This window comes from Equus przewalskii, chromosome 12 (genome assembly GCF_037783145.1).
Source record: "Equus przewalskii isolate Varuska chromosome 12, EquPr2, whole genome shotgun sequence".
NCBI lineage: Eukaryota > Metazoa > Chordata > Mammalia > Perissodactyla > Equidae > Equus > Equus przewalskii.
In genome coordinates, this window is record NC_091842.1 from 11,455,289 (window position 1) to 11,596,262 (window position 140,974).

The 140,974-nt window shown below is 50.7% G+C and overlaps 3 protein-coding genes and 2 long non-coding RNA genes across 7 annotated transcripts; 3 read left to right on the plus strand and 2 right to left on the minus strand.

Moving 5' to 3' along the window:
• The first annotated feature begins 8,856 nt into the window (after positions 1-8,856).
• On the plus strand, positions 8,857-11,343 carry CLDN4 (claudin 4). The gene has a single exon (XM_008538051.2). It carries the CDS (start codon positions 9,820-9,822, stop codon positions 10,447-10,449), a length of 630 nt encoding a protein of 209 aa, XP_008536273.1. The 5' UTR covers positions 8,857-9,819; the 3' UTR covers positions 10,450-11,343.
• An 852-nt stretch (positions 11,344-12,195) lies between these two features.
• On the minus strand, positions 12,196-28,524 carry METTL27 (methyltransferase like 27). The gene is given in 8 exon segments (XM_008538052.2): positions 12,196-12,476; positions 12,478-12,598; positions 14,387-14,479; positions 14,838-14,973; positions 15,186-15,314; positions 15,859-15,985; positions 16,284-16,592; positions 28,339-28,524. Coding segments are annotated over 6 exon segments (816 nt in total). The 5' UTR covers positions 15,982-15,985; positions 16,284-16,592; positions 28,339-28,524; the 3' UTR covers positions 12,196-12,262.
• On the plus strand, positions 18,555-23,953 carry LOC139074723 (uncharacterized). 3 transcript variants are annotated; one of them, XR_011524411.1, is made up of 3 exons: positions 18,555-18,866; positions 22,209-22,329; positions 23,294-23,953. It is a non-coding gene; the product is annotated as an uncharacterized lncRNA (long non-coding RNA). The 3 variants fall into 3 exon arrangements; XR_011524412.1 differs by lacking the exon at positions 18,555-18,866 and adding an exon at positions 21,054-21,350 and having other exon boundaries at positions 23,294-23,752; XR_011524413.1 differs by lacking the exon at positions 18,555-18,866 and adding an exon at positions 21,192-21,821.
• Positions 28,525-28,572: 48 nt separating the features above from the next.
• On the plus strand, positions 28,573-31,278 carry TMEM270 (transmembrane protein 270). The gene is made up of 3 exons (XM_008538050.2): positions 28,573-28,700; positions 30,384-30,821; positions 30,965-31,278. The coding sequence occupies exons 1-3, from the start codon at positions 28,629-28,631 to the stop codon at positions 31,259-31,261; spliced, it is 807 nt and encodes a 268-aa protein (XP_008536272.1). The 5' UTR covers positions 28,573-28,628; the 3' UTR covers positions 31,262-31,278.
• A 7,372-nt stretch (positions 31,279-38,650) lies between these two features.
• On the minus strand, positions 38,651-62,323 carry LOC139074724 (uncharacterized). Its single transcript, XR_011524414.1, has 3 exons — positions 61,553-62,323; positions 50,424-50,503; positions 38,651-48,998 (listed from the first exon to the last, which is right to left on the minus strand). It is a non-coding gene; the product is annotated as an uncharacterized lncRNA (long non-coding RNA).
• Between the last annotated feature and the right edge of the window lie 78,651 nt (positions 62,324-140,974).

Consider the following 140,974-nt stretch of genomic DNA (forward strand, 5'->3'; position numbering starts at 1 on the left):
CACACAGTGGCTTTTGTTTCGGACAGTTCCGGGGTCAAATCCTGCCTCCACAAGCTGTGGGACCCTGGGGATGTCACTCAAATGCTCCAAGCTTCGGTTTCTTCATTGGTAGAATATGTTCATATCCATTTTCTTTAATATTTATTTTTTTTCCAAGAAAAAGAGCAATAGCCATTGGAAACCTACTTATTTAACTCCAATTTTGTTTTCTTAAATTTAGAAGTGACTTACTGATTTACTATTTTAAACAAACCCCCTCTTTCCCATTTAAATGTTTACTATCTACGTGGCTGAAGCCTTCCAAGGAGATTGCTCCAGCGTGCATCTCCAGGTCCTTGCTTTGCTCTTTTCGCCAAAAAAATTCTAAACACAATTCCATCATGCATCTTAAGGGCTTCACTTGTCAAAAATAGGAAAAAAAACAACTTTGGAATAGCCAATTAAATTGAATTTTTAAAAAAATCCACAGATTGTGGTTTGGTTGAGGCAGAAATCCGCTCCTATTAGCCATCACAGGGTCCTGAGGGTCAACAGAAGCTGTGTGGGGCCTGCCTGGCACCTGACAGACATTGAAGTGCTTTTTGTTATTATTTTTGAAGACATTTTATTGAAATATAATTCTCATACCATGCAATTCACCCTTTTAAAGTGTATAAATCTATGGTTTTTAGTGTATTCACAAAGTTAGGCAGTCACCACCACAATCGATTTTAGCACATTTTCATCACCACCAAGAGAAACCTGGTAGCCTTCCTTGCCTACCCTACACCTCCACCAGCCTCAAGCCGCTAATCCGCTTTCTGTCTCTAAAGATTTGCCTATTCTGGACATTTCACTTAAATAGAATCGCACAATATGCGGCCTTTTGTGTCAGGCTTCTTGCACTTAGCGTAATGTTTTCAAGGTTCATATATGTTGTCATGTGTATCAGGACTTCATTCCTTTTCGCAGCTGAAAAATAATTCCAGGGTATGGACATAGCACACTTTGTCGATCTGTTCATCCGCTGCCGGCTGCTTGGGGTGCTTCCGCCTTTTGACTATTGGAATCGTGCTGCTGTGAATATTCAGGTAGTTATTATTATCAGTATTACTGGCCTTGTCCTCCAAGATGTGGAGGCCTGAGCTCCCAGCCTGTTCAGAACCCAGAGAAGGGAAACAGCTGGGAGGGTCGTTTTGTACCAGACTCATCCATTTTTTGGAACTTTTCTGCACGGGACGTTTGTCTCTTCTCCATTTATTTCTTTGTTCAGCCATTTATTTATGTCATGTCTGCCTTCTTTTTCACTCTCGTTCAGTAATAATGCTAATTCAGTAGCTAGTCATTGATGTGTATTCTGACACGTGCAGCTGTTCATGAGGAAGTCAGAGAAAAATAAATTGTCATTCCTGCCCTGGAGGCACTCCTGGCCTGGTTTGGGGGCAGGGGACAGCCCTACCCTCACACAGTGTGGTGAGGGCTCTGATGGGGGTGGTCACAAGCATTTGGGGGGCAGTCCCAGAACAGCCTTGGAGCTGGGGTTCGAAGGATGGGACGGGGTTTGCCGTGTGGCAGAATGATGAGCGGGCACCTCAGGCAGAAGCCTCAGTGTGTGCAAAGCCTAGAGGGCTTGGAGGGACACGGTGTGCTTGAAGCTTGGTGATAAGGGACAAGTAGCTGGCGGGCAAGATGGCCAGGCAGGACGTCAGGAGATGTGTGGGGGGAGGGGAAGGCTGGGCTGGACTATGACAGACTTGAGTGTCCACACCTGGGGTCGGACTTCATCTTACTCACTCGGGGGACACCTGGGAGGACTTCTGTGGGGAGGACAAGTGTATGTCACAAGGTCACTGTGGCCTTGGGGTGGAGGCTGAGGCCGCAGAGGCCAGCGAGGGGAGACCATGGCTGGTGTGTGGGGGGGTACTGCCATGCCAGTCTGTGCTTGCTCTCTCCTCTCGCCCCATGTCCAGCAGGGACTGGAGTGCGGTGGAAAGAGAGGCAAGGCTGAGGCAGATGCTCTCCCTGAGCTTGACCCTGAGGTAAAGGCCAAGGTCAAGAAGAGCCTGGGTTTAGTGTTCCGCAGTGGGGACAGAGAGAAAGGATGGGGGAGAGGTTCATCCATTGGGAGACATGACTGGGGGGCTGTGGGTCACTTGAGAGTGTGTGGTGTCAGGGAAAGCTCCTACTGGGCACCCAGCACTATTCACAGGAACAAAAGGTGACACCTCTTAGTTGACAGCTGTGTGGTTCTGGCCAATGATTTCTGATGCCTCCGTGTGGCTGGGAGGCCACTGAGCCCCAGGCCCTGAAGGGGCCCTGTAGACTGGAGTCTGGAGGTTTCCATGGCGGCCAGGGCTTCGCAATGGCTGATGGGACAAGGAAGGACTCCCCATGTCCTGGGACCTTGAGTACCCCTGCTCAGAGAAGGAGCTGCACGAGGCACTGAAGTTGAGTTTCCTGCCAGCCTGCTGAGACGACAGAGAACTGGAATAAGGTGTCTGAAAGAAAATAAAGAACCACGGGACCCTTGCACATTCAGGTCTTGCTGGGAGCTTTGTACTGCCGTAGGTGGGGAGGCCCTGCCTGGGTGGGCTAGGGGGGTAGAGAGCTGTGGAGTGATGCAGAGAGACAGTGACGTCAAGCCAGTGGTGGCTGGCCAGCCCCCTGGGCATTTCCAGTTCCTCCAGCCCCCCACCCCTCGAGGAGAAGCAGAAGTGTGTGGAGGGAGAGAGGGCATGACCAGTGCTGTGGGTGAGGACTCAGGCACGCATGCGAAGTTCAAACCATGTGGGTTAAGCCCTGTTACACGAGAACATTGAAAAAGGAAAAAGTTCAAACCTAACCACAGCATGGCTGCTCCTAGCTCGGCCCCGCCTCCCGCTGCCCAGCTGCTGGGGCAGGTCCAGGCGGGGTATGAGGCTGGATGGATCCAGAGCTGGGAGCCAGCAGGGAATGAGGGCTGCTGGCTGGGCTGGGTCAGTGGGTGCACCTGGCAGTAGGACAAAGATCTGGCAGCTGGACTAACTGGGTGCTGAGAAGGCAGGGGATCAGTATCCGTGGGTGGTATCCACCCCATCTGGGCCTGGAGGCACGCAAGCGGGGAAAAAGCCTGGAGGAGGCCCGGAAGGCCAGGCCTGGGGGCCTCTGCACTGGAGGGAGGGGTAATGTCATCTCTGAGTCACCTGGGGCTGGGGCGAGATGCCACTTATGGTGCCTAGACTTTTGTCCCTGGCCTGTCACTGCTGACTCACTGGCTGCCCTCCTGAGAGTCCCCTGGTCGGCCTGCTAGTCTCTCTCTGCCTCTCGGTGCGTCACCAAAGCAGAGACAGCTTCTCTGTGAGTTGTCATCACCAGGTGTGTGCCCTGCCCAGGCTGCTCACAGGGAAAGGGCTGGGCTCCAGGATCCTTGAGGCCCCCACCTACGGGGCAGAGAGGAAGCATGTTGCGATGGCCCCAGACCCTGGCTCTGCCCAATGGACACAAGGCCTGTCTTGGCCCGGGGCCAGTGGGCTGCTCTGGGGATGGGGCTGGCCCTGGGTCAAGACAGCCCCTACCCCCGTGAATGAATGAAGGCCATCCTTCTCTGTCCTGAGTCCCCACTGTCCACCCGAAAGCAGGGCAGCCCTCCTGTCGCTCCTCCTCCAGCAAACCCGCCATACTGGCTCAGGTACCTCCCACAAGTCACCTCTGGCTGGGCCTGCCCTTGCTCAAAGCCTGACCATGGCTCCCCTCTGCCCCCGGGCTCCTGGGCTGGGCACTTGAGCCCTTTCCTAAGGTGTCCAACTTGCTTTCCAACCCAGCTCCATTGCCTGCCTGGCCCCAGACCCTGCAGACTCCCAGAAGCCCCCATCTCCACCACTTGCCACTCTCCTTTCTGGAGAACTCTCTCCTCTTCATAAACTTCCAAGGTTTTACTTGCTCCTCAGGTGTCCTCCTCACCTGCCGCCTCCTCCAGGAAGCCTGCCTGGGCCCCAGGTGGAGCTGATGTTTCCTCTCCAGAGTTCACACAGAGCTAGCTTCCCTGGTGTAGGGAGTTGTCTGTTTAGATCGGGTTGGGGGTCTCGAGGGCAGGCACCAGCCCCATTCCCCACTGTGCTCCATGCCCGGGCCTGGGCCTGGCCCAGTGCAGGTACTCGGTACATCCTTCACGAAAGAATAAAAGAAGAAGCAAGTGAAGAGTCCTAAGTGAGAGGGTGGGGGCAGAGGATCAGCCCCAGAATCAGGCAGGGCAAGGGGTGAATACTGGGCTTGTCAAGATTCTGGTGGCCCTGGAATGTCACATCCGTTCTTAGAATCTTTGTTTTCTCGTCTTTAAAATGGGGATGATGATGCCCCCGCATGGTTTTGTAGTAACATAAAATGACATCTTGTAATACTAGCCCAGTGCCCGGGCCACAGCTGGTGCTCCAAAAATGTTCGCTGACCGACTGATGGAGAGGGGGTAGGGGGAGGGGTCTAGCCGGGGGGAGGCTTCCCTGGCTGGGGAGCAGCAGGCTGGGCAGGACTGACTCCTCCATCAGATGAGAGGGTCCTCAGGGACCCCCTGACCTGGTCTTTTCCTTCTGCCGCCTTGGGAAAATTGAAGACACGACCAGCAGAGATGGGGGCTGCCCTCACGTGAGGCGGGAGGATCAGGAGGCAGGGGCCGGGGTGGATGGGAGGGGAAGGAGGGCTCATGTCTGGGGCCTGGGACAGGCCTCTCTGAGAGGTAGGGGAGTGGCCTGTGAAGGGCTGGACAGCTGGGCGGGATGGTGAGGATGGCCACGGTCATGTCTCAATGCAGACAGAAGCTGGAATTGGACACTAATTTAACGGAAAGTAATTAAGAACTCACTCAGTCTCATCTTCTCTTTGTCTTCTCCCGTTTACAGAAAGCTTCCCCCAATCTGAGCCCCTTTTTCTCCCCCAGCCCATTCCGTGAGTCCTCATCCCCTCACTCAGCCCCTCCCTCTCTCTGAACCCGTCTGCCATCCTGTCCCCTCTGTGCCTGGGCTGTGGGACTGCAGCCAGCAGGCAGCACTGCCGCCTGGCTTCTCTTCCTTGGAGACGCCACCCCCACCTTCTCCCTCCGCCCGCGTGGGGCCCAGCCTGGGGGCAGCACCGGCTCAGCCAGTCTGGCCAGACAGGTGTCCTGTACCCCAGGCCTGTCATTACGCAGTCCAGGGCCAAGTGGAGAGAATGGCCACTGGTGCGGGCTGTCAGGCTGTGGGCCAGGGGCTGCCAGCTCAGCCTGGGGCCAGGCCTCCACTTCTGAGCCCAGGGCCCGCAGCTTTCTAGGGTCAGTGCTGGGCCCGCTGACTCCTGCCAGGAGCATCTCGGGGGCCTAGTGGGCCTAGTGGGCCTGGCTCTTGGGGCCTAGACTCCATGTCTCCACCGAGCCTCGCAGTGCCTGGAAGGGTGGTGTTGCCGTCCTCCTTCCCCTGCTGGGGAAATTGACTGACAGTGTGTAATTCTGTTGCCTAGTGTCACAGAGCTGGTAGTGGCAGAGCTGGGACTCGAGCGAGGGAGGGCTGCGGTCATTTCTGATGAGAGCCACAAAGGGGCCACTGCATCCTCCCCCAGACTCTGAAAGTCCCAGCCTGGGACCCAGCCCTCCCAGCTGGTGCTGGGTGCACCCCGGAGAAGTCCCATCGCTGCCAGAGCCATGCGGGAGGTGGCCAGCCCACACTGGCCCGGTCTGGAAGTGACCGCCTGTTTGCTGTAAGCCTCCAGGAGATTCTCCTTCTGGAAGAATCCGGGGAGATAGCTCTGAAGTGACGTGGGGACACAGTCTTTACGCTTACAGAGGACTGTGACATCCCATTGCAGATACTTTCCTGAAATTTTAAAATTTTATGACTTAACGGCATTGTCTCCGGTTAAAAAGAACAAGATCTCAACTTGTGTCTGTGGGCTGAGAAGTCAGTGAACTTCAAAAATAAGTAGTTTTGGACCAACTTCCAGCTAGACTAATTTTTGAGCTCAGAGTGAAGCTGCTTCCTTTTCTTCTTTAAAAATGCTGCTGGATTTTATAAGGATCAAAATGTTATGTTTGATCGGAAGGAATAACTTGAAGGTGGCACTAGCGTTAGTTTTCCTGTTCCCAGACAATAAGGAGTGAAGGTCCTGGGACCCGGGTCTGCTCAGCCTGCTGAGCTTCTTCTGGCCGCCCTGGTAGGGGTCCACGGGCTGGGCGCAGGCCCTGGGCTTGGGAGGCAGCAGGACGGCTCAGGGTTGGATGAGAGACTCTATCGGCTCTTTTCCTAGGATGCTCAGGGAGCTGAGCTCAGGGAGGTGAGCACAGGGCGCTGGGTGTGTTTGTCGAGTTGTGTTGTACTGTGGTCAAGGACTGGGCTGAGCCCCTGCAGCTCTGGGGACAGGGGTCTGAGAAGTCCTAGCTGCCACCTGGTACGAGTGAGAGCAGAGCCGAGGAGTGGCTGCACGCTTGGCTCCTTCCTCCTCACGGGCCTGACCTCTTCAGCTCTCAAGCATTTTCACATCCTCATCTCATTTCACACATCTCAGACGGGGGACAGGCAGTCATGTCCTCATTTTACAAAGAGGGAAGTTGAGGCTCAGAGCTGGAACTGGCCTCTTAGGTCACAGGGCCGGTACGATGGTAGTGGGGTAGGGTGGGCAGGGATGGGTGAACTGGTCTGGTGGGGTAAAGGACTGTCCCTGATAAAGACCAGCACATCTGATACAGTCCTATTGGCATCAAATGATACAGTGTACGCTGGGAGAAAGGAAAAGAAAGAAGTGTGCTCTGCCCTCCTTGCCCTCAAAGCAAAGGTGACAAATGGCAGACACATTATAAAGTGTCACAGCAAAGACCATCTGAGCTGTTGTTGGGGGGCCCGGGCTCGGGGAGCCAGAGGGGTGCAGAAGTGTCTCGGCTCCGCTGGTGTTTCTCTGTGGCAGGTGGGTGGGACCTGGCCAGTGTCTCCTGGCAGAAGTCAAGCACCAACAAACACCTCTCCAGCTCCACTCCGGCGCACAGCTGCTCCGAGGCCTTTCAGGACCCCCTCCAGCTCCTCCTCCACACCTGGGCCCCTAGCCCACCTGAGCTCCCGCAGACCTCCCCTGCCCCGGGCCTGCCCTCTGCCTGGGGCTCCTCCTGCGCCTGCCTCCCCCCAGCCCTCAGCCCCTCCCCACCCTCTGATGTGCTTGGCTGAGCTGGGCGGGGAAGGGCAGCTTCCTAGTTAACTCTGTTGGGCCCCAGGTGGAAAGCTCTAGGGCCTGCATGCTCCCCGTCCCTCGTTCCTGCTTCTCCAACTGCCAGTTGGCTGTGTCCCAGGATAACAAGGGCAGGAAGTTGGTGTGTGTGGGGGGGCTGGCCATCTGGCCAACTCACTTCTGTACTCAGATGGCTTGCTGATGGGCTGGGCCACCTGGAGTGTCCGCCCCATCTTGGGCAAGCCCCCAGCCTCCTCTGGGCCTCAGTTTACCTATCTGTGCAAAGATAATGAGAGTCCCTGCCCTGCTTATTGACAGGGAGGCTGTGATGAGGTCATAGCAGGAAAGCACTTATTGTCCATCTCAAAGGCTGCTTATCTCTGCTGTTCGGCCAGCCACAGGCCTGGGTGCGTGCTGTTCCTCAGAGCCTTGTAAGGAAACCCCCAGGGAGGTGTGGTCCAGGCAGAAACCATCTCTGTTTGTGTTGGTGACTGTGCCTGTGGGGGGAAGGGGTGGGGAAGAGTGGGGGAGGGCGTCTGGGGACCAGGAGAAGGCCTCCTGCATTCTTGAGCGCCTTGAGCGTTAACTGAGCACCTACAGAGTGTAACCCCTGTGCCGAGCTCTGAGGCTGAATAAGGAACCCGCAGCCTCGTAGTGGAGACAGACGTGTTTACAGCCGACCACGATACAAGACCTCCACTTCCCCATCTCTCTAGGTTGTCCCAGCCTGCCCTGCGGTTCACCAGGCAGTCAACACACCTGTCTCAAATGCCTGCCGTGAGCTGAGGCTTTGACCCAAACCACACATGCTTGGTGGTTCTCCCACAGGAAGCTCGAGGACCACACACGAGGATTGGGCACGCAGCCGCCCCAGGGGGTCAGGGGCAGTGCTGGACAATGCTGGGGGCTCAAGGACGAGTTGGAGTCTGGCCCCTGAGGCGTGCCCCTCACATGGTGGGGGAGAGAGACACGCAGGGGTCATGTGGAGGGTGAGGGGTCCCCTTGATCTGGCTGGGATGAGCCCCCGCCACTGTCTGCCCCCTACAGTGACCCCTTCCTCTAGGTTCCCTCAGCCCCCTGCCCCAAATGGGCCCTTCCTGATCCTCGACCCCCTGCCCTACTTCCACCTCCATCCTGTTCCCAGGGGCACCTTTCCAAGGTGTGTGGACACCTCAGCCTGGCACCCAGCGCCCAGCCCAGGGCTTGGTGGTGGTTGAAGCAGAGGTTTCCGGACTTTCCCTAGGCCCACCCCCCCACTCCCCGGTGTCTGGTCAGACTGGATTCCTTGAGGTTTCCAGAACCAGTGGCATTTCCCCAGCCGTGCCTTTGCTCTTGCTGCTCCCTCTCCCAGAAGGTCCTCCTTCACCCAGTCCTGCTGCCTTGCACAACTCCGGGGCCACCCATTCATGGTGATTTCTGTCGTCACTGCCCTCTGCAGCATGACCCAAGAATACGGCACCCCCTGGAGTTGTGCTGTGCAGTCCCCCTTCCCTGGCAAGTCCCCTCCCCAGCACCCCACCCCCACCCTGTCTGAGTTCTCCCTCTCTTCAAAGTCTCACGGGACTTTGCACCCATCCTGGCTTTATTGGACAACTGTTTTGTGTGTCTTCACAGAGTAAACACCCATTTGCTGGGCTGATGTCCCAGGGTCGGGCCCATGGCTGGCTCATGGTGACCTCCCCCACTCAGTTCCAGCCAAACAGGCTTAGAACTGGCAGAAACTTCCATGGTCGGGGGAGGGTAGGCTTCCTTCTCTCTGGCCTCAAAGGCATCGCCTCCAAGGCCCCTTCCTCCGGCAGCGCTGGGAAGCTGGGTGGTGGTGGTGAGAGATGGGGAGGGTGGGTGATGGACCCAGGAATCCTGGCCCCTCAGCTTCTCGTTCCCCAAAACTGGACTTCCTCAGGCCAACGCCAAGACTGCTGGTGAGGCAAAGGTATGAATGATGAGAACCACAATAGTAGTGATGAGGCCCCTGCTGAAGGAGGTAGGACATGACTACAGTAATCAAGGTGGGGCTGCTCTTCCACCTTCCCAGGACTTCATCCTCAGACCCTTTCCCTGAGGGTCCCCACCCCTGCCCACCCACTCAAGCCTGGAATGAGGGAGCCCTGGGGCGTGGCTGGGCCTGGCTGCCCTCCCCCCCATTCCTCGCCCCCAGGTGCTGGTGGCTGTGACTCAGTGTCTTGTCTCCAGGTTGACCTCAGCATGGGCCTGGGGGCACCGGGAAAGGGCAGTTTCCTCTGAGACTGGCTCTCGGGGTGGTGACTCAGGGGCCCAGGGCTGGGGCCTTAAATTGTCTTTGTTGGCTCAGGCTCAGGAATCCAGAGAAACTGGTCAGGGGGAGGCCCCAGAGCCTGAAACCCCTCCCTCTGCCCCCGCCCCTCAGCAGAGCCTATAACTGCTCCAATCTTCAGTTTGAGAGCGCCAGTAGCTGTGGGCGGCGGAAGGAACTGGTCTGATCACGCTTGCTGGGCTTGTGCTTCTGCTTCTCAGGAAAGACACTTGGCGGCTTCTGACTCTCGGGACAGGCACTTGGGGGCTGCTCCGACTGGCTTTGCCTCTGGACTCGCCCTGAGAGGGCTCCCTGTGGACACTGAGTGTCCGTCCTCAGCACTTGGACTCTTACAGCCCCCAGAGCCGGATCCCCACAGCCTCCAGGTCCGAGGCCCCTGCAGACGCTGAGCGATGGCTTCTATGGGGCTGCAGGTGATGGGCATCGCCCTGGCCGTGCTGGGCTGGCTGGGCGCCATACTGAGCTGCGCGCTGCCCATGTGGCGCGTATCGGCCTTCATCGGCAGCAACATCGTGACGGCGCAGACCATCTGGGAGGGCCTGTGGATGTCCTGCGTGGTGCAGAGCACGGGCCAGATGCAGTGCAAGGTGTACGACTCGCTGCTGGCGCTGCCGCAGGACCTGCAGGCCGCCCGCGCCCTCATGGTCATCTGCATTATCCTGGCCGTGCTGGGCGTGTTGCTGGCCGTGGTGGGCGGCAAGTGCACCAACTGTGTGGAGGACGAGAGCTCCAAGGCCAAGATCATGATTGTGGCGGGCGTGGTGTTCCTGCTGGCTGGCCTGCTGTCCATAGTGCCCGTGTCCTGGACGGCCCACAATGTCATCCGTGACTTCTACAACCCACTGGTGGCCTCTGGCCAGAAGCGCGAGATGGGCGCCTCACTCTACGTCGGCTGGGCCGCCTCCGGCCTGCTGATTCTCGGCGGGGCCCTACTCTGCTGCAATTGCCCGCCCAGAACAGACAAGCCCTACTCGGCCAAGTACTCAGCCGCCCGCTCCGGCCCAGCCAGCAACTACGTGTAAGGCGCCCCGGCTCAACTCTCCCTGTCGGCTTTGTTTCTCCCTGGACTGAGCTCAGGGCAGCCTGTGACCCCAGGATGGCCCTGCCACGGGCTGCAGGCTGCCAGGGGCTGAGTGAGCGTGGACAGAGCCGTTGGTCGGCAGCTCTCAGCCCCTGCTGGCCCTCTCGGACGCATACCCATGGCCTCCTCTACACCAGCAAGGATGGATGGAGAGAGACTCCAGTGCCACCCACCTCTGAATGGTCTGTGGATACAAGAGAGGGGACGGGAGCATCAGGGTGTGGCAGTGGAGGAGGGAGCTGGCTCCTGCTGGCCAGGACAGCTCAGCTGCCTTTGCTTGGGCTCTGCGTCTGAGTGGGTACCCTGCCCATGACCATGTTGGCCACTGTCCCCTTCTTTGATCTTCCCCACTCCCTCTGCCTGCATCCTCTGGGTGGGTCAGCAAGCGCTTGGGCTGTAAGGCCCCCTGGAAACCTGTGGTCGTGAGAATGGCTGCGGCTTGCTTACCCACCTGCTGGTGGGGCACAGAGGAGTTGACGGACAAGTTTAGAGGGGAGGGGTGCTACAAACTGGTTTGGGTAGTGGTGGGGGAGGGGACCACAGGCTGCCCGTACCCTCCGGCTCCTGCCCCGCAGCCTCTGCAGAACCCTCCACCCGCCCCATGCCCCTGGAGACTGGCCAGCTGTGGATCTGCCGCCACTGGATTCGCCACCCCTGCCAATGTCATCGGCCGGCCTGGGGAGGACAGGGGGAACGGTCTTTCTCTGGCCCTCACCCTAGGAAGTCCTGGGGGCTTTTCCCTCCCATCTATGTGGTTTCTGTTTTGTAATTTAAGATCTATTCATCACGGTAATTGCTATTATTTTCTACAATAAATGGGACCTGTGCACAGGAAGACTCTGTATCGTTTCTGATTTCAGCTGTGGAGTTAGGCGGAGCCGGGCTGGAGGCCTGGGCAGGGGGTCAGTGAGGGGAGGACCACTGGTTGTGGCCAGGATGGCAACACTTGAAAAACCGGTTTTGGGGAGTTGAGAAAAATTAGAACCGGCTTGACCTTTGGAATCACCTTGTTCAAGGCCTTCACTTGCTGGAGGGCAAACCCCGTACACAGGAGACACGGTGTGCACCCAGGAGCCTGGGGAAGTGTTGGGGACCCCAGGAGGGAGACCCAGCCCTGGGGAATGGGCCACCTGCCCTCTCTGTCGTTGTCCAGATTTGTCTGGGCAACCAGGCTGGTCTGCTCACCCTCCAGGTCCCACGGCCTGGCATTTGCTCAGGCTGTCCCTGCCCTCAGCCTGAAATGCCCTTTTTTCTTTCTCCACCCCTCTGAATCCTGCTTGTCCTGTAGTTCTAGCTCAGAGCTGCCTCCCCCAGGAAGCCTTCCCACGGCCCCTGTTCATGCTGACAGTCACCAAAGCCCTTCTACCTGCCCAGCTCACGGCAGTCTCCAAGCCTCACCCTGAGCTCGGGGTTCTGATCCCTTTGGGGACAAGGAGACCGGGTCCCGGACATGTGAAAGTGCTTGGCCGAGGCCCAGATACCTGGGTTCCTGGTCCGTGAGTCAGAGGTGAGAGGGCCCGGGACTCTCGGAGGAGTCATAAAGTCACATCTGTGGCCCTAGCATGCCTGGCTTAGGGACGGGCCAGGGTGGGGGCCCCCTCTGTCCTGTCTCTTCTCATTCTGTCCTTCTTGGAGACAGAGGTCACTCTTTCCTGGGGCAAGAGATCCACAGAGCCAGAGTCCTGCCTTCCCTCCTGGGTCTCATTTAATAGGCTGCGCTCTCCTGAAGGCCGGGATTGGTGCCGTGGCCCACTTTACAGATGAAGCAGAGGAGGCCTGAGCATGGACCGGCTGAGGCCACACAGAGAGTCAGAGGCCAGCCGGGGACTGGGGACTGGGCCTCCCTCCCTCAACCTGGGCTGCCTTCTGCTTTCGGTACAGGTAGATGATGCCAGAGATGAAACCATCACTGTTGGAAGTGCCAGGCACCAGCTCGAGCTCTGAGGTGGCCAGTTCCCACTGGTCCACAGGCCAGGCCACCACGCGTTCCCAGGCCCCGGCCTGCTCCAGCCGGTCCAGGGTGGCCTCCAGTGCCTCCTTGTATCGCAGATTGGATGGGTTGGTCCTGGTGGTCAGACACACCAGCCCACCTGGGGAGGGGTGGGGAGGGACAGGTGAGTGGGGGTGGGGCAGGAGCCACGGTTCCAGGCACTCTGCCCTCCCTCCCCCCAAGGGTGTCTTCAAGGGTGTCAGTTCTCCCAGCTTGGTCCCATCTCCACGGCTTTGGTGCTTTTGGCCCTCCCCCAGGGACACCTTTCTGCTTCCTCAGCTTGACAGCCTCCTATACATGCTTCAAGGCCCAGGTGTCCTTTATGCTGGGAATTCTTGGCTTAATCCACTGGACAGAGGGGGCTCCCTCCTCAGCGCTCACCAGGCCCTCAGCTGGAGGATGTGGCTGTGTCTGGATGCCCAGGAAGGAAGCACATGGCAAATCCCTTCACCTCTCTGAGCCTCAGTTTCCCAGCCTGCAGAGCAGGGATGACCGCCCTGTCTCACAGGAAGGCCGGCAAAGCCTTAAGCGCTGGCTGAGTGAATGAATGACCCCGTCCCTTCAGGTATTCAGGCACCTATGGGATGCCCAGTGTGGGCTCAGATACACTCAGGAAAGACCGGTGCCTGGAAGGCTTCCTGGAGGAAGGGGTGAGGAGAAGAAGGGCCCTGATGGTGGGGGGCACTCCATGAGAGGAAAAGCTCCAAAGTAGGGGAGTCCGTGATGTGTGGGCAGGCAGACAGGGCTCCATCCAGCTGAGGGATCTGACAGGCACAGGCTGGGCTAGGAGGCCCGGTCCTTACTGGTTCCGGCGAAGGGAGATTTCTATCCCCCGGAGCCAATCACTGCCTCTCTCTCTGACCCCACCAATGTCCCTGTGTCTGTCAGCTCCTGTGACCCCCCCCGAGGCTGAAGCCTGCCCAGACCTGCCCGGGCTGGGCCACAGCCCCTGCTGGGCCCAGGGCGGGTGAGGAAGGCAGGGAGAAGAGAAGATGTGATCTTGCTGCTTTGGGGCAAATTCAGGGCTTTCTGCTCCTGTCCTGCCTCAAGTCAGTGCCTCATGATCCCCATGCTCTGCCACTCTCCTTTATGCCCATGACTTTGCTCCCCACCTGCCCTCACTCCCTATCCCAGCCCTTGGAAATGCCTCCCTTCTCTGACTTCTCAGAGCACTGAGCACTCATGGCCCTTGTGGGCCCACCCCGGCCCCCCCCCCCCCCCCGCCCCGGGGCCCCCCCTGCTGGGACGTGGTGGCTTGGGGATGGAGGCCCAGAGAGCAGGGTGTGTCCCTCCTCCGCAGGGCTGAGGCAAGCACAGGGCAGGGACACAGCAGGAGGAGAGTAACACAATCCTCACCTGCACATCAGCCCCAGGGTGGAGAGTTCACCAAACGTGCTCACCTGAGCAGCCCCATCTCACAGATGAGGAAACTGAGACCCCAAAAGAGAAACGGGTTCACCTGATGGCCATCCATGAGTTAGTGAGGAAGCTGGAGGATGAGGGAACTGAACTGAGCTCCTGCTGTCTACCAGGGCTGAAGCAAGGCCTCAGAGACGTCATTTTACCCAATTCTCACCATGAGCCTATGGGGAAAGGCCTAAGCCATTCTGCTTATAGGTAAGGAAACAAAGGCTGGATTGGAGGGTGAAGCCACCCGAAGGTGGCAAGCTGGCTACCTTTCTGCCCTGCCTATTTGCCTGGCTCTGTTGATGGTGGCAACTGAGGCAGGGCCCTGGGCTGGCAGCTGGTGGCTGGGATGCTAGCTTAGGCTGTATGACCCTGGGCAGGACCCTGCCCCTTGCCTGGCCTGAGGGGCCCTGAGGCTTGTGTCTCTGGGTGCGGAGAGGGGAAGGGGTGCATGTGTGGGGTTCGATGGGCTGCTTCTCACCTGGCTTGGTAACTCGCAGGAGCTCAGGTATCGCACTGCAGGGCACCTGGCCGTCACTGAGGGCACCCACCATCAGCACTGTGTCGAAGGTCCCTGTGTGGGGCGTGCGGATGTGGTGTGGTGGCGTGTCTCAGATTACTCTGGAGGATGGTACCCACAGAGGGGCCTGGGCAGGGACCAGCTCTGCCACTAGTGTCTACAGGACCCAGATCCCCCGCGAGATATGGCAGGTAAGGCCCAGTCCTGGGCTGAGGTCAGATCCTGGGATAGAGGGCTCAGAGAGGGTCTCAGAGGCACTGGGGAGCTCAGACGGGGAACGGGGGCTCAGTGTGGGAGGGAGCTTGTGGAGGGCTCAGCAAGCAGGATGGAGGCTTGGCAAGGGAAAGGGGCTCTGTCAGATGGGCTTGGTCAGAGGGTGGGCCTTGGGGTGTCAGGGTGGGAAGGCAAGTACCTTCAGAGCTGGGCAGAGGCTCCTGACCCAGGGTGCAGAGGCTGAGGTGCTGGTAGAGGCCACGGGCCCGGGCCTGCTCCAGCATCGCTGGGCTCCCATCCACCCCATGCAACTGGAGGAAGCCCCGAGCCTGCAGCTGGGGTGGGAGCACTGTTACAGTTCACCCCCACAACCTCCCAGCTGGGTCCCTGCACCTGGCGGAGGGCAGTGGACCCCACAGGGGATGTAGCCCAAGTGTTTGGAACCAGTGAGTCTGAGGGGGGAGGCAGAGTTCTGGGGGCAAGGGTTGCGGGAAATGTGAGCAAGCGGGGGGCTGAAGAGAGGGCAGGGGATTCACGATGGCCTCACCTCTGCAGCCACCAGGCCAGTGCCACAGGCTACATCCAGGATCAGGGCAGCATTGGGCGGGCCCGGAAGGGCTTGCATGAGGCAGTCCACTGCGAGGCGGGGGGCACGGTACTGCAGGGCGGCCACATCCTGGGGACAGAGTGCTGAGCCAACTGCCACCAGGGGCCCATGTTTGGGGGACATTTGTGTGGGTGGTCTCAGAGTCAGCCAGACCAAGCTGTGTTTGTGTGCTTGGGGCCCAGGCTTTGCTGAGACTACGGGAGAGGAGACCCAGGCATGAGGTGCTTTCCTCTGCCAAGGTGCCAGGACTGGATAGTCAGCCCCCAGCTACTGCTGGGGCTTTTTCTGCTCCACAAGGCAACTAAGTTCAGAAAGAGCACTCAATGGCACCTCATCCAGGCAGCCCCTGTGCCTGGGCTGCAGTCCCAGGTGGGGAGGTCTTGGCTCCTGATCTCCAGCGGCTGCCAATCTGGAGAGATGGGGACGGCCAGAGAGTAGGGCCACTGTGGGTGGGCAGAAGAGGGGCCATTCCGCGGGACAGGACTGCAGGGTGAGTCTCACTTCATTCTCACAAGCCACCCTGGGATGCAAGGCTGACTATTCCCGCTTCGTAGATAGGAGACGAGGCGGGATGAGGGGAGGGGGGTGCAGGTGAGGACCTGGCCCGGTTTACCTGGTCATAGTCCAGAGCCCAGCGGTCATAGAAGAGGAGCTTCTGGGCCAGGTCGGTGATGCCGTGCAAGGCCCCGACCCGCGCACGCGCCTCGCTGAGGCTTCCGCCCTCCTCCTGGGCCATCCTCCTGTGGGGACACGGCCTCCGTGTCCTGAGGCCCACCTCAATCCCCACCCGCCACCCCATCATGCACAGCAGAGGAGGCTGTCAGGACGCGGCCTCTCCCGGCCACCGGCGCAATCCCATTTCACAGGAGGGAACACTGAGCACAGGGAGGGTGAGACTGGACACGTGCGGTTCAGGGCTGGGGGTAGCGGTGTCCCCTGCGGGGGAGGCAGGACCTGCCCCCACCTACCCGCCCCCGGCCGCGGTGAGCGGGCTTCCAGGGCAGAAGGGTCTCTAACCGGGTAGGGGTCAGAACTCACCAGCTGGGTGGGCGCAGGAACTCTCAGCGGGGCCTGTGCGGCGAGCCTGGCCCCGCCCCCGCCGCCCTCCAGGATTGGCTTTCCGCGAGAGAAAGTACCCAATCAGAGGAAAGCACTGGCAGCCGCCCTCCACCACCAGCCAATGAGCTCAAAGTTCTAGGCCCTCCTCCTGCCCCAGAAGATCGCCCACTTTTCCGACATGGTTTCACTGTCTGCAGGTTTAGGAGCATGTCTGCCTCCTCCCGGCTCCCGGCGTCCTTCATGCTTCCTAAAAGCGAGGGCTCTGAGGCACTGCGAGCGTCAGAGTTCCTACGGGGCAAGAGAGGGACCTAGAATCAGCCTTCACTTTTAGAACACTCATCAAGACCTAGGCAACGCTGTCCAGTAGAACTTTCTGCCGTCCCGGCTGCTGAGCACTTGGAATGTGGCGAGTGCTACTGAGGAATTGCGTTTTAAATTTATTTTGTTTTAATCGCTTAACCATCCGTGGCTCGTGGCCTCCTGGCAGCACCTGCGTCCGCGTCGTTTGCTTGGGTTGCTCCAGGGGAAGCCCTTAGAGGAGCTTGTTAGAAATGCAAATTCTTGAGCCCCACCCCAGACCTAGTGAATCAGAATTAGATTGCTGGGGGGTGCGGTGGGAGTGGGGCCCAGAAATCTGCACTTTAACTGACTCTCCAGGTGGTTTGTATGCAGCTCAAGTTTCAGAAGCACTAGCCTAGAGAAGCCTTGTAGGGAATCAGTTAGGGCAGGCAGAGCTTCAGAGGCTGTTGACGTCCAGGCAGGAGGTGATGGTAGCTTGAACTTGGGTGGAGGTCATGGCTGCGCATGGGAGTGGATGAAGTTCTGAGAGGTTTAGGCAGTAGAAGCAGCGGGGCTCGATGACTGAGCCCGTGGCAGGGGGAAGCAAGATGTCAGGAGCCGTGCCAGGTTTCTGCTTGAGTCGTTGGGTTGATGGTGGTGCCATTCACAGCAGGGGAAGTCCAGGAGGAGGAGCAGGTTTGGGGCGAAGAGGATATCACAGTGGGGATGTTGAGTTTGAGATAGCTACGTGAGGATGTCCAGGAGTCTTGTGCTCAGGAGGGGGATCAGGCTGGAGACAGATTGGGGGTCATGAGTATAAGCGACAGTAATCGAGGCAGCTGGTAAAGTGAGATTGTGCAGGGAGAGAAGAGGAAGACAAGAAAGCTCAGGGTGGGAGAGGAGCGTCTAGGAGTGTTGGAGAAAACCCAGAGAAAGTTAGTAAGGATGCCAAAAACAGTGTTTCAAAAAGATGGGGGATGGCCGACATTGCCCAATGTTGCTGAGAGCTGGTGTAAAGTGAGGCTTAAGAAGTGAGCACTGGATATAGGGACGTGGAGGTCCTTGGTGGCCAAGGTAGACCCTGCCAGGGTACACCACTTGCCAAGTTGGCCTCTTCTTCTGAAGTTGGACTACAAGTCCCAGCCTCCCTTGCATGTGGGTGTGGCCACGTGGCTGAATTCTGGCCAGTAGAATGTGGGTGGGGGTAAAGTGCTCCATTTCCAGATCTGGACCATAAACACTTCTTATATGATCCTCTATGGAGTGGGCTCCAAGCCCCCAGAGAGTGGAGCTACAAGACGAAGGAATCTGGGACCTGAAATGATTGTGTGGAGCAGTGCCTGCCCCACCAACCTGCACTGGACTTTAACAAGAACAGAAATAAACTTGCGTTGTGTTGAGCCACTGAGATTTCAGGGTTTGTTATAATAGCTATTATCATTTCCCTCGCTTAATACAGTGACCCTGGCAAGAGCAGTTTTTGGGGAGTGGAGATAGTAGAGGAAACCCAGATTTCAGCTGTTACCAGCCAAGATCCAAAACCAAATCTGTCTTAGTCCAAAGGTGTATGGGGAACGTGTTTTAAACCTGTTGTGTTCAGGGGCAAATAACAGAACACCTGCATAGCAGTGGCTTCAGCAGAGGGAGATTTTGTTGTTAGTGCTGTCTAGTGGATTCCAACTCTTAGCGCCCCTGTGTCTGGCAGAGCGGAACCCTGCCCGGTCTTTTTGTGCTATCCTCTCGCCTTCCAGCACTGTGTCAGACAAGGCTCTGCTGCTATTCATAGGGTTTTCGCGGCCATTTTTTTGGAAGTGGTGGCCAGGTCCTTCTGCCTCGTCTGTCTTAGTCTGGAAGCTCAGCTGAAGCCTGTCCACCATGAATCACCCTGCTGGTGTTTGAAATCCTGGTGGCATAGCTTTCAGCACCACAGCAACACGCAGCTGCCACAGTGTGACACCCGACAGGCGGGGAGGAGATTTACAGGTCTAATAAAGGAAGCTGAGACTGCGCCGTGTGGGCTGGGGCTCAGTTATGCCACCAGGGACCCAGGCTCTTGTCATCTTCCCTCTTGGCCACCTTCTGCATGGAGGCCTTTGTCCTCATGTCTGTCACATCCTCATGGCTGCTACACCTCCTGAGAGGGTGAAGGGGAAATGGCAAAAAGCTAGGCCCGCTGAGTCTATTCCTTCACAAAACCTTTGTTGGAAGCCCCACTCCGTGACTTCTGCTTCATTCTATTGGCCAGACTGGGTCGCATGCTCACCCCTGAGTCATCAGTGGAAGGTGAGTGGGGCGGGGGAGGCTGGGCACGGAGGGAGACAGTGTTGGCCCCATCTCTTCAGCCTCATATTCTGTTCAGGCCAATAAATATTTTTTGTGCACCTACTATTTACCTGGCCCTGGGCGGGGCACTGGAGTCACAGAGATGAGTCAGAAATAGCCGCCCCCCGACTGGTGGGGGCAGTGGGGGAGGGGTGTCTTTTGTTCACGCTCCGATCACTGCCTCCTCAGTACCCTTGTACGGGGCTTTTCTAGCTACCCCCCGCCACCCCAGATCCCTTGTTTGTCTAGGGTGGGGGTAGTGGGTGGGCACTATGATGTTGTCAACTTGTGAAAACAGAAACCAGTTTAAGAGGCACAGTGTTGATTTGGGATCACAGAACTGCAGTTCCGGAGCCTAGACTCAGGTAGAAACCAAAACAGTGTCCGCCAGGGAGTAAAAGTCAGGCTTTTAAAGGCCAAGGAGGGAGGTTGTTGTACAAAGAATGTCAGTTGGAGTTGGAGGCAGAGAGCCGGTCTTGGCTAAACATTGATCGACTATCGATTCTGTCTTCAGATAGTCTGCAATCCTCAGCCTTTGTGATAGGGGAGTCCGTTCTCCCGCTGACTTCTCAAACAATTACTTGTAAAACAATTGCTGTTTTGGCCCCGTCCAAAGGTTTGGCCCAGTCCAAGGTTCAAGACAGCAGAGCAGTTTCTCTGGAAGGGCAGCTCCGACTCTGTTTTAAAATGGCCCCACTATATTTAATTTTGGCAATGTTGGGACATGTGATTATGGGGAGTGATCCTTCCACTAAGATGGATGGCCCCAGTAAAGGCAGTCCGGTTGGACCATCAGAAGGTGGCTTGGGGGGCTCCAGGAGAGGCCCTGGGGAGGTCCCGGGGGCCCTCACAGCCCCTCAGTGGTGACTGACCAGGAGGTGCACAGTGTGTGGGCACCAACGTGGCTCCATGGCGATGGCTCCTGGGCCTTGAAGGAGGACAAGACTTGCCATGGGGGATACCGTGGGGGCTGGTGGTCTCTGGAGGTTTCTCTGCTCCTCCCAGGCTCCAACCCAGGCCCCACTGACTTCTCTACCCAGAGCCCACTCCATTCCCACTGCTCGGAGCCCAGGAACCTGCTCTGGTCTTGTGGCGGGAGGCCTTTCTCTGACTCATCGTGTTTTTTTGTTTCTTCTAATCCTTCAGTTCTTTCAAATCCTAAGCTTTTGGAACCCGAAAGCCTTTTCTGTGTCTTTTGCTGAAAATGACCCTCCCCTGGGGCAGTGGACACCACCCAGTCCAGCTGCTGCCAAAGTAGGGGGACGGGTTGGGTAACAGGAAATAGTTTGGGGGTGACGAGGGGCATTAAAGGCAGAAGTTCGTGTTTCAAAACGAATGTCCACTCTCGCAGGTGTACAAGCCAAAGACCAAGGGCAGCGGGTGGCCGAGAAGGAGAGGCAAGAGTCATCCCGCGGCCAGAGAAAATGGCCGAGGGGAGGGCACGCCAGGCCAAGACTTGGTGATGCCAATGGGCATGAATTCTGGGGGAAGGCGTGACTTTCGGGGGGCCAGGCGTGTGAGGGGGGTGTGCACGTGTGTGAGGATGTGGGGGTTCTTGGGATGCTTCCAAAAGCAGGTGTCAGAAACCCAGCCCGGGGTGGTTTACAGAGTAGGGGTTTGCTCTTTCTTCTTCTTCTTTTTTCCTGCTTTTTCTCCCCAAATCCCCCCAGTACATAGTTGTATATTTTAGTCGTGGGTCCTTCTAGTCGTGGCATGTAGGACGTTGCCTCAGCATGGCTTGATGAGCAGTGCTAGGTCCACGCCCAGGATCCTAACTGGCGAAACCCTGGGCCACCGAAGCGGAGCGCACGAACTTAACCACTCGGCCACAGGGCCAGCCCCTGCTCTTTCTTCTTGCAAGAAGCCTACTGGCCCAGCAGCCCCCTGATTTTGCCAAGGACCCTGGCTCCATTCTCTAGTTTGCCACGCTGTGCGTTTGCTCTGTGAGCTCCTTGCAGTCACAAGATGGTGGCAGCACCTCAGGCGTTTGTGTGTCCGCGCATACCAGGCCCCAAGGCAGGCTGGAGACGGGCCTTGTCTCCTGGCCTCTCTCTCTGCTTTGCGGACGGAGGATATTCTTCCAGAAGCCCTTTGGCCGGGAAAGCCTGGCACTTCCAGGCTGGGGTGTGGGAAGTCAGTGTGGCCTCTGGGAGGGCGGGGGAGGGGAATGGCTGCTGGTGCAAGCTACAGTGCCTGCTCCTCTGTGTGTGCACACACCTGTGTGTCTGTGTCCAATGGGCACGAGCGTCCGCAGGCCTGGCGGCTGGTGTGGGCAGCACCCAGGCCACTGGGAGTGAGGTCACCAGGCTGTGAGCCTGGTTTCCAACCCTGAAGGAGCCGCGTGGAGCTCCAGCCTCAGATCTGCCTTTTGCAAAGATGGCTCCAGAAGGCAGCGTGGAGAGTGGATGGGCACCCGCGGGTTCTGAGGCTGTTGTAATTGTTCAGGTGAGAGCTGGAGCCCGAGCAGCTGGGGCTGCCACGAGGGGCTGCCTGGGGGTTGATGGGTTGTGAGGTTTGGGGGACAAGGGAGCAACTTCTCTTCCTTCTGGTTTCTTCCCAACCCAGCAGCTGCTCCTTCTGAGCTCCTCACTGCCTCCTCCTCCTCTCCTTCCCCTGTAAACGTGGGAGAGCCCTGGGCTCAGTCCTGGGCCCTCTGCTCTTCTCTATCCACACCCACTTCCTAGGTGATCTCATCCAGTCCTGCGGTTTTGAGTGCTGTTTGTATGCCGGGATTCCTAAATGGATCACTCCTAGCCCTGTCTCTCCCCTGAACTCTGCACTCGCGCCCCTGACATCTCCCCTTGGAGGCCATAGGCCTCTCGCTGGCAGCATGCCCTAAGCCAGCTTTCATTCCCTACCTCCCATCTCAGCAGATGCCCGGGCCTGGGCACCCAAGGGCTCAGCCCAAGCCATTTGGTGAGTCCTGCGGCCTCCCCCCTCCACCCCTCCTACTCTGGTCCCATCCACCCTCTCTGCTTGCCCAGACCCCGGTGGCAGCCTTCTCACTGGTGTCCCTGCCTCCCCCGTTGCCCCCACCCACAGTCTATTTTCCTCACAGGAGCCAGAGGTAGTATTAATTATTACTTTAAAAGCTTTTATGGAAAATTTCAAACACACACAAAAGAGGATATTAGTACAACTACCATGTATTTGTTCATCACTCGATTTCCTAGTTAACAAAATATGTCCAACCAGAAAGAGGTTTTAACAGTGTAAATTTGATGAGGTACTCCCCTGCTTAAACCTAAAATCCAAATTTCTTCCCAACCTCATCCCTAACCTCTCTGCTCCTCTCTCTGCCAGCCTGGCCCCTGCTGTGCCCAGAACATGCCACAGTGACCTCAGGGCCTTTGCACTGCTGTTTTGGGGCCTGGATCACTCTCCCCTCAGGTCTTTGCTTCACTGGCTTGCTCTTGACCTTCAGGTATGCACCACCCAGAATGAGCAAATGTTAGCATTTTGTTGTTGTTGCTTCAGAATATTTGAAAGTAGAAAAAGCAGAAAGCATTACAGATGAAGCTGACATTCCTTCTGACTTCTTCCCTCCTCCATCTGCGGCCCCAGGGAACCAGCTCCCACCATGAATGGGTGCAGACCTTCTAGGTCTCGTTTTTATATTTTGACTCCATGTGTGTCCAGTACAACAGATAATATTGCTTAATGATTTGAAGAAATTTATATAAACCTTATCATTTTATAGCTATTACTCTGTAACTTTCCTTTTTCATTTAACACTATGTTTTCGAAATCTTTCTACGTCAACATGTACAGATCTCATTCATTTTAGTCATCCCTCGGACAGATACACCCAGTTCATTTTTCTGTTTCCCTATGGATGGAAAAAATGCTGCCACAAATAGCCCCGCACATATTTTTTTGTTCACAAGTGGATGCTTCTCGAAGGAGTGCTTTCCAGGCTGGGGTTTGCAACTCACTAGGGGGTAGTGAAAACAATTCAGTCAGTTGTGAAATAGGATGAATAGACAATAAAAAGAGTACATTGCACGTAGGAAGGGTAATTATCATTTTGACTTCCTGTTTCTGTTTCACGTGTGTGTCACGGGAGGCTTTGTACAACCCATTTCTTACCGTGGGTGGCTCTCAGGATCCAAAGACCAACATGGGACTGCTGGCTCAGGGTGTGGGACCGTCTCAAGCTCTGGTTGCCTCGACGGGTGGTGCCTTGGCAGACCTTTTTGTTTTTGCACACGAGTATGAGATAGTATCTCACTGTGGTTTTAATTTGCATTTCCCTCGATTACTAATGAAGTTGAACATCTTTTCATAAGTTTGTTGCTCTTTGGGTTTCCCGCCTGTCCTGTGAATTGCCGTTGCCTATGTGTTCTGTTGAGTCTCTTGATCTTACCTTATTTATCTTTTATTTGTAGGCGTTCCTGAGATACTCTCTGTGTTCTGGATACTGATCCTCGGACAGTTTCATGGGTTGCAGACATCTCTCCCAGGCTGGGACTGCCTTTTGGCTTTCCCCATGGGCTCTCTCCAGCAGATCTGTCTATAAGGAGTTTGTCAGCGACTGGGGCCAGGGCAGCGCGGTGGGGAAGAGGAGGCAGAGGCTGCACGGCCGAGGCTGGTGGGGCTGATGAGGAGGCTCAGGACTTCTTTCAACAACATGGTTGAAATGGTCAGGTGAGGGGGCACTGAGAAACTTTTTCTTCTCTTATTAAATATTGTATACATTTAAAGTGTACAAAACTTGATGTTTTGACACATGTACACACTGTGAAACAGCCACCACAATCCTGCTATGGAACATATGCATCACCTCTCCTTAGTTACCGTTTGTCTGTGTGTTGAGAAGACGTAATAAAATCTACTCTCCTGGCAAATTTGGGGTACACAATACGGTGTTCTTAGCTATCTTCACCATACTGATCTCTAGAACTTATTTATCTTGTCGAACTGAAACTTTGTACCCTTTGACCAACAGCACTGCATTTCCTCCAACCCTAGCCTCTGGTAACCGCCGTTCTACTGTTTCTATGAATTTGTCTTTTTTAGATTCCACATAAAAGTGAAATCATGCAGCATTTTTCCGTCTGTATCTTGCTTATTTCACTTAGCCTAACGTCCTGTAGCTCCATCCATGTTGTCAGGCTTTCTTCTTTTCAAAGTTTGAATAATAGCCCATTGTGTTTGTGTGTGTGTGTGTGTGTGTGTGTGTGTATCTCTCTCTCTCTATCTCACTTGTAGGAATGTAAATAGGTGCAGCCACTTGAAAAACAGTATGGAGGTTCCTCAGAAAATTAAAAATAGAAATACCATATGATCCAGCCATCACACTGCTGAGTATATATCCAGAGGAATTGAAATCAGGATCTTGAAGAGATATATGCACCCCCATGTTCACTGCAGCATTATTCACAAAGCCAAGATGCTGACACAGTGTCAATATCCTTCCGCGGACTGAGGAACATTTTCTTTAGGACTCAAGAGGCCGGGCAGAGAAAAGAGCAAGTACAGAGACAGGGACTGGTGGGATGGGTCTGTGGTGGGTGGGAGAACATTCCAGAGAAAGGTTTGGTGAGCTGGCAGAAAACAAGTGCACTAAACATGTTGGTTCTGAACAAATTGATCAATAAATGAGTTGATGAAAATGATATTTCCCGTTGCTGTTTTCTCATATGTGGATGATTTTTGTGTCTCACAGCTGTGACTTTGCAATCTGTTGCTGACATTTATATGTTTTTGTCCATTTATACGAACTTTTATTTTGGGAGTGAATAATGTTTTTGAACAAACGGATGGTTTGACAAGTTTATATCCTTCTAAAGAACACTTTTAAAGCCTTTTCATGTTAAAAAAAATGAATTAGTTTTAAGGCAGCAATGACCCTTATTTATATTTGGCAGTGTTCTTTTGGAATTTAAAAATCTAGTCTGGGACGCCACATGAATTGCCTGAAAGTAGTTTGGTTGAAATGAATATTTCCACATATGGGTTTATGGATTCATACAATTTTGGTGCACCCTGAGGGTGATTTCTTTTTACAAATTTGCATATATTTTTAAAGCAATTTTGTCCAACTTGTAGCTTATTTTGTTGTTAAAAGTTCTTGAGTTCTTTTTCTACCACCAGACGCTGACTTCACTTGCGCATCAGCCCCGACGCATTGGCTGGGGCCCTTCACAGATCCTATTTCGTTGACTGCCTGCAGCCTCACCTGGCAGGTTTGACAAGGTATATCCCAGTTTTACAGATAAGGAAGCTTGAGGCGGGAGCGTAGACTTGTAATTAAGCAGCAGAGGTCAGTTCACACCCAAGTCTGCTCGACTCCAGAATCTTCTCCCTGAACCAGGATGGGTCCCTCAGGCTTTCCTCGGTTTTTAATCGTTATGTTTGCATCGAAGTGGCTTCGATAGTCATCTTTAGAAAGAAAAAAAATTCAAGTTCCAATAAGTACGAAGGCATGTTTATCATTTTTGTGTCCTTCTGGGAGAAAAGTAAATGAAGATTTGGAATAAAGTCGTTTTAACATTGGAACATGGAAGAAAGAGGGAGAGTATGAGTCCTGATGATTTCTCGGTAGTTTCGCTTCCAGCAACCCAGGCATGACCGGACCTGCCCCGGGCGAGCTCCTGGGGATGACGCATATTGTTGTCACAGGGAAACTGGCCTTGCGGGCCGTGAAGGGACAAATAAGCCGCCGAAAACTTTCCACGGACTCGCGCAGGTGCGCCGGGCCCGCGCCCCTGGTCTCTGGCGCCCCCGCGCGGCCGCGTGCCGTCCTGCAGCCGCAGGGGAGCGCACCTGAGAGCCCTTGGGCGCCGGGGCTGGGGGAAGAGGGGGCTTCCCTCTCTCCTGGCGCCCTCCGTCCTGGGCAGGGGAGGGGAGTCTCCACGCAGCTGGGCAGGGACACGGGAATGGCGTCCTCTGGCGTGCGGCAAGGCAGCGGCCGCCGATAACTGGGTTATCTCACCTGGTTCTTCCTGTTCCCCTTGAGGTGTTGCCCAAGGCCATACAGAACGAGGGTGCTCCGATGGCCTTGAACCGAGGTGTTGAGTAGGAAAGAGAGGGGGGTGGGGACTCCCTGCTGGAGGATCCCACTTGGGGCTGCCTTCTGCAGCAGCCCCTGCTGCCCTCACGTCCAGCCTGGCAGGTAGGGACCTCCGAGGCTGTTACTTGTTTATTCACTGGTTTATGAATTCAACAACTACTTATGGAGCTCCTACTATGAACCCAACACTGTTTAGGCATGGGACACAGTAGTGGACAGGACTGATGGTCCTGGCCTTCAGAGGTGGCTTGGCATGAAGATGAGGAAGGAAGGTGACGGCAGTGACTCTGGGTTTTCTGGCTCGTGGGACTGCATGGCTGGGGCTGCTGTTCCCCCAGCTAGGTTAGGGGAGCTCCTGAGCTGGTTTCACACTCCAGGGGGGGCCTCCGACCTCTGTCACTAGATTTCCAGCCTTGTGGCCCCTCGGTGTCCCTCCCCTCCTGTGGTTTGGGCAGCTACAGAGCCACAGAGAGGCCTTGCTGAAATCTAGCTCGAGGACCAAGATGAAGGCTCTGGCAGGGGTGTGGGACAGCTGAGTGGAGCTGAACCTGACCTTTTAATGGGACTTGAGAGGCACCCTGGGGGCCACACTGGGGGCAGTGGGGCAGAGTGAGGTCTCCGTGATTCCAGCTCCCACCTGGGTGGGCAGCAGCACCACCATCTGCCCTTCATGCGGGCCTTCTGAGGGGCATCCCTGACCCCCGCCTTGCTTGACCTCTCTTGCTACTCAATCCTCTGTTCGGAGACAGTTCTCCATGGGTCTCTCGTGTTTCTGCACACGAATCGATTGCTCTGTGTTCTGGTTGATCTTTTCCAGGATGTCTGTGTATTGATGCAGCTTGGAATATATAGTGTCTCCCTCTGGCTTGCTTACTGCCCATTATAAAAGATGTGGGTCCCCTGAGCTCAGAGTGTCTCTTCTGTAACACGCTTACTCCACGTGCAGGTGTCATCTGGCCCTTTTCACATCGCGCCGTGGGATTCCGGACTCAAGGAACCAATGCAAAATGCTTATACTTTAGTTCACTGCTAGTGCTGTGAGTAGTAAATTGTCCTTCATCTCTGACCCAGGAGTCTTGAGCCTTCTCCTGGCATCTGAGGAACTCTGCCAGGCTAACTGGTTAGCGTGCAAGCAGGGTACGGTCTTGGACCTTCCATTGTTCTTGACAGGGGAACCCTGTCAGTTCCACCTTCCGCATGTTCCTGGCATCCGTCTGCTTCTCTCCATTCCCAGCGCCACAGCGCTCGTCCCAGCTCCCGTCATCTCGTGCCTGGAGGGTTGCTGTTGCGGGTTCCTGCCTGGTCCCCCCCAGGCCCCTTCTCCTGCAAGTTTACCTCCTCATGCAGCTGGAGGGGCCGTCCTAAACCCCTAGCCATCTCCACTTGCCTTGTAGCCTCAGCTCTTCAATGGCTTCTGTCCTTTAGAAGAATATTCTGTGGCCCAGGTGGCCCTTGCCAACCTCACCACCTCCCTTGTTCTCCTCCTACATTCTGCTTTATGCTCTAGTAATACGGAATTGTTCGAATCGTGCTGTTGCGTCTGCCTGGACCTTCCGGCACACTTTCTTCTCTGGAAAACTCCTACCCATCCTTCAAAACTTAGCTCAAGGAGGCCTTTCTGAAGTCCCTGTGACCTCTCAGTGCCACAGTGTTGGAGAAACAGAGGATGGGTAGGGGAGGGACAGGGCAGAGGACAGAGTGGAGGGACTTTGCACACTCCACCCTCCAGCTGTTGCCCCAAGGGAGGAAATGAATGGGTGAACAGGACTGCCCTGGGCAAAAGTCATCGTTGACATTCCAGGGACTCATTGTGACAGGCTGCCCTGTATGGTTGGGCAGGTTGTATCCTGCACAAGCCTGCCTGGCTGAGCTGCGAGTGAGGACTGAAATCACGCTGTGTGCATGTGAAAGGGCTGGGGCAGCACGCCCTGCTGTAATCTGCGCAGAGGTGCCCTCCGCTCACAGCACCCTGTCTGCCAGAGGGCAAATTTTTTACGATTTCTGAAAGACCCCAGGGCCTCGTCCTGCACCCCCTGGGGCCATCTGCCGGCACCCAGACAGGAAAGCAATGCTCAAGATTCCCCATTCTCCCAGAATTCTAATTCTTTGGCACTAACCCGAGGTTCCGGCCACCAATCCAAGATGCTCCGGGAAGCCTGTGGCCTCCTCTAGCCTCTTGTGGCCCCGAGGGGGCTTTCTCAGCAAATGGCCCCCCTTCCCTCAGCACATGCCCCTCTCCGCGACCCTCCGAGACCCTTATGTCGGCACATCTTCTCTCCCCTTCACGGTGCTAGCCTGGCCTCAGAACCCGCCGAGACGTCTCTGAGACCTGAGAATAAAGGTCGCAATCTCATTTCTCTGCCTTGTGACTGGGACCAACCTTAGCAAAATGCGGGAAGAATGAATGGGGGTGCTTACGTCTGGGCTTCTGTCTGCCTGTCAACATTTCGTCACCTGCGGCCCTGGGGGAGAGACTTCTATTTCCCAGGCCTTCCATCCGATCTGTTGGGGTTTGGAATGATGGGGAATGGTGCGCATTGCTGCTTCAGTGGCCTCCTGCAGGCCCCGAGGACTTTCTCCGGGGCGGGAGGCAGCTGAAGGGGGATCTCTTGTGGCAACTGGGTCCCCACGGTGACTTGGCCCCCACCCTGCGGTGTCTGTGAGGTCACCCTGCCTCTCCCAGCTGGAGGAGCGGGAGGAGGGCAGACATGGAGGTCGTCCCCCCGGTCAGATCCAGCCTCTGGGGGATTCTGCGGCTGCTGGCGAAGCTCTGTGTGCTGGTGAGTGGGGGTGAGGGCGGAGGGGTAGGGGCCACACGCCTGGCCCTTCACAGCTGCCTCAGACCTGCTGGACCCTGTTGACCGTGGAACTAGGTGACTGCCTGTCCCCTGGAGCGATCTGCTGGCTCCCCGAAGCCCCGCCCCCAAGCCACAGTGCCGGAATTTTCTCTATAGAGGGTCATTCCTGGGGGTTAAGCATGGCTCTTCCCAGCCGTCTTTGTCAAACAAGTACAGCTGACCAGGGCCACATCTCCAAATCACAACTCCTCAGAGGGCTGAGTCATCAGAAAAGGGTCCCCTGGGTCGGGACTGTGGCCTAGGAAGGGAGATCACATGGTGCAGTAGAAAGAGACAGACAATTGGATTTGAATGTTGGCTGTGCCACTGTTTAGGTGTGTGACTTTGGGCAAGTCACTCCACCTCTCTGAGCCTCTGTTTCCTCTCCTGGGATTGTGTGGGATATAGTAGGTTTCTCTCCTTGCTGGTCTCAACACTGTGAGCTGGAGGCCAGCTCCTGTTTCCTGCCTCCCACCTACTTCCTCTCCTAGCTGGACCCCTGGGGTCCCTTCCTTTCCCAGCATAGCCCTACCCCCTCGGCTCTGCTGATCCCGCCCATGGTGGGGCACATAGCCAACCCCCAGATGGCTGCCTCTCACACCGTCCCTTAGGGCTCCAGGTGGTCCTGTGGACAGGGGCACGTGGGGTCCAGATGGGTGGGCGGGCGTTACTCAGGGGCTGGGGCATTAGGGCTGTGAGGAGGGGCCATTCAACTCCAGGACTCAGGTGAAGCTTTCTCGCTTACAGACTCTTTCCCCACCCAGCGCCTCTCTTCCTCCTGGTGGGTGGGAGACGTCATACCCACACTGTCACCCAGGACGGAAATCTGGCTATCTTCACCCCTCTCAGCGGGCCAGTTATTAACACCGTCACCAGCCCCCATGCCTCACATCTCTCTGCCCCTAATGGCACTGCCCTTCGCCCCCAGGTGCCCTCATGACACCGAGAGGCAACCGATGTGCAGGGAGGCCCAAGCGTTCACAAGAAGAAACTGATCTGGGTTTAAATCTCGCAGGATTAGAGCATTGAGGGGATGGTCATTCCTTATATAATAATAACAACAATGATAACAATAATAATAAATCTACCTCCTTCAGTCTGGAGCATTATAAGCAATCATTTAAATCAAAGGAAAGAAAACCAAATATAACATGAAACACTTTCTAAAGTTCCCTTCTGATAATGGAGTACTTAGAAGTGGGCAGATAGGGTCGGCCCGGTGGTTAAGTTCGTGCACTCTGCTTCGGCAGTGTGGGGTTTGTGGGTTTGGATCCCAGGTGCAGACCTAGCACCGCTCATCAAGCCATGCTGTGGCTGCACCCCACATACAAAATAGAGGGAGACTGGCACAGATGTTAGCTCAGGGACAATCTTCCTCAGTAAAAAGAGGAAGATTGGCAACAGATATTAGCTCAGGGGCAATCTTCCTCACCAAAAAAAGAAAAAAAAAGAGAAGTGGACAGATAAAGATCATTCTTGTGCGTGGAGAAACAGAGGCCTTGAGAGGGGGAGGCCCTGGCCCAAGGTGGGCTGGCAGTCTCCCACCTCTAATAAAACTTGGAGCAGATGGGGTTCCAGCCCCCAGTGAGTGACCATGGGTGGTGACTGCTTCTCCTTCTCCTGCAGCTGGTGCAGAACCGGGCCCACCTCTATAATTTCTTGCTCCTCAAGATCGTCCTCTTCAACCACTGGCTGTCGGGGCTGGCCCAGGAGGCCCAGGGGTCCTGTGGCCAGCAGGCCTACCCACCCACCCCGGTGCTCACAGCCTGCCCCATGGCCCGGGTTCTCCGGGCTGGGCTGGCACTGATGGAGGTTCCTGTGCAGCTGGTGCTGCGGGCACCCAGGCTGGTGTGGGCAGGCATGCTTGGCTGTGCCCGGGCCTTTAGCCTGGCCCTGAAGCGGCTAGGCGCCTGGGAGTGGCTGGGCCTGTCTGTGGCCACCTGGATGGACCTGCTTCTGTCATGTCTACACAGCCTGATGCTGGTGGTCTTGTTGCTGCTGCTGCTGACCTGGAAGTTGTGCTGGAAGGCCCACCGCTGTAGCCTGGGCTGGCTGTCCAGCAAGGTGGGTGGGTGGGGTGTGGGCTGGGCTGCTGAGGGCCAGCTTGGGGCACTGGGCATGGCCAGGGCTGGGCTGGGTCCGGCAGCCAGGCAGTGCAGCTGTGTGAGCTCCTGGTGACCACCTGCCAGTCTGCTTGCCCCTTCCAGGCGCTGCTGGAGAACTGCGTGGTGCTGGAGCTCCTGGCCCTGCTGAAGCGTCTGTACTGGTGGGTGGAGAGCACGACAGTGCTCACCTCCTGGCACCTGGCCTATCTTGTCACATGGACCACCTGCCTCGCCTCCCACCTGCTGCAGGCTGCCTTTGAGCACACAGCCCAGCTGGCCCAGGCCCAGGAGGCTGAGCCCCAGGAGGCCCTAGGGCCCTTGTCTGAGTCCCTTTTCCCTGAGCCCCTGGCCCCCCAGGCTGGGCCAGTCCTGCCAGAGCATGGAACGCCTGGAGAATAAATGTGTCCCCATCTGCCTCTCCTGGTCTGGTCTGGCCTAGGGTCTCACTCTCCATCCCTCTTCCCTAGTGGGCTGGAGGAGTGTGTATGCGTGTGTGCCCACATGTGTGTGCATGTTCATGTGTGTGTGCATGTGTGCCCTTGGGCTGCCCCGGGAAAGAAATCACATTCCGTGAGCACCTGACCTGTGCCAGATGACCATCTCAGACACTTTACACACATAATTTAGTTAAATCTCATAGCAGCACAGGCATCCGGTTGGATTAGCTCCATTTTCCAGATGAGAAAATTGAGCTGCAGAAGACCGAACATTCCCAAGATGCCAGAGTAAGTTAGGGGAAGAGCCAGCACTGGGCCCCAGGTTTTTTGTTTGCCGGAACCCCTAACTTTCTCCAGGTCCGTGCCTGTGGTTCTCAGGACTGTTGGTGCCCAGGGCTTAAGGGGAGATGGGTAGTTAGAGACTCTATCCTCTGGGGGGTGCCAGGGCCTCACATTTCATTTCAAAGATTTAGAAAATTCCTTCGAGAGGTAGTTACTCCTGAGCTGGTCTGCAACTAGCCCATCCATTGATTTACCTGCTTAGCCACTCTCTGTCCCATCCATCCACCCAGCCAGCCAGCCAGCCAGCCAGCCACCCACACATCCACCCACCCACGCACCCATCCATCCATCCATCCACCCACTCATCCATCTATCCATCCAGCCACTCACCCACCCACTCATCCATCCATCAGCTTATTGACCCACCCAACTACCCATCCATCCACCCACTCACCCACAGATCCCTCCACAGCTCCACCCATCCACCCATCTCCTCCAGGAGAGGGAAGCATCCAGTGTCTCAGACTCGCCCCTAGCTGCCCAGGTCCTGCTGAGGGGGTGGCTGATGTAGCTATGCAAGCTCAGGCTGCAGTGGGTCAGAGCCCCAGACACCACTCTGAGGTGAGTGATTCTGTGAGAGGAGAGGAAGGGATGGTTTCTTGGGAGTTAGCAATCACCCCTCACTCACTCCCAAGCCCAAGGGTGCTGGGAGTGTGGGAGGACGTTCCAGAGAGTTCTGCCCTGCTTTCGCCTTCTCCATTCTGGTTCCCAGGGAAGTTGGGGCCGGATTCCTGCCCTGCCTCCCATATGCACTTGCAGATGGCCCAAGGTGGTTGTGGGGTGAACTTTCAGGCCCTTCCTCCGAGTCTGAGGAGCAGGCCCGGCCTGCCCCGCAGGGAGACATCTGAAGGGCTCCCATCTGGCCAACGAGGCAGGCTACCTGCTGGGGGGAACTTACAAGATCCTGGCGAAGGGGTAGATGCGGCTGGGATTCCAGAATCCCCACACAGCCCACAGGGAAAGCTGAGTGCAGAAGTGTGTGAAGTTGGCTACTGCTGAGGGTGGGGACGGGGGGAGTGGGATGGAGGTCCCTGTGGAGGTGGCTGGGCCATGAGCTGCCGGGGCCCAAGCCGGGGCTTGACAGGGCTGGAGGCTGTGGGGCCTGGGTGCTGGGAGGGAGGGGCAGGCAGAGAGGGGCCTCAAAGGCCAAGAGAGGAGGGGAAGGATGGTGACAAGTGCCTGGATGGAGCTGGGGGATGGGCCGGAGGCTGGACAGCCCTGGGCAGTGGGTTTAGAGTAAGATTGAATACTGGTATTTTTTCCTTCTACTAAATTTTTAAAAATTACCAAAAAAACAGAGATGATAAGGTAAAAATGTTTCCTTCTTCTCTGGTTCTAAATTGGAAAGAAACAGGGTCAACGGTGCTGTCTTTCCAGCCATGATTCTTTGCAGATATGCACACCTGCATGCCTGCTCACGTAAGCACCTAGAGACGGTGCTGACGGAGAGCCGATCCTACTATACATACCGTTAGGCAAATTGCTTTTTCTCACTTGATCACATGCCACCCACCCGTTTCCAAGTCGATCCACGCGGATGTCTCATCCTTTCTCATGGCTGCTTTGAGGCCTTTCGGGTTGGCTCCTGGTCCTGCTGTTTCCCACAGTGTAGCTCTCAAGCATGGGAGGGGCTGGGCCTCTGAGGGACTGCCTGGGGAAGGGATGGAGGGCGTAGGTTGGGAGGTGGCCCCTGCCCTGGGGAACTCCTCTCTGACCTGCTACATGCTGTGCTCCCACCCCTCCTGCCACAGCCCTAGGAGCCTGGGGCTGAGACCTCACACAGCTGGAGTGAGCCTGGGGAGAGGGGCCCAGGGCTGGGGGCAAAGAGATCATGGGTCCAGTCTACCAGAGGGGAGAGGGCCTAGCTGGGCCCTGGACCTGCGGGTGAGGTGGGGCCGGGAGACCAGCTGGGCCTTAGGACCCTGCTGCCCTGAGCGTGCCCACCTGCTCAACTCACCCCCTCCAACAGTTGGCCCCCAAACTGTTGGCTGCTGATGGAGATGAGACCACGACTTTGTAAGGGCCTCGCCCCTCCGTCCACACTAGGGCTGTGAGGGGGCACTCTCGTGTGGCCGTGCCTCGGCCCAGTGCCCACCTACAAGACCCGGCAGTGAGAGAAGACTTCAAAGGCTGGAAGGCAGAGGAAGGCTGGGAGCAGACCAAGGGCTCTTTGGGCTGGGGTGGTTGGGAAGGCTTCCTGAAGGAGGGGGCATTTGAACTGGGTCTCCAAGAGAGGAATGTACTGCAGCCAGAGGGCAAGACCCTGGGTGCTGGCCCCAGATCTGCCCCTTGCTGTCTGAACTTTGTCAGGCTCCTACCCTCTCTGGACCTGGGTTTTTCTAGCTGCTGTTGCAGATCCGTGCTCAGGCCAGGGCCCCAGGCTGGGTTCTAGGGCACAGACTGACACCTGAGTCCCCCCACCGTGGGAAACATCCAGGCTGGGGAGCTGGGGTGGCACTGGACAGGGGGAGGCCAGTGAAAAGAGACAGCCCTCCCACCCTGAGCCTGAGGTCTGAGGAGAAGGCCCAGGCTGGGGGCAGATGCTTCGGTTCCATAGCTTGGCCCTGCCTCTCCGTGTGACCTTGGGTGAGGCCTCTTGGTGCGATAGGGTCCCTCCACGAGCTGAGAGTGGTTCCCTGAAACCAAGTCCTCCCTGAACGTAAGTCCTCCCAGGGCTGGGGCCTGGGAGGGAGCAAGGAAGGGAGGAGGGTGAAACCTGTGCTTGGCTGCCCTTCGCACACAGTGGGCACATCAGGGACTTGGGGATCAGAAAGCCTCTGGTTTGAATCTTGGACCCATGACCTCCTGGCCATGTGACCTTGGGCAAGTTCCTTAACCATGTGAGCCTCAGTTTCCTTATCTGTGAACAGGCACAATGATAGCACCCCCTGCCTCACAGGGATGTCACTGGCTCTGTGCACGGTCTGGTGAGGGAGGCGGTGGGGATCCCAGCTCCCTCGCCCAGCCTGCCCGCTTCCCGGGGGCTACAAGGACCCTGTCCTGAGGCCAGGGGTGAGGGCGGTCAGTCCGTCCATCTCAGGCCTGTGAGTGTGCAGGGGCCCAGCCCACTGGAGGAAAGCAAGTGGGGGGCGGTGGGGGGGCCGTGGGCAGGGTGGGGGGAACTGGCTGAAGGGCTGGCCAGCAGCTCCACGCAATCTGTCTGCTATGCAGTCCGGGCCTGGCCTGTATTTATTTATGCTGAGCGTGTATTTATATCAGCCCCTTTCTCATTAATAGGGCAGGAAATGGCTGGAATTGTTACATACCTGGCGGCCCAGGGGTCCCACTCGGCCAAGACACACAGGGCGCTGGCCGCCCCGCCACGGATGCGAGGGGCCCCCTCCTCAGTCCCAGGCCCAAGTCCCTGGCCTCTCACTGACCCCCCCTTCCTTGAGCCCCCTCGGCTTCCTTGAGCTCCCGCTCACCCCCTGAGCCCACAGCCCTGAGCCTGGGAGAGGGACTCATTTCCAGGCCTCGCCCTGTCCCCCAGCTCCCCACCCATCCTGACCCCAGGAGAGACAGTGGTGTTGGGGTTGTCAAGGCGAGACTGGAGTACGGGGCTTGCTGGGCAGACCCCAGGCAGAGCAGCGAGAGTACAGGGCTGAGAAATCAGGGTCCCCTGGCTTGGGGAGGGGATGCCGGAGCCCTGGGGAGGGAATCTGGGCAGAGGAGGAAGTAGGGGTCGTGAGAAGGCTTTCCTGTGGCTGGCAGTGGCCCCCAGGTCTCTGCTCCCCACAAAGCTGAGCTCCATGTAGGGTTGGCGAACCCCTCCAGCTTTCTTCCCATAGGACCCCGCAGCCCATGGAGGCTGTCTCTGAGGATGGGGAGTCGGGGCTCATCCTGCCTTCCTGGCCACTGTGGCTAAATGAGGCTTCCCCGCTCAGGGCCCAGCAGCCCTCGCGCCGTCCTCAGAACCACGCCAGCATCGCTGTCCTGGCCCCAGCTCTTGGGCACGGGCCCCAGGTAGGGCTGCCAGAGCCGAGAGGCGCGGCCCCCTCCCCAGAGCTCTGGCCTGACATAACCTATTAGTGCTCCTCACTTCGGCCCACCGCCCCAGCCAGCTCCCCGCCCAGGCCAGAATGTGCCAGGCCTGCTGTCCCTCTCCTGGGCCGCCTGGTCAGGGCAGGTTTCAAAGGAGCTGGTGGGATGCCTGCACCCAGGGTGTAGCCGTGTCTGTTCAGCCCGCCTCTCTACTGGGGTCTGGGGATGCTCTCCACTCAGAGGCCTCTTCTAGGACAGGCCTCCTGGCAGCTGCCCCGTGGTCAGGTGGGCCTGCCCTCCGACCGCTGCCCTCCTGGCTTAGACTCCAGAGCTGGGGCCACGGTGCAGATGTGGGGACTGAAGCTTAGAGGATGAGCGGTTCTCCTGAGGGCCTGCCCTTTGCCCTCATCCCTGTCTCTCAGCAGTATTTCTAGGGTCTGGTGGAAGGGGGTCAGGCCTCAGCTCTTAACACTGAGGAGGGGGCTGCCGGGAGACATCAGTTCTCTAGGCTGGAGGCCCCCTGGGTGGTGGGAGGCTCTGCTGCAGTCCCTGGACTCTGCCTTCGCAGGGCTTCTCTCAGCTGTCCCACCATACGAGGCAGATGTGCTGAATGCAGAGAAGGGCCAGCCTCCATGGAGGGCACCTCCTCTGGGCTCTCTTACGAAGGCTTTTCCCGGACACCATTTGGAGCCACTAGCCCACAGAGCCTCAAGTCCAAACCCAAGCCGGGGCTGGGGCAGGTCCCTGGAGCCCCTCCAGCCCTGCCTGGCCTGGCCGGTGGCCTTAGACAGGCTGGCTCCTCTGGGAGCTGCCCATCTTTGTGATGGGGACACCGCACCCCACACAGGGGCTGGGGGAACCGATGTGGCAGGTGAGGGGCTTGTACAGGGCCTGGCCTACGGTGGGTGCTCAGGGAGTGGGAGCACCCCTTCTGCCACCTCAACTTGGTGGCTGAGCGCCCAGGGTTGGGGGTCCGCGATCGGCCCGCACCCTCTGCCTAGCTGGGCTCCTGTCTCTTCACTCCCCAGTGGAATAACACTGTCTGGAGTAGGGGGAGGCTGAGGGGTGGGGCCCCCAGGGCAAGGCTGCCTCCTCCAAGATTCTCCTGGGGTGGACTGTGTCTCCCCAACTCACGAACCCTGCCTCAAAGGTCAGGGCAACGCCTCCTCCCACTGCTTGGCCAAGGATGTCCAGGTCGCCTAATTGTGTGGGGCTGAGAGCATCTGTATAGGGGTGGGGAGAGGCAGGCATCTGGCCCCAAAGTGCCCCCCCAAAGCTGCCTTTGGTTTGGGGGATCTTGGACCCTCTGCTGCCATTGGAGGTCCTGCCTGTCCCTGGCTTGTGTGACCCTGGCCAGGTGCCTGGGCTCTGTCCTGCTCATGCAGTGAGGCATGAGCTTTTGGGTTCTGTGATCCTGAGTTGTTTTTTGTGAGCCCTGAACCCCTCTTGGCCCCGTGGCCCATGGGCTGAGTTGGGGGTGCTGAGGAGGGCATGAGTGGGGAGGCCCCTGGGCCCGGGTGCTGCAGCTGAGCCCTGCAGCCGCTCCTGCTCAGACCGTGCACATCTGGAGCTGTGTTCCCTCCCGACTGCAGGCCCACATCTGGAGCCCAAAGCTGGCTAGCCGGCTAAACACGGAGCATCTGGGCCGCAAAGAGCCTGCTCCCAGGTTAATGCAGCCCATCTGGGCCCTGGCTGCTGCTCTGCCCCTTCTCCATGGTGGATGCTGGCTGCACATCTGGAGGGCTGGAGCCCTGTGGCCACCCTGGGTCTGGAGTTGGTGTGGCCTGGGGGTCCCTGCCATGGGGCGGGGGTCCTGTGTGCAGAGGCCTCACTCTTCCTTCTGGATGACACAGCTCACAGCGCCTCTCCTGGGGGCTGCCTTGGGAATAGCTTAGTTTTGACATAATGTGGATACATGTCCCCTACGAGGAGTGGTGACAGCTGCCACTCTGCACCAACTCACCCTGCAGCCCCTTGGCATTGCTTGAAAGAGTTTCTGGGCCCCTAGTATCGGTGCCTGGGGTGCTGCAGGGTGTGCCACCAGCTGTGGGGGGACCTCACTGGGTTTCTGTCACAGAGCCCACCTTACACCATGTGCCCAGCTGTCATTTCCCTTCTCCTCCTCCCTTATCTGCTAATCTCCGTGCTCGGCCCGATAGGGGCTGGATGTCCCCACGGAGGCCCCAGACCCAGAGAAGAGAGACTGGAAAAGCAGGGCTGGCATGAGGGGAAGACCACCTCGGGGCAAGGGGCTGCAGGGGCAGCGACACACCATGGGACAGCCAGGGGAGGGAGGCGGGTCGGGGTTGGAGGAAACTCAAGCTGTGGGAACTGCCCAGCAGTGGCCTGGATTGGTTCCTCCTCAACGGAATTATAGACCCTGACCTTCTGACCTCACTGGGGACATGGGACCCTAATGCATGAAAACATGTGGAAGTCTTAATTCACTGCCATTGTGGTAGTGAGCTCCCTGTCACGGGGGGATCCAAGCTGGCAGGGCTGCTCACCATCAGGAATATGGTAAAGGCTGTTCTCACAAGGAGCCCAAAGCTGTGTTGGACAACCTCCTAGCACTATGCTTAAGTCCTATTATTCCAAGATTCTAGGATTCTGAGATGCTGCCTTCTCAGACTCAGAGCCTCCTATGACAACAGGTACAAACAGCCATGGCATGCAGGGCGCTGGGGGACACAGCGGGAGAGGGACCCTGGGAACGCAGAGAAATGTTGCCAGCCTGTGGCCTGAGGCTGAGAGCCTGGGCCCATCCCTACCCAGAATGGACTCAGCTCTGGTGCTGGCCCAGCCTCTGAGGCCTGGGTGTGAGCACAGAGCCCGCTGGTGCTGCATCCTGTGGTCAAGCTTTATCAGAGCATCACTGGCCCCAGCTGAAAGGAATCTTTGTTGCTGTGGCCTCCAGCTCAGAGGCCTGGAGCGACAGGCAGTTTAAGCCACAGAGCTTCATGCCTCCTGCACCTCCTTACCCATGGAAAATCTGAGTCAACAAACATGCACGATGGAGACGCAAATAAAAAATAATGAGGGCTAGCGTTTATTGAGTATTCATTCTGGCCAAACATCATTCTGAAGGCTTTACTTGTATTAACTCATTCTGGCCTCCCTTGTGAGGGAGGCACCGTTGTTATCATTAACCCATTTTACAGATGGGGAACCGAGGCTTAAAGTCCACCCAGCCACTGGGTGGCACAGCTGGGATTCAAACCAGGCAATCTGGGCCCAAAGTCTGTGTCCTTAACCACTGTTCCCCACTGGCTCTCTGCAAGCCGGGTGGGTGGGGAGACAGAGAGTGGAGAGGGAGATAGATAGAGCGAGGCAGAGAGAGGGATGGCTCTTAGGCCCTGAGAAATGATGCTGCTGTCCCCAGCCCAGGAGGAGAAGCAGACAGCTGAGTTGCAAGGGCCATCCAGTCCTGTCTCCCCTAGGCCTTTGAGTGAGGCGTCCCCGCAGCAAGGGGCAGTCCCTGCCTTGTCAAGGCTTCGAAGGCCAAACAGAGACAGGCTTTGCATTACTGAGTCTCGCTGACCGGGGATGGAGCTGAACCCCTGGCTCTTCCAGAAGGCAGAAGCTGGGGGCTGCTGGGGGCTGTGAGTTTCTGTTCCCAGTCTCCTGGGGGAACACCTGGTCCTGAGGTGGGGGCACTGTCTGGATGGTCAGTCCGAGCTTCCAGTGCTGGGGCTGGGGGTGTCCATGGGTGCGTGTGTGTTGGGGTGGGGTCGGGGGCCTCCCTCTGTCTGCTTCTGTCGCCATCTGACCTGTCAGAGGACCTGGCAGGGGGAAGGAGGGAGGGCATTCTGGGGCCGTCAGCATCATCTTTGGACCACTCTGACGGACCTTCCTTTCCCTGGTGCCTTCTCACAATGTCCCCACCACTCAGAACCCCTGCCTCTGTTGGGCAGGAACATGCCAGCCACCCTCCCTGGGAACCTCCTTCACTCCAGGCACTATGGTGAAGACCTTGCTGTGATGTAATATCTCACTAAATCCCCATGACCATGGCAGAAAGGTGTCATTATCACCCCCATTTTACAGATGAGGAAACTGAGGCTCAGAGAGGCTCACTCAAACAAGTGATTCAAATCCAGGCCTGTCTGACCCCCTCACTGAGCCCCTGATTCCCACCCTTGCCAAGAGGGCTGGGAAGAAACCTTCCCCCATTCTCGAACTCCTGGGGGAGGGCCAGGCTTCCCAGAGCCCCAGCCCAACGCCCCCGTTCCCTAGCTGGGCTGCCTTCACCCGGGCTCAGCCTGGCCTTTGGGGGCTGGCTGAGGGCCAGGCTGGAGCAGAGGGAGTGGGCAGTGTGAGTAGGACAATTGGCAGTGAAAGGAGCGGAAACCCTCTGGGAAGTGAGGGGGTGGGAGGCCAGGCCAGTGGGGGCTCTAGACAGGCTGGGTCCCGGGGCCACGGGGCAGGGGGCAGCGGTGGGAGCAAGAGGGTGTCCAGGCCATGCTTCCGGTGTACATTTGAGGTGCTCCCGCCTGACCCTGCATGGGGAGACTGAGGCAGGAAGGACTGATACGGGTCCTGTCCTGTGGTCACAGGGGCCTTGGCTCTCCCCGGGGTGGCCCAGCCTGCAGAGAAAGTGGAGGATGTCCTGAGAAGACCCCGATGAACTTGACTCGACACTGTGGAGTTTGGCAAGTGGACGAAGACAGCACCTCCTCTGCCCCTGGGCAGGCTGGGAGTGCCCGGAGAAGGGGGGGAGGCTCAGGGGAGCTCAGAGCCCCTGCCTTAGCTGCACCCTCAGCTGGCCTAACTTCCCCTACAGGCTCACCAGGTGGACTTCCTGCGGCCCTTCCTGGCCGCTCACCCCAGGGCGCTGTCCTGTGACAGCCCTTATGTTATGGATGTAGGCCTGAGTTACAGATTGGAGGCCATGGCTCAGCTAGTAGATGAGGGAGAGCCAAGAGCCCTCTGCTGATGCCAGGTCCCGATGCCTAGACCACCTGCTCTGTGTCCATCTGGGTCTCCAGGACTGGGTCTCTCTGGGCCTCGGTGCTCTGGTCGGTGACCTGGGAGGATGTGTCCTGCCTGAGTGCCTGGGATAGGACACTGGTTCTCCAAGCGGCCTTAGAATGCCTGCGGCCCTGCAGCCTCGCTCGCTCAGGGCCATCACCGCAACTCCCAGGAGGGCAGGGTCCAGCCCTGTCTACGCACCTGGGTTGGGCCGAGGTTTCCAGATGCGACTCTGGACTGCCAGGTAGTGGCTCCGTCAGCTGGTCTGAGGGATGCTGTGGCTGAGGTCTCTGCCTCGAGCCCCTCCCCTGCGGTGTCCCCATCTCTCTGTCCATCCCAACAACCACTGGCCTCACTGCTGGCACCTCTTTTTGCAGGAGCTGCTGTCCCGTGGCCCTGCCGCTGGGCCTGCGAGGGTGCCATGAGCATCCCCTCCTCCTGCCCCAGCCCGGAGCACCCTAGGAGGGCTCTCAGCACTTGCCCCCGGGGGCAGGAGGTTATTACTACTAGGTGCTGGGGTGGCAGGGGCCCGCCCGGGGGCCCAGCGCCCTCTGTTTCCTTCCTCTGAGCTAGGATTGAGGGCCAAGGGCTTTGACCATTGTCTCAATGCACAAACACTTCTGGATGCCTCCTCGGTGCCAGGCCCAGGGCCGGAAGCAGAAGCCCTCGCTTGGGGGCAAGCCCGGTGGTGCTGTTAACCGGGCGCCTTAGATCGCTCGCCTCCTGCCTCTGGCCTCAGTGTCCCCCTGAGGAAGGAGCTCGGACTGGAGACATTGACGAGACCTTCCAGATCTCACTTGGGTGAAGTCCACCTCACGCCCGGGCGCACAGAGCCCATCACCCACCCACACTCCCAAGGCCACAGGGCTCCCAGTCCAGTCCCCAGGCTGTGACTGTGGCAGCCTTTCCAGCTTCCAGCGCGGGGGGCCTTGTTAGCGACAGGATGGAGGGTCTTCCTGCCTCACTGTCTTCAGGGCCAGCCTGTGGGAGCCTTCAGGGAGCAAATCCTCCCAGACAAACCGGGCCAGTCAACAAACAGGCGACCCAAACAACCAGGAAAGATTACGAAACCCAGATGCAGGGAAAGAGGCCACTGCGAGCCTCTCCAGGACACGGGGCGGCGAAACTGGGCCAGGCCTGTGGGTCAGAGCCTGCCTGGCCCAGACTATTTTTGTACTGTCTGGGGGGCGGGAGTTGAAATCCCAGCTGTATCTCACCAAAACATTTTCCCCTTAAGCCCGGGCTCCATGTGGTTCAAATTCATTGTCAGTTAACTCATCACTCAAGGCTCTGAGCCACACCCCTCCCCCCAAGAAAGACAAAAACACACAGTCTCTGGCACGCGGGCGAGGTGGGCGTGAGGGGCTGTGACAAGCAGGCTGGCTGCCCTGACCTGAACTGCCCCCAGCCGGCCGCCCCTGCATCTTCCCTGCTCTTTCCATCTCGGCCTCGGTTTCCTCAAAGGTACTAAGAAGGGGTGGGCTGCTGGGTAAGCCCCACTGTGGTCAAGTTGGGAGCTTGGGGTCCCTGACTCTATCTCCCCCGCCGCCCGCCCCGTGCTGGGAACGGGAAGCTGGTGTGCTTTGAAGGTCCAGGCACAGGAGTGCCGGGGGTCACCCCACGGCACCGTCACGTGTGGCCGCATCTGTGCCAGATCTGCTTTGTCTTCTTGCTGCTTTTCACAAGCTTTGCCGGCTTGGCTTGCCCTGGTGCTCCTCTCATCGGGGCTGTGTCGGGGTTGGTGGGGGCAGAATCATAAGATGGGAAGGAGTGTTGGGAGGGAAGCCACCAGAGGGCATTTCAATCTTTATCAAACGTGGGGATGGGGACTCTGCTTTTACAAATTGCACTGACACTGTGGCTTCCTGACCCAGGCGGCCAGTGCTGTAGGTGACTTTGGTGATGGGTTCCCCGGCCCATCCCACCCGCGTGTGCATTGATCCTGCAGCCCCTGCTTTAGCCAATGCCAGGTTAGCGTTTCTCAAGAGGAACTTCAGCTAGGGCAGAGCAGCACCCACCTGCCCCCCATTCCATTTTGGGTTCTGTCTCCCCCTTGGACCGTGGGCCTCTCCAGGGCGGGGTGAGGCTCATACCCCCGAATCCTCAGTGCCCGGCATGCGGCTTGGCCCAGACCCCAAGTGCGGCAAATGCTTGTTGAATGAATTAATACATTTCTCAAGTCACATCAAAGTGCTCTTTTCATTATCTTCAGGCCAGATTAATCCAGAGCCACAGCTCTCTAGATAAATATTGACAATCTGGCTTTTGCATATCCACAATCGGGAACAGCCCTCCCTTTCTGACTTAGGCAGGCAAGAAAGCCCCGGTCCCTAGAGAGAGGCGACCCCTGAGCTCCCCTCGGCCACATCGGGGATGCCTATGACCTCTCTGGCTCTGCTGACCTCTGCTGGGCTGCCCCTTCAGCTTTGGTCTCTGGTCCTCGGACTGAGGGGACCAGGGTGGAGCTGCAGGAGTGCTTTCCTGGGCAGGGTCAGCCAGTTCCTGAAACAGCGGAGTTGTTTGGGTGCAAACATTTCCCTGTATTGTCTGGCTTCAGGAGGCAGCCAAGAGTCGGTGCAGGAGGGAGGGGGCGGGAGCGGGAGCGGGAGCGGGAGCAGGATCCTTGCCCCCTCGGCCCCAAAGAGGGTAAGAGTCTCAGAGCACACAGGTAGGGGCTGGGAGATGGTCCCAGGCCCTGGGGATGCAGAGGGACTAGGAGAAGACAGGCTGGGCAGGGTGGGGGTGTGAGGTGGAGACACGAATTGGTCTTTGGTTCAAGTCCAGCCGAAGGACGAGGCTGTATCTGCCCCAGGGGATGCCCGGAGACGCCATCACTCCCTGCTGCCTGGGTGTCCCAGCCTTCCGTGCCTCTCCCATCCGTGATGCTGCACACATCTGGCCTCCCCTCTTGGCTAAGCTTGCCCCTCTTCTGAGGCTGCTGCTCAATGACACCTTTTCTGGGGACAGTGGCTCTGGAGACAGGGTCTCCTGGAGGCTGAGAGAGGGATGGCCATGCTGAGCCCTGGTGGGTCTGCAGAGTCTCCTGCTCTCTGGACCACAGGGCCTCTTACCAGACACAGCCGACTCCTGCTTTTCCTCCCTGAGACTCTGGAAAGAAGCTCGCCTGTGTCAAGATGGCAGCGGGCAATGCCACTTTGCATTTTGGATGTATTTCCCAAGTGAAGCTCTGTGGCTGTTGTTTTGAGAGAAAAGAAAGGTTCTGGATGCAATAAGCCAGGGAAACACTGGATTCTACAAAGTCAGACAGGCTTCTCTCTTGCAGGACTTCTCAGAGCCTTTAATTGTTAACAGGGACTTTGATCTTCTAAGAAGGGGCCCGAGTGTGCAGTCTTCCCCAGGCTTATTTGATACCAGTGTCATGTTCCCCATGGAACCTTTCTCAGGACAAGTGGGACATCCTCTGGGCCACGCAGGTTTAGAGGACACTTCAGGGGTCACTGGGCTTGAAATTCCAAGTTACCCAGCAGAGGTGGGGCTGTGGGCGAAGGGCTGCTCCCCTTACGTCAGGTGGGAAATGACCCTTTCAGCATCGGATAAAGCTGGCCACGGCGGGTTCCCTGGTGTCAGGCTAGTGTGGAGATCCGGCCACACGATTTGTCCTCTCTTCCTCGGCCTGGAAGGGAGACGAGCCGGCAGGTGGACAGAACAAGGAGGTTAGGACAGACCTCGTCTGTCTCTCACTCATTCTGAAAATATGAGCCACGATTAGGCCAACTGTGGCCAAGGTTGGGCGAGACCCAGGCAGCTGGGAAGCTGGGAGGACGTCCCTCACCCAGCTGGTCTGAATTTCTGGAAAGGGCAGCCCCAGCTTCAGGACAGATCTGACTGCAGGGCCTGCTTCTGGCAGGTTCCCAAGACTCATAACACGCTGGGTCTCACCCTGCAGCTCCTGTCCCCTCCTCACGGCTGGAGGCCCTGGATCAACTGGCAGGCTCGGCTCTGCCCAGCTCCTGGGGCCCAGCCTACCCTCAGTTAGGGCATCTCTGCAGAAGACAAGGTCAACGTTCAGGTGACCAGCCTCCAGTGTCGTGTCCCAGTTCTAATAGTGGAGGCCCCTGTCATCAGGTCTTCCCTGCACAGGAGTCCTACCCCAGAGTCCGGCTGGGTGCTGGTGACGCTCTTGCCTGCCGCTGGACTTCCCCAACTATGCCTTCCTGCCTGGTTCCCAGGTCCCAGAATCCTGTCACTACATCCCATTGACCTGCTGGACCTTTTCCTCCTGTTAACTTTGGGTGGTCCTCTTTGCGTCTGCCTGGGCCCCAGGCCCGACCTGCTGGATGGGCTCCTCGCAGGTGACATTGTCCGAGAGCCTGCCCCATCTCAGAGGGAGTCCAGCCGGTCAGTCCAGCTGTTCCAGTCTGCAGCTCTCAACAGTCCTGGGGCTTGGACATCAGGCAGCAAGAAGGAACCATTCTACTCAAGCCTGGGGATAAGACCAGGCCTCTTGAAACTCATTCACTCACTTGTTCATTCATTCAGTTACTCATTATTTCTAGCCACATTTGCAGAGTTGACCATGGTCATGCTCTAAGTCGGTGGTTCTCAAACGTGAGTGTGCACCATAAGCCCCCAAAGGGCATGTTAAAACACAGATTGCTGATTCTGTAGGTGTGGGGTGGGGCCGATAATTTGCATTTCTAACAAGTTGCCAGGCCATATGGATGGAACTGGTGTGGGGACCACATTTTGAGAGGGCAGGTCTAAGTCATTATCAGCTATGAGTGCCCACATATGGACTAGCTTATCAGGCCATTGAAACCACAAGCTTCCTCCCACAGGGAGGTCTGGACAGTGTAAGACTTGTGGAAGGATCTGGACCTTAGAAGGGAGAGTGGAGACAGACAGAGACCCGTAGAGCCAGTTGGGGGCGTAGAGGACAAGCTTTGTCTTTTTCCTAGGCTGGCCGGGCCCCAGAGGTCAGGGTCTGGGACACAAGGGAGGCAGGCAGGCCTAGGGATGTCTGGGCCACGCTGAGCGGAGGCTGGGATTCGGCCACGGGCCCGGTGCACCTGACCCGTGGGGCTGGGAACAATGGCTGGGCCGGCACTGCCTGGCCTGCTGCCCCGGCACATCTCTGTTTTCTTCCCAGCTCCGCTCTTCCCTGGGTCTCCTCGCTCGCTCCCTCTCCGGCGGCCCGTCCTGGCCGCTGGCCCCTGGACAGCACATTCCTTCCTGCTGATTTCCTCCCAGCGGCTGCAAGCGCACGTTCTCACAGTGAGGAAGGGGGGCTCAGGCGGGCCTCCCTGGGGCTCTGGCCCCACATGCAGAGACTGGAGGGCACCTGGGAGAGGGAGGAAGACCCCCTCGGGCCGGGGCTTCCCCGGTACCCAGCCAGCTCTGGGAGCTTGGAGTACCTTCTCTCCACCAGGCACCTCCTGCTGTTCAGCGAGGCCCAGAGACAGGGCCCCTGCACCCTAGTTCCATGCACGGCCACATGGGCTGTACCCTCTGCAGAGCGTGGCCACGGTGCAGCTGGCCCTGGGCACTGTCTGCTCTTCCTGGAGGCAGGCTCATGCCAGGCCTTGGTCCCTTCTGGAACAGGACTTCCCAATGAGTCAGGCCACCATTTCTGAAAGATTTGTATGCAGGGAAGTGTATGGGTCCAGGGTCCCCTCCCAGACAGCCCTGCCCGGCCCTTCTTTCATCCCACCAGGGCCTCCTTGCATAGAAGCAGGTAGGCTGTGACACCCCCCGCCCTGATTTGATAAACTGAGACTGGGGAAGGTGGTGTTGGCCACTGTGACATGATGTGTCAGGGGCCTGCACCGTCTCTCCCTTCCCCATCCCTGGCTGGCCCCGTCATTCAGAGGGCCCTGCAGCCCTGCCTGGCAGCAGAGGGGCTGGCGTTCATGTCCTGGTGTCCCCGGAGTCTTTCCTGGGCTGTTTATGGTGGGCCAGGACTCTGCCTTGGGGTCAGGTTCAAGGTTCATTTGTGGGGTTGGGTCAGGATCAGCGGTCAGTCGGGGATTGGGGTTAGGGTCAGAGCTCAGTCTGGGCTAGGCTCAGGGGTCAGCCTGCATTTCAGGCTGGAGTTCCGTGTGGGGTGGAGTTGGGGTTTGATTTGGTGTCAGGCTCAGTCTGGGGTCATGGTTGGGCTTAGCCTAGGCTGGGTGTTGGGGTCATTTTGGGTTTGGGGTCAAGTTCAGACTGACATCAGACTAGGCGCTCAGTGTGTACGGAGACAGGACCCTTGCTTGGAGCTGACTGAGGCGGGTATGTATTAAAGGTGATCCCTGTCCCGTCCCCTCCCCACTGTCTCCGCCTCCCCTATGACAAGCTGGCCCCCAACTCCTGAAGCCTCATCAGGGGCCCAGAGGCGGAATGGTGGCCAGGGCTGGGGTCGGTGGGTGGCCAGGGCGCTTCAGTCTGGTTCTCTCTTCAGCAAAATGTGTCCTGACGCCTGTGCTGGGCCTGGGGACATGGGGTGTACCAGCTAGCCCCTCGGCCCTCTCCAGGCCTCAGTTTCCCTGTCCCAGAAGCTCTGTGTTGGTGAGTTGGGCTGTGAGCAGAAACCTGGACCTGGCGCTATAGGCAGCTGTGTCAAGAGGATTAGAGGGGGGAGGGTAGTCAGGGGTCCCTGCAGGAGCTCTGGCCTAGAGGGAGGGACTGGACCGGGCACGGGGAGAGGGGAGGGCCAGGCAGGACAGACTTTCCTGAGAGCCCACTGATGAGGGTCTGCAGCCAAGGAGGCATCGACTGTCCCTTAGTGGCCAATGGCGCCACCTCCATAGTCAAAGGGCCTCCTTCCCTGGCGTGGAGCCTCCCAGACCACATGGGCTGTGGCTTTAACATGGGGCCTGATGAGGGTGCTTGATTCTGGCGCTGGACTCCAGATGCCCCCAGGCCCTGTCTGGTAACTGATACCTGCCCTCCTCACTGGCAGGGTCCCCAAAAAACCCTGACCATGGCTTTGCCCAAGGGAAGGCAGGTCAGAAGAGCAGGGGCCTCCCTTGGGCTCTGGTCCCTCTCTCGTCTCTCGGCTCAGCCCCCTAGTCTGGCCTCCTCCTGTCAAAGCCGCAGACACACAAGAGAAGCCCCGATTGACGTCAGGAGAAGAGCCCACGGGGCCTCTGTCTCTCTCAGAAATTTGGCTGCAGTGCCCAGCGTCGGATGTCTGTGGTTTTTAGAAGGTGAAAATGGCCATGGTTCTGCTTCTGTGTCTCCACCAAAACCTGGCAGGATGGGCGGTTTGGGGGAAGGTGGGCTCTGGGCTCCTGGTCCCAGTCCAGGGCCGGGCTGTACTGCTGAGCCCCTCCCCTCACTGAGGTCCCCGCACCGAGCCCCCTCTCCCTTGCCTCCCACTCACTTGCAGACCCCGAATCCCGTGCTCTGCTGTCCCTAGGAGCTCCTGCCCCTGGCCCTCCTGCCCCTTCACCTTCCTCCCATCTCTCCACTGGCCAAGGCCTGATCTTCCGGGTCTGTCCCCGTGCCAGTGCCCACAGCCCAGACCCCCAGGGGCTTCGTGGTTCATGGGTCTCTGGGCGCCCCCAAACCCCCAGACTCAGGCCCTGTATTCTAATATCTGTGCCCCCACACCAGCCCCAAGCCTGGCACACAGTAGGTGCTTCTGAGCCTTTCCTGGGTCAGGTGGATGAATTCCTCCTTGAAGCTCTGTGTTCGCTCCTGCGACATTTGAACCACTGATTTCTCGGAACCATTCAGCGCTGCAAGCTGTGGCCGCTGGGAGGAACGTGGGAACGTGGGGAGTCGGATGTCAGCTGTGCCCTCGGTCAGCCTGACCTGCTCCAGCCCCAGGGTGGCCCCTCCATGCAGAGGGCTGTGATGGCCAGGCTCCCTCGGGGTCAACACACGGTCAGCAGGCCTGTCCTGCCTCCCAGTGCCTGCCCTGGACACCAGAGCCCCTCTCTTGTCTTCAAGGGGCCACAATCCAGGATGGATGGGGAGAAAGAGATTCAACCTCTGATTCTCACCTTGAGCCTTCTCATGGCCACTGCCAGGCTATACACATGACCCCTTGCCTGGACCAGTGTCCCCCACACCACGGTCAATCTGACCATGACCTTGCCTTACTTAATCCCCTCGGTTTCTTATCATGTACGGAACATGGTCCAAGCCACTGAGGCCAGCCACCCACACACATGCTTTCCATCCCCTGTCCATTCACAGCTCTTCTGGCTCCCGCTAGCGCCATTCACATCTCTGAGCCTTCATCCAGCTCCTCCTCAGGCCTCGCATCCCAGCCAGGCTGGGGGCAGGCCGCCCCCTGCCCTCCCCAGGCACTCCGCTAGAACTTGAGGTCTCCTAAGTGCTGGGCAGTATCTGGGCTGTTCCTCCGACCACTGCATCGTGAGCGTCTCAGCTGGTGAGTCACTGTGCGATCTGGCAGGAGCCGGCATCCTTTGCCCCGATTGTACTAACGAGGCCTGGAGAGGAGAAGGGACAGTCCCAAGGTCACACAGGCAGATACGGCTTACCCCAGTGGCCTCTGATTCTTCTCTGCCATTTTCCCTCTATTGGTCTATCACTGTCTCTACCTGGGGTCACTTGAGTGGGCTTCACAGAGGACTGGGCTGCTGGGGAGAACCCCTATTCCAGGAAGCCATCATGATTTCCCCCCCGACTCCCCTATCCTCTGAGCCATGGACACTGGCTGCTGTCCACCTGTCTTGGCATCAGCTTCTTGGCATGATACCTGCGAGCATAATTGTCAGAATCTACCTTCACCTCTGGGCCCAGGGTCTTGGTGGCCTCCTGCTGCCAGCACAAAGTGTAGCTGAACCAACTCGGGAGTGGGAGGCAGCAGCCCTGGGTGACAATCTGCACCAGCCTCTTAATTGCTCGGTGACCTCAAGCAAATTCCACTCTGGGCCCCAGTTTCCTGCAAAACGGGGGCAACCTGCCAGGCCTGGCTTCCTCCAGGGGTGATTAGATGTGATCGTGGCTGTGAAGGTGTTTGCTGAGTTGAATAGCATCTTGCAGGTGGATGTGCAGGCTCCACACAGGGCCCGGCTCAGCAGAGACCAGGCGGCTGACCACATGTGGCGCCTGGCCGAGGGAACGTGGCAGGTGTCTGGACGCTGCGTCCCCAGGCGACTTGTGCAGGCAGCATTCCCGGCAGCTCATGCTACGTTCCCAGCCGGTCCCACTGCTGGGGAAGGGTGGGGGGCCACCTGGCGCTGGCCCAGCCTGGCCGGCCTCCCACCCCATGTTTTGTTCGCAAAGTTTGGAATGTCCTGGGACGCGGAGCTCGGCTCCCTGGGGAGACATTGGTGCCATCTCCTTGATCTCATTGCTGGACAGGTTTCTCCTTCATTCCAGCTCGGGCCTCGGCAGGATCCCAGCCCCAGCTGCTGCCAGTCCCAGTTCGTCTGTGTCTATCCCAGCGTTGGCAGCCAGAGGCCATGCAGCTGGGAGCTGGGGGGCTTCCCGGGGGGGTTCTCCCGGCCTGTCTGCAGTGGGCCCTGGGCATGCCTCCCAACCGGTTCTCTGCAAACCCTTTCCCAGCTGTCTCTCTTCACAAACTCCTTTGCCCAGGACCCCCTGATACGGGGGCCCTGAGGTCTGTTCAGAATGATGTTCTCAGGACCTAAGGGACTTGGGAGGGGACAGAGCTTGCCAGCTGCCCTGATTTCTGTTCCCCTTAGTAGGACGGGCTGTGCACAGAATGGGCTCTTCTAAGTGTGTGGGGGAGCAGGTGTCAGAGATGCAAAAAGATGTGTGTGTGCAGGTGCATGGGTTTTCTTGAGCTCCAGTTTTAAATATCCCTGGACTTGATTAATTGCAGGATGAGGTTGGGGGGAAGGACTAGGGAGGTCAGGGGTCTAGTTCAAGGGGAAGCCCGTCCTTACCTGGTCAGCGTGCACCTCTGGGGTGGCTGGATACTCTGCACCCTGACTTGGTCCCACCAGCACAGTCTGGGCTCACCTGGCTGGGAAGAGGGGAGGTGCAGCTAGTCCTGTTGTCAGAAATGTGCAAAGGTGTGTGTACGTGCGTGTGTGTTCACACACATGGTCATTCCTGAGCCTCCAGTTCAGGAAGGAGATTCATCCTTTCCTAGCCAGTGCTCCTGGTGTAGCTAGCTCCGACCTGGCTGGGTCGTGGGGCTGGGGCACCCTGGTAGTGCAAAGAGGAATCCTCTCTGGGGGAGACGGAGCCCCAGAGGGCCCCCTGTGGTCTGTCCTCAGCTTGGGCAATCCCTGCCCTGATGTAGGTCAGCGTCCGCCCCAGCCTGGCTAAATGCTCCTCTTTCCACATCATTAATGCAGAGACTAAATAAGTCAGTCCCTCTGGCAGGCCCCCTAGCCCCCTAGGCAGCCTGGCTGGAGCTATTAATATTCCTCATGTTTATGACCCCCTGGCCCTGCTGACAGGCTCCTCTCTCTAGCCGTTGAAATTAATTTTGTGAATCAGAAGGGGGGCAGCCCGTTGGAATCCAGGACGATGACATCTCCACCTCCCCCTGCGGCGAGTCCTGCTCGCTAATTCTATAAAACAGTCACCGTGTCCAACCTAACCCAGGGCCGCCCGCCTGGCTGGGGCTGCCTCATACTTCTGCTATGCTCTCCCCTGGGAGGGGGCTGGCCCCGGCCCCGATGATTCAGGCCCCTTGACACCTTGCACTGATGTCAGTGGGAACAGGGGCCTCAGGCCCCAGGACCTGCTGGCTTGTCGCCTGGGTCCGCACCCTGCACGGGGCTGGCCGGCTCGTGCCTCGCGTGACCTTCCCATGGATGAGGCCGGGCTGGGAGTGGAGGCTGGGCCAGACAGCCTCTCCCTCACGCTGTCCTCGTTTCTGAGAGCTGCCTGTACTGGCGCCAGGCCGTCCCCCGGACTCCTTGGGGTTTCGAGGACTCGTTCTAAAATTAATATAGGGGAATTCGGGGAATTCGTGAACAAGTTCCCAGAGAACGTGGCTGCCCCGGGGGGAAGGGCCCCCGCATCTTCCCACCCTCCCCCATCTCTCATTTTTCTGCTTTCCTATGTGGGCAGATCTCCTGTCTGTGGGCAATCTCACTCCACGAAGGGCAGGGCTGGTCGCCTCACTCTGTACATTGGGCACGGGTCTTCCCCTCCATCCTCAACATGGAGAAGTCTCTGGGGGGAGTGCTTTATACAAGATATTCTCTTAACTCACTTGAAACATGATTTGCAAATATTTTCTCCCATTCTTTGAGCTGTCTTTTCACTTTCTTGGTAGTGTCCCTGGAAGCACAAAAGTTCTTAACTTTGATGGAGTCCAATTTACCTGTGTTTTCCTTGTGCTCTTGGTGTCATAGCTAAGAAAACATTGCCAAGTCCAAGGTCATGAAGATTTACCCCTATGTTTCCTTCTGAGAATTTTATAGTTTTAGCTCTTACATTTAGGTCTTCAATCCATTTTGAATTAATTTTTGTATATGGTGTGAGGTAGGGATCCAGCTTCATTCTTTTGCAAGTGGCTATCCAGTTGTTCCACACCATTTGTTGGAAAGACTATCGTTTCCCCATTGAGTGGTTTTGGCACCCTTGTCAAAAATCAATTGACCATAAATGTGATAGTTTATTTCTCAATTCTATTCCATTGGTCTATCTGTCTATACTTGCGGGAGTACTACAAAGTCTTGATGACTGTAGCTTTCTAGTAAGTTTTGAAATCAGGAAGTGTAAGTCCTCCAACTTTGTTTTTCTTTTTCAAGATTGTTTTGGCTATTTTTGGTTCCTTGAAATTCCATATGAATTTAGGATGAGTTTTTCCATTTCTGCAGAAACACCATTAGAATTTTGGTAGGGATTGTATTGACTCTGTTTTTGGCAGTACAGCAGTCCCCCCTTCTCTGTGGGAGATGTGTTCCGAGACCCCTGGTGGATGCCTGAAACCGTGGATAGTACCTGACCCTATATAGACTATGTTTTTTCTTATACATATGTACCTATGATAAAGCTTAATTTATAAATTAATTAGGCACAGTAAGAGATTAACAACAAGAACTAATAATAAAATAGAACAATTGTAACAACATGCTGTAATAAAAGTTACTATAGATCTTAGCAACCTCAGCATATGATTTTTTTTCTTATAAAGTCAAGAACTTTCACCTTTTCACTTAAATGAAGTACCTTATGGCTTCTCTTTGGCATGTCTGAATTATCAGCATCACTGTTCTTGCACTTTGGGGCCATTATTAAGTAAAATGAGGGTGACTTGAACACAAGCACTGTGATACCACGATGTTTGATCTAATAACCAAGACGGCTCCTAAATGACCAACGGACGGGGAGCAGGGATCCGCTGGACAGAGGGGTGAGTCATGTCCCAGGTGGGATGGAGCGGGATGGCGGGAGCTTTCATAACGCTATGCAGAACAGGGCCCAGTTTAAAACTTATGAATTGTTTATTTCTGGAACTTTTCATTTAATTATTTTCGGATCTTGGTGACCATGCAGAACTGAAACCCAGGAAAGCGGCATCGTGGAGAAGGAAGGACTCTTGTGTCATCATCTTAATAATGTTACGTCTTCCAATCCATGAACGTGGAATGTCTTTCCATTTATTGAGAGCTTTCATTTCTTTCAATGATCTTCTGTAGTTTTGGTGTACAAGGTTTGCACTTCTTTTGTTAAATTTATTCCTAAACATTTTATTCTTTTTGATGTTACTGTAAATGGAATTTTCTTAATTTCATTTTTGGATTGAATCATTTAAAATAGGATTTGACTTAAAGCATCAGCCTAAGCGTTGTTTATGATGCAACTTATCAAGACCCCACTTACATAAATGTGAGAGCCACCTGTGACCCTCAAGCCTGGGTCAGCCGCTCCCCAGGGCCTGCTCTGTGGCCCGCTGCTGGGCCTCGCCTGTAGGGTGCCGTCCCATCCTCACCCTTGTCCTCCTTGCCTCCAGTCTCTCTCTGCCCGTTCAGCCTCCTCCCTGCTGCCCAGAGGGCTCTTATGAATCTGACCACGTCAGTGCCCTGCTTAAAGCCCCCAGTGGCTCCCCGTCATGTCTGGGAGAGAACTGTGAGTTCTTTGGCCTTCTGTTTAGGACACTTCATCCACATTAAAGGCTGCTGTTGCCAGCTCTGTGCTGACAGCCCAGTGACATCGTCACTGAGATGGACCAGATGCTGCAAAGCCATCAGATTCAAGGGACGCTCGGCAATGGTGCCAGTCAGTGCCTCCTCTGCCGTCTCTATCTCCACCTGCAGCACTCCGTCCTCCCAGCTTCCCACTCGCCTCCCTCCCCTCCCTCAACTCCCTACACTCTGTTACCAAATCCTGTAGATTTTACCTCCTCAGCCCCTCTTGTGTCTGTCCCCTCTTCTTCATGGATGGCCACCAAGTTTAGGCTTTATCTTAGCCTGTTCACAGGCCACCAGAGTGATCTTTCTGTAACATAGGTCCTCCCGGCTTAAAACCTTTAGCTAAGCCCCCATGGCCTCCAGGGACAGGTGCTGACCTTCTGACCTTGCCCACCTCTGCCCTCTCCTTGGGCCTGCTGTGCACCCTCTGTGAGGCCCCTCCAGACCCCTATCTCCATGCCCAGGACAGCTCCTCACCCCAGCTTGCCTGGCAAAGTCCTGCTGCTTGTGCTAGACTCACCTCCAGAGTCACCGCTTTACCTCGGTCCCCACCTCCCAGGTGGAGTGATCCCTCCTTCCAGGTGTCAGCCATGGTGCTTGGGACACTCCGCCCGTCTCCCTCCCCAGGCCGGGACCATGCTCAGTTTTCCTGCATGCCAGAGAGCCGGGCGGGAGTCTGGAAGAGGGCGGCCATCAGTGAATGTTTGCTGGGCACCGAGAGGATGGGTGAGGTGGTTGGGGAGGAATGGAGCCACGAGATGCTTTGGAAAAGGCTAGGTTTGGTGGTCCATGGTCAGGCTCACATTTGAGCACTGCGGTGACATGAGGAGTCACCAGTGGGTCTGTGGGGAGGCCTGTGGATGGCTGATGTGGCTCTGGCTGTACCAGCAGGGCCCTGGGACTGGCTGTGCCTGTATGTCCCCAACCCTCCCAACTCCTGTCCCTCAGGACTCATCTGTCAGTCACCCCCTACCCCAGCTGCTGGGCTCTGGTCACCTCCATTTCCTCTCCTTGTCCTCATCCATCTGTCCACTCCAATTTGGCTCACCCACTGCTCCATGAGACAGGGGCCTCCCTGCTCATCAATCTAAGCGGCTGAGCAGCGTGGTACGGCGTCCCTCCTGCCTACGCCCGTCTTCCCTCCCACCTCTCCAACCTTCCTCCTCAGCATCTCCCTAGGACCAGGCCCTGCTCTCCATGGTCCCCAGCTCTCAGCCTCCTTGTCCCGTGTGCTGCCCCATGGGTACTGCTGGATGCTTCTCAGGCACTCTGATTCTCCATGGCTGTATGTCGCAACCAGGCCCCCTGCCTGGCAGGACACTTCTCCAGGGCACGGACTCAGCGGGCTTTTCTCGGAATCCTCAGAACCTAGCATGGACCCAGCCCAGGAGGGGCTTGACAAGTGGCTTAAGATGGAATTATTTTGAAAATGACTTACTCTCTGCTTTCCTCTCGCTCAGAGATGAGGTGTCACTTGAGAGTCACAGGGCAGCCTCCAGAGAGGGGGAAGTACATGACTGGATTTTGGAGGCACTTGTATTCTCACTAGGGACGGTCCTAGGACCTTCTGGGGAAAGGGAGTGGATATGAGGGGCCAGCCCTGAGAATCTTTCCTCCTTTGGACAGTAAGCATTATGGATCCAACGACAGGAGGCCCCCGACCCTGTGTCCCATGCCTCTCTCCTGCCCTGGTCCCGCCTCAAGCTTCCTGGTCCCCCTGCATGTGAGCCTATTTGCAAGCCCGGCTCGGTGCCTCCAGACACGCACGGCAGCCTGGGCCCCCGGTGGCTGCACAGCCGGGAGGAAGCTGCCCACCGGGGTCTGAGCTCTGAGCCCTCTGCACTTGGTTCCCAGCTCCTCCCCGCCGTGCCTCCTGCCAGCGCCTAATCACTTCCATCTGCCCCACTGACTCACGGGGCTCCAGCTGTCAAGGTTCTAAAACTTTCCAAATTCCTCCCCACCCTGTCCTTCCAGGCCATTTCCCCAGCTCTGGCTCCCTGGCAGCGCCCCTGTATGCCCAACCAGCTGCTCCTTCTCACACTGGACGCACCGAGCAGGGAAGTGATGGTTGGCAGAGAGGGCTTCTTCGAGGGGCTGAGCAAGATGGGCCTCCAGATCCCTCTCCCCACAGGGGAGGCCCTGATGGCAGTAGAGAACATGAGAGCTGGAAAACCAGGGTTGAAAGAGCCATCGGGACAACCCGTCCATTTTACAGATGAGGAAACTGAGGCTCAGAGCCAGCAGCTGCAGGGTGTAGAATCCAGCCCTTGGGACACTGGTGCAAGGCTCTCCTCTGCTCCTCCCTCCCTCGCTGTTACTCTTCTTTCCACCCCTAGCTCTCCCTTTTGGCCATGGGAAAGGCAGCTTCAGCCGTGGCCTGCCCTGCCTCAGGGACCAGAGCCACTTAGTGACCAGTAGGGGTCTCTCCATGCCCCCCACCTCCTGGCCTCTCCCCAGCTGGCCTGCTCCTCCCCCGTCCCTCAGGATATTTCCTGAAGAAGTGTTTGTACCTAAACAGTATTTCCAGGGCAACTTGCATTCCTGGGGCGGGGGGAGTGAGAAGGGTGTGGGAGGAACGGATCCCACTGTGACGCCCCCGTGACCCACAGCCCCTCTGGGTTTATGGAACTTGGGGCCTGGGAGCCCGTCTCACCCTTGATCTCGGACAGAGTGTGAGGATACTGCACGAACCCCACCGCCCTCCCCTTATACAGCGCATCCTCTGTGGACGATCTGTGTGCGTGTGTGCATGCGCGTGGTTGGGGGGCACAGAGTGCAGAAGTTCTCTCAGCCTGATCAGGCAGAGGGAACCCTGGGGTGAACAGCTTCCTTCTCCTGCTCCTCAGGGAGCATGTCAATGCTGGGGACTCTCTCCTGGGCAGTCCCTCCCTTGCCTGCGCACCTGTCTGTCCCCTGGTACTTCTGAGATGAAATCCCCCCCTTGGCCACACTAGCCAGGCTATGCGTGGCAGCATCTGTCCCCTTCTGCAGCCCACCTCGCCCCGACAGCCTGCTGCACACCCGCTCCAGGACAGCCCCCACTCCCCACCGCCAGGCCTCTTTATGGCCTCCTCCTCTTTCAAGCCCAGCTTGAGGGTCGCACCTCCTCCTCCTCCAGGCAGGCTTCCTTGGGCTGCCAGAGGGAGCTGACCCCTGCCCCACCGGCTAGCTCACACCTGGGGCTGACCCACAGTAGCTTGGGTCCCTGTGTGTGAAGTGGCCTGATTCTCAGTTTTTGTTTCCTCCCTCCCCAGTGCAACTCCAGGGAGGGGTCCCTGTGCCTCTGCACCATGAGCCCAAACAGGGTCTGGAGCCTGGATCCCACCTCATCTGGATTGCCCAGGCCTTTGCAGACAAGCCTTCAGAGAGGGCCCAGACCTCGGCCCTTCTGTCCTGGACTTCCCTGAGGACCTGGGTGGGGAGGGACATGGTGGCATGGCCAGGCCCAGGAGGGCAGAAGGCCAGAGGGTATGGTCCAGAGTGGGTGACCCAGTGAGGGCTGTGTGGCAGAGCAGGACAAGAAATGTGATGGGGACGGAGGGAGGGCTGTGGCCCTTTGCCAAGCACACCCCACATGAACCCCTGCAGGGAGACCCTCCCTGCACATTGAGATCCCTCCCTCCCCTACAGTAAGCCCCTCCCCCATCACTAAGCCCCTTCTCCTCTCTCTGCGCCACCATCCCCTCACTGTCCCTGCTCACTGTCCTCCCCCGCCTTAAGTCCCATCCTAACTGCACTCTCTACCCTCAAGCCCCTGCCCCCCCCGCATCCCCCCGACTTGCAGAGCAGCGAGCAGCTCAGACCCTGGTGCTGTGGCCTCTTCCAGGGTCTGGCCTGGACCCAGGCGTTTTCTAGGGGCACCTCCGGTCGGTTCCCCCTTCGTGGCACGCCGGGAATGCAGCCCCTGCACACACAGGCCCCCTCCGCCGCGGAGAGGAGCTCAGTCCCGTGGACTTTTAAGGACTGAACAGGGAGCGAGCTCCGTCCCGGGCCTGGCCGAGCTGTCCTCCAGATCTGGCCCCGTCACGGAGGGGCTTGGCTGGCTGCCCCAGTGGGGAGGGGTCTCAGCGCTTAGATCAGGAATGAACGGGGGCTGGGCACATGTCGCGTCTGGCTGGGCCTCTGTCCCTCCTTCGGCCCCCCTTGGGTGGTGCTGAGGGCTGAGGACCCCTGCCCCTCTCTAGCAGGGGGTCCAGGCTGGGTCTCAGGGACTCCAGTTTGGACTGCCCACCCTGAGTAGAGCCTCTGGGTGCTCCTCAGAGGGGCCTGGGGATGATGACTATAAGGGTGCCCGTGACCACGGCCACCTTTCCTGACTCAGCCCACATCGTTCTCCAGGGCCCTGAGTTTCATTACCACTTCCATTTTATAGATGAGAAAACTGATGCCCACAGAGATGCAGCACCTTGTCCAATGCCTTATAGCCGGTGGATGGTGCAGCCAGGATTCAGACGCAGTCCTTTATCTCCTAGTCTCGGGGGACGGAAGATGAGGCAGAGGGAGAGTGGCAGCACCCTTCCGTGTCCCCCGTGATCTTTCCCTTTCCTTTGCAGTTTTGGGTGACTCCACTTCCCCTTGGGCCATCGGGTGGCTCCTTGCCCGTCTGTGCACATGGCTCCTGAGCCACATGTGGCTCCCAGGGGTGACTTGCAGACCTTCAGACCCTCCACTGCCCAGTTCTGCCCCACGGCACTGTGGGGCCTCACTTCCCCAAGGTGCCAGGGCTCCAGGAGGGCAGGGCCATGTCTGGGTCATACTGGGTCCCTGGCATTGTCCTCTACAGGGAGGCCTTGGCCGGGAGCTCGGCCAGACCCTGGGGAGTAAACGGACTCACAAGGGAGCCCCGAGGTGCTGGGGATTCCAGTTCCTGCTGGAGGGGACCCTGTCCGCCCTCATGGGCCCCCGAGGCCATCCCTCCTGAGCCAGCCAGCGCTCTCTCTGCCCCGCCACTCTGCTTGTCTCCGCGACTTCCTGGAGGACCTGGTGCCGGATGTGGGATGGAGGGACAGGCTGGACTTGCATTAGTGTTTCCTGTGCCTTGGCCCTGTGTCACCTGGGGTTACCTGTGACAATCTAGGGAAAGAAAACACTGTGGATTTCAGGCCAACTGTGTGTTTGCCCAGGGTCTTCACCAGTGTTGCCCGATGACCTTAAGGACCCCTGATGTAGGTTACTGACTCTGTTTTCTACACAAGCAAAATTGCCCTCAGAAAGGTGGAGCAGTGTAAGCGTGGGGTCAGGAGTTAAATTCAGGTGGGTCTGACCCGAAGTTCGAGCCCTTTCCGCTGTCCCCACAGAGCCTCAGAGCCCCAGGTCTGGGGTGAGGACTGCCTCAGGGCCAGCACTGTTGAGCCCTGGAGAAGGTGGATGAGGCGTTTTCATGGGGGTCACCCACAGCCTCCGGGGAGGGGCATAGCAGATTGTCCCTCACCGGACCACACTGCTGCCAGCCACCCTGGCTCGGCGCTCCGTGCCCACACACCAGTCTTCAAAGTCCCCACCCTGGGAAGCCTCCCCTCTCTGACTGACCAGCGCAGGCCTCCTGGCCCGAGTCGGGAACTGTTTATACCTGTCCTTAGCACAGAGATTCCTCGGGGGACCAGCTGGGCCTGCAGGTGGGTGATGACCTGCTGCCCTCTTTCATCTCTCTTCTCTGGGCTGCCTACGGTCCCTGATCCCACCCTCGCCTGTCTCCCCTGAGGGAGAGATGAGACCTGGGGTTTCTGGTCTGATCATGGAGGCTCAGCCCTGGTCTGTGATGATGGTCTGAGGGGGCAGGGCCACATCCTAGGACACCGATCTTAACGTGTTCATGCATGTGTGTGTGTGTGTGTGTGTGTGTACACACAGCCCTGACACGGGGGGCTTGCTTTTAGGGAGACATAATCTTGTTCTGAAATGATGGTCTGAGGGTGAAGACAAGGCCCTGGGGCCTGAAATGGGTGCAGAGAGAGACTGGAGGTAGCTAAGTTTGTCTACTCCTCGACTGCCCAGGAGTGGGCTTCGTGCTCTCAGCCAAGCCTGGGACTGGTATCTGGGCACTGGGGATGGGGTGGGCCAGGCTCCCACAGGGAGGAAGGGGCATGGGGGCAGGAAGGGGCTCACGGAGGGAAATAGGCGCAGCGGGGTGGCGAGCAGCCTCGCTTGCCCCGGACTCCTGGCCCGCCTTCATTCCCTGGACACAGAGCAGGTGGCAGGCTTCCCCGTGTGTCCCCGCCCTAGCCCTGCTGTCTGGGTCCCAGACGTGGCCTCGGTTTATGGGACGATGTTCCCTCCCTGGCCAGCTTGGCGGCCACTTCAGACATGCTCGTGCCTGGATGCCCCCTGCCTCGCCGAGGACTCAGGACACAGTCTGCCTCCCCCAGCCCCAGCGCCCCGCCCTGCTAATCCCTGCGAGCGGCGAGGCCAAGAATGTCTTGCATACTCTGGCGGTCGGGCTAGCCACGAAGCCTGTTGGAGGGGCATGAATCACGGCCCCCGCCTGCCAAGTGCTCACTCGGGACGTGTTCGAGGCTGGCCGTGCCCAGAGTTGATGGGGAGAAGGGAGGGAAGGAGAGCTGGCAGCGGTGATGGGCAGACAGAGCAATTTTGAGGGGAGCGATGTCTGCTGGACCCATCCCTGGTGGCAACACAGAAATTATGTTATAGAATTTTAGGAGCCTGGAGTGCTACAGTATTGATTTCTCAGAATTCCACAGGTCTGAAAAGCAAGATGCGTGGAATGCCACACTGCACCCCTCCGACAGCACCTTGATGCGAACGTCCCATTCGGCAGGTGACAAAGTAGAGCCTCCAAGAGGGCAGAGGGGTCTGCTCCAGGTCATGTGTGGAGTCAGAGTCAGGGGCTGGCTGAACCCAGCCCTCCTGTCTTCTGTCTGAGGCCCTTTGCAGCCCCACACGCTCCTGCCCTTCTCCACACAGTGAGCAGTGTCTCTTCCAGCCCCCTCCCAACATGTCCATGTGCTCCTGGATGATGGGGAGGGTGGGAGTGTCAGGGCAGGTGTGAGGGAGGGTCTCCTTCTGCTCCCGTATTTACTCCCAGCACGTAAGCCACCCCATGTCAATTCCTGCCTCCCTGTCTGCAAACCCCCTGCCGAGCTAGCCTTCCCCTCCCTTCTGTCCCCAACATGAAGGGGGCCTGCATGATGCCATAGTCTGCTCCCCCTATCTGTACCGCTCACTCGCTCGCTTACCCAAAAACTGTCTGCTAAGTGCTGGACACAGAGACCTCACCCCAGCCATCACCCTGTTCTCCTGTGTCTGCAAACCCTTCCTAGCCCCTAGCACATCACCACACTCGATTCTCTCTCATCTTAAAACGAAAAAAGTCCCTCTCGGTGCCCCCGCCCCCACGTGTCCCCCCCTCCCCCCGCCCCCCGCCCCAAGCTTTCTCCATCAGTCCGTCCCTAGTCAAGTTTCTTCAGATTTGTCTTTGTCTACATTTCCCATCCCCCACCTCCTCACTGCCCGCTCTCTCCAGAACTCTCTCCAGTCTGGCTTCTGGCCCCAGTCCTCCACGGACAGAGAGCTGGATCCTTGAGCTGCTCCTGCTGCTGCCCCCCGAGCCGGCCATTGCTAAACCCACCTGCCCCGAAGCCCTGCCTGCCCTGGTCTCTCTGCCCTCACGGTGCCTCCCTCTGAGCGCCGCCTCCGCTGGTGGTCGGCCCAGGCCCTCTTCTCTTCTCACCGTCTTCTTCCCAGCCAGCGTCCTGATTACCAGACACTAGGGCTGATTATTGCCCCAGCTCACCCCGATGTGATGGCCAGCCGGCCCTCCCCAGGGCCCCAGACCAGCGTGTCCACACCAACTTGCCACGCCCACCTGAGTGACCCACAGGCTGTCGCCCTCAGCTGTCTGTGCTCCCCTCAGCCTGCTCCTCCCAGGGCCCCCCCTTTCTGTGAGGGGCCCCACCACCTACCTGATTCCCGGGCAGAGGTGCGGGCGTCGCCTGAGACTCCTCGGTCTCCCTCACCCGACCCTTGGTCCCGTTGGTCCACCAAGGCCAATCCAAGCGATCTCGTGACTTGATTCTCTCCCCGCTGCTGTCGCCTTCATTCTGACCTCATCCTGGCCACGGACGATTGCAACATCCACATCCCTGGTCTCTGCCCCTCCAGCAGGCCCTCCAGGGGGAGCCAGGGGGAGCTCCTTCAAATGCAAACCTGACCCTGCCACGCCCCAGCTCAGCGCCCTTCGCTGGCTCCCTACTGCCCACAGGTCCTTAGGGCACTCTGTGGCCAGGCCCCCTCCAGCCTGACCCAGCCCCAACACGCCCACCTTATGTTCTGCCCATCTCCAAATGCTCATCACCCGAAGCCGGTCCACAGCGAGTCTTGTTCTAATCTTTCACCTGCCGTTCCTCTTGCCCAGAAGGCACCTTCCCTTTCTCAGTGGGACGAACTCTCTGCTCAGCCACGGTCCCTCTGGGGGCCTTCCGTGCTCCCACAGCACCCGCACTTGCCACGCTGCTGCCCACGCTGGGTCCCCGACTCGAGTGCAAACTCTTTGAGAGCAGGGCTGTGCCCGACCCTTCTGAGTCTCTCCATGGGGCTGGGGTAGAGCGAGTGCTCAACACGAACTGCTGAACGAATGAGTGACCCCAGGGAGGCCATGGTCCTCTGTTTGGGGACTCTGCTGAGATGACCCAATCTGAGCCCCCACTGCACTCCTGCCTCTGGGCTTTGGCAGGTCTGAGTTCTGAGCATTTTTGCCATGGGGCTGATGGCTGGTTGGTGTGGGAACTCAGTCTCTTCTGGGATTCCTAACCCCATGGGAGAGGAGCAGAGCAGGATGGGGGCCTGGGAGCTGAGAGGGCTGGCAGCGAATGGAGGGAGGAGCAGGTGGTCAGGGACCAAGGGCCTGTCCCTGGGGCTGGCACTTGGCACCATCTCTGGGGCAACAGGGCCTTCGAGGTTTCGTTGAGGAGGAGGCGTGAGACCGGACTCCCCGTCCGTCTTCAGGCCTGCCCGGGAAGCCCAGGCCGAGAAACAAGGGCCTGGAGGAGCCAGTGGAGAAATGGAGTTTGTGCCATGGCATTCAATGTGTTTGCAATAAAGGGGAAATGGAAAAAATGTTAATTTAATTTTGACAGTACCCTGGGGACATCGCTCATGGCTCTGAGCTCTCTGCCTGCCATCCTGTCCAGCCCTGCTTCGGGGGGACTCCAGGGAGCAAGGGAATGTGGGGGTGAAGGGTGAGATGGTTGGAACCCCGTCCCAGGATGTCCTCTGCTCCCTGTCACTGAGCCAGCTCCTCCCCTCTCCGTGAAGCAGCCTGCCCTGGCCTTCTAGAGCCATGTGCCTTTTAGCCAAATGAAGGCTACTCGTCAGGGAAGGGAAGACGAGGGGCTCACTGCACCTGCCTCCCAGAGGAGGGCCTGGGGATCTGAAAAAGACCCCAGCTGGGAGGTGCCAGCACCTTCTGCCTTCAGCCTACATTGCCCGGAACTCCTATGGTCCCGTGTCTGCCCCAGAGCCCGGGGGGCTGGAGTACAGGGAGAGCCTGAATACAGAGACCTGGCTTCAGGAGCCAGCTCCGCTCCTCAGCAGCTGGGTGGCCTTTGCAGAATCGCCTCTCCTCTCTGAGCCTCCGGGTTCTCCCTGGGAGGGAATTCCCATCCCTGGACCACTGGGTTGCAGTGCCTGTGTCTGAGGGCCCGGCTGCAGGCACTGTTGGGGACCTTTGAGTGGGAATGGGGGGCACGGGACAACCAGGGGCTCTGATGCCCACTGCTGCCACTCAGAGGGTGAAGGGCTGGGCTGCTCGCCCCCACGTCACAGGGCTGTTGACTTCCCTGCATGTTGGCCTCTGCGTGTCCCTCCACGTGTCACCTTTGGAGAGATGAGGGCAGCACAGGAGTCAGGAACATGTTCCCTCAGCTCCTTCAGGAACTCTCAGGGTGTGGTGGCTTGACCCCAGCTGCCTTCATGCCGCTGTCACCCGATGCATTGGTTTAGGTCGTCCCAAAAGCAGACCTTGAGACAACGATGTGGGTGCAGGTCTTTTATCTGAGGGGACATCGCAGGAGGCACAGGTAAGGTTATAGGGAGAGGGAGACGGGGGGGCGGCTGTGGGGGGGCATGGAGAAAGCCAGCCAAAGGTGTGCTGCTGAGCAGGCAGCTGGGGATCCACCCCAGGGACCCTCCGACACAGTGCTGCCCAACAGAACGTTCTGCGATGATGGGAGAGTTCTAAATCCTCCTTGCCCAAAGAAGCAGCCACTGGGCACATGCAGGCCGCAGAGGACTAGAAATGTGGCTGCTGCGGTGGAAGAAACGAAGTTCTGCTTTTATTTACTTTTAATTAACTGTAGGGAGTTCCTGGGGTGGCCGGCGCGCTGATCCACTGATTGGGGCTCTGTGCTCAGGAGCATCAAGTCCCCTGCCTTTCTGGGAGGCACCCAGCAAGTTCTCTGCTGCCAGAGTGGCCCCCAGGCAGAGAATAAGAAAGAGGCAAGAGCGTGAGGCCGGAAGTCATCCTGTGCCAGGCTCGCCAGCAGCAGACAAACTCAGTGGGCGCAAAGGTCTGGGTACGGCGTCCACAGATATGTCTCGTTGGCCAACTGCTCACCTGCTTCTCAGGCTCACCCCTCTCAATGATCCCGCCCTGTGAGGATTTCTGGGGGGCCCGAGAAGCCTCACACGCTTCCATCCTCGATTCAGCTCCTCTCCACAGGGCTGTTGCTCTCCACGGTGAGAGCCCTCCGTGCCAACTTCTCTCTTGCTGTCTGCTCCCCTCAGCTGTTATGGCTGCTGAGCCCACCTCTGAGGGCACCCCTTGCTGCCACCTTGGGCTGACAATCCAGGACACAAGGGTGACTGTCACAGCCTCTGATCTGTCCCTTTCCTCTCAGGGCAGAGGGGCGGTCTCTTGGGTAGGGAGAGAGGGCAACTCCTCTTTCTGTGGGATCTGCTCCATCCGAGGGGCCCACAGCACGGCTTCCGGGACCCCAAACTGTGGCTGAGTCTAGTAAGGTGAATTTCTACTCCTGCCACGGCCCTGATCTCCCCAGGGTGGCCCATACACCATGACCCCCGGGTCACTCAGTCCTCAGAGCCAATTCCTTAAACCCAGTCTCTCTCTGTCTCTGTCTCTCCTATTGGTTCTGTTTCTCTGGAGAACTCCGACTGATACACTGCATAAAGTTCCATTTATTAAGGAAGGCATCTTTGTATTCCTAAGCATTTGTCAGGCGCCTGCCCTGGGCCCTGCAGAAACACCAGTGAGGGGGCCCCATGCTGCCACTTCTCCTCCTTGGGCCTTGGCGTAAATGTCACCTCCAGAGGAGCCCCATTGGATCGCCCTGAAACCAACTGTCCCACCTCATTATTATTCTCTGTTTCGGCACTGCAAATCACAATTTTAAATTATTTTATTAATATCCTTTTTTTTGGAGGAAAGGTCTGTTTTCTGTTTACTTACTAGAACCCAAGTGCCAGGAGGGGCTTGGCGCACAGTCCACAAGAGATGTTTATGAAGGAACGGACGGATGCGTGCACGGGGAATGCCACTCCTTGCTCTCAAGGCCCTCTCATCCAGCAGGTGGGTGCGGGTGGGAGGTCGGATCCAGGGTCCCAGGCATCGGTAGGGGTCTTAGTGGAGGCTCTGAGAAGGTCTGTGTCCCAGGAAGCTCAGGGAAGCCTTCTCGTGTGTCCTGAACTCCGCATGTGGACCTCACACGTGGACTCCAACCTGCACCCCAGCCAGTGGGCCAACTCTCTCTCTGTTTTTAAATTAATTTATTTTAAAAAGAACTTCCTTAAGGTTTAATTTACGCGCAATAAACCACGTCCATTTTAAGTTCCGTAAGTTTTGATAGATTGTATAGACCCACGTGACCACCACGAGAATCAAGATACAGAGCATTTCCATCACTGCACAGATTTCCCTCCTGCCCCTTTGCCATCGACCCCAGACAACTACTGACCCACTTTTTGTCACTATCGACCATTTTTGCCTTCTTTAGAGTTTCATATAAAGAGAACCATACAGTTTGTCCTCCTTTCTGGCTTCCTTCGTTCAGCATGCTTTGAGATCCACCCACGTTGTTGAGTGCATCAGTAATTGATTCCTTTTCATTGCTGAGCAGCGTCTCTTGGATGTACCGCTTGTTTATCCATTCACGTGCTGATGGACATCAGGACAATTTCCAGTTTTGGGCTATTATGAATAAAGCTGTTATGAACATATGTGTACAAGCCTCTGCGTGGACATGTTTCTATTTCTCTGGGGGTCTACTTAGAAGTGGGATCACTGGGTCATATGATAAGTGTATGTTCAACTTTATAAGTAACTGCCCAACTGTTTTCCATAGTGACTGAGCCATTTACATTGTCATCTGCAGTGTATGACAGTTCTAAATACTGACTCAAGGGATTATAAAATTTCTTTAAAAATTTAATATTCATTGTGGTGTAATTTACCTACATTGAAATGATCAAATCTAAAGTGCACCATTCACTCAGTTTTGACAAATGAGTATCAAGACAGAAGCTTTCCATCATCTCTGAAAGTCCCCTGTGCCCCTCCCCATCAATGTCCCCCACCGCTCAGAAGCAACCACTGATCTGATTTCTATCACCAGAGCTGAGGGCTGCCTAGTCTAGAATTTTATACAAACGGAATTATTCAGTATATACTCTTCCGAGGTCCAGCTTCTTCTGCTCAGGATGGTATCTTGGAGATTCATCCATGATGCTGCTTGTACTCTGCTCCGACTCCTCTCCCACCGTGTGGATGCACCACAGCTGATTTATCCACTCTCCTGTGGATGGACATCTGGGTTGTTTACACTTAGGGGCTATTAAGAAAAAAGCTGCTCTGAACATCTGTGGTCAAGCCTTCGTGCGGATATATGTTTTTCACTTCTCTTGGGTAAATGCTTAGGAATAGATAGAATTATTAGACTGGATGGCAGGTATACATTTAACTCTAAGAATCTGTCAAACTGTCTTCCAAGGTGGTTGTCAGTTTATACTTCCACAACAATATATGCGTCTCAATTGCTGCGTGTCCTCTGCAACATTTGACGTTGTCAATCTTTTTCATTTTACCCATCCAAAAGGGTATATAGCGGTATCTCATGTGGTTTTAATTTACGTTTCTCCGCTGATTAATGATGCTGAGCACTTTTTGATATATTTATTGACTACTTGTTTGTTTTCTTCTCTGAAATGTCTTTTCAAGTCTTTTGTCCATTTTTAATTGTGTCACTTGTCTTCTTGTTGATTTGTAGAAATTCTTCATATATGCTGCATTCAAGTCTTTTGTCAGATGTATGTTTTGTGAATATTTTTTCCCAGTCTGTGGCTATCCTATTCATTTTCTTCTCAGCGTCTTTTTTTTTTTTAAGATTTTACTTTTCCTTTTTCTCCCAGAGACCCCCAGTACATAGTTGCGTATTTTTAGTTGTGGGTCCTTCTAGTTGTGGCGTGTGGCTTGATGAGCAGTGCCATGTCTGCGCCCAGGATCTGAACCGGCGAAACCCTGGGCCTCCAAAGCGGAGCCGTGAACTTAACCACTCGGCCACGGGGCCGGCCCCCTCAGTGTCTTTTGAAGAACAGACATTTTTAATTTTGATGAAGTCTAATTAAAGTTTTTTCTTTTAAAAATATTTTTAAATTTAAATTTTTCGTTTCTTAAAAGTATTTTTTCAAATATTTAAGAAATATTTTCCTAACCCCAGGTTGGAAAGATATCCTTCTGTTTTTTTCTAGAAACTTTGTAATTTTACCCTTAACTTTCAGGTCTAGGATCCATTGCAGATAAACTGTCGTGTATGTGTGGAGAAGCGATCAAGGCTCGTTTTCCCCCCATTCAGGTACCTGCTTATTCCACCACCCGTTGAAACGTCTTTCCTTACCTCATTGAATTGCTTTAGCATCTTTGTTGAAAATCACTTGGCTGTAGATGTGTGGCTCTGGTTCTGGACTCTCAGTTCTGTTTCACTGATTTGTTTATCTATCCTATGCTGGTACCGAATTGTCTTAATTGCTGTATTTGTCAGCCTTAAAGTCAGGTCGTATAGGTCTTCCAACTTTGTTCTTTTATTTCATGATCATTTTGCTACTCTTTGCATTTTCATATAAATTCTAGAATAGCTTTTTAAGTTCTAGAAAAAGCCTACTGTGATGAGGATTGGGATTTCCTTGAATCTATAGATCAGTTTGGGGAGAACTGACATCTTAACAATACTGTCTTCCAATTAACGAACACAGTACGCCTCCAGATTATTTGTCTTCTTTAATGTCTCTCAGCAATGCTTTTTGTTGTTGTTGCTTTATTGAGATATATTTAACATACAACATTATGCGAGTTTAAGGTGTGCAGCATATTGATTTGATACATGTACAATGCAATATGATCGCCGTTGAAGCATTAGTTAACACTACTATCGTGTCACATAATTATCATTTCTTCTAGTTTTGGGAACTAGATCTAGTCTCTTAGCGAGTTTAACGTTGATGATACAGTTTTGTTGTCTCTAATCACTGTGTTGCGTATTACGTCTCCAGGACTTATTTATCTATTAGTTGCAAGTACATATCTCAGCAACGTTTTGTAGTTTTCCATGTACAGCTCCTGAACATATTTTGTGAAGTTTATCCCCAACAATATTTTGTTAAGGATTTCCTGTTTGTTTTAATACTATTGTAATGGTATTTTTAAAAGATAATTTCCAGTTTTTCATTGCTAGAATATACAAATACAATTGATTTTTACATATTGATCTTGAATCCTGTGACAGTGCTAAACTCAATTATTAGTTCTAATAACTTTTTTTGTAGATCCCTTAGGCTTTTCTATAGAGATAATCACGTTATTAGTAAATAAAAACAGGTTTATGTCCCATTCCAATCTTTCTACTTTTTATTTCTTTTTCTTGTCTTATTGCAACAGATGGGTCCTTCAGCACAACGTTGAGCAGATGTGGTGACAATGGACATCTCTTCCTGTTCCCGCTCTTAGAGGGCAAGCATTTCATCTTTCACCATTAAGTTTATTCTTAGTTACAGGTTTTTCTTTAGATTCCCCCCCCCAACCCCCCCATCCCTCTCCCTTCTCCCCTCTCTTTCTCTCCATTGTGGTAAATATATATATAAATAAAATTTTCCATTTTAACCATTTTAAGTGTACAATTCAGTGGTATTAATTAAATTCACAATGTTGTGTAACCATCACCACTATCTATTTCCAAAACTTTTTCATCACCCCAAGCAGAAACTCTGTATCCATTAAGCAATAACGCCCCATTTCCCACTACTTCCAGCACCTGGTAACTTTGCTTTTACCTTTCTGTCTGTAAGATTTTGCCTATTATAGATATTTCACATAAGTGGAATCGTACAATATTTGTCATTTTATATCTGGCTTCTTTTGCTTAGTATAATGTTTCCAAGGTTCATCTCTGTTGTAGTGCGTATCAGAACTTCCTTCCTTTTTATGGCTGAATAATGGTCCACTATATGGACACACCACATTTTGTTCAGACATTCTTCAGTTAACAGACATTTGGGTTGTTTCCACTTTTTAGCTATTGTTAACAGTGCTGCTAAGAACATCCATGGACAAGTATTGGTTTGAATAACTGTGTATTAGCCTGCTCAGGCTGCCATACAAAATATCATAGACTGGGTGGCTTAGACAAATGACATTTGTTTTCTCACAGTTAGTTTTGGGCGAGAACTCTCGTTAGCTTGTGCACGGCCACCTTCTCCCTGTATGCTCACATGGCATTTCCTCAGTGGCTACCATGGAGAGAGAGAGGATCTCTCTCTCTTTTCTTATAAGGCCACCAATCCTATTGAATTAGGACCCCACATTGATGACCTGACTTCACCCAAATTATCTCCCAAAGGTCCCATCACATTGGGGGTTAGGACTACAATGTATGAATTTTGAAGGGATACAAACATTCAGTCCATAGCAACCTGTTTGTAGTTTCTTTGGGTATATATCTAGGAGTGGAGCTGCTGGGTCATAGAATGGTAATTCTATGTTTAATTTTTTGAGGAATTACCAAACTGTTTTCTACTGCATCTGAATGATTGTACACCCCCACCAGCAATGTGTGAGGGTTCTGGTTTCTCCACATCCTTGGCAATACTTGTTATTTTTCTGAATTAAAAAAAAATTATAGCCATCCAAGTGGTGTCAAGTGGTATCTCATTGTGGTTTTGGTTTTCATTTCCCTGATGACTAATGATGTAGAGCATCTTTTCCTGCGCTTATTGGCCATTTGCATATTCTCTATGGAGACTGTCTACTTAAATCCTTTGCTTGTTTTTAAATTGGGTTGTTTGTCTTTTTGTTGTTGAGTTGTAGGAGTTTTTTATATATTCTGGATATCGAACCTTGATCAGATATATGATTTTCAAATATTCTCTCTCATTCTGTGGGTTGTCTTTTCACTCCCTTAATAGTGCCTTTGAAGCACACAAGTTAGAAGTTTTGATAACGTCCAATTTATCTATTTCTTTAATTTGTTGCTTGTGCTTTTGGTGTCATATTTAAGAAACTGTTGTCAAATCAAGGTCATGAAGATTTCCCCCTATGTTTTCTTCTAAAAGTCTTATAGTTTTACTTCTTAAATTTAGGTCTTTGGGCAGTCTTGAGTGAATTTTTGCCTATGGTGTGAGGCAGGGCTCCAGCTTCGTTCTTTTGCAGTGGATAATCAGTTTTCCCTTCCCCATTTGTTGAACAGACTGTTTTTCCCCACTGAATGGTCTTGGCACCGTTGTAAAAAATCAATTGACCATAGTTGTGAGAGTTAATTTCTGGGCTCTCTGTTCTAGCCCATTGGTCTATATGTCTGTTTTTACACCAGTACCGTGGTTTTATTTTTTTTTCAATTGTTGTAGTTTTATAGTAAGTTTTGAAACTGGCAAGTTTAAGGCCTCCAACCTTGTTTTTCTTTTTCAAGATTGTTTTGAGTATTTGTGATCCCTTGAAATTCCATATGAATTTTAAATGGATTTTTCCATTTCTGCAAACCATGTCATTAGGCTTTTTGTGTCTGTGTGTGTGAGGAAGATTGTCCCTGAGATAACATCTGTTGCAAATCTTCCTCTTTTTTTTTCCTCCCCAAAGTCCCAGTACGTAGCTGTATGTGCTAGTTGTAGGTCATTCTAGCTCTGCTATGTGGGGTGCTGCCACAGCATGGCTTCATGAGTGGTGCATAGCTCTGCGCCCAGGATCCAAACCCAGGAACCCCAGACCACCAAAGTGGAGCACTTGAACTTAACCACTTGGCCATGGGGCTGGCCCCTCATTGGGGTTTTCATAGAGATTGTATTTTCATCTGTTTTGGGTAGTATTGTCATCTTAATAATATCAAGTCTTCCAATTCATGAACATGGACTACCTTTGCATTTACGGAGGTCTCCCGCAATTTTTTTCAGCAATGTTTTGCAATTTTTAGTGTACAAGCAGTGCACCTCCTTGATGAAATTTATTCCTAAGGACTTTGAAAAACTCTGTTGTGGATGGAATTGCTCTCTAAATGTCCTTTTTGCATTGTTCATTACTAGTACATAGAAAGACAACTGATTTTTGTGTGCTGATTTTGTATCCTGCAAGGTTGTTGAATATTTTAAATTCACTTTTACAGGTGTTTGTGTTTGTGTGTGTGTATGACTTCTTTAGGATTTTCTACATATGTGATTGTATCATCTGTAACAAGAGCTGGTTTTACTTCGTCCTTGCCAATTTGAATGCCTTTTAGTTCATTTTCCTGCCCAGTTGTTGTGGCTGGAACTTCTAGTTCTATGTTGGATAGAAGTGGCAAAAGTGGGCCTCCTTGTCTTGTTCCTGATCTCAGGGACAAAGCTTTCAGCCTTTCACCATTGAGTGTGGTGTTGGCTGTGAGTATTATACATATGACCTCTATCTTGTTGAGGAAGTTCTCTTCTACTCCTAGTTTATTGAATATTTTTTATCATAAAAAGGTGTTGCATTTTGTCAAATGCTCTTTCTACATGAATTAAAATAATCATTTTTTCCCCTTCATTCTATTAATGTGGCACTTTATATTGCTTGACTTTTGTATGTTGAACCACTCTTGCATTCTAGGGAGAAATCACATTTGGTTATACACATAAATCTTTTAATATGCTGCCAAATTCACTTTGCTCGTGTTTTTGCATACTGGGGGGATTTTTGTATCTCGATCTGTAAGGGATATTAGTCTGTAGTTTTCCTGAGTGTCTGTCTCTGACTTTCTCAGGGTGATGCTGGTCTCATAGAGTGACTTAGCACGTGCTCCCTCCTCTTCAATTTTTTGGAAGAGTTTGAGGAGGGTTGGTGTTAATTCTTCCTTAAATGTCTGGTAGAATTCACCAGTGAAGCCATCTGGTCCCGGGGTCTTCTTTGTTGGGAGGTTTTTGATTACTGGGTCAGTCTCCTTACTAATTATAGGTCTATTCAGATTTCCTCCTTCTTCTTGAGTCAGTTAGTTTGTGTGTTTGTAGGAATTCATCCACCTCAGCTAGGTTACCTAATTTGTTGGCATACAGTTGTTCATGGTATTTTCTTAAAATACTTTTCATTTCTATAAAGTCAGGAGTAATGCCCCCTCTTTCATTTCTGATTTTAGTAATCTGAGTTATCCCTACTCTTTTTCTTAGGCAGTCTAGCTGCAGATTTATCAATTTTGTCGATCTTTTCAAACAACAAAATTTTGGGTTTTTTAAATTCTCTTTACTGCTTTTCTACCCTTTATTTCATTTATCTCCACTCTAATCCCTATTATTTTCTTCTTTCTTCTAGCTTTAGGTTTAGTTAGCTCTTCTTTTTCTAGTTCCTTAAAGTATAGAGTTAGATTATTGATTGGACAGCCTTCTCCTGTTTTAATGTAGGCATTCACTGCTATAAATTTCCCTCTGAGCACCATTTTTGCTACGTCCTATATGTTTTGGTATGCTGTATTTTCATTTTGTTTGTCTCTAAGTATTTCCTAATTTGCCTTGTGATTTTTTTCTTTGAACCATTGGTTATTTAAGATCATATTGTTTAATTTCCACATATTTGTGAAATTTCCAGTTTTCCTTCTGTTATTGATTTCCAGCTTCATTCCATTGTGGTCAGAGAAGACTTGATTTCAATCTTTTAAAATTTATTGAAGCTTGTTTTGTGGCCCAACATATGGTCTGTCCTGGAGAATGTTCCATGTGCTCTAGAGAAGAATGTGTATTCTGGTGTTGTTTACTGGGGTGTTCTGTGTTAGGTCTAATTGTTTTGTAATGTGCTCGTTTCCTCTTTTTCCTTACTGATCCTCTGTCTAGATGTTCTAGCCATTATTGAAAGTGGAGTATTGAGGTCTCCAATTTGATCATAGAATTTCTATTTCTCCCTTCAGTTCTGTCAATATTTGGTTTGTATATTTTGGGGCTCTTTTGTTTTATGAATAAATATCTATAATTGTGATAGCTTCTTGATGAATTGGCTCTTTTATTAACTTATTGTGTTCTTATTTGTCTGTTGTAACAGTTTTTGACTTAAAGTTTACTTTGTTTCATATTAGTATAACCATCCCAGCTCTCTTAGTTACAGTTTGCATGGAAAATCTTTTTCCTTCCTTTTACTTTCAACCTGTTTGTATCCTTATGTCTAAAGTGAGTCTCTTATAGGCCATATATAGTTGAATTATTATTATTTTAAATGTCCATTTTGCCAGTCTCTACCTTTTGATTGGGGAGTTTAGTCCATTTACATTTAAAGTAATTACTGATAGGGAATGACTAGCTTCTGCTATTTGTTTGCTGTATGTCCTATGCCTTTTTGTTCTTCATTTCCTTCATCATTACTTTCTTTTGTGTTTTAATTTGTTTTTTGTGGTGAACTGTTTGGATTCCTTTCTTATTTCCTTTTGTATATATCTTTTATGTATTTTTTTAGTGGTCACCATGGGGGTTACAATTAACATCTTAAATTTGTAACAATCTAGTTTGAATAGACACCAACTGAGCTTCAATAACATACAAACGCTCTGCACCTCTACAGTTCTGTCCCCCACCTTTATATTATTGTCACAAATTACATCTCCATGCATTGTGTGCCTGTTAACACAGATTTATAATTTTAATGCTTTTGTCTTTTAAATCATATGAAAAACAAAAAAGAGGAGTTATAATCCAAAATTATAATGACATTGTCTTTTATATTACTCACGTAGTTACATTCACTGAAGTTCTTTATTTTTTTATATGGCTTCAAATTACTGTCTAATATCCTTTCATTTCAGCCTGAAGGGCTCCCTTTAACATTTCTCATAGGGCAGGTCTGCAAGCAATGATCTTCTTCAGGTTTTGTTTATCTGGGAATGTTTTAATTTTACCTTAATTTTTGAAGGATAGTTTTTCTGGGTATAAAGTTCTTGGTTCAAAGTTTTTCTTTCAGCACTTTAAATATATCATCTTTCATCTCATGCTTTGCAATGAGAAATCAACTAGTAATCTTATTGTGGATCCCTGCTCTCTCTTGCTGCTTTTAAGATTCTTTGTCTTTTGACAATTAGTTATAATTTGTCTTGGTGTGGATTTCTTTTAGTTTATTTTACTAGGTGTACTTTGAGCCTCTTGGATGTATAGATTCATGTCTTTCATCAAATTTGGGAAGTTTTTGATCATTTTCTTCTTCTCCTCCTCCCCCTCCTCCTCCTCCTCCACCTCCTCCTCCTCCTCCTCCTCCTTCTTTGAGGAAGATTGGCCCTGAGTTAACATCAGTTGCCAACCTTCCTCTACTTTGTATATGAGATGCCTCTACAGCATGGCTGGTGAGTGGAGTAGGTCCACACCCAGGTTTTGAACCTGCAAACCTGGGCCACTGAAGCAGAGCATGTGGAACTTTAACCGCTCGGCCATGGGGAGTTCCAAGGGGAACGCGTGAACTTAACCGCTGTGCCACTGGGCCAGCCCCCACATTTGCCATTTTTCAAATCTACTTGTTCACATCTGTCGTTGAAGCTCTCTAGTGAACTTTTACTTCAGTTATTGTATTTTTCAGCTCCAGAATTTCTATTTGGTTCCTTTTTTTAAATAATTTCTATCTCTTTGTTGATGTTTTTATCTTGTTAACCTATTGTTTTCCTGATTTCCCCAGTTCTTTGTTCATAGTTTCCCTCAGCTCTTTGAGTGTATTTAAAGTCTTCATCCGGTAAGTCCGATGTCTGAACTTCAGCAGGGATGATTTCAGTTGCTTAATTTTTTCCCCTGTGAATGAGCTGTACTTTCCTGATTCTTTGTATGCTTATAACTTTCATTGAAAACTGATCATGTTACTACATATTATAATGTAGTAACTCTGGAAATCAGATTCTCTCTTTTCCCCAGGGTTTGCTTTGGTTGATTTTGACGTCTATTTGTTTAGTGGCTTTTCCAAACTCTTTCTGCAGAGATTGTATTCCTTGTCGTGGTGGTCTCTAAAGTCTCTGTTTCATTGTCTCAGTGGTCAGCTAGCGACTTGACAGAGATTTCCTTTAATGCCTGGAGCCAAAAAGAGAAAATAACAGTCCTCTCAGTCTTGGTAGCTGGACTCTGAGCCGAGCACTCCTTCAGTGCTGGGTCACGCTGCCCACAGCTCTGTCTTAGCCCTCTGCCTTCTGCTTGGGTGGAGCCAGCAGAGTCACCAGAGGTGAGGCCGATGGACATCTGAGGTCCTTTCTGAGCATGTGATCCATCCTGGGCTGCACACGGCACTCTGTTTTCCTCAGTCTGTGCAGTGGCCGTTCCAAGTCCTTAGCCCCCAATAACCTTCCTTCTCTGTCTCCTCCTCCCCAGGCTTTCGGGTTCCATCAGCCCCTTGTCCCATCTGCTATCCCTTGCCCCAGGAGGACATGGGGCATATACGACTTTTAATCTTTCCACAGATGCTGCTGCTGCCTGGAAAGCTGCTCCAGCCTGGTGGGGGTAGGGGGCATGAAAATAATTAGCCTCTGAGCCACCCCTCAGGGAACCACTAAGACAGGTCAAAACACACAATTACAGTATTTTAAGAACAAAGTCTGTATTCGCCCCCTGGCACCAGCAAGCCACACTAGGAATGCAGGCCACCATCCTCAGAGCTGCCACCATGCTGGGGAATGAGGAATGAGAGTCAGATGGGTGAAAATGCCACAATGTTCTCTTACTAAAACTCAGTTTTCCTTCTTCCTTGTCAAGCATCTTCCTGGTTGCTATAAATTTTGGATTAGATTCCAGAGTCCCCCAAAAAGCTGATTCAGTCCATCTTTGCCAGCTTATGGCTGTTTCTGTGGTTGTTAAATGTCCTCCTCCACCATTTTCCATGACATCACACTGTCTCTCTCCTTTCTCAACTTCACATTTTTATTGCGATGAAATTTATAAATAGTAAAATGTACAAATCTCGAGCACACAGCTGGATGAATTTTATGTTTGCATGCACTCATGCAGCTGCCACTCAGATCAACACACGAAATGTTTTCAGTGCCTCGGAAGCTTCCTTCACGCCCCTTTCAGGAGAGTTGCCCACTGTCTCAGGTAACTCTTACAACCCTGTACGAACTTTTTATACATGGAATCAAGCACGGGGCACTCCTCAGAGTCTGGCTACTTTCACTCAGCCTAATGTTTTTGGGATTCATCCATGTTATTGCATGTAACGAAGTTCACTGACACAGTTCCTCTGTGTCACTGTACCCTGATCTCTATCCATTCACCAGCTGAGGGCATTTGGGTGGTTTCCAGTTTGGGGATATTATGAACAGAGCACTAGGAACACTCCTGCATGTGCTTTTGGTGGCTGTGATGTATGCACTTTTTCTCTTCGTTAAATGTTTAGGAGAAGAGCCCGCGGGTCACCTGACTCTCGGGGGATGACCTGCTCCCTGCACCCAGTGGCCTTGTCTCTCTGTCTACCCAGCCCGGACTCTGGTTTGGCGTCTGCTTCTTGAACTCCACGACTCCCAAGAATTCTGTGGCTTTGCCCCACCGGCTTCTCTCTACCCCACTGAACTCTCATTTGTTGGTCCTTTCACTCCTCTTAAACCCCAGCTGGAGCCCCCTGCCCATGGCCCTTCGCGGCTCCCTTCCCCATTGGATTAGCCATCCATCTTGGCTATCTCATGTCTTTCCAAAGCCTCAACCCTCAATCCAGTGAACATGGAATCCCAGGCTCGACCTTCAGCCCTGCCTTCCCTTCCAGGGGTGAGCCGACGCTAACCGCTTAGTGGGCCTCTCTGCTTGGGTGGACCCAGACTCCTTACAGTCCACAATTTTCCAGCTGCCCTTTCCATCGTCCCTCAGCTTGTCCTCTCCCCTCTGCAGTGCCCACCTCAAGGACTGCTCCACTTTTCCTCCGGCCACACAGTGGGTCCCTCTCTTCCTTCACTCTATTTCCTTACCCCCAGGACCAATGCGGAGAATCCAAGTACAGTCCATAGCACCTCGCCAACATCTTGGAGAGCATCCCCTCCTCTCTAGCCCCAGGGCCACTGCCCCAGTTCAGGCCTTAGCATCCCTTTTCAGCTCTCCTTGCTGGGCTTCCAGCCTCCAGCTTTGCCTTTGCTGGTCAACTTGGCCTGCGGCTCCACATGTGTTCCCCAGGCTGGCTCTGGCTGCGTCTGCCTCGGCGGCAAGGCCACGCTCGAGGCTCTGCTTTTGGGCTCGGGCTGCAGCTGAGCCAGCCTCGAGCGCCATTCCTCAGCACCGATCGTGCATGGCGGACACGCTCCGTGGCTGGGGCTCACAGACAGGTTTTTTGAGTTAGGGATTTGGAAGAGACCCCGGCGCTGGTTGCAGTTCAGAGCCCGTGAGGCGCAGGAGAGCCCTGCGTGAACTCGTCTTTCTTGGGGCGGCCGGACTCAGGGCTGAGCCGGCTGGGGAGGTGGGCTGGAAAATTTCACACTCCGGCTCGCCACTTGGCCGGCCACTGCATGTTTGGCCGTTCAGGTGACGTATGGTGAAGCCTCAGTAAACCCTTGCTTTTAGCAAACTGTCCGGGCTGGGGCCACCTCCAGATGGGTCACAGAATACTCAGTGGGGAACCCTGAGAGGCAGACCCTACTAGGAGGAGCTTGTGCTCTTGGTGGGGAAAGGAGAGTCATAAGGAAATGAGAGGACGAGATTGGTGGCCATTTATTGGAGGGGGGATGCTGCTGACCATGTGAGACTGGAAAGCTAATTTATTTGTCTTGTAATGTGTTCACAGCCCTCTGGAAGAGACACGTAATACATCCAGAGAGAGGGCATCTTCTCATCATTAGCAGTAGAGGTTCCGGAGCCAGACTGCCTGAGACTCACATCTAGCTCCACCACTTGTAGCTGTGTGACCTTAGGCAAGTTGCTTAACCTCTCTGTGCCTCTATCTCCTCAGCTATAAAATGGAAATAACAATAATAGCACCCATCTACCTAACTCTCCAGATATTTGCAACCATTAAATATATTAATACAAGTGAAGCATTCCGGGCAGTACCTGACACCTAGAAGTTACTCCCTAGAACACTGGCATTGTTACTACTATACTTACCCCAACCCCACTCTCCGCCACTCCCTCTCCATGCATTTGCCTTTCAAGCCCCACAGCAGTACTTTTGGCCCTCTCTATGCTGGGGAACTCTTGCTCCTCCTTCAGACCCAGATCAGAAATCACCTCTTCTGGGAGGCTGTCCCTGACCCCGGGTCCCTTCTCTCTGTTGCGTCAACACTTGCTCTTTTTAATTTTCAACATCTGTTTACCTGTCTGGCCTTTTCACCAGCTGGTGAGCAACTTAAGGGCAAGCCTGTATCTGAACCATTTCCCTGCTCCTGGCAGCCCCATGCCCCCAGGGCTGGCCCCAAAGAACCACCTAATAACTGCCTGTTGGGTAAATAATTGAAAGAAGTAACGTCACATGATAAGGAAACATGACAGAAGACTGATGTAAAAGCCTACACCGTGGCGGGTGCCATGTGTTTGACCAGGCATAAACTGATGCTGTTGTTGCCCAGAGCGGGGGCTGTGCTGTGAGATCCTGTGGCTGGCAGCGATCAAGGCAGGCTTCCTGGAGGCGGAGGGGTGGGAGTGACGTACCCAAGCTGGCTCCAGCTGGCTCCAAAGATGTCAAGCGCTGTGGGATGGCAGCTGGTGTCCCCATGGTCTGCCCTGGGCCATTCTGTGGCCACTTTGGGGCTGGAGGAGCTTGGCAGAGTGTAGGCCCCGGCTCTGGTCTAGGGCAAGGGCCGAATGTGGAGATGGTGGTGGCGGGGACCAGCCCCCACCCGGCGACACACGGAACCTCTTAAGAGTGGATTTCACGCTCCCTGCCCTGATGCAGGCCGTCTCCGCTTCGCTTGGGAAAAACAGAGGTCTCGCTCCAGCCTCCTGAAACCAATTGGAAACAAACCTTTTCTCCCTGCCCCTCCCCCAGCAACCGCGGAGGCCCCCAAAAGGCAGAAGGAGGCAAATGAGGCAGAACAAAGTGGTCCAGGGGCTCGGACCCAGCTCCCCGCAGCGAGCAGAGTGGCCACTTCTCTTGGACTGATGGGACCCGCGTCTGCTGGTCTTTTCAGAGCCTCACGCCCATCGCTCTGTCCGTCCTGCCTGTTCACCAGGGAGCCACAGGCAGGGCCCGCCGAAGCCGCTGCCGGACGGAGAGCTGAGGCCTCGCCTCCTCTGCTGGGCAGACGCCTGCCCGCCGCCCCTCGTCCCGGTCGTCCGCGCTCCGCAGCCTTCCACCCGGGCCCGGCCCACGGCTCCTGCTCACGCCCTGTCCTCTCCCAGGGCTCTGTCATCCAGGCGGCAGAGAGGGCCGGGCCTCTCCCCGCCCACTGGGCTCACGCCTGGCTCCTCCCCTCCACTGCCTGGTTGACCTTGGCTAAGTCCTTGCATCTCCGAGCCTCGGTTTCCCAGGCAAGGTGACCGCCCGCGCGAGGTGGAGGATGCCCCGTGGGAGGGGCTGCGGGAAGGGATGCATGCGCGTTAACGCCACCCGCTTGCCCGGCTCATGTCTGTCCCCCGCCTCTGCTCCCCCGGTTCCTTGCCATTCGTGGTCCAGGTCTGGGCCGCCGCCCCCAGGAAGCCTCGATGGGCCGTTGTAACCCTTATGGATGTCACGTCGGTATTGCACTCTGTGCTGTTCAGCACCTACCACGCACCCCTTGTTATGTTTATGTGTCTGGTTATTTCAGAAAAAGCATGATATTGGAGGCCAGAGGTCTGCGGTTGAGTCCCGGCTGCCCCACCGCAGCCCAGCTGAGCCAGGGAGGCCGCCCGCCTGCTCTCCCGAGCCCCAAGGTCCTCGTTTATAAGCGGAGACAGTTATAATCACGCCCACCTCCCGGACTTCTTATGGGACGCAAATGGGATGCATGCATGTGAGAGCACTGTGTAAACTATAAAAAGCACTTAGTCACGTTGCTGCTCTCTGTTTCTAGTCTGATGGAGGTTTCCTGTGGGAAAGATCTGCTTCTCCCCGAGCCAGGGTGGCAGAGCCGCGAGGGCGTGTCCCGGGCGGTTGCCCAGGGCGTGGCCCTGCTGGACCGCGTATGGGGTGCCCGTGTGTCCCGGTGGGAGCAGGTCAGGAGCGCTGGCCCTCCGTGACCCAGACAGCCCCGAGGAGCGCCGGCGGGGGAGGCGGCGCTGGTGACCCTGCGAGGGATTTCCGGCTCTGGTCCCCGTCTAAAGACATCCAGATGGTCTCTTGAAGATGTTACCCAGGAAGCCAGTTGCCAGACGCGAGGCCTCCGAACGGAGGTCCAAGGAGACAGACCCAGAGGACACAGGAGGACACATCTGATCGTTGAAACGGGAAGACAACTGAAAGGCTGGACTGCCCAAAGCCCAGCTAGAAACCGTCAAAATATAACCACCCAGTGGTAAACAGAGCACGGAGATCAGATTGTGAAACGGAGTACCAAAAAATTCCAACTAATCGAGTTATGAAAATCCCTTTTTGAAAATGAAGGAGAAAGGCTGCCTGGTGCAGTGGGGTGGAGGGGCGGGGCTGGGCCGGGGAGGATGTCTTCCTGAGGGCCACACCTGGGCTGGACTGGGTCTGCTTCTCTCCTGTTCCCTGGGCCCAGCCAGAAGCTAGGTCCCGAGCAGGCAGCAGTGGGATCCCGGAGGACCTCAAACGCCGAGCCCAGGAAGTTGTCACCTTTGAGGCAATGGGGAGCCGTGAAGGGGGGTCATACAGAGAAATCAGGTGGCCAGATATGTGGACTTGAGCGGTAGTGAGGAAAAGATTAGGGGAGGTGATGTTCAGTGTCAGCAAAATGGAGATGTAGTCACGAGACAGAGACAGAATCTAGGGGACTCGGTGGCTGGCGGGGTATTGTAGGTGGAGGGTGGTGGTGGTGCTTGAGGACGACCCACACATTTTGGGGTCAGGAGACCGGGTGGGTAGGGAACAGGAGGGGATGGCTTGGGACAGAGAAGGATGATCTCAGTGTGGGGCTCGTGGAGTCTGTGGTGGGCCGGCCAGCTGGACACGTCTGGTCCGCCTGGATAAACAGGCTGGAGTTGGAAGTAGAAGCCCAGCCTGGAGTTTTGGTCTCGGGAGTTGTCTGAGATTGGGTTTCTTAGAAACAGACCCTGAGATGCGAATTTTTGTGCAATGATTTATGAAGGAAGTGCTCCCAGGGGAGACTGGAAAGGGACTGGGGACACGGGACAGTGCAGGGGAGGAAGTCAAGTGAAAGTGTGATCTCAGGCACAAGCCCCTGAGCCCGACCCTGCGGGGACTCGAGGGCACACTGTGCTTCCCCGCCCGAGTGAGGCGACTTGACTTTCCAGAGAAGGAGTGCTCCCACAGGTGTCCGTCAGCAGTCGGGGACACCACAGTGAGGGTGGGGAAGTTCCTGGCATAATGGCTCTCTGCCAGTGCAGGGAAGCCTGCCCCAGCAGCCCAAGGGCCGTCCTCCAAAAAGGGCCACAAGCTGGTGTTGGAGGGGACAGCCCACCAGGCCGGGGACGCAGAGTGGTCCCCGGGTTTTGCAGGGAGGGAGACGGGCCACATCAGCCCCCATGTCAGCAGTGCGTTTAGGGAGAAGAAAGCACTGAGGGTGGCCCCGGGTGACGCTGACAGTCCGGGCTCCTGGCTGGAAGGGGCCTCAAAGCCCACCTAACCCACTGCCCACTGATGCTGGAGGCCTTTCCTCTCGACAAGTGTTGGTCACAGTGACTGAAACTGAAATGACTTCAGCAAAAAAGAAATTTATTGGCCCGGGTAGCTGGGAAGTGCAAGGGTGTGGCCAGGTCCTGGGGCAGAAATTATGTCACCGGATCTTTCTCCAGCTTTCGGCTCTGCCCCTCATTGTGTGTTGGTGTCTGTCTCAGACATGCTTGCTCCATGAGTTGGGAGGGCTGGTGTCTGGCAGCTCTGGGCACTAGCCTTAAAATTTCCAGTACGAAAGGAAGAGAGATGCTTTTCCTTCCAGCTGCCAAATACCAAATCTCAGAGAAGATGAATTGTCTAACGTCTGCAGTAGCTCCTAAGAGGTGTGCCCACTCTCCTCTGTGCACCTTTGCAAATACAAACGTCCTTGTGTCACCCCATGAATGATATGACATCTGGCCTTCCTTCACGTCTGGCCCCTGCCGACCAGCCACACTGACCTCTTTCCATTCTTTGAACTTGGCCCCAGGGCCTTTGCATTTCCCGTGCTTTGTGACCAAAACTCCTTTCTCCTCTTTTGGTCTGGGAAGTGTGAGTTCCCCTACTTCCTCTCTTGCAGAGCACTGCTCCTTGTGCACAATTATACGTTCCTGTCTGTTTGGAATGTAAGCTCTCTGGATCTGTGTGTGCTCACCCTGACTCAGAGCTCTCAATAAAAATGTATTAAATGAATGAAGGAATGTTCTGTCTTCCCTGGAGGGGCCAGAGCTGCAGAAGAAGTCTCCAAGACTCCAGGATAGGCAGTCGGGTGTGGGTAGATGGAGCCAGCAGGTGGGTCCCGTCTGCCAGAGTCCTAGCCCAGTGAGCAAGAGTGGCTCTGGGCCTTGAGGTCACCATCCTGGAGGTCAGAAAGTGCGGCAAGAGTGGAGCCCCTGTTGTGGCTGCTGCACTCTTGTGGGCTGGGGGCGGGGGCAGTTCTCAGACTGTGGCCGGGGTGAATTGGAGCTGGAGGCTCCAAGGGTAAGGAGATGCCTTGGCCTGGAAAATCACATCACGAGCTCGAGGCTGGCCCCAGGACAAGGCGGGGAAAGTGCTCAGAGGCTGGCGTTCCAAGAGGCGGCCTGTGCAAGCAGAGAGACTAATTCTTGGAAAGTGGAAACCCCCAAGGGGGCTGCAGCGGGTCTTTGAGCCACTGGCGAGCGCCATTCTGGCTTCAGGACCATCCAGAGTGGTGAAAACAGAGTGGCTGGAGATTCTGGCCACCTCACGGTGTGGACAGGACAGTCAAGTCCAGAGGATGGGGGCCATCCTCCATGGCTGCAGCAAGCTGGAGCGTGGGCCCAGGTATCCTGGCTCCTGGCCTGGCCTCTTTTCTCTCTGCCAGGCCGCGGCTGCCTCCTCCAGATGGGAAAATCCACGTGGCATTTCTCCTGGATTCTGGAAGGGGTAAGCGAGTGTGCATGTGGATGCTCACAAGTCTTCGTGTGTAAGGTGAATTTCCTTTCCCAAGCATCCTTGGGCGGGGCGATTCTCAAAAGCATCGCTGCTCTCTGCATCCCTGTAGGCTGCCTTTGTCAATTCACTTTATTGTTTTTCGAAATGTTTTAATTTGGAAATAATTTTAAACTTAAAAGCTGCAGGAATATTACAAGGAGCTCCCTATGATGTTTTAAAGCTAGACTCACCACTTGTTTATATTTTGCCTCATTTGCTCTATCATATAATCTACTTCTACACACACACAGAGACACAAACACACAGACACACACAAATACAGACAGACACACAGACACGTGGACACACACAGACCCATGCATTAAAAACTAAGCTCCTACTGACACATCCAATTCCTATCCGACAGCTAGTGTACTTTAGACTTCTCGTTTCCGTGTACGTATGTTCCTCTTCTCCAACAATGAGAAACCTGGCTCATTTTCTCATTTTTTTACTCATTTGCTCAAGCGTAGAATACAAGAAAATAGTTTCAGAGTTGACAACCCATACCACTGTAACAGGCAAACCTACTAATTGGACTAATTGGAGTACATTATTTCTTTACAGTTCCTAACATAAAATTTAGCATAGAAAATGCACAAATCTTAAGTGTATAATTTGATGAGTTTTAACAAATGCATACACTTGTGTTCCCACAGCCCGGTTGTCTTGGTCAGCTCGGGCTCCATAACAAAATGCCGTAGACTAGGTGGCTTACACAGCAGACGTTTCTCTCTCTTGGTTTGGAGGCTGGAAGTCCAAGATGGAGGTGCCGGCAGATTTGGTTCCAGAAGAGGCTCTCTTCCTGGCTCGCAGATGGCCATCTTCTTGCTATATCCTCACACGACAGGGAGAGCAAGCGAGCGAGCTGTGGTGTCTTTCCTCTTCTTACAAGATCTCTAATCCCACTATGGGGACCCCATCATCATGACCTCTGCGAAAGCTAATTACCTCCCCGAAGCCCCAACTCCAAACGTTATCACACTGGGGTTCAACATGTGAATTCTGGGGGGACACAAACCTTCAGTCCATGACACCTGTCAAGGTGGAGAACATTTGCATCCCTTCACAATGTTCTCCAGGGTAACTAACTAGAGTGGAATGGCTGGGTGATCAGGAAGTCTATGTTTAACCGAACAAGAAACGGTCAAAACTTTTCTCACAGTGGGATTTTTTGTTTTGTTTTGTTTTTTTAACATTTCCCCACACAATAGAGGAGATTGTTGCTCCCCATTCTCACCGACATTTGGTATTGTCAGTCTTTTTAATTTCAACCTGTAGAGTAGAATCCTATAGTCTTAGATCCTTTTTTAGTGCAGCCATTCCAGTAGATATGGCGTGGTACATTTAATGATACACAAAATCATTGGGATTTTAATTTGCGTTTTCCTGCACTAATTATGTTGAACTTATTATCATTTATAAAACTTTGAGAAGTATCTAATCTTTAGATTTTTGCTCGTCCTTTTATTGGGTTTTTAATTTTTATTCTTGATTTATAGGAGTTATTGGTATATTCTGAATACAAGTCCTTTATCAGGTACATGTTTTGCAAGTATTTTCTTTCAAGTCTGTGGCTTGTCTATTTATTTTCTTGTTGATGGCTTTTTTTGTTGTGGTGATTACACAGAACGTGAAATTCACCATCTTAACCATTTTAAAATGTAAAATTCAATGGCATTTAGAAGATTCACAATATTGTGCAACCATCACCACTATCCAATTTCACTTTCCTCACTCCAAAAGGAAACCCAATACCCATTAAGCTGTCATTCCTTGTTCTCCCATTTTCCAACCTCTGGCAACCGTTAATCTACTTTCTGTCCCCACGGATTTGGCTACTTTGAGTATTTTCATATTAATGGAATCCTACCGTATGTGGTCTTTTGTGTCTGGCTTCTTTCACTTAGCATAATGTTTTCAAGGTTCATCCACATTGTAGAAAGTATCAAAACTTCTTTCTTTTTTATGGCTGAACAATATTCCATTGTATGACTATATCACAATTTGTTTATTTATTCATCAGTTGATGGAAATTTGGGCGGTTTCCATCTTTTGGCTATTGTGAATAATGCTGCTGTGAACATTTGTGTACAGGTTTTTGTGTGAACATGTGTTTTGAACTCTCTTGGCTGTGTACCTAATAATGGAATTGCTGGGTCATAGGGTGACTCTGTTTTTAACTGTTGGGAAACTGCCACACTATTTTCCACCGTGGCTGCACCATTTTGCATTCCCACCAGCAATGTACGAGGATTCCAATTTTTCCACATCCTCACACAATGTATTTTCCATTTTTTTGATTATAGCCATCTTTGTTGGTACGCGGTAGTGTCTCATTGTAGTTTTGAGGTACATCTGTCTAATGACTAAGGATGTTAAACATCTTTTCATGTAATTTTTGCCCATTTATATATTTGATTTAAAGAAGTGTCTATTCAAGTCTTTTTGTTATTGAATTGTAAGAATATTTATATTCTGGATACTGCATCCTTACCAGAGGTATGAGTCAAAAATATTCTCTTCTATTCTATGGTTTTTTAAAAAACTTCTTTGATAGTGTCCCTTGGTGTACAAAGTATCCTTTGATGTTTTAAATTTTGATAAAATTCAATTTCTCTACTTTTTCCTTTGTTACTTGTGTCTTCCGTGTCGTACCTAGGAAACTATTGGTAAATCCAAGGTCATAAAGATTTACTCCTATGTTTTTTTCTAAGAGTTTTATAGTTTTAGCTCTTACAATTCAATAAAACAACAACAAATAACCTAATTTTTAAGTGGGCAAATGATTTGAATAGAAGTTTCGCCAAATAAGATATACAAATGGCCAATAAGCATGTGAAGACATGCTCTATATCATTAGGCTTCAGAGAAATGCAAATTAAAACCACAATGAGATACCACTTTCCGCCCACTGGGACGACTCTACTCAAAAAGACGGACAACAGCAAGTTTAGGATGTGGAGAAACCAGGACCTTCATACAGTGCTGGCAGGAATGTAAAATGCAGGCTCTGTGAAAACAATTTGGCATTTCCTCAAAAAGCTAAACATAGAATTGCCCTGTGACCTAGAAATGCCACTCCATTTCTGTGAGTTGTGGGTTTTTTTTTTTTTCCATTTTATTGATATTATCCTTTGATGCAGGAAAGTTTTAACTTTTCACGAAGTTCAATTTATCTGTTTTTTTTGGGGGGGGGGTGCTTGCGCTTCTGGTGTCATATCTGAGAAACTGTTGCTTTTTCTAAGGTCATGCAAATTTATCCCTATGTTTCCTTCTCAGAGTTTTATGGTTTTAGCTCGCATGTTTATGTCTTTGATCCATTTTGAATTATGGTCTGAGGTAAACGTATATCGTGTGATGGGAAGGTCCAGCTTCACTCTTCTGCGTGTGGGCGTCTAGTCGTCCCAGCACCATTTGTTGAAGACGCTCTTCTTCCCCCATTGAATAGTCTTGGCATCCTTGTCAAAAATCAATTAACCATAGATAACATGGGTTTCTGTTTGGACTCTCAATTCTATTCCATTGGTCTATCTGTCTGTCCTTATGGCAGTACTACAAGGTCTTGAGGACTGTAGCTTTGTAGTAAGTTTTGAAATCAGGAAATGTGAGTCCTCCAACTTTGTTCTTCTTTTTCAAGAATGTTTTGGCTATTTGAGGTTCATTGCATTTCCATCTGAATTTTAAGATCAACTTGTCCAACTACAAAAAAGGCAGCTGAAATTTTGAGAGGGGTAGCATTGACTCTGTAGGGCAGTTTGGGGATTATTGCCATTTCAACTATGTTAAGACTTTCTGTGTATGAATATGAGGTGTTTCCTTATTCACTTAAATCTTCTTTAATTTCTTTCAACAATGTTTTCTATTTCAGTACAAATTTTATATTTCTTTTGTTAAATTTATTCCTAAGTATTTTATTCTTTTTGGTACTAGTATACATGTGATTGTTCTCTTCATTTCATTTTGAGGTTGTTCATTGCTAGTGTATTGAACTATTTTTGTAGATTGATTTTGTATCCTGTAAGTTTGATGAAGTGTGTTTTCTGTATACAAGGTCATGTCATCTGCAAATAGGTAAGTTTTACTTCTTTTCTAACCTCAATGCTTTTTGTGTCTTTTTCTTGCCTTATTGTCCTGGCTGGAACCTCTAATACAATGTTGAACAGAAGTGGTGAGAATGGATATTCTCATCTTGTTCCTGGTCTTGGGGAAGAAAATTTTCAGTCTTTCACAATTAAATATGGTGTTAGCTCTGGCTTTTCCATAGATGGCCTTCGTCAGATTGAGGAAATTACCTTCTGCTCCTAGTTTGTTGAGTGTTTTTATCAGGAAAGGGTGTTGGATTTTGTTTAATGCTGTTTCTGCATATGTTGAGATTATCGTGTGTTTTTCCCCTTTATTTTGTTAATATATTTCATTGATTGATTTTTGTATATTGAACCAAGCTTGCATTCCTGGGATAAATCCCAATTGGTCATGCTGTATAATCATTTTTGTATGCTGCTAGATTCACTTTTCTAATATTTTATTGAGGATTTTCCATCTATTTTCATAAGGGATATTGGTCTATAATTTTCTTTCCTTGTGATATTTTTGTCTGGCTTTGGACCTGGGTAATGCTGGCCTCTTACAATGACTTAAGAAGTGTTTCTACCTTCTCTGTCTTTGAGAAGAGTGAGAAATATTGGTGTTAATTCTTTTTTAAACATTTGATAAAATTCAACAGTGTAGATATCTCGTCCTGGCTTTTCTTTGTTGAAATTTTTTTGATTACTTACTCAATTTCTTGTTATAGGCTCTTTCAGATTTACTTTTTTCTTCAGTTACTTTTGGGAATTTGTGCATTTCTAGGAATTTTTCCATTTTGTCTATGTTAGCTGATTTATTGGCATACAATTGTTCATAGTGTTCCTTTATAATCCTCTTTATTTCTGTAAGATCTGTATTAATGTCCCCTCTTTCCTTCTTGAATTCAGTAATTTGAATCCTCTCTCTTTTGTTCTTCATCAGTCTGACTAAAGGTTTGCCCCAATTCAATTGGTCTTTTCAAAGAACTAACTTTTGGTTTTGTTGATTTTCTGTATTAATTTTCTATCCTCTCTTTCATTTATTTCCATGCTAATCTTTATTATTTCCTTCCTTCTACTTGCTTTGGGTTTATTTTCCTCTTCTTTTTTTTCCTAGTTTCTTAACATTGAATGTTAGGTTATTGATTTGAGATCTTTTTTCTTTTTTAATTTAGACATTTACAGCTATAATTTTCCCCACTGCTTTTTCTGCGTCCCATAAGTTTTGGTATGTTATGTTTTTGTTTTCATTAATCACAAAATATCTTCTAATTCCCCTTGTGATTTTTTTCTTTGATCCACCTGTTATTTAAGAGTGTATTGTTTAATTTCCATATATTTGTGAATTTTCCAAATTTCCTTCTGTTATTAATTTCTAATTTCATCCCATTGTGGTCAGAAAACATACTTTGCATGATTTCAATCTTTTTAAATTTATTGAGGCTTGTTTTATGGCCTAACATATCATTTATCCTGGAGAATGATCCATATGCACTTGAGAAGAATGTGTATCCTGCTGTTGTTACGTAGAACGTTCTATAGATGTTTGTTAGGTCGAGTTGATATATGTTCTATTTCCTGATTATCTTCTGTCTAGTTTTTCTCTTTGTTATTAAAATTGGGATTTTGAATTATCTAAAGATTATAGTTGGATGGTTTATTTTTCCTTTCAGTTTCTTCAGTTTTTGCTTCCTGTTGTTTGGGGCTCTGTTTTTGGGTCATATTTGCTTACGATTATTATATATCTTCTTGATGGATTGACCCTTTTATCATTATGTAATGTCCTTCTTTGTCTTGGTAACAATTTTGTTTTAAAGACTATTTTGTCTAATATTAGTATAGACACTCCTTCTCTCTTTTGGTTACTGTTTGCATGAAATATCTTTTTCCATTCTATTACTTTAGATTTATTTATTTATTTTAAAATCCATTCTGCCAATCTATGCCTTTTAATAGAAGAATTTAAATTTAATCCATTTAATTTAATGTATTTATTAATAAGGAAGGACTTGCCTCTGCCATTTTGCTATTTGTTTTCTATGTATTATATGTCTTTTTGTTTCTTGGTTCCTCCATTACTGCCTTCTTTTGTGTTTTACGGAAATTTTCTCGTGCACCATTTAGATTCCTTGTTGTTCCTTTTACTGTATATATATTTTAGTTATTTGGGATTGCCCTGGAGATTTCATTTAATATTTTAATTTATAACAATCTAGTTTGGATTAATATTAACTTAATTTCAATAGCATACAAAAAATCTGCTCCTATGTAGCTTCATTACCTCCTGCCCATACTGTCCTTGTTCAACTGCATCTTTGTCCATTCTGTGCCCATCAGCACAAATTTATAATTATTGTTTTGTACAGTCATCTTTTAAATCAGATGGAAAAAAAGAGTTACAAATAAAAAAATACATTTAAACTGTCTTGTATATTTAACCATAGTCCTCTTTCCTGGTGTTATTTATTCTTCATGTGGACTTTAGTTACAGGCTCGTGTTATTTCATTTTAGCTGGAAGGACTCCCTTTAGCATTCATTGTCGGGCAGGTCTGCTAGCAAAAAACTCTCAGTTTTTGTTGATCTGAGGATGTCTTAATTTCTCCTTTTTTTTTTTTTTTGAAGGATAGTTTGGCCAGGTATAGAGGTCTTGGTTAACAGCTTTTTCTTTCAACACTTTGAATATGTCATCCCGCTGTCTCTGGCCTCCATGGTTCCTGATGAGAACTCGGCTGTTAATCTTATTGAGGATCCTCTGTGATGATGTGTCACTACTCTCTTGCTGCTTTCAATACTCTCTCTTTGTCTTTTGACAGTTTGATTATGATGTGTTTATGTATGGATCTCTTTGAATTTTTCCTAGCTGGAGTTTGTTGAACTTCTTGGATATGTAGATTAATGTTTTCATCAAATTTGAGAAGTTTGGGGCCATTATTTCTTCAAATATTCTTTCTTCCCCTTTCTTCCCTCTCCTTCTGGGACTCCCACTATGCATGTGTTGGTATGCTTTGTGGTATCCCACAGGTCTCTGAGATGCTGTTCATTTTTCCTCATTTTTTCCTGTTCCTCTGTCTTGATAATCTCAATTGGCCTGTCTTCAAGTTCTCTGATTCTTTCTTCTGTCTGCTTGAATCTGTGGAGTCCCTGTAGTGAAATTTTCATTTCAGTTCTTGTAATTTTCAACCCCAGAATTTCTATTTTGTCCATTTTCCATGATTTCAATCACTCTATTGAAATTCTCTGTTCAGTGAAAAACTGTTCTCATGCTATCCTTTAGTTTTTTAAACAGGGTTCCCTATAGCTCTTTGAAGATATTTAAAATAGCTGATTTAAATTCTGTCTAGAAAATCCAATGTCTGGGCTTAGTCCAGCACAGTTTCTATTGATTGCTTTTTCCCTCTGTGTGTAGGCTATACTTTCTTGTTTCTTTACATGCATCTGATTTTTTTTTTTATTGAATACTGAACATTTTGGATAGTATAATATGTAACTCTGGAAATCAGATTCTCCTCCCAGGGAGTAACAGTGACAGGGTTTGTCACTGTTGCTGCTTATTGTGGGTGTTGTTGCTCATTTGTTTAGTAACATTTCTGATCTAATTCTGTAAATTCTGTGCTATTCCTCATTTGTGGCTGCTGAAGTCTCTGTTATGTTAGCTTAGTGGTCAGCTAATGACTGGACAGAAATACCCTTATCCCTTCCTGGAACCCAAAAAGTCCCCCAATCTTTGCTGAAGGGCTTTAGGTGCATGCCGTCCGCACTCAGCCTGGCCATTTACAGCTCCGCATTAGCTTTACTTCCTGCTCGTGCAGAGCCTGAAGGCCAGGCAGAACTGATTGGTTAGGGCCTTCTCAGGTCTTTTCTTAGTGAGTGTGCATCCCTGGGCATTTGCGTTGCCTTCTGGATTCCCAGACATATGTCAGAACTTCCAAGTCTCATTCCTTAGCTCTTCCTACCAAATTTTCTGGTTAGACTATTGTTTACCCCAACCGTTATCCAGTGCCTCAGGCAGTGGTGACTGAAACACTTGTCTGTAAATGTTTTTGATAAACACTTCTACCGTCCACCCCTAGGTAGTGGCTCTAGTGCTAGGCCAGTTTTGAATTAGGCAAAATAAGACAAGCTTTCTGAGCTGATCTTACAGGGAACCTCAGATTGGTCAAAACAAATAATAACTTTTTTTGTAAATGAGATCTGTTCTGCTTCCTCCACCACCAGCAATACAGGTTGTTATTTTCAAAGCTACCGCTGAGCTGGAGAGTCGGAGATGGGACTGGCTAAGTTTAAATGCCACAAAGCTTGCTGTTTTACTGAGATTTAGATGTTTTTCTTGAATAAGTGCTTCCAGGTTGCTGCAAACCTTTCTTTAATTTCCATAGTTGCAAAAAAATAATTCTGACAGTTTTGCACTATTTTATTGCTTTTATTGAGGATTAGAATTTTGGAGTTCCTTACTCTGCCATTTTCACTGACATCACTCCTCCAGTAGCACCAAGTTTTTGAGAGTCATTCATGTAATTGCATAAATCACTAATTTGTTCATTTTAATGAAGGTGGTATTCCATTGTATGGATACACCATGTTTTAAAATTTATTCACTTTTTAATAGGTATTTGAATTCTTTACAGTTTCAAGCTATTATAATAAAGTTGCTATACATCTGTGTATGAGGCTATGTGTGGGTATGTGTTTTCATTTCTCTTGGATATTTGTCCAGGAATGAGATTGCTGAATCCTATGGCAATTATTTGTTTAACTTAGTAAGAAATGGTCAAGCTGTTTTCCAACGTGGCTGTACCCTTTACATTCCCACCAGCAATGTATGAGTGTCCTTGTTGCTCCATGCTCTGTCAATAGTTGGTATGGTCAGTTTAAAGAATTTAACCATTTTAATAGTAATGCATAGTGATAAAGCATTTGCGTTCTAACATGCACTTCCCTAATGACCGATGAGGTCATGCATGTTTCATGTGCTTGTTTGCCATTTATACATCTTCTTTTGAGAAATGTTTATTCAAATATTTTCCCAGTTTTAAAAATTAGGTTGTTTTCCTTCCTATTATTGAGTTGTGAAAGTCCATTGTCATATATAGATAGTGTGAAGATTTTCTCCCATTCTGTGGCTTACCTTTTCCTTTTCTAAACAAGGTCTTTTTAAATTACAGCTTTATTGAGATATAGTTGAAATACAATAAAGTGCACATATTTAAAATGTGTAACTTGATAAGAGTTGACGTATGTATATACCTGTGAAACTATCAGCACAGTGAGCACATCATCCCCCAGAACTTCCTCGTAATAACCCTTTCTAGTCCGTCTGTCCTCTGCCCCGACATCTCCCCTCCCCAGGCAACCATTGATCTGCTTTCCGTCACCGTAAACTACTTTGCATTTTCTTTTTTTTTTTCAGCTTTATTGAAGCTGTCTTCTTTGGAAAAATGTCTATTCAGTTCTTTTGCTCATTTTTAAATCACATTGGTTTTTTGCTATTGAGTTGTATTAGTTCTTTGTATATTTTGGATATTAACTCTTTATCAGATATATGATTTGCAAGTACATTATTCTATTCTATAGGTTGCCTTTTCATTTTGTTGAAGTCAAGCTATTTTACAGCTGGCTAAAGGTACAAGCTCAGATCCTGATATGAATTCTTTAACGAATTTTTTAAAATTCTGATTTCAGTTGGCTAATTTTGTCATTTTCTTTTTGACTATTGAGAAGAAAGCTTTAATTAAATTTATGTGTTTGCCGAAAATGTCTCTTACTATTGCTTACTTTATTATTTTAAAAATATTTCACATGAAAACAAACAGCTCTTTTCTCCTTCTTTCTTGCTATAGTTGTAGTGCTGGCCCCTGCATCTCCATTTGTATATCAGTAGTATGACTTTGTCTTAAATTTAAAAATTTGTGCATACTTATTTTTTAAACCAGAAAAGGGAATTAATTATATCACAATAAAAATTAAAATGTTTCAATTTAATTACTGATTACAATTTACACGAGTATCATTATAACCAGTGCTTTCTACATAAAATATTCAAATAAACACATTGCAAAGTTACCATGGTGCAGAGAAAAATACCATGCAAGTAGAATCAACGTCAATTGATGTTGACTAGATGTGCTTATGTGTTATGTGCTTCTAATATGCAATATTAGTGGAATGATTGTGTCATCTGGTAGGTATATATTTGACCTTTTAAGAAACTGCCAAACTGTTTTCCAAAGTGGTTGTACTGTGCTACATTCCCCCAGCAGGGTGTGAGAGTTCCAGTTGTTTTACATCTTTGCCAGCGCTTCATGTGGTCAGCCTTAAAATGTCAGACACTCTAAGGGGTTGTACCAGTGTATCCCTGTGGTTTCAAATAGCATTTCCCTAGTGACCAATGATGTTGAGCATCTTTTCATATTCCTGTGTGATACTGTGATTTATAATAAGAAATATATGTTTGGCCTTTGTTCCAGTTCCTGGCACAGAGCTCTTAAAACCCTTGGATTTTCCTAAGTGATGAGAGCAAAAAAAACCCCGATGTCTTTTGTTATGTTAATGGGTGATTTTTGGAAAGCCACTGGGTAACCTGAGGATGCGGGCTGGCTGCAAGGGGAAACAACCAGGTGATTAGAGGGTTGGAACTTTCAGTCCCACCCCCTCCTCACCTCTGGGGAGTGGAGGGGGATAGAGATGGGGTTCAATCACCAATAGCCAATGATTTAATCAATTATGCCTCTGTAATAAATCCAACATAAAAACCCAAAGGGACTGCTTGGTGGTGTTGAAAGAAACACACACCAAAATTGCTGTTGGAATTGTACTCTGTTTTATCTTCTTTAGAGAAGAGTCTGTTCAAATATTTTCCCCATTTTTGTGGAGGAGGGGAGAGATTGACTTCTTAATGAGTTTTAAGAATTCTTTATATATTTTAGATACAAGTCCTTTCTTGAATATGTACTTTACAAATATTTTCTCCCTTTCTCTAGCTTGTCTTTTCCTTTTCTTAATAGTGTCTTTCACAAAGCAAGTTTATAATTTTGATGAAGCCCAATTAATCAGTTTTTTACTTTGCCAAGTGCAGTTTTGATGTCATATCTAAGAACTTTTTGCCTAACCTAAGGTCACAATGATTTTCTCCTATGTTTTCTTCTAAAAGTTATACATTTTATTTTTAGATCTATGATGTTTTTGAGATAATTTTTTTGTATAAGTTGTGAGGTTAGGTCGAAGTTCATTTATTTTTGTGTGTGAATATCCAATGTTACAGCTGTTTGTTGTAAAGATTGTTCTCACTCCATTGAAATGTCTCCCCTTTTGTCAACCAGTTAGCCGCATTTGTGTGGGTCTGTTTCTATAGTTCCTATTCTTTTGCATTGATCTCTTGTATTCTGTATTCTACTGCACTGGTCTATGTGTCTGTCTCTTTGCTAGTACTACATTGTCTTGATTACTTAATGTCTGCCTTATAGTAAGTCTTAATTTACCATAGTGTCTGTCTTCCAACTTGATTTTTCTTTTTCAAATTTTTTGTGGCTCTCCAAGTTCCTTTGCCTTTACACATACATTTTAGAACTAGCTTGTGTGTGTCTGAAAAATCTACTAGGATTTTGGTTGGTGTTTTGTTAAATCTACAGATCACTGGGGAAGTACTGTCATCCTATAGACCGAGTGTTCCCATCTGTGAACGCGGTATGCCTCTTCATTTATTAGGTCTTTCAAGATTTATTTTAAAAGTGTCTTGCCATTTCTACCATAAATATCCTGCACATATTTTGTTAGTTTTATATGCAAGTATTTCTTCTTTTGGTGGTCTTGTAAATGGTACCATTTTTTAAATTTCAATTTTCAATTGTTTGCTGCTGGTACGTGGATATAAAATTGTATGTTTCAGTCCTTATAAATTTGTTTATAGTTTTAGGATTTTTTGTGTGTGGGGATTTCTTGGGATTTTCTGTGGAGACAATCATGTGTTCCATGGATAAGGACAGTTTCAATTCTTCCTTTCCAATCTGTATGCCCTTTATGTATTTTCCTATTTTATTGCCCTGGCTTGGTCTTCCAATACAATGTTGAATAGACATAGTGAACATGAACCTTCTTGTCTCCTTCCTGAACTTAGAAAAAACATTCAATCCTTCACCAGTAAGTATGATTTTAGCTCTAGATAATTTGTAGATGCCCTTTATCAGATTGAGGAAGTTCTCTTGTATTCCTACTTTGATGAGAGTTTGTACCTAGAATGGATGTTGAATCTTGTCAAATACTTCTTCTGCATACATTGATACGATCATTTGCTTTTTCTTCCATAGACTGTTCATAAGAAGGATTGCATTAATTAATTTTCAAATATTGAACCAGCCTTGTATTGCTGGGATAAAACTTGCTTGGTTGTGGTGTCTTATTGTTTTATATACTGATGAACTCAATTTGCTATTTTTTTTTGAGGCTTTTATGTCTGTATTCATAAGGACTATTGGTCTGCCTAGACTTCTCTTTTGTGCTATCATCGTCCAGTTTTGGTATAAATGTAGTGTGGCTTCATACAATAATATTGGGAGTATTCACTCTTATTCTATTTTCTGGAAGAGATTGTGTTGAATTGGTGTTTTTCTTTAAATCTTTGGTCAAATTCTCCAGAGAAATTATTTGGGCCTGGGGACTTCTTCTTTCGAAGGTTTTAACTACAAATTCAATTTCTTTAATACTATGGGACTGTTCAGTTTATCTGTTTACCTTGAGTGAGTTTTAATAGTTTGTGGTTTTTGAGAAATTGGTCCAATTCAATTTTCCCTTTTAAAATTTTGTTGTTGTTGTTATTTGGCTAGAGGTTTAGGAATTTTATACATCTTTTCTAAAAACTAGCTTTTGGTTTAAATGATTTCTCTATGGTGCTTGTTTTCGATTTCATTGGCTTCTGCTCTTATCTTTGTTACTTCCTTCTTTCTGCTTGCTTTAAGTTTATCTTACTCTTCTTTTCACAGTTTATTAAAGTGAAAGCTTAGGTTATTGATTTGAGACCTTTCTTATTTCCTAATATAGTCATTTAATGCTATAAATTTCCCTTTAATAGTATTTTGGCTGCATCCCATAAGTTTTGTTTGTATTTTCATTTTCATTTAAATTAAAATATTTTCTAGTTTCCCTGGACTTCTCTTTAACTCTGGATTATTTAGAAATGTGTTGTTAATTTCCAGGTATTTGAATATTTTCCAGTTTTACTTCTACTATTGACTTCTAGTTAATTCTGTTATATCTGAGAAGACACTTTATAGAATTCTAATTTTAAAATATTTATTAAGGCTTACTTTATGACCAAGGATATGATCTATCTTGGTGAATGCTCTATGTGTACCCAAAAAGAATGTATATTATACTGATGTTGATAGAGTGTTTGTCAATTTTAGTTGGTTGATGGAGTTATTCAGTTCTTCTATAGCCTTGCTGATTTTCTATTTTTTCTATACATTATCAAAGAGGAGCATTGAAATTTCCAACTGTAATTGTGGATTTCTCCATTTCTCCTTCAGTTCTGTCAGTTTTTGCTTCATATGTTTGCAGTTCTGTTGTTAGATGTATTCACATTTAAAATGATATTGTCTTGGTTTATTCCCATTGTGTAATGTCCCTCTTTATCCCTGGAAAATTTCTGTGTTCTGAGGTATGATTTGTTGGATAGTTATACAGCCACTTGAGCTTTCTTTTTATTAAATTTTACATGGCATATCTTTTCCCATTCTTTAACTTTGAACCTACCTATATTAAAGTGTATAGCTATGTGGGTTTTTTTTAAAATATATTCTCACAATCTTTGTCTTTTAGTTGGTGTGATTAGACCATTTATATTTATTGTTGTGTTTGCATTTAGGAATATCACATTATTAATTATTTTCTGTTTTCTCCCTATGTTTTTTATTTCCCTTTTTACCTTTTCCTGCCTTCTTTTGGGTTATTTGAATATTGCTTAGTATTACATTTTAATTTATCTTTTGATTATTTTACTATAGCTCTATAGTCTTTTTAGTGGTTGCTCTATGATTTACCATATATATACTATAATCTTCACATTCTGCTTAGAATTAATATTTTAACACTTATAGTGAAATTTAGGAAGCTTACACGTCTCTTTACTCTCTTTATGCATAGTTGTCATATGTGTTACATCAACATGCATTGAAAACACCATTAGAATCCAAAACTGCTCTAAAAAATAAAACTATTTTAAAAGCTTCTTAGACAGTGTTATGATTTTTGCTTTCAATAGTCATACATATTTTAAAGAACCTAAGAGTAAAAAATAGTCTATTATATTTACCCAGATATTTATCATTTCTGTTGCTCTTCCTTCAATTCTGAGGGTCTAAGATTCTCTCTGGTATTATTTTCTTCTTGTCCAAAGAATTCTCCTTAGCATTTCTTTTAGTGCAATTCTGTTGTCAACAATTCCCTTAGGTTTTCTTCATCTCAAAATATCTTCATTTCACATTTATCCTTGAAGGACATTTTCCCTAGATATAGAATTCTGGGCTGACAATTCTTTTCTTTCAGCAATTAAAAAGTGTTGTTTTCCTTCTTTCTGGCCTTCACAGTTTCAGATGATAAATCCCTTGTCATTAAAATAATTGTTACTTTGTGTATAACTTGCCACTTTTCTATGACTGCTTTCAAGATATTATCTTTGTCTTTAGTTTTCAACATTTTGATTATGATGTGTCTGGGTATAGATTTCTTTGAGTTTATGTTAACTGGGATTTGCTGAACTTCTTGAATCTGTAAGTTTATTTATTTTCTCAAGTTTCAGAAGTTTTAAATCATTATTTCTTCAAATATCTTTCTGTCCCACATCCTTTCTCCTCTACTAAGACTCTGCTCATTTTCTCTAATATATTCCCTTTCTGTTGTTCATGCTGGATACTTTTTAAAGCTCATTTTCAAGTTTACTGTCTCTTTTTTTCTGTCATCTACACTCTGCTGTTGAGCTCATCTGATGAATTTTAAATTTTAATTATTGCATTTTTTATTTCTAGAATACTTATTTAGTTCTTTTTCTATTTCTTTTTTAGTTCTAATTTAGTTCTTTTTCTTCTATTTCTCTGCTGAGGCCTCCTATTTTTTTGAAAATATTCTCCCTTAGTAGCATGGTTAAATAGGTGCTTTAAAATCTTGGCCTGTTAATTCCAACATCTGTGCCATCTTGGGGTTGGCATCTGTTATTTTTTTTTCTTACAAGATGTTTAGATTTTCCTGATTCTTTACATATTGGGTAATTTTGAATTACATTCTAGAAATTTTAAATATTATGTTACGTGATTCTGGGTCTTGCCTAAATCTTAACTTTTTAAAAGCAGGCCATTTGGTTAGGTTCAAGCTGCAAGAGCCTATTGTACTCTGTGGGCCATGGTTGCAATGTCTGTCCTGTTTCCGAAGACTTGACAGTACGATTCAGAGACACCCTCTGTGTGCACCACACAGCGTCCAGCCTGAGACTGGAGCAGTGTATGTCCCATAGTTCATTTCTCAAAGTCCATGCAGTTTAGGGTCAGATCCACACATGCAAACTCAGAGATGAGCCCAGGAGTTCATATACAACTTTACCAAATTGTTTTCTTGAGCTTCTTCTTCTCAGCAATTTCACTGATACTTCCCAGCTCCCAAGGACTCCTCTTCCAAGTCCTCTGATTAGAAGGCTGGTGCTTTTTTTTCTCCACTCTGCCACACACTACTCATGACTGCATCTTCCTTCGGTGCCAAATGGCAAGGAGATGGGAAAAAAAGCAACAGGGATTCCACCAACACTCTTGGGACCACAGTGTCTCTTGTTATAGAGAAGGTCCCTGTTGCACAGAGTATGTGGTATCTGCCCAGTCACTTTTGCCTGCCCTACTTGGGATTTCCTGGAAAATGGGAGAGTCGAGAATGGAGAAAAAATCTTGGAATTTCTCCATCCTCTCTGATCTTTAGGAGCACCCTTTCCTATCCCTTGAACCACAACCAGAGAGCTTCTTTTGGAGCTCTTTCTGTCTGCACCCAGTATGTAGTTCTGGCTTTAGGGCTGCCTTTGAGTCTGGAGTAGAAGATGACTAAGGGAAAAAAAGAAACTCACCGTTGCTTCAGTGCTACTTCCAGTTTTGATTTTTTTTCACCCAAACGTCTGCTGTCGTTTAGTTTTCAGAGTCTATAATAGTTACTCTATGAGTTTCAGCCAGAGCTTTTAGTTGCATTTAGTGGGAGAAACAAGGAGAAGTCTCCTTTTTCTTTATTGATTGCAACAGAAACACCCTGAACTATCTCTTAAGGAGCAAAGTTTTCCTTTGATGAAGTACAATTTACTGATTATTTTCTTTGAATGATTCATGCTTTTTGTGATATATTTAAGAAATATCTGAGAAACCCAAGGTTACAAAGATTTTCTCCTATGTTTCCATTTAGAAATATTGTAGTTTAGCTCTTATAAAGAATTTAACTAGACATCAATAATAAAAAGAAAACTAAAAAGTATCCAAACACCTGGAAATTTGACTTAATTTTTGTATATGATATGAGGTATTGATGTTCATTTTTTTTTGCATATGGATATCCAATCATTTCAGCACCGTTTGTGGAAAAGATTATCCACTCCCGATTGAACTGCCTTGGCACTTTTGTTGGTAATCAATTGACCATAGATATGTGGGTCTATATTCTGGACCCTCTATTCTGTTCTGTTGGTCTATATACTTATCTTTTTGCCAATACCATACTGTCTTGGTAATTGGTACTTTATAATAAATCTTGAAACCAGGCAGTTCAAGGCCTCTGACTAGTCTTTTTCAAAGTTGTTTTGGCTGCTTTAAGTCTTTTGCATTTCTATATAAATTTTAGAATTATTTTGTTAATTTTTACAAGAAGGAAAAAGCTTACTGTGATTTTGTTTGGTACTGCATTAAATCTATACATCAAATTGGGAGAAATATCATCTTAACTATATTTAGTCTTCCTATCCATGAATATGGTACATCTCTCCATTTATTTAAGTCATTGTTTCTCAACCTTTTTTTTTTTTGCCTTTCCTATAATGTCTTTTTAGACGTTATTTTCATAATCATCTCCACATGACGTTTTAATAAAACAGATAATTCATATCTCTTTGGGTACTGTATGTATATCTGTGCCTTATATACAAAAGAGTAACATTATTCACACCTCCTCCCCCAAGAACCAACTTCCTCTTTTTTGAGGGGTGATGGTGATTCTGTTGATAATGTATGATTTAAGTCTTCCTGAATTTTTCTGAGTAATGTTTGTAGCTTTCAGTGTATTGGTCTTGAAGGTCTTTTGTCAAATTTGTCACTCACTATTTCATATTTTTTGATACTATAGTAAATACCTTAAAAATTTCTTTCTGATTGTTGCTAGTACATAGAAATATAACTGATTTTTGTATAGTGATCTTGCATCCTGCAATCTTAATAAGCTCACTTATTCTTGCAGTTTTACTAGTTCTAAAGTTTTTTCAGTTCTGTAGTTTTTGGTAGACACCGTAGGATTTTCTACATACTCAATTAAGTAGTTTGCTAATAGGGACAGTTTTAGACATTGCTTTTTGATCTAGATGGCTTTTGTTTCTCTTCATTGCTCTATTGCATTGGCTAGAAGTTCCAGTACTACACTGAATAGCAGTGGTGGGAAAGGATATTCTTGCCTTGTTCCTAATCTTAAAGGGAAAATGTTCATTCTCTATCAAGTTTATGAAGTTTCCTTGTATCCTTAGTATTTCCATGAATGGATGCTAAATTTTGTCAAAAGCTTTTTCTGCATCCACTGAGATTATCACCTGGGTTTTGATTTTTGTTTTGTTTTTAGTCTGTTGATATAATGAATTACATCAATTGATTTTCAAATGTTGAGCTAACCTTGCATTCCTGGGAAAAAATGTACTGGCTCATGATGTGCTATCATTTTTATATATTGTTAGATTTTATTTGCTACAATATTGTTAAGAATATTTGCATTTTACTCATGAGGAATATTGGTCTGTATTTTTGTTTTCTTGTAATGTCTTTGTTTTGGTGTCAGGATAATGCTGACATAGAATGAATCAGGAAGTACTCTCTCCTCTTCAATTTTCTGAAAGAGTTTGTGTAAATTTGGTAATGTTTCTTCCTTAATTAAAAATTTTTCTCTTTTAAAAACTTGCTTCTCAATGTGTAAGTTTAAATCATTGGTGTGAGATCTTTCTTTCTAACGTAAGCAATTGATACTATTTCCCTCTAAATACTGCTTTAGCTGCATCCTACAAATTGTGACCTGTTGTCTTTTCATTTTCATTCCCTTAAAATACATTCTAATTCCCCATGTAATTTCTTCTTTGATCCATAGGCTATTTAGAAGTGTGCTATTTTGTTTCCAAATATTTGGGTGGCTTTTCCAGTTATCTGTTTCTTATTGACTTCTAATTTAATTCCATTGTTGTCAGAGAACATACTTTGTGAGAAATGAATCCTCTTAAATTTATTAAGACTTATTTTATGGTCCAGAGTATGATCACCTTTGGTGACTGTTGTACTTGAGAAAAAAATATTTTCTGCTGTTGTTGGGTGGAGGATGCTATAAATATTAATTAGGTTGGTCAATAGTGTTGTTCAAATCTTTTATATCCTTACTGATTATCCAACTAGTATTCTATCAGTTGTTGAAAGAATGGTATTGAACTTTATGACTATAGATGTTTATATGTCTGTGTCTATTTGGAGTTTTTGCTTCATGTATTTTGAATCTCTGTTATTAGGAACATACTCATTTAGGATTGTTATATTCTCTTACCGAATTGACCACTTCATTGTTACGAAATGATCTTCCTTGTCTCTGGTAATATTCTTTGTCCTGAAATCTACTTTGTTTATTACTTATATAGTCACTCTGGCTTGACTTTGATTAGTGTTAGCATTTTATATATATATATATGTTGTAAGGAAAATTATATATTTAGGAAGGAAAAAATTCAGTCTTTCCTTCCTGTGTTTCTCCGTTAATCTCACACTACTACCACATTCACAACACCTCTGCCACCAGGTGTGTGGGGATTTGCCCCACCAAGCAATTATCTGTGACATCAGCTGAGTGTCCTACAATTTAACTCAATTCTAACACTGTTCACTAGGAGATGGCATCAGATCCCACAGGCTCAGGGCTCAGTCCCACAAGAGTGCCCGCACTTCAGGTTGTCTGCTGTGCTTCTGACCAACCATCTGTAATCTGAGGTTCCCGTGACCCGCTCCTCAGGTTCCATCAGTTTGCTAGAGCAGCTCACAGAATTCAGGGAAACACTTACTATTTACCAGTTTATTGTAAAAGGGTATGGTGAAGGATACAGACGAACATCCAGATGGAGTAGATGCATAGAGCAAGGAATGTGGGAAGGGTGTGAGCTTCTGGGCCACTCCCCCAGCACCTCCATACATTCACCAACTCAGAAGCTCCCTGAAGCCCATACTAGTGGGATGTTACAGAGGCTTCCTCTCATAGGCATGATCAATTATTAACTCCGTTTCTAGCCTCTCTCCGCTCTCTGGAGAGTAGGGGGTGGGGCTGACAATTTCAAGTTTCTAATCATGACTTGGTCTTTCTGATGACCAGCCCCCATCCAGGAGCCCATCAAGAGTCACCTCCTTAGAACAAAAGACACTCCTATCACTCAGGAAAGTCCAAGGGACTTAGGAGCTCTGTCAGGAACCAGGGTCGGAGACCAAATACTGGGGCAAAGGACGCTCCTGGTGCTCTTATCACGTAGGAGATTACAGGGGTTTTAGGAGCTCTGTGCCAGGAACCAGAGCAGAGACCAAAATGTATATATTTTTCTATTATCTTTTATATATTTTTTTCATTCTTATGCTATTTTGGTTTAGGTAGGCAGCATATTTGGGTCTTGCTCTTTTGTCCAATCTAACAATCTCTGCCTTTTAACTTTTTTTTTTTTTGAGGAAGATTAGCCCTGAGCTAACATCTGCTGCCAATCCTCCTCTTTTTGCTGAGGAAGACTGGCCCTGAGCTAAGATCCGTGCCCATCTTCCTCTACTTTCTATGTGGGACGCCTACCACAGCATGGCTTGCCAAGTGGTGCCATGTCCGCACCCGGGATCCGAACCGGTGAATCCCGGGCTTCCTTTTAACTTTTAATTGGTGCTTTTAGACCAGCAGTTGAAGGACATTTTCTGTCGAGGACCAGGTAATAAATACTTAAGGCTTTGTAGGCCACATATAGTCTTTGCTGCGTACTCTCCTCCCCTCCTCTTTTCATGACACTTGCAAACTTGTAAATGTGCAAACCAGTCTTAGCTTGCGGGCCACGTGAGACTTGCTGCAGGCAGGGTTTGACCTGCAGGCCACAGTTGTCACCCGTCCTCTAAACCATTGACATTTTACGTAGTTGTTGATACGGTGGGATTTAGCTCTGCCATCCTGATCTTTGTCTTCTGTTTGACCCATCTGTTCTTTGTTCCCTTTTCCTTCTTTTTTTGGCCTTCTTTTGAATTAACAGAATATTATTTATGGTTCTATTTTATCTCATTCATTAGTTGACTAGATATAACTCAGTTTTTTATTAGCTAGTGATTGCTTTATGGCTTAGAGTATGCATCTTTAACTTATTAGTCTACCTTCAAGTAACATGACACCACTTCAAACATAGTATGAAAACCTTGCCACACTCTACTCTTTTTCCCCCTTCCAGACCTTTGTGCTTTGGTGTCATATATTTTGCTCCTACATGTGATGAACTCCACGATACATTGTCATTATTTTCGCTTTTAAGTAGCCAATTATCTTTTGAAAAGATCAAAACTGAGAAAAAAGTCCTTGATGTCTGTCCACATACCATTTCTGACGCTCTCCATTCCGTTCTGTACATCAGCTTTTCCATCTGGGATCATTTTTCTTCTGTCTGAAGGACTTCCTTTAGCGTCTTTTGGAGCGAAGATCTGCTGGTGATTAATCCTGTCAGCTCTCATACGTCTAAGGAAATCTTGAGGACCCGGTTGGGGAAGATGGCGTCAGTGCTGCAGCCGTCTCTCCCGCTGCGCGGCTGCCCCGGGGGCCCGGCTGCGGTGAGTGTGGCTCTCTGTTCCCGCGTCCGCGCAACTTTGGGGGCCGCAGCCTCCCTGTGGGCTCGTGCCTGCGACGGCCCTAAGGAGATGGTGGGTTTCTCGGTTTATTCCGCCTTTCACTTGTTGCTGGGACAGAGTGGTGACTTCCAGACTTCTTACATGCCAGCCGGGAAACTGTCCCTTCTGTTTTCAGTTTGCTGAAAGGTGTTTTTATCACGAATGGATGTTGAATTTTGTCAAATGATTTTTTTCTGCAGCTATTGAAATGACTGTGTTGTTTTTACTCTTTGTTCTGTTAATATGTTGTATTGTATTGACTGTTTTTGGTGAACCCACATTGCATTTCTGGGATAAATTCCACTTGATCTTGCTGTTTGGTCGGCTTTACATATTTTTGGTTGATTTGCTAACCTTTCTACAGGATTTTCGTGTCTTTCTCCAGGAGAGCCTTTGGTCTACAGCAAGATCAGCAAACCTCCTCTGTAAAGAGTCAGGTAGTAAATATTTGAGGCTTTGCAGACCATATAATCTGTGCCACAACTCTCAGCTCCGCCACTGTAGCATGAAAACAGCAAGAGACGGTATGTAAATTAATGAGTGCGGCTGTGTTTTAATGAAACATTATTTACATAGACAGACGGCCTGCAGGCTTTGGCCATAGGCCGTGGTTTGCTGATTTCTCATCTATATTTATTAGGGTTTTTTCCCTTGTAATGTCTTTGTCTGGTTTTGGTATCAGAGTAACACTGGCCTCATAAAATTAGTTGGGAAGTATCCCTTTCCATGTTTTCTAAAAGTTTTGTGAGATTGCTATTACCTCATCCTTAAATTGTTTGCTAGAATTTACCAGTGAAGCCATCTGGGCCTGGAATTTTGCCTTGTTGGAAAGTTTTAACTATAAAATATAAATTTCAGTAGATATAGACTCATTCAGATTTTCTATTTCTTCTTTTTTATTGAGGTATAAGTCACATACCATAAAATTCACTTTTTTTTTTTTTTGGTGAGGAAGATTGGCCCTGAGCTAATGTTTGTTGCCAATCTTCCTCTTTTTGCTTGAGGAAGATTGTCCCCGAGCTAACACCCGTGCCAGTCTTCCTCTGTTTTGTATGTGGGAATTCGCCACAGCGTGGCTTGATGAGCAGTGTGTAGGTCTGCCCCCAGGATCTGAACCCTCAAACCCCGGGCCACTGAAGCAGAGCATATGAGCTTAACCAGTACATCACGCTGGGCCAGCCAGCCCCCAAATTCACTTTTTTTTTCTGCTTTATCTCCCCAAACCTCCCTGTACATAGTTGTATATCTTAGTTGCAGGTCCTTCGAGGTGTGGGATGTGGGATGCCACCTCAACGTGGCCTGACGAGTGGTGCCATGTCCGCGCCCAGGATCCGAACCCTGGGCTGCCACAGTGGAGTGTGGGAACTTCACCACTCGGCCACGGAGCCGGCCCTCCAAATTCACTTTTTTAAAGTGAACAATTTAATAGTTTTTAGTATATTCACCAAGTTGTGCAATCATCACCTAATTTTATAAACATTTTCATCTCCCCCCAAAATACCCCATATGTATTAGCAGACACTCCTCATTCTCCGCTCATCCTGGCCCCTGGAAACCACTCTCTGTCTCTATGGATTTGCTTATTCTGGACATTTCATATAAATGGAATCATATAATATACGACCTTTTGTGTTGGCTTCTTTCACTTAGCGTAATGTTTTCAAAATTCATCCATGTTATAGTATTTATAAGTACTTCATTCATTTTTATAGCTGAGTATTATTCCATTGTATGGATATACCACATTCATTTACCCCTTCATCAATGATGGGTCTGAGAGTGGATTTCATTTTTGGCTACTATGGATGATGTTGCTATGAACATTTGTGTACAAGTTTTTGTGTGAACACATGTTTTCAATTCTTTTGGTTATATATGTGGGAGTAGAATTGCTCCTTTTGCAACGCTGTTTAACTTCTGAGACACTGCCAAACCATTTTCCAAAGTGTCTGCACCATTTTATATTTCCGCCAGCAATGTAGGAACGTTCCAATTTCTCCACATTCTTGTCAACACTTTTTGCAAATAAATGATTTGCAAATATTTTTTCCCATTCTGTGGGTTGTCTTTTTACTTTCGTGATGGTGCTTTGAAATATGAAAGTTTAAAATTTTGATGAAATCAAATTTATTTGTTCTTTCTTTTGTTGCTTGTATTTTTTGCCTCTTATCTAAGAAACTGTTGCCTAGTCCAAGGTCACAAAGAAGTACACCTGTATTTTCTCCTAAGAGTTTTAGAGTTTCAGCTCTTACATTTAGGTCTATGATCCTTTGAGTTAAGTTTTGTGTATGGTGAGAGGAATTGTTTACTTAATTTCATTTTTGAATTGTTCCTTTCTAATATATAGAAATTCAGTTGATTTTTGTATATTTCTCTTGTATTCTACAACCCTGCTGAATTTGTTTCTTCCTTCTAATGGTTGTGTGTGTGTATTCCTTAGAATTTTCTATGTATGAAGTCTTGTCATCTGCACATAAAGAGAGCTATACTTCATCTTTTCTTTTTCTTTTTTTTTAAAGATTGGCCCTGAGCTAACATCTGTCGTCAATCTTTTTTTCCTTCTTCTCCCCAAAGCCCCCCAGTATATAGTTGTATATTTTAGTTGTAGGTCCTTCTGGCTCTGCTATGTGGGACGCCACCTCAGCACAGCTTGATGAGCGGTGCCATGTCTGCGCCCAGGATCCGAACTGGCAAAACCCTGGGCTGCTGAAGCAGAGGGTGTGAACTTAACAATTCGGCAATGGGGCTGGCCCCCTATTTCATCCTTTCTGATCTGGATCCTTTATTCCTTTTTCTTGCCTAATTTCCCTGGCTAGAATGTCCAATACAATGTTGAATATAAATGTTGAGAGTGAATATCTTTGTCTTATTCCTGATCTTAGAAGGAATGCTTCCAGTCTGTCACCATTATGGATGATGTTAGCAGTAGATTTTTCATAAATGTTCTTTATCACATTGAGAAAGCTCCTTTCTATACCTAGTTTGTTGAATGTGTTCATTATTAAAGAAAGTGCTGGATTTTGTCAAATGCTTTTTCTAAATCTGTTGAGATGTCCATGTGGTTTTGCCCTTTATTCTTTTAATATGGTGTGTTAACTTAGTTGCTTTTTGTATTTTGAACCAACCTTGCATTCCTGGGATAAATCCCACTTAGTCATCTGTATTATCCTTTTTATACATTAGTGGATTCACTTTCTTGTATTTTGTTGAGAATTTTTGTGCCTGTATTATTCTTAATGATTATTAGTCTGTAGTTTTCTGTTCTTGTATTGTCTTTGTCTGGTTTTGGTACCAGGGCCTCAGAGAATGAGCTGGAAAAATTTTCCTCCTTTTATGGAAGAGTTTTTGAGGATTGATATTAATTCTTCTTTTTTCCCCCCAGGTTTATTGAGATGTGATTGACAAATAAAAATTGTATATATTCAAAATGTACAACGTGATGTTTTGATATATGTATACATTGTGAAATATTTATCAGAATCAAGCTAATTAACATATTAATCACCTCACATAGTTACCTTTTTTTTGAGGTAAGAACACTTGAGATCTACTTTCTTAGCAAATTTCAAGTATACAATACATTATTATTAGCTGTAGTTATCATTCTGTACGTTATGTCTCCCAAACTTGTTCGTTTTATAACTGAAGTTTTATATCCTTTCACCAGCATCTCCCAGATTCACCACCCCCCAGAGCCTAGTAACCACCATTCTACTCTCTTACTACAAGTTTGACATTTTTAGATTCCATATGTAAATGAGATCATGCAGTATTTTTCCTTCTGTATCTGGCTTATTTCACTTATGAAATGTCCCCTAGTTTCATCTATGTTGTCATGAATGGCAGGATTTCCATCCTCTTTAAGTCTGAATAATATTCCATTATATATGCCATGTTTTCTTTACCCAGTCATCAATCGATAGACACTCCGGTTGTTTCCACACTTTGGCTTTGAATAATGCTGCAGTAAATGTAAGAGTGCAGATATATCTTGAAATAGGGATTTTATTTCCTTTGGATGTTTACTCAGAAGTGGGATTGCTGGGTCATATGGTAGTTTTATTTTTTATGTTTTTAGGAATCTCTATACTGATTTCCATAGTGGCTGTACCAATTTACCTTCCCACTGACAGTGAATAAGAGTCCCTTTTCTCCACATCCTCTCCAACAATTGTTATCTTTTGCATTTTTGATAATAGTCCTCCTAACAGATATAAGATGATATTGCATTGTGGTTTTGATTTGCATTTCCCTAATGATTGGTGATACTGAGCATCTTTTCATATACCTCTTGGCCATTTGTATGTCTTTTTTGGAAATACGCTTATTCAGGTCCTTGCTCATTTTTAAATTGGGTTATTTATTTATTAATTTTTTTGCTGTTGAATTATATGAATTCCTTATATGTGTTGGATATTAACCCCTTATCACATATATGGTTTGCAAATGTTTTCTCCCGTTCCATAGGTTGCCTTTTCATTTTGTTCATCATTTCCTTTGCTGTGCAGAAACTTTATAGTTTGGTGTAGTTCCACTTGTTTATTTTTGCTTTTGTTGCCAAATCAAAAATATCATTGCCAAGACAAACGTCAAGAAGATTTTCATGTACATTTTCTTCTAGAAGTTTTATGTTTTTGGGTCTTATGTTTAAGTTTTTAATACATTTTGTGTTGATTTTTGTGTATGGCGTAAAATAAAGGTCCAATTTCATTCTTTTGCATGTGGATATCCAGTTTTCCCAACACCGTTTATTGAGGAGACTATCATTTCCCCCTAATGTATTCCTGGTGACTTTGTCAAAAATTGGTTGACCATATATGCATGAATTTATTTCTGGGCTCTCTATTCCATCCCATTAGTCTATGTATGGGTTTTTATGCCAGTACCATACTGTTTGGATCACCAAAGATTTGTAATATAATTTGAAATTAGAAAGTGTGATGCCTCCAGCTCTTCTTGCTTAAGGTTACATTAACTATCCGGGGTCTTTGTGGTTCCATATGAATTTTAGGATTGTTTTCTATTTCTGTGAAAAATCCAATTGGAATTTTTTTCTTTTCTTTCTTTCTTTCTTATTTTTTTTTTTTTTTTGAGGAAGATTAGCCCTGAGCTAACATCCACCACCAATCCTCCTCTCTTTGCTGAGGAAGATTGTCCCTGAGCTAACATCTGTGCCTTTCTTCCTCTATTTTATATGTGGGACGCCTGCCACAGCATAGCATGATAAGCGGTGCATAGGTCCCTACTTGGTATCCAAACCGGCAAACCCTGAGTGGAGTGTGCCAACTTAACTGCTACACCACCAGGCTGGCCTCCCCAATGGAAATTTAATCGAAATTACATTGAATTTGTAGACTGTTTTGGGTAGAATGGACATTTTAACAACATTAAGTTTTCCAATCCATGAACTTGGGATAGTTTTTCATTTATTTGTGTCTTCTTCAATTTCGTTTGTCAGTGTTCTATAGTTTTCACTGTACCAATCTTTCACCTACTTGGTTACATTTATCCCTAACTATTTTATTCTTTTTTGGTTCTGTTGTAAATGGGATTGTTTTCTCAATTTCTTTTTCAGATAATTTCTTGTTAGTGTATGGAAACACAACTGATTTTTGCATGTTGGTTTTTTTATCCTGCAACCATATTGAATTTGTTATTAGTTTTAAGTCTTTTGATGGAATCTTTAGGGCCTTCTACATATACAATCATATCGTCTGCAAGCAGAGATAATATTACTCCTTCTTTTCCAATGTGGATGCCTTTTATTCCTTTTTCTTACCTAATTGCTCTGGCTAGAGCTTCCCGTACTATGTTGAATAGAAGTGGTGAGAGTGGGCATCCTTGTCTTGTTCCTGATCTTAGAGGAAAAACTTTGTTTTTCACCATTGAGTATGATGTTAGTTGTGGGCTTGTCATATATGTCCTTTATTAGGTTAAGATACATTCCTTCTCTACCTAATTTAAGTTTTTTTATTATGAAAGGATGTTGCGTTTTGTCAAATACTTTTTATGCACTGATTGAGATCATCACATGATTTTCATCTTTAATTTTGTTAATATTGTATATCACGTTCATTGATTTGCGTATGTTGAACCATCCTTGTAGATCAGGGATAAATCCCGTTTGATCATGGTGTGTGATCCCCTTGATGTACTGTTGAATTGAGTTTGCTAGTATCTTATTGAGGATTTTTGCATTTACGTTCGTCATGGATACTGGCCTGTAATTTTCTTTCCTTGTGTGTCCTTGTCTGGCTTTTGTAGGAAGGTAATCTTGGATTTGTAAAGTGAGTTTGGAAGCATTCTCTTCTGTTCAATTTGAGAGGCATAGGTGTTAATTCTCCTTTAGATGGTGCTAGGATTCACCATGAAGCCTGGTCCTGGGTTCATCTTTGTTGGGAGATTTGTTATTACTGATTCAATTTCCTTACTTGTCGTTGGTCTGTTCAGATTTTCGATTTCTTCATGATTCAGTCTTGGTAGGCTGTATGTTTCTAGGAATTTGTTCATTTCTTGTAGGTTGTACAATTTGCTTGCATGTAATTGTTCATAGTATTCTCTTGAGATCCTTTGTGTTTCTTTGGTATCAGTTGTAATATCTCTTCTTTTATTTCTGATTTTATTTCTTTTAGTCTTTTCTTTTTCTTTCTTTGTTAGTCTAACTGATTGTTTGCCAACTTTGTTTATCTTTTCAAAATATCAACTCTTAGTTTCATTGATCCCCTCTATTGTTTTTTGGTTTCTATTTCATTTATTTTTGGTCTGATCTTTGTTATATCCTTCTTTCTGCTTATTTTGGGCTTAGTTTGTTCTTCTTTTTGCAGTACCTTGAAGAATAAAGTTAGGTTGTTTATTTGAGATCTTTCTTTTTCTTAGTGTAGGTATTTACTGGTCTAAACCTCCCTCTTAGAACTGCTTTCGCTGTACCACATAAGTTTGGGTATGTTGTGTTTCCATTTTTGTTTGTCTCAAGATATTTTTTATTTCCCTTTTGGTTTCTTCTTTGACCCATTGGTTGTTCAGATGTGTGTTGTTAAACTTCCACATATTTGTGAATTTTCTAGTTTATCTCCTGTTATTGTTCTAGTCTCATATCATTGTATAGAAAAGATACTTGATATGATTTCTATCTTCTTAAATTTGTTAAGACTTGTTTTGTGACCTAACATATGATCTATCCTGGAAAATGTTCCATGTGTGCATGAGGAGAATATATTCTGCTGCTGCTGGATGGAATGTTCTGTATATGCCTGTTAGGTCCATTTGGTCTAAACTGTAGCTCAAGTCCAATATTTCCTTATTGGTTTTCTGTCTGGATGATCTATCCATTGTTGAACATGGGATATTAAAGTCTGTTACTATTATCGTATTGCTATATATTTCCACCTTAAGATCTGTTAATATTTGCTTTATATATTTAGGTGCTCTGATGTTGGGTGCATATATATTTACAATTATTATATCCTCTTGATGAATTGATCCCTTTTTCATTATATACTCACCTTCTGTTATCTCTTATTACAGTTTTTTACTTAAAGCCTATTTTTTCTGATATAAGTATAGGCACTCCTGGTCTCTTTTGGTTTCCATTTGCATGGAATATCTTTTTCCATCCCTTCACTTTCAGCCTTTGTGTGTCCTTAAAGCTGAAGTGAGTCCTGTAGACAGCATATAGTTGGTTCTTTTTTTTTTTTTTTAAATACATTCAGCCACTCTATGTGTTTTGAATGGAGAATTTAATCCATTTACATTTAAAGTAATTATTGATAAGTAAGGACTTACCATTGCTATTTTGTTAATTGTTTTCTGGCTGTTTTCTAGTTCATTTGTTCCTTTCTTCCTTTCTTGCTGTCTTCCTTTGTGATTTGATGATTTTCTGTGGTGGTAGTCTTTGATTTCTTTCTCTTTATCCATTGCGTGTCTACTATAAGTTTTGTGGTTACCATGAGGCTTATATAAAACAGAGTTATAGCAGTCTGTTTTAAGCTGATAACAACTTAACTTTGATCACATACTCTCTCCCTACATTTTATGTGCATCCATTAACAAATTATTGTAGCTATAGTTATTTTTAAGTCTTTTATCTTTTAACCTCTTTACCAGAGTTAAAAGAAATTTACACACCACCATTACAGTATTAGAGTATTCTAAATTTGCCTATATACTTATCTTTACCAGTGAGTTTTATACTTTCACATATTTTCATGTTACTAATTAGCATCCTATTGTTTCAGCTTGAAGAACTCTCTTTAGCATTTCTTGTAAGGCTGGCCTAGTGGTGATGAACTCCCTTAGCTTTTGTTTTTCTGGGAAGGTCTTTATCTCTCCTTCATTTCTGGAGGACAGCTTTGCCTAGTAAAGTGTTCTTGGTTGGCAGTGTTTTTCTTTCAGCATTTTTAATATATCATTCCACGATCTACTGGCCTGCAGTATTTCTGCTTAGAAGTCCACTGATAGCCCTATGGGGGTTCCTTGTACATGAGGAGTCTCTTTTCTCTTGTGGCTGTCAAAATTGTCTCTTGGTCCATGATTTTTGATAGTTTGATTATGTGTCTCAGTGAAGTCTTCTTTGGGTTGAAACTGTTTGGGAACTTTTGCGCTTCATGTACCTGGATGTCCAAATCTCTTTGCAGATTTGGGAAGTTTTCAGCTATTATTTCTTTTAATAAACTTTCTGCCTCGTTCTCTCACTCTTTCTCTTCTGGGACTCCAGTAATACGTATTATTACTTATCTTATGGTGCCCTGTAAATCTCATAGGTTTTTTTCATTCATTTTAATTCTTTTTCCTTTTTTTCTCCTCTCACTGGATAATATCAAATGACCTATGTTTGAGTCCACAGATTGTTTCTTCTGCTTGATCAAGTCTGAAACTAATGCTTTCTACTGTATTTTTCATTTCATTAATTGTAATCTTCAGCTCCAGAATTTGTGTTTGGTTCTTTTTTATGATTTCTACATCTTTGTTGATGGTCTTGTTTTGTTCATGTATTGTTTTCCTGATTTCATTGAGTTGTCTATCTGTGTCCTCTTGTAGCTCACTGAAATTCTTTAAAAAAATTATTTTGAATTCATTGTGAGGTAATTCATAGATCTCCATATTTGGGGGTTCAGTTACTGAAAAATTATTGTTCCTTTGGTGGTGCCAAGTTCGTTTGATTTTTTTGTGTGCCTTGAAGTCTTGCATTGCTATCTTTGCATTTGAAGAAGCAGTCACTTCCTCTTGCCTTTGGAAGAGAAATACCTTCACCAGTCAGGCTGGCTAGGGATTCTGAGGTGCTCTCAGACTTTTTCTGTGGATGTGCCCACTCCACAACTCTTTTTCCATCTTAGGGGGAAGTTCTTAAGATTGTATGCTTTCTATTGATTCCATAAAGCCAGGCCGGAAGCTGAGAGCCTCCTGTTTGTTTTCCCTGGGGCTCTGCCCTGTAATGCTCAAGTTTGTGAGCCTTCTCTCAATGCCAGAGTCAGGTCACCTTTCTGCATGTGCTTACAAGCTGTCTGCAAAGGCTCATGCTTGCTATCCATGGGAACGTGTGCATGGAGCTGGCCATAGGAGGTGGGTGGGGTACATGGAGCACTGTGTGTACTCTTGGATCAATTGGGTGGGTCTGCAGGTGAGGCATCCCAAGCAGCTTGTTGATGGACTTCCTGATGAAGTCCACATGTGGTTAGTAGGATCTGCAGCCCTTTGATGAGTTCTGAGCTTGGTTTTTGTGCTCCCATCCTCTCCCATCCCCTTAGCTGTGCTGATCACCTCGGTATTCTGGTGGGGCAAGAAAGAAGTGGGCCACTTGGACAACATCTGCCTTGGCTAGAGAAGCCAGGAACTGTCTCACTATATTCTCACTTTTCTCCATGGGAGAAATTGTGGGCCAAGGGGTCTCTCTTGGCATTGAGCTATGCTACCTTGGGAGAGGAGTGACATGAGTAAAGTGAAACTGCTCTTCTTACCGTCTTCAGTGCATCTATTCTCAGATTATTTTTCTCCAGTGGCATGGTGGAACTTCTCCCCTCAACTCCTGGACTCCCACAAGGGTACTCTCATCCATCAGTGGTTGTCAAAAATTGATGTCCTGTCGGCAGATGATGGCAGAAAACTCCTATTCCACCATCTGGCTGATGTCACTCCTTCTGCATAAATACTTCTTTAAATGTTTAGCAAAATTCACCAGTGAAGCCATCTGGTCTTGGGCTTTTCTTTATGAGAAGTTTTTTAAAAAAATTATTAATTCAATCTCTTGCTTGTTATAGACCTTTTCAGCTTTCCAATTTCTTTTTGGGTCAGTTTTCGTAGTTTGAGTCTTTCTAGGAATTTGTCCATTTCATCTAGGTTACCTCCTTTGTTGGCATACGGTTGTTCATAGTATTCCCTTATAGTCCTTTTTACTTCTGTTAGGTTAGTAGTAATGTCTCTTTTTTAATTTTCAATTTTAATAATTTGAGAATTTGTTCTTTTTTCTTGTTTAGTCTAGCTGAAGACCTGTGAATTTTGTTGATATTTTTAAAGAACCAAGTTTTGGTCTATTGTTTTTCTATTTTGTTAATTTCCCTTTAGTCTTTATTTCTTTACTCATCTGTAAATTCTCCCTAAGCTTCTCTTTCTTCTTCTGCCAGTTTTGATCATTTGTGTCTTTAGGGAGTTTGTCCACTTGATTTATCAAGTATATTGTCATGCCATTGTGCATAAAATTATTGTCTATTTAATGTGTATATAGGCTTTCGTGATGTCCCTTCTTTCTTTACTAATATTGATCGTATAGTATTCTTTATTTTTTGTTTAAAGGATCTAGCCTAGTTTTATCGAATGTGGCAAGAGGCTCTAGGGTAGCAATTTGATCCCCACCTCCTGGTGTTCACTCTGTGATCTTCTCCACTTTAGTGTGGACGTGACCTGTGACTTGCTTCTAATCAATAGAATATGATAAATGTGAAGAGATTTACATGATTATGTGTATGTGATTGTTTTATGAGATAATAATCACATTACTAGGAGATTTCCCCCCACCACTATTTTGAGGGATTAAACTGCCATATTGCAAGCTGCCATTTGGAAGGGCCATGTGGCAAACAGCTGAGGCTGGCCTCCTACTGACAGCAAGCTAGAAACTGAGGCTCCACGTCCAGCAGCCTGCGAGTAACTGAATGCTATCACTAACCACGTAAGTTGGCAGCAGATTCTTTCCCAGTTGAGCCTCAGATGAAACACCTTGACTGCAGTTTTGTGAGACCCTAAAGCAGAGGACCCAAGGAATCTGTGCCTGGACTCTTGACCCACAAAAACTGTGAGAAAATTAATGTATGTGTTTAAAGCCACTATGTTTGTGGCAATATTCTTATACAGCAATGGACAACAAATATTTTAATGATTTGAATTTTTCAAATAAATCACTTTTGTTATCAGCTATTTTCTTTATTGTTTGCCCACTTTCTATTTCATTGATTCCTGCTCTTATCTCTATTATTCACATTTTTCCTTTCTCGGGTTTAATTTGCTCTTTCCTTTCCTAGCTTTTTTAAAGTAGACCCTTTACTCATTGATTATAGGTTTTTCATCCTGTGTATAGCAATTAAAGCTATAAATTTCCCTCTCAGCTCTGCTTAGAGCTGCATCCCACAAATGTTGATATATTGTGTTTTCACTTCCATTTAGTTCAAAATACTTTCTAATTTCCCATGTGGTTTTTTTCTTTGACCCATGGGTTATTTAGAAGTATGTTAATTTCCTAATGTCTGGGAAATTTTCCAGATTTTAGAGTTCATCTTGTTTCCCTTCTCTCAGGGATCACGTTTCAGTACTGCCTTTTGTGCATGTCAGACAACTGCCATGTCCTGTTTTTTTTGTTTGTTTGTTTGGTTTTCTCCTTGTTAAGGTGGGAGGGTAAATCCAGGCCCTGTTACTCCATGTGGGTAGAGGCAGAGTGATACGTTTTGGTTTAAATCTACCATCCTGTTATTTGTTTTTCATTTGTTCCCTCAGCTCTTTTTGTTTTGCCTCTTTCCCTTCCTTCCTTTGGCTTGAGGTTTTTTGTTTTGGTTTTGTCTTCCATTTTTGTCACTTTTGGCCTTTTAGCTAGTTCTGTGTGTGTGTGTGTGTGTGTGTGTGTGTGTGTGTGTGATTGCCCTAGGGTTTATACTTTGAATCTTTAATTTATCACAATCTACTTTAAAGTATATTTAACTCTGTGAATAATCTAAGAACCTTACGACAGTGTACTCCCACTTTCCTCTTTCCATCCTTTGTGCTATTGTAGTCATGCATTTTACTTATACGTAGGTTATAAATCCCACCATATAGCATTATTTTTTCTTTAGAAGTCAATTATATTTTAAGGAAATAAAATGACAGAAAATATCTTTTGTATTAATGCACACATTTGCCATTTCTGATGCCCTTCATTGTCTTGTATACCATGTTTATATGTGGTATCTTTTTCCTTCATCCTGAAAAACTTTCATTAAAATTTTTTTGTGTGCAGGGTGTACTGGCAGTAAGTTTTCTCACCTTTTGTTTGTCAGAAATTACCTTTATTTCGTCTTCATTTTTGGAAGGCTATTTTCATCAAATGCAGAATTCTGTTGAGTCTTTCAGCACTTTAAATATGTCGTTTTATTGTCCTCCAGCTTTCTTTCTTTCTGACAAGAAGTCAGCGGTCATTCTTATCTTTATTCCCTCTACATAATGTGTCATTTCCCCTTCAGCTGCATTTAAGGTTTTCTCTTTATCATTGGTTTTCAGCAACTTTTTACGATGTGCTTTGGTGTGGTTTTCTTTGTGTTTATTCTACTTGGGATTCCTCGAGCTTCTTGGGTCTTTGAGGTTATGGTTTTCATCAAATTTGAAATTTGAAAAAAATTCAGCCCTTATTTCTTCACTCTCTGGTGCTCCAATTATATGTGTGTTTGATGGATTAAAGGTCATCTATGGGTTTCCAAAGCTCAGCCAAATTTTTTAATCTTGTTTTTTTTCTCTTTAATCTGTGGTTAAGCTTATCCAATGAATTTTTCATTTTAGACATTATATTTTCAGCTCTAGAAGTTCCATTGATTCTCTTTTATGTCATCTATTTCTCCCCTCATTACGTTTATTTTTTCTTTAAAATCTTGAGCACATTTTTTTACAATATTTTACAAATTACAACAGCTGTTTTAAAGTCTTATCAGCTAATTTGATTATCTTTGTCATTTATTGATCTGTTTCATGGATTTGTTTTTCTTGGTTATGGGCCAAATCCTTCTTCTTTGCCTGTCTACTAAGTTGTTTTTTTTTGACGGCTTTATTGAGATATAATTTCACATGCCTATAATTCACCCATTTAAGTACAAACTTTAATGGCTTTTAGTAGTCACAGAGCTGTATATCCATCACCAAAATAAATTTTACAATATTTACATTACCCCCAAAGGAAACCCTGCTCCTGTTAGCCCTCATCCCCTAATCTCTACCACCACCACCCCACCCCCAGCCCTGGACAACTACTAATCTCCTTTTCGTCTTTATAGATTTGCCTGTTCTAGACGTTTAATATAAATGGAATTGTGGTTGTGATGTGAGATCCTTCATAACTTAGCATAATGTTTTCAAGTTTCATCCATCCTCTAGCACATATCAGTACTTTATTTCCTTTTATTGCTGAATAATATCCCATTGTGTGGATATGGTAATTTTTTGTTGGACATTGAGTATTGTGATGTTATGCTGTTCTCCTTCTATCCGTAGAAACTTTATGAGGCAGATATGACTTCTTCTGCTTTACAGATGAGGAAAGAAAGAAAGCCTCACAGTGGGCAGAACTTTTAGAGGACTCATGTGAGCTGAGGCACGTGGCCTTGCCCTGAGAGGGGGACACAGCCATGCTCTGGAAAGTCTAGTCTGAGGAGGGCACCAGGCCCTGCCCTGAGAGTCTCCAGGGGAGGCACCCTGACCCTTCCCAGGGGGCCGTCACCTACGGGGAGACGTGGTCCCATTTGAGGAGCTTCCATTCATCAGGTCTCCCAAGAGGGTCAGTGGGCATGAGGTCCCCAGGCACCTTGAGCTCTGGAGGTGCTGGGCTGTGGCGCAAGCTTGCGTGTGTCCCAGGAGCCAATGTTCAGGCAGTTGCAGAAGAGATGCCAGGCACGTGGCCAGGACCCTAAATTGCCCAGCACAGGCTTTTCCCATAGCTAGTGCTCAGAGCTGTTGAATGACTACATGACAGCTGGCCAGTCAGTAAGCATTTATTCCAATCTGCTGGGTGTGCAGAGTTGGGCCACCTGCCTCCTGCCCTGCAACCCTCTTTCCCTGTGTCTGGAGCCTCCTACCAGTGGGCTCAGCTCCACCCCAGGCTCTAGGACCTGTTGGGCCTGCCCTGAGGAAGGGAGCATTTAAGCAGTTCCAGACCATCCTTCTGGGGCTCCACTTGAAGTCTCCCTGGCTCTGAGTCCGACTGCACGTTTGCTATCTGAGTGCTGGCCTCATTCCCGCAGGGCAGGCCTCACCCCATACCCCGACTGTGGCACTTGGGCCATACATGACAGACCTGAGTGCCTGTCTCAGCTGCCCATCCAGCCAGTCACCCGCCCTGGCCTCTGTATCTGGCCCTGAGCTCCCTGGGCCACCCACCCACCCATGTTGGACTCTGTGTGTCGTGTGTGAGCTCTCTGTTATCACTCATGGGCCATGCTCAAGGCTGAAACCTGCCTTTGGGACCCTCTGCTCTCCTTCTCAAATCTGACCATCCAGCATCGGTCACTCAGTCACCCCAGCCAGACTCCACCCAGGGCTGCTGGCCCCCCAGGCTATCCTCCTAACTCTGGTCCACAGGCCCAGGTGCAGCCAAGTTCTTGTCCTCATCAGTCACTGCGTGAGGTGGGCACAGTGTTCCTAAGGCCACATTTCATCCTCAGCCCAAATCAACTACTACACTTGGCTGGAGTTTGGGAGGAATGAGATGGGAGATGAGACCACCTCTGTGGTTGGAGGCTCTGAATGTGGTGTAGCAGCCCCCTCAGACATCCACCTCTGCTCTCGTGGACAGCTCTGGCCGAGAGCCCTGCCTCTCACAGGCCCAGGCTGTGTTGAGTTCCCCCGAGGCAGAGCTGAGTCCAGGATTAGGTGCCACGGTCTCCTGAGGGAGGGGAGCAGGATGTGGCCTCAGGGAAAGTGTGTTCCTGGCCTCATCCACAGGGAAGGCTCTGGAGCATAAACTGCACCACAGTGTTGATCCCCCCTTGAGGCAAGAAGACACCCATTTCAGTTGGCCATTGACTGTAGGCTGCTCAACTTCCAGGCTAATAGCTGCCATCAGCTGAGGGCCACTCTCTGGAGAAAGGGCAGCTGTGAGCCACGCGCAGCCGATGTTCACAGCTCACAGTTGCGTGCGTGCACAGCCCAACAAAGGGCATCTGCGCGGAGATCTACAGCATCGACCACAGCACCTTTCTCTGTCTTGGAGTCTTCCGAGCCAGGGCCCTCTCAGCCTGACAGTAAGTGCAGCCAGGCACGTGGGGCTGGGGCTTAACTCCTCTGGCAGCACCCTTGACCCATGAGGGAGGGGAGCCATCAGAAAATGCTGGTCCCCTGTCACACGGGACAGACCACTCAGGGTGGCATTCTGTGCAATCCCCAGAGGTTCAGCGGAATTGCTGCCTACAGCAGAGCCCTAGACCCGGAGAGCATCCTTGGGGGGCCTTCATGCTGTCGCTGCTCCTCCCTCCTGTCTCTTGGAGTCATCTCCCCAGGGCACACCCTTGTTAGGTTCAGGGGAGTCCAGACTCAAACGCCTGGGGCGGAAGTTCGGACTGAACCCTGAGGGTTACAGAGACCCAGGGGGACTTACTTGGGTTTTACTTTAGAACCGTCCCAAGGGGTGGTGAGAAGTGGACAATGTCGCAGGGGACCGTGGGAGAGGGGGTCGGCTGGTGGGTGTGGATGGAGGAAAAGGACAGGAGTCACTGAGAGGGAGAGAGAGAGACGGGACTTGGGGCTGGTTGGAGTGGGCAGAGAGAGTCTGCAGCCCATAGCCTGGAAGCCTGAAGCCTGGGGCCGGGGCTGGGGCAGGGTGGGCCCGCGGAGACAAGCTGGTTTGGGGTCAGTGAGCTGATCAGTTTGCCCAGTGCCCTCCCTCTCTAACGAAGCCATGATCACACAGAACATCCAGAACAGGCGAACCTACAGAGATAGAAAGTAGATGAGTAGCTGCCTAGGGCTGGTGGGCGCGCGGGTGGAGGAGTGGGAGTCAGGAGGGTGGTAGTTCAAGGCTACAGGGATCCTGTACGGGGTGATGAAATGTTCTAAAATTGACTGTGGAGGTGATTGTACAACTCTGTGAATACACTAAAAACCACTGAAGTGTACGCTTTAAATGGGTGCATTGTGTGGTATGTGAGTTATGTCACAATAAAGCTGTTATCAAAAAAAATGACATAGTGCAAAGTTGTGCAAGGGACACGAGGCTGGCCGTGGGAGGGAGCTCTGCTGGCTAATGGAAGATCCTGTCCACCCACCTTATTTACCAGTGGAGCGCCAGGCCCTGGTCCTGCCCACGTGACAGGGTGTGTCAGGAGCTCGAACCCAGGTCTCCGGGCTCCCCGGTCCAGCGCTCCCCTCTCCCCCTCCCGCTATTCTGCCTGCAGTTGCCCCCTCCCTGGCCACTCCCTCCAGCAGCACTGCCTTCCTTTCGGCTGGCAGCCTGCTGAGAGGTGGGCGTCAGATGGGATGAAGACCTTTCTGCATCCTGCCCCCACCTGCCCAGCCTGGTGAGTCTGACTGGCCCCCCAGGGGTCTTCTTACTGCCAAGGAGGCGGCCTGGGAGGACCCGGCTTGGGTGGAGGGACGAGATGTTCGGTTCTCCGAGCAAGAAGAGTTGGGAAATTGAGTTTGACACCTGGCAAGGCCCCCTGCCCGGGCAGCATGCTGGGGAGGCTGGCCCACACCCTGGCCAGCCTCTTCCAGGCAAGCCCCTCACTGGGGTCCTGGCAGAAGCCAGAAGTGGGTGTGCCGGGGACTGGGGGAGGTAGGAGGGGTGGCCCACAGTAATGGAAAAGCTCGAGCATTGATCATGGCGGGCCTGCAGTACTCGTGCGTTGATGTCAACAGTAGAGGAGGAGTTTGCGACCTCCTGCCAAAGATGCTGGGATTCCTGGGGGCCGCCTAAGAATGCGTGCTTGGACTGCTCCTGGAGCCTTCTGCCCCCGTTGCTCCACCCTTGCTGCCAGCAAGACCCCCAAGCCCCTCTGCCTCTGACACCTCCGTCAGCCTCACCGTTCCCACTCCTGACGGCTCTCTCCAGGTGAAAGCTTAGCCTGGTGCTGGCATTCACGGTGCCCCCTCTGCCTTTCCCGCACCGCTCTCAGCAGGCCCTCTGCTGGCCCTGCCTCCCCCGCCCTGAGGGCCCCAGGGCTCTGGGCTGCTCTGCATCCTCTCAGTAGAGCCTTTGCTGTCCTGTGTGACTGTGGCCAGGGCCTTGTTCTCTTTCTGGAACAGGATGGCTTGTCCCCAGGCCACCTCCCGACTATCTGGCACCCCAGGCACTGGGCCTCTCACTGAGTTGGAAACTCCTACGCTGTCAGCTGCCTGAGTCATGCCTGATGCTTCCCTCACATTAGCTAATGCCTGGGAGGCAACTGGGTCTCCTTCCTGTCCGTCATTTTATCTGGAGCTAAGTGGTCCTCAGTGACACTGACTCCTCCAGGGGTCTTCTGAGACTGAAATGAAGTCGCGGCTGGAGGAGCTTCTATGTTCGGTGGAGGGGCTTGGGTCAAGAGCGACTCTCAGCGATTCTCCTCCGTTATTCTCACAGCTACTGTCGCCTCCAGTTTCGCTGCCACAGCAGCATCCCCATCACCATCACCATGGCCACCATCAATATTTCCATCATCCCCATCATTTTCTCCATCCTCACCTCCATCCTATCCGCCACTTCTACCATCACCATCACTCCATCCCCATCCCTACTATCTTTTCCACCCGACCCCCACCACCATCATCCCCGTCAATGTCTCCATCATCGCTACAATTTCCTCCATCCTCATCTCTATCCTCACTTCCATCCTCACCTCCACCAACTCCACCATCTCTGCCATCACCACCACCACCTACCCAGCTCTCAGGTCGAACCCCTGACATCACTAGACATTTCTTAACAACCAGGCTTGTGTTTGGTTGGAGGGTGACCCTGGATGTGGGGTGTGGCCAGAACTGCAGATCCTGGCTGCCTCCTGGCTCATGTCTGTCTGTGAGTTGGGACTTTTGCCTTGGCACAGAGACGGCCCAGTGGTGGAGGTCTGGGCTGACTGGCTTGGCATCCTCGCAGCCAGTGTCTGAGACTCTGTGGGCAACTCAGTCAGGGCCACTTGGTTCATGTGCTCTGCGGCTGTGGACCCTTGTCATCACATGTGATCACAAAGAAATCGGGAGACCCCGGGGTCGGGAGGGACCTGAAGCACAAGTCAGCGCTCTGGCTGTGCCCTGGACTCGGTGTGGCCTCCAAAAGCCACTGCCTCTCTCCAGGCCTCCCTTTCTCGTCTGGAAAATGGCGGGAGCAGCCCTCCCTTTCTTCATGGAGAACTCGACAGGGTGCAAAGTGTGTCCACAGCCTCGGCTGCTCTGAGGGCGTGCTGCAAGACGGGGTGCCCGTCAGCCCGCCTGGGTGGCTTCCGTCCTCCGCCTCCTACCAGCTCTGAGACCTTGAGGAAGTCGCTGACTGCATCTGCTGAGCCTCCATTTCCTCATCCACAAACAGGGAGCAAACAATAGACTCTGCCTCTGAAGACTGCTAGGAGGGTTACCTGGGGTCACCTACCGACGGCACTTAGCTCGAATTCTTACCCATGCGTGTTGCCCCTCTCACAGAAGGAGATGCAGCGCTGGCGGGGGTGGGGTCAGAGGGGAGGACCACCTGAGGTTATCCAGTCGGAAGTGACAGAGCAGGGATTGGGGGCCAGGCCACCAGCATCCTGGTGTTTTTCCTGAGTTCCTGTTGACTTGGGAGAGTGTACCCAGAGGGGTACAGGAGGGACACCGAGGCCTGGCTCATGCCCTGGGGGCTGTGGCCTGGGCCAGGGTGGGCAGAAGATTGGGTCCCGGTGGGAGGGCTGGGCTGGGAAGGAGTGCATGGTTCCAGGCATGGCTGTGGGACTCAGCAGAAAGTTGTTGGGGAGCTCAGGGGTAAGGATCCGGGAAATCCTGGGCTGGGCAGGTATTAGGGAACCAGGAGGACATGGAAACCCAGAGAAGAGGAAGCTGGGCATCCCAATTGAGGGAATATGAGCAAGCAAGCATTGGAGACCAGAGGGGGCATGGCACGTGTTGGGTCCAAGAGGGTGGACGCCTGGCCAGTGGCGATGAAGGATCCTGGAACCTGAAAGCCAAGTGCTGATTGGTCTTGGGAGGCCACCAGCTCGTCCATGTGGTTCAGAGGACAATCAAAACCAGAGAAAGTCCAGGCAAAAGCGGACCCAGAGCTGTAACTGGGCTCCCTCCTTCCCGCCGTGCTGGGCTGGCGATGTCTTTCTGACCATCAGTGAAACTGTCCTGTGTCACGAAGACTGGCGATCAAGGGGCGGCTGGAGTCCTGGACTTGCCTCCTGTCCTGTCCTCCTTGTTCCAGAACCAGGGGCCTGGGGCCCTTCTCCAGAGGAGGCCTTGAGGAGACCACAATCAAGAGAGTGACCCAACAATGTTAGGATTTCTGGCACCAGATGGATCAGGAGGCCCTCCCTCCTGGGCCACAGTCCTGGGGGCCCTGCCTGCCACACCTCCATCTGGGAGCTGCCCTTCAGTGAGGCCCTACCAGCTACCAGGCACCATGCCAAGGTGGTACCTTCATTTCACAGTGGAGAAACAGAAGCCCAGAGAAGTTAGGTACCTGCCCTGAGTGGTTAGCTGCGGCAGGGCTGGGGTAGGAGGCAAGGCTCCCTGCCGCCCCTCGTAAGACACACACTAGAGCCCCCAGTCTCCATGCGCTTGACTAGCGCCCGTCGGGGAGAGTGATGAGCTGGACGGTAATTGGAGAGGAGTGGAAAACACGATGATCAGCTGCTGCCACGGCCAGCTGCCTGCGGGCCAGGGCTCCCTGCCACCCACAGTCCAGCCTGCTCCCTGCCAGGGCCTGCTGCCCGCTGCACCGCGGGCGGCCGGCACACCCAAGCTCTTAGGGCCGCCACCCTCTCTCCCCATGCCCTGGCTCAGCTCCCCACACCAGTGGGCCTGGATGCCCAGAGCACCATCCACAAGCAAGCCCCGGCCCTGTGGCCCGCCCTGGCCAGCCATGGGGTCCAAGCAGGAGGGCTGGGCTCTGCCTGTGGACACACAGCCCCATTGAACAGGAGGCACAAGGCCTCTGTGCCTGCCTCTGGCCAGGGTTGGGCTCGGGCCTGCCATCTGGGCTGCCGAGGCAGAGGGGCGTCCCAGCTCCTCGCCACCCACCCTCGCCAGCCACCCTCACCACCTGCGGGAAGGCTGTGAGATGGGAGTGGGGAGCTGGGGCCCAGGCAGTAACTGGGCATTTTAGGAGGGAATTTCCAGGGAAAAAGAAGAAAGTTGAAGCCCGCACACCCCGCGGCTTCCCCCTGGCTGGCCCCAGGCTCTCCTCCTCAGCCTGCCTCCTCAGCCCTGCTCCTCCTCTACGTGTCTTGTCTCCGTGGGAGAATCTGCCAGCCCCTCACTCCTCACTGGAGTCCCAACAGCCCTCTAATGACAGCCACGTAGTCATCGCTCCAGCACAGACCTCTCCATCCCTTACTGGAATCATTGCACCAGCCTGTGCAGAGCCCCTGCTGCCTGTCCAGCTTCAACAGTAGTCAGGGCGGTCTTGCAAAAGTGGCACTCAGCCTGTGTCACCTGAGCCTGACACCTTCCCTAGCTCCCCATTGACTGCAGAGAACGTTCCAGCTCCTTAGCCAGGTAGTCAAAGCCCTGGCATCCTAAGGCATCTGTGCTCCCTGGGCCCCAGCCTCTTCCTACACCTCACTCACCTTCCAGGTGAGACACTTGTGGCCCCTGGAAAGACTGGGCTGTTTGGTGGCACCTACTCAGCGCCCGGCCTGGAGAGGCCTTCCCACAAGATTTGGCTCAAACATCCCCCTCTTGGTGAAGCATCCTGCGGATTCCCACCTCTGGGGCCTGGGGAACAGACTGCTCCTTCCTCAGACGGATGGCTGCCCCTTCACTGCTGTGCACCCATGTGGCTCATTGACTGTCACCCTCAGGGCTCCGATTCGGGGCTTAGCCTGTCTTTCCCACTATAATGACAGCTCCCCAAGGCAGGAATCAGCCTTGTTTCTTTCCCTCTGCAGCCCCAGTGCCCAGCCTGGTCGGGCCCAGAGGAGGCGCAGGGGACGCATTCATTCGTTCACCCATTCAACACTACTGAGGCGTTCTCTGCAGGCTGGACAACCTTCTCAAGCGAGACAGCCGTGGGCAGCCACACTCAAAACCACAGGGTTTGGGGCAGCTGGTGGGACCTGGGAGATGAGGAGAGGCATGGGTTATTAGTGTCTGATGGGAGACCCAGCCTCTGTCCCGGGGAGGCCTGCTCTAAGGCAGCCTGTGCACAGGACAGCTTGATTTGAATTAAGCTCTCCCACTTCCTGGCTGTGTATTTTGGGTAAGCATTTACCCTCTCTGAGCCTAGAATGACATTTTCCCTGAGGGCTTTGCAAGTCATGCAGTGGTATTGGTAAAGCATATAATGGGTGCTTAATAGATGGTTAGTCTCCACCCCTTGCTTCTTCGGGGAGCTTCTGGTTCCGTGGGGGACACTTGGGACCTATCCTCAAACAAGCAGGGAGTGGGGATGCCCCCAGCCCGTGGAGCCACCATGATGTGGCCATGTGGGAATATGAAGGCAGCAGAGTGGGCCTGGAGATCTCTGCCCTGGGAGAAGGGGCTGCTTGAGTCGGGGGCACGGGGATTCACGCCTGCCCTTCCTGTTCACGAGCTGCCACGGGCCCTGCCCTCTGTGCTCCTTGGCAGCCCAGCAGGGCCAACACCAGGCTCGCCCAGCATTGGCCCCGCAGATGCCAGCAGGGCCAGTCCTATCATTGGGGCTGGCCCTGTGCCTGGCACCCGCCTGGCATCGCCTGGGCACCAGCTTCCTGCAGGCTGATGCAGGCCTGTGCCCCATGCTGGCAGGCACTCCCTGGAGCCAAAGGTGCCTCAGGGCCAAGCCCACCCCTTCTGCCCCTCCCAGGGGAGGCCTGATGAATGGGGACTTGTCCGAGAAGGGCCACATCTCCGCTAAGGGCATGGCAACCGGGACAGGGAACACCTTCCCCCTCTGCCTGGGGCTTCTCAGAACAGGGCCTTGTGCCCCGCTCAGACTGGACTCTCTGGGCCGGGGCTGTGTCTCCTCCCTCATTGCAGGGTTGTGTCTTCCCTCTCAGATTAACTTACTTTTTAGGGCAGGTCCATGTCTCCTCCCTCATACCACCTTCCCAGGGCAAGGCCATGACTGCTGCTCAGACTAGGGGAAGAGATGGGTTGTAAGAACATTCTAGAAGCACCTGGTAGTGGAGGAAGCATGGCGAATTCAAGGCCCCACAGCAGGTCCCATGGGTGGGTGTCAAGTGGTAGAGGAGGGAAAGTAACAGAGGAAGAGTGGGAGGACAGGTGGGCTCTACACGCCCTAAGACTGGGCTTTGTCCTGAAGGTTATGGGGAGCCAAGGAAAGGGGCGTTTCCCACAGGTCCCCCTGGCTGCTGTGCAGGCCACAGGAGAGGGGAGCCTGGGCTGCGGAGGGGTGGTGTGTGCGCCGGAGGGAACAGGTGGGGCCGCGTGGGGAGGAGTACTTGCTGGTGGTGGAGGGGAAGGATTGGGGGGGGTCACTCTCTGGTCTCTGGCCTGGGCGGTTGAGGTGGGGTCCACAGCAGGGGCCGTTTGGGGCCTGCACCTGCGAGGTGCCCAGGGGCGGTGCCGGGGTTCAGGATGCAGCCCTGGAGAAGGGAGAAGGTTCGCACCAGATGGCGAGTCGGAGGGGTGGGGCCTGCAGGTGGAGTTGCCATGTGCAAGGTCGCCTGGGGAGAAGGGGAGATTCGGAGACTGCATGGGGGGACGCAGCGAGGAGGCACAGAAGAGAAAGCCCTCACTGCTCAGCCTCAGTTTCCTCTTCCAGAAAAGGGGAGACAGTGCTGCTTGGCCTGTGTCCCTGGCTGGGGGGGCCCAAAGTGGCCGATGCTCTGACGGCTATGTGGGCTTGCTGATGTCCCACCTGCCCTGGCCTCAGGCCTGCTGCCCTGCCCTCCAGCCCTGGGGCTCAACACTGAGCCCTCGCATGCCCTTGGAATTTTCCAGGTGCAAATTCACCTCAAAGGCCCTCTCTGGCTCCGCATACTCAATACATCTTGTCTCTGGTCCCACTACCCCTGACCCCCAGCAGGCCTGTGGGCTCTAGGATGGAGCCCCATGGAGCGCTAGGCCCTCCTCCCAGGAGGGCAGTGGCCAAGGAAGGAGACGGGCTCCCTGGTGACCCCCGCGTCTCTCTCCCTGCTCCCCACCAGTTCCAGACACATTTGCGATTTATCTTTCTCTCTTGTTTATTGTGTGGAGGCCAGGCCTCCCGGCCAACTCGGAGCTGGACCAGCAGCCGCAGTCCGAGACGGCCATCCCAGCCAAGCCCGGAGCAGCCCCTCGCCTGCCGTCCCCTCGGCTGCCCCTGAGCCAAGCAGGGCCCTGAGCTCTGGCCCACGGTGCCCGCTCTCTCTGGAGCCCCAGGGCCTGTCTCCCCTGTTGTCTGCCCATGTTTACAGCCTTGCTTGTGTTTGCCTCATGATTTTATGCTGGTGACGCCCCAGTCTGGATGGGGCCTGCATGCCATCCTGCTGAGACCTCTCTCATGGCCCAGGACGGGCCGCTGGGCTACTCATCCATCATGTCACTGAGCCTCGCCCACCCGCGGCAGCAGCCGTGGGAGGGCTGGTCACCCCTGGGGAGCAAGGGAGGCCTCGACTGGTGAGCACAGTGGGAGCCTGTGCTCTTTCCATTGCACACTGAGGGGGAGTGTGTGTGTGCATGTGTGTGTACTTGTTCATGTGTACAGTGTGCGTGTGTACGTGCCAGTGTTCGCATGTGTGTCTGTATATACATGTATGTGCTCTTGCACATGTATATGTGCTTGTGTGTGTGTGTGTGTATGTGCATGTGTGTATGTATGTGTGCATGTTGGGGGTTTGAGGAGACAAGCGTGTCACTTGTCTCTCTGTCTCTGCTGAAGAGACACAGCCTGGAGAGTACGCACGGGGTGCCCACAGACCTCCCGGCCAGGCTTCCAGGCCACTGTCTCCCTCACAGGCTAGTGACCTTGGCCCAGTCCTTCACATCTCTCGGTCTCAGTTTCCTTTTGGGTAAAAAGGAAGCTGTGTTGATGCTGGCCTCACGGTATGCCCCTGGGCATCTGGAAGGGCTGTGCTGGGCTCTGGCTGCAGATGCAGGACCTGTCTTGTCTGTCCCTCTGTCCCTCCCTCCCTCAGCTGTGTTGTTAATCTTTGAGGCTCTTCCCAGAAAAATGCACCTGTACACATACAAACAGACGTCGGCAAGTCCCCTGAATTCCCTTCACGAATATTCTGGTTAAAAACCCTCTCTATGGTGCTAGACAGAAAAATCCCAGGAGGCCTAGAGTTTTCCGTAGTAGATGGGATGGCAGTGGCAATCACCATGAATCGCCTAGAGGTGAGCAAGTCACCTCGGGCTGCCACTCAGGCCCATCTCCTCTGTCCACCGGGGAACAGAATCATGGGGCATTCTCAGATACCCTGAGGCCACGTCAGGCAGATAAAACGAGGTCACACCTTGACCTTGGATTGTTTGATGACACAGGTAGGTACCTCTCTATCTCTAGAAATTAGGAGGCTGGAGTGCTCATGTAGCTGTGTGGCCCTGGGCTGAGGCCCCCCACCGGTCCCCTGGCTAAGGTGGCTGGGGGACACCACGGCCAGAGGGGACTGAAGATCTTGGAGCCAAGGAGAGGGAGCATGGGGGAAGACGCTGCAGGGCGGCGGGCCAGGTGGTGGGAAGACAGTGGGGCTTGGCTCACCTTGCTCGTCCTTTTTGGTGTGCTGACAGCCCAGCAGGGCTGCATACCCTTCCCAAGCACACCCTTGCCCTTGGGACCGGAGCTCTAGAGGCTGACAGCGACAGTCGGATGACCGCCTCCTGGGGCTCCCAAGGGCAGACCGGCAAGGTTTATAAACTCCTTAGAGACATCAATTCCCGAGGCCACCTGCCTAGGATTCCCCACCCCGATGGGGCTGAATTCCCAGGGTCTCCCTTTCTGAGAGCTGTAGCCTCGGTGCTCCTGGGGCCTCTGGGCCGTCCCCTGGCCCCAGGCCCAGGAATCTGAAGACTGGGGACCAGCCCAGGACCTGTGGGGCTGGCTGAGGAACTGATGGTGGTGGTGGCTGGGGCAGGGGCAGCTCAGGGGTACCCTGGGGAGAGAGAAGGGTCACCCCAGGGATGTAGAGCCCCCCAGGGAACTACTGTCTCCTGGCCCTCTGATCCAGCTAACCCATCTCTACTGACCTGGGTGAGGAAGGGGCTCCCTTGGGAACTCTCAGGGGAGGTGACCAGGACTTACAATCTCTGCTCCCCTCAACCTCCCAGCCCCCCAAGGCTGCCTCAGACCCTGAGAAGCTTCCCCCTGTTGTAGACCAGCCAAGGGTGTCTGAGGAACTGATAGAGCATCTTTCTAGATTATGCTAGAAAGTACAGGAAGGGTGGGAGGCTCCCCAGGGGGCCAGAAAACCCTGATGTCACAAACGAGCTGATCCCCACGAGCCATGCTGGAGGGCGGGATGGTTCTGGGGAGCCAAGCTCCTCGCTCCTTTGTGCAGCCGCGTCTGGTGCTCGGGAACGCTCGAGTGTGCACGTGTACATGTGCATGCCAGCTTGCAGCCACAGAGTCTGTCCAGGGTCTGGAGGGAGAGAGACGTAGCCCGTGACTCCGAGGCAGGCCATGCGGCTACATCTGGGAGTCCACGGTCCCGGCCAGAGAGAGGCTGGCGGTCCGCTCGCCCCCATCCACACCCAGAGGCCAGCATCACTCTGATTGCCTCCTTTTGGGGAACAGAGGAGCAGGGTCTGAAGATCTGGGAGAGCCCATAAAAGCGCCGATAAACGCATTTACGGGCCTCCAAATGACAGCGTAACAAAGAACGCTAGAGAAAGAGACAGCGCTTCACACGTTTTAAATCATGGTGGTAGGGACTGTGCAATTAACTTCCATTTATCGTCTTTCCTGTGTGCTAGAAACGTCTGTGGCTCAGCCCTGCCCAGCACCCCCCACTCCTCTCAGCCACCCCACAGCTCGTTTCAACCAGACGCTCGTAAATCTGTTTTGCTTGTTCCACACGAGCTGCCTGGGAAAAGGCCCCACTCGCTGCGTCTGCTCCTCCGTCCAAACGTTCAACGCCTTCGAGAGTTTATGGTTTCAAGTTATAGACTTGGCCTCTGGGGTCCCCGTGGTAGGCGGCCGCTGGAGAGGGCGGCGGGAGAGTCGGGGTGACCTCAGGTTCACCCCCTCGCCTGGTGGAGCAGGGATGATCGTGCAGCTGCCCAGGGGCCTGTGGCCACACGTGGGAGCTCCTCGGGGGCCCCAGACCCTGGCTGGGGACCTCCCCTAGGGCCCTGACTCAGGCCCCACGCCCCCCCCCATCCTGAGGTCCTGGCCCATCTTTCCTTCACTTCCCAAAGCTGCGTTGCCAGAACCTCAGCTTCTGCTTCCCTCTCCTCTTTTCCTCTCCAGCCCCAGCTCCCCCTTTTCCCAAGGACCCCCCAACAAAGGAACAGACGTGAGGTCAGTGTGTCCTGAAAGTAAGACATCCAGGTGGAGGGAGAGGTGCGCAGGGGTAACGTGCAGGATCGTTCACTCCCCAGCCAGGCTTGCCCCCTCGGTGTCACCCAGGACACAGAGAGAGCCCGGGCTGATTTTCGGCTGGGGTGCGCTGGAGAGGTAGCACAGGGTGTTAAATATTCTGACTGATATCCTGAACGAGGTGGCACCTGTCCTTGCCCCGAGGAAGCTCCCTGAGGGGGAAACGGTTGAGTCACTGGAGAATTATGATGCCAGTGGTCAGCAGTGTTCAGCGTGACGTGGGGGCTCAGGGGCACTGTCTGCCCTTCTCCACGGCTCCCGGGGGAGGGGGCAACCTCTAAGTCAATCCCTGAAGGACCCACAAGAAAACCAGAAGTTGAAAGTGACGGCGGGGATGGGGTGGGGGTTACTTCCAGGCAGAAGGAACAGCATGTGCAAAACCCAAAAGGTGGGGAGAGATGCTTGATGAGTTTGAGAATGGCATGTGATGTTCGTGGTACAGGGAGTGCAGGCCGGGGGTGGACCAGGGCCGGCCGTGAGCAGAGGCATCTACAGAGCCCGGCTGGGGAGGTCGAGGTTTGCCTTGTGAGTGGCAGCTTACACAGAGGAGTGACACGGTAAGATCTGAATTTTGGCAAAACCATCCTTCAGTGAGGGGAGCGGATTGGAGAGGAGCAGCGCTGGGGGAAATGCCCCTTTCTCCCACCACAGACAAAACCAGTGCAGAATGGATCCCAGACCTGCCTGTAAGAGCTGGCACTATGAAACTTCTAGAAGAAAACAAAGGGAAAAATCCTAATCACCTTGGGTTTGGCAAATATTTCTGAAATACAACGCAGAAAGCACAAACAAGAAAAGAAAAAAATCAGTACATTGGACTTCGTTCTAATGCAAAACTTTAGCTCTTCGAAGTCACTATTAAGAAAGTGATAGACGCCAGGCACAGACCGGAATTTTTGTAAAACCTGCATCCAGAAAAGGACTTGTATCTAGACTCTGTGGAGAAATTGTGCAACTCAATAGTGAGAAGACAGACAACAAATTTAAAAATGACCCAAAACCGGAGCTGTCCTTCACGGCTGGTGGGAGCGTAAAATGGAACAACAACTTTGGAAAACAGCGTGGCAGGTCCTTAAAATACAGACTATACACCTACCACATAACCCAGCCATGCCACTCCTGGGGGGTCTCCCAGGGGCAATGGAAGCACCCATCCACACAGAAATGACACGTGACTATTCCTAGCAGCTTTATTTCTAAGAGCCCCAAACTGAAAACAACTCCCATGTCCATTGATGAGTGAACAGACAGACGCAGTGAGACGTAACCACACAGTGGAGTGCAATTCAGCCATGAAGAAGAACGAGCATCAACACACGCTACAACATGGATGCATAATCATTCTCGATGAAAGAAGCAGACAAAAAAAGAGAATATAAAATTCTAGAAAATGCCATTGAGTCTATAGTGAGTTGTGCAGGGACATGGTGGGGGGCTGGAGGGGGGGATTCCAAGGGGGCGGGAGGAAACTCTTGGGGGTGGTGGCTGTGTTCATTATCTGACACGTGATGATGATTTCATGGGTGTAGACATGTATCCAAACATATCAGATTGTACATTTTAGATAATTGCTGTTAATGTATGTCAACTGAATCTCAATAAAGCTGTAAAAAACAAATCCACAAACGTACAAATTGCAGCAGGCGACACGGGCGACATGCAGGGGGGCACGGGGTGATGCCCAGGACCTTGGCAGGGACATTAAGTGCGTGATCATTTGTCCACTCACGTGCTCCATGCTCACTCATCTTTTGCTGAACTGCGACTCCCAGGAAGGCAGGAGCGACATCTGCCTTGCTCGCCCGAGTCCTGATGCCCAGCGCAGGGAAAAGTGGACTGTCTCGGGAGGACTTTAGAAGCACATGGCCAGGCCTGAGGATGTCTGAGGAGAGGGAAGTTGAGGAACCAAAGTAACCCCCATGTTTCCATTCTGGGGTGCGAGTCGGATGGGAGAGAAAGGCCAGCCCAGGCGTGGGCGTGCTGAGTTGGTGGTGCTGGGGACCCTGGCGTGGAGATGGATGCACTGGAGCGCAGAATCGGCGTCACCAGTGTCTCTCCCAGAGGCCCTCCAGGTTGCCTGCATATTGGGATGAAAACTGGAAAGTTTTAAAAAACTTTTGGTCCCACACCTAGACCCATAGACTCTCCAAAGATTCTGCTTGGCGCTGGAATTTTCTAAAGCTCCCAGGGGATTCTTAGGGGCATCTGGAGTTGGTAACCCTCACCGTGGATGGTGATGAAGCTGTGGGAGAAGATGAGCTCCTCAGAGGAGGATGTGGGGAGAGAAGAGGACCTGGGTGTTGAGGAGCCCTGCCCTTAAGGGATGGAAAAGAGAGAGTAGTAAGGGGTGGGAGTATCTGGAGAAGGAGTAGCTGGACAGATAGGAGGAAGATCAAGAGTGTGGGGCCCAGAGGAAAAGGGGAAAGGCGTTTACGGAGTGAGAAGTCGAAACTAGCGTCAAATGCTGTGGCCACATGGAGTAAAGGGAAGAATGAAGAGGACCCACTGCATTTACCCACCTGAAGGTCACTGTGAGCCTAGAGGGGGCTGTTTGGGTGGAATAGGGTGACAGGAGCCAGAATGGAGGAGATCAGGGAGGAAAGCGGGAGGTGAGGAGTGGAAACAGTGGACTCTTAAAATGACTTTGCTTTGAAGTAGAGGAGAGCCAGGAGGAGAATGTGGAGTTCGGGAAGGGTGGAGCGGGTTTAGGCAAGGAGAGCCCTGGGCACGTCTAATTGCTGATAGAAGGAATCACAAGGGAAAGAATAGAGACTGGAAACAGACATCACCTATGTAGTCACTAGATTTATGACAAAGGCACGGATGCGATTCTATGATAAAAGGATGATCTCATCCATAGACGCTGCTGGAGCACCTGCATATATGTAGGAAAAGAAAAAAGAACCTTGATCCCTACCTCACACCCCACGCAAAGATTAGTTCAAGATGGATCATAGACCTCCACATGAGAGCTGAAACCGTGAAGAAATTGTAGGAGAATACCTTGATGACTTTGAAGCAGGCAAAACGTTATTAATCAACATGATGTAGGAGTTGGTCCCGTGGCCGAGTGGTTACGTTTGCATGCTCCATGTCAGCGGCCCAGGGTTCAGAAGTTCAGATCCTGGGCACGGACCTATGCACCGCCCATCAGGCCGTGCTGTGGCAGCATCCCACATAGAAGCACTAGCATGACTTACAGCTAGGATATACAACTGTGTACTGGGGCTTCGGGGAGAAAAAAACAACAGATGCTAGCTCGGGGCCAATCTTCCTCACATGCACACCAAAAAAAGTGACATATAAAGCACCAACCGTGAAAGAAAAAATTATACTTAAACTTCATAAAAATTAAACTTCTCATCAAAAGACAGCAGTAAAGGCAAAATTAATCTGTGATGATATAAATCATATCAGAGGTTGCTGACTGATTGGGAAAGGTCACGAGGGAACTTTCTGGAGTGATGGAAATGTTCTGTGCTCTAATAGGAGTGGGGGTTACCTTAGTGCATGTGTTTTTCTTTTCTTTTCTTTCCTTTTTGATGTTTTCTTTTTTTATTGAAATATATTTGACATATAACATTGTGTAAATTGAAGGTGTGAAACATGTTGATTTGGTGCATTTATATATTGTAATATGATTGCATTGTATTGACAATTAGCTCCTCTATCACATCACACAATTATTTCTTTTTTGTGGTTGGAATAATTAAGATCCAGACTTTTAGCAATTTTGATAATTATAATACAATACTGTTGTCTGCATTCACAATGCTGTGCATTAAATCTCCAGGACCTATTTGTCTAATAGTGGCAAGTTTGTAGGTACTTTTTTTTTTTTTTTTTGCTGAGGAAGATTGGCCGTGAGCTAACATCTGTCCCCATCTTCCTCTACTCTATATGTGGGATGCCTGCCACAGCATGGCTTGACAAACGGTACATAGGTCTGTGCCCGGGATCAAACCACTGGACTGGCTCCATAATGTATGTATCTTTCAAAACAAAAATTAAACCATACTCTTAATATATGTGCACTTAATTCTCTTCAAGTTGTATCTTAATATAAGAAGATAGAAAAAAAGGAAAACACACCATTAGGAAAGTGAAAAGGCAAGCTGTAGCCCAGGGGAAGATATTTGCAATACACATATCTGACAAAGAACTTACATCCAGACTATATGAAGAACTTCCGCAAATCAAAAGAAAAAAAGACCCTATTTTTGAAATGGACAAAAGTCTTGAACAAGCACCTCGTACAGATATCCCGGTGGTTAATAAGTACTCAACATCAACACTTAGCAGGGAAATGCAAGTTAAAACTACAATGAGACAGCCCCACATGCCCCCCGCAATGGCTAAAATGAAAAAGACTGACAATTCCAAGTGTCGACAGGCTGTGGAGCACGTTATACTCTCACACCCTGCTGGAGGAAGCAGCCACTTTGGAAAACTGTTTAGCGATTTTTAACGAAGTTAAACACACATTTCCCCTCTGACCCCACAATTTCACTCCCAGGTGTATATCCAAGAGAAACGAGTTTGTGGGTTCACCAGAAGACTCGACAATTTTCAAGGCGGCTTAATTCATAAAGCCCCAAACGGGAAACAGTCCACACGTCCGTCAGCAGAATGCAGATATGTGAACTATGGTACAGCCATAGGAGGGAATCCGCACAGCTGTTTAAAAAAAGAACCAGCTGCTGATTCACATAAACATGGACGAATCACGTCACTAAGCAAAATAAGCTGGACACAAAGGAATACGTACTATATGACTCCATTCTTATGAAGTTCAAGAACAGACCAAAGCAAAAGTGGTGATAGAAATGGAAGAGGAAGTGCTTTCTTTTCCCCTTCCTCTTTCTTGATGACTGGAATGAGGATGTGATGGCTGGAACTTGAACAATCATTTTGGACCATGAGGTGGAAGCTCTATGTTGATGCTGAAGATAGCAGAGAAGCAAGAAACAAGAATCGTGGGATCCTGATGACTCTTGAAACCCCTCTCTCATCCCTTGACTGCCTTCCTCTAAACTCTTTTTAGAGAGAAATAAATCTCTTGTTTAATATACTTTTATTTTGGATTTTCTGTCACTCACGATCCAACTTTTTCCTAACTGATACAGCAATAGAGAAGTGGAATCTGCTCTGGAGAGAGAAGGCCATGAGGACCAAAGATGCTGGACAGTAGAGAGGTCCACAGACTGGAGGTCCTGATGCGTTGGGGGCACAATAGGAGTGCCAGCCAGGAGGTCAGGATGCCAGGGTCGGAGAGTGGTGGTTGCAGAAGGAGATCAGTGTAGATGATGACACGGTCCAGAGGCGGATGGGAGGGGGAGCAGAAATAGATTAAAGGTGAAGGTGGCCAGGCCGGCCCCAGACAGCAGGAGGCACTGGGCCTGGGCCAGAGATGAAGCTTGCAAACTAGAGGCTGTCATCTCCAGCGAAGGAGACAGGTGGCCGGGAGGGTGGGAGGTGACCGCGATGAGGCAGGGGAGAGAGTGGCCTAGCCAGCTGGCCCGAGCCTCAGCTCGGGGTGGAGGAATGGCTTGGAAAATGTGATAGGAAACAAGGAGGTTGAGCGCTCCGACTTCCAGCCTGTAGTGGGGAGGGGGGCCTGGGAAGCGGGGGTTTGGAGGGATCCAGGTCTCCTTTGAAGCCAGGAGAATAAGCTGGGAATGGGGACGGAGGTTCCAGAAGCCCCAGGCCAGGCTTGGGAGGGAAGGAGCAGTGGGAGGGGCACAGTCCTAGGGAGAAGGTGCAGAGCTCTATGAGGCTGGCAGGACCCAGCAAGTGACCTGGGGGCTGCTGCACTGCTCGCAGGACCGAAAGGGAGCAGGGGGGTGGCTGGCAGCAAGGACTTGAGGCCTGAGCTGGTGGGATTCTGAGGGGGCCGGGCCAGGCCGGTTCCCAGGAGCGCCAGGAACGGCAGCAGATGGGTGGGCTCTGGGTTCTCAGAAAGATTCCTCCTTCCATAGCATTGAGCGAGGGGGGCAAGGTGACAAGGAGTCACTGTGCTTATGTCACTGATGCTCTCCTAGGCGTGGTGCCCTGGGGTCCCCACAGGGCACAGCTGGGGAACAGCTGCCTGGGGCCACAATAGTCCGGTTCCCTCACATCCCTCCTGCCTTCTGCTTTCTCTCCATCCCCGCCGCATGGGCTCTGAGGTCACAAAGCCCTGCCCTGGACCGTCCTTATTGAAGCTTCCAGGCCAGCAGTGCAGCCAGCACATCCACTCACAGGCCCCACTCTGATGGCAGGGGTGGGCTTCTCTCCTGCAGCCCAGGGCCCCTCCCTGCCAGCCCGTCTCCTCTCTGCTGGCCAGTGCCAGTGTCCTCTCTCTGCTCCCTCCACCCCTCCTGTCCCACCTCTACCCCTCCTCATCCACATGCTGCCTCACCAGCTGCTGAAACCCCTCAGTGGAGCCCCCTGCCCTCAGGCTAAAACATAAGCTCCTCAGCTCAGCCTTCAAGGCCCCTGTGGCTCACCCGGCCCCTTAGACCAGATGTGAGCATATGGGGCCTTTGGGGCAAGCCAGAGTGAGACCTCGGAAGGCCCACAGCACTCTCCAGGGAGTGAGGGAGATCAGGCAAGGCCTGGGCACAGTAGGGAGTGGACGTGGGGTGCCTGCACGGGGTGGTCCATCTGGCCCACTCGGGGATGCACACGGCCAGGGGCAGGGGACGGGGCAGGTCAGTCATCGATGGACACATCTGACTTCCCAGGGCAGGAGATGCCAGCATGAGTGGGCCTGGGCCAGGAAGTGGCAGTTCGGCACGGACTTTTGTCCTGGTGGGGAAACTGAGGCAGAAGCCTGGACCTGTGGACTAGGCTGTGCAGCAGGTAAAGGAGAGGGTGAAGGCTGGGTGGCTGGGAGAAGTCAGCCAACTGGGGGTCTCTGGGCTAAGGGGCCCGGTTCCCAGCTTTGTGGGGTGGGAAGGTGCTGGGGGCAAACAGCACTTGTCAAGCAACACCTGGTCACCGGATCCCAGGCTGGGTTTTGTATCAAGAGGGTCTTGGCAGGGGGTTGGTGAGACACCCAGAGGGTCTAAGAGAAGTGACTTAAGGAAGAGAGCACGTGCAGGAAGGAGGGCGGGGAGGGGCAAGGGAGCCAAGAAGGAGCGCTGAGGCCCCACACAGCAGGCGTGGGGAGCTGTGATGCGCCTGCCCCCAAGCCTGGAGGGGCGCATAAAGGGAAGGTGCTACTGGGGTGCAGCGAGGGCTGGGACCACGCAGTAGGGCCCCTCCCCCAACCCTGGGAGCTGAGACCCTAGAGGGCCAGCCACCGGCAGAGCCGTGACCAGGCACGAAGACAGCCAGGGGCAGACACCCACCTTCTCCCTCCTCCTGACCTCCTCCCGCAAGAGCCTCATACGCGTTACTCGGTCATCATCCTTCAAGGTGGCAGTTTTTAGTCCATTTGATGGAGAAGGAAAATGAAGGTCAGTAGTGAGAGGACCTGTCCACAGCCACCACACTGTAGGTAAGTGCCTGAGGCACAGGCCTGGGACCTTGATCCTGGCGCACAGGGCAAGCCTCTGAGGAACTCCTCAGATGGAGGTTGGAGAAGGCAGCTGGGGCAGCAGGTGGCTCACAGTTCAAGCTGGCTTCGAGGACCTGGAGCTTGCCACTAAGCGAGGTGGCTCCCTCAGGATGGCCACCTCAGCCCCCTCTTGCCCCTGAGCCCCGGCCCTGAGCAGCGTCTGACCCCCTCTGCTGGCTCCCCTCGCAGCCATGGCTGGCCGCCGGCCCATCACGCAGCCTGCACTGACAGATTGGGTGTCTCCAGTGCGCCAGCAGCTGCCGGCCGCTAAGTGGCTTCCTGGCAGGGAGTCAGGGGTCACCTGATCACTGCTCTGCCCGGGCGCCTCCCCATCTGTCTGCCGGGATCCGAGTGTGTTTAGCATCAACTCTGAGATCCAGCCCTTGCCTGGTGATTCTGAGGGAGCAACCTCGGCAATGGCAGCCCCTTGGGGCAGATGCACTGCTGGTCGGAGGGGCCCTGCGCCCTGGTTCCGGAGTGGGGCTGGCGATCCTCGCCACGCGCGCTCTCAGTGTGCCCCATGTGCAGGGCCACTCTGTGTCCTGGACTCCTATGTTCCATCCTCTTCTTCTGGCCGATGGTGTCCAGGCCCCTGGCTCTGGGCCTCAGCTCCAGGCAACCTCCCATCTCAGAAGTTTTCTTTTTCTCCTTGCAGTATGTCCCGCTGAGGCCCATCTGGGGCCTGAGGACTGGGTGAGTCTGTGTCTGCGGTCTCAGTCACTGAGGCCACCAGCACAGGAAATGGTCACAGGGTCAGTCAGCATGGTTCCAGGGCCAAGGCCACCACCTAAGTGAGTGACCCTGGGCCGGTCCCTTCCCCTGCCTGGGGCTCAGTCTGCTTTGAAAAATGAGGAGGATAGGGCCAAGGACATAAGAGGACCTTGGCCGCCCCCAGGATGTGTGAGTCCGGGCACGAGTGTCATTCGAGACTGCTCTGCCCTGCTTGCCCAGCAGTCCTTGGGTGGCCCTGTGCCGGGTTCAGACACAGCCCCAGCCAGGAGGGGAGGCAAGTTTAGTACAGGGTGACAAGTGGAGGAAGCAGAGCGTGGACAAGGCAGGGATCAGGAAAGCTTCTCGGAGCACACTGTGCTTTGGGGAAACAGATGTGTCCTTGCTGGGCAAGGCAGACGGTGCCTGGGGCGGACACAGGAAGTCAGACGGAAAAGTGGGGCCTCAGGACGAGGGTGTCTGGGGTCAGGTGAAGCCCAGCAGGCGGGGCAGATCCCTCTGGAAGCCAGGAGGGGATGGGTAACTGGGGAAGGATCTCTCCAGGTGCGGCCCCGGGACAGCCTGCCTCGGATGCCCTCAGGAGCTGTTGGAAAGCAGAGTCCACACCCATAGCTCCACGGCTCCAGCTGGGCTGACGGTGAAGAATTCCAAGGGAACAGGGAGACAGCCCCAGCTCAGTCTGCTCAGGGCCTGGGCAGTCTGGGGGCCATTTGCAGACGGCAGCTGAGGCCCGGGGTGAGCCTGGCAGGCAGGCCCTGGGGGGCCCTCTGTCTCTGCCAGGCTCCTGGCTCAGGGCACAGGGGGCACTCTACATGTGTCCAGCAGGCAGAGGCCCCACTTACCTCCACCTCTCCCTTCCGAGGCAAGGAGGGGTAGGGCTGAGCCTCCAGGGTCCCTGGTTGGGGCCATAGGCCCCGGATCCCTGCAATGGGAAGCCTGGCCCCAGAGCCACTGGGTGGAGCCCTGTCCAGCCGACAATCCTTCTTTGTCTGCATCTCAGCACGGAAGGTGCCAGGGTTGGTGTCCAGCTTGGTTGGTGTCCAGGCCAGGTCAGCAGTGCCAGCCTCCCATCTGGCCCTGGAGACACCCCCCCCCCCCCCGCCCACCAGAGTTCCAGGGCTCCACTGAGAGAGGTCAGGATGGCTGCAGGGCAGGGAGCTGGCACTGGGAACAGGAGGCCTCGGGAATAAACAGCTTTTCCATCACTCGTGGGCAGAGGCTCGGCGGTGTCCAGAGCCGTGGATGGGCCGTGTTGGGCTGCACCCCAGACCCAAGTGAGCCAGGGTGGCAGACCCTAAGCTGCTCCAGACAGCTCAGGGGCTCAGCGAGTTGGCACAAGTCTCCAGATCTGAAATAATCGCAGCTCAGTGGGGGCTGGGGGCTGAGGAGGGCAGGGAGGAGGTTGGGGCTCAGGGACAGGACCCAGGGAGGGTCCATGGACTCTGACAGGGGCTTGTGTCCTGAGCCCAGGGATCAGCCGAG

What these genes read in the sequence shown, in the direction of transcription:
- TMEM270 (XM_008538050.2), top strand. Translation starts at nt 28,629, where the DNA reads ATGGAGGTCGTCCCCCCGGTCAGATCCAGCCTCTGGGGGATTCTGCGG. An exon ending in TGGCGAAGCTCTGTGTGCTG is followed by an intron (nt 28,701 to 30,383) that starts GTGAGTGGGGGT and finishes CTTCTCCTGCAG; the next exon opens with CTGGTGCAGAACCGGGCCCA. An exon ending in TGGGCTGGCTGTCCAGCAAG is followed by an intron (nt 30,822 to 30,964) that starts GTGGGTGGGTGG and finishes TGCCCCTTCCAG; the next exon opens with GCGCTGCTGGAGAACTGCGT.
- CLDN4 (XM_008538051.2), top strand. Translation starts at nt 9,820, where the DNA reads ATGGCTTCTATGGGGCTGCAGGTGATGGGCATCGCCCTGGCCGTGCTG.